At 43.5% G+C, this 136,354-nt stretch overlaps 1 protein-coding gene across 1 annotated transcript; it reads left to right on the top strand.

Annotated features, from left to right (window-relative positions):
• The first annotated feature begins 18,281 nt into the window (after positions 1–18,281).
• Positions 18,282–118,872, top strand: LOC148502819 (cytochrome P450 2F2-like). Its single transcript, XM_088449271.1, has 10 exons — positions 18,282–18,332; positions 28,474–28,651; positions 29,672–29,834; positions 33,745–33,894; positions 60,086–60,246; positions 62,483–62,659; positions 81,399–81,540; positions 81,639–81,823; positions 101,364–101,505; positions 115,009–118,872. The coding sequence occupies exons 2-10, from the start codon at positions 28,475–28,477 to the stop codon at positions 115,203–115,205; spliced, it is 1,494 nt and encodes a 497-aa protein (XP_088305397.1). The 5' UTR covers positions 18,282–18,332; position 28,474; the 3' UTR covers positions 115,206–118,872.
• Positions 118,873–136,354: the final 17,482 nt, after the last annotated feature.

A 136,354-nucleotide genomic window follows, 5' to 3' on the forward strand; every position in this document is an offset into this window, starting at 1 on the left:
TGTTCAATTGGAATAAGATGCAAATTTTGTCCTGGGGATCAAGTTGTTTACAGAAGTGTTTGACCAAGGTGGTTCCTTTGCGTAAGTTAACCACAGTTACCTGTCCATCTGAGATGTTCTCTCCACCCTCTATCTCTGTGGGTCCCTCTCAGTCCAATTTACCAGAGCCCTACCAGGATTTCGCTGATGTATTCTGCGAACAAGCGGCAGATAAACTCCCTCCGCATCGACCATAGGATTGTGCTATTGACCTGCTTCCGGGGAAGACCCCTCCTCGTGGCCGTGTTTATCCATTATCTGTTACTGAGACTACCGCTATGGCAGAGTACATTAAGGACAACCTTGCTAAAGGATTTATCCGGCCGTCTTCCTCTCTTGCTGGAGCAGGGTTCTTCTTCGTAGGGAAAAAGGACAGAGGGCTCCGCCCTTGTATAGATTATCAGGGCCTAAACCAAATTACGATAAAGAATCGGTATCCACTACCCCTGATTTCCGAACTTTTCGACAAGGTCCGAGGAGCTCAGTTTTTCACCAAACTAGACTTACGCGGGGCCTACAATTTAATTCGGATAAAGGCAGGGGATGAGTGGAAAACCGCTTTTTAATACTAGGGATGGACACTTCGAGTACCTGGTAATGCCTTTTGGACTCTGTAACGAGCCAGCTGTATTTCAAGGCTACGTCAACGAGATCTTTCGGGACATTCTCTATAAATTTGTGGTAGTTTATCTCGATGATATTTTAATTTTTTCTGCAAACTTACAAGACCATCATCGGCATATACTAGAAGTGTTGTCTCGTCTCTGAAATCATAGTCTCTTTGGAAAGTTGTCAAAATGCCTCTTTAATCAGACCTCGGTACCCTTCCTGGGGCATATAATCTCTGGAAAAATTCTTCAAATGGACCCTGATAAACTGAAAGCTATTGCTGACTGGCTTCAGCCTACTTCTTTGAAAGCTACTCAACGTTTCTTGGGTTTTGCAAATTATTATAGGAGGTTCATTCCACATTTTTCCACATTGGTCTCTCCTATCACTTCTCTCACAAGGAAGGGAGCCAGCCCATCCTCTTGGCCTGATCCAGCAATACAAGCTTTTAAAAAATTAAAAATTGCATTTTCCACAGTCCCAATTCTCCGCCAGCCTCAGTTGGATCAACCATTTATGGTAGAAGTGGATGCATCCTCTGTTGGAATTGGGGCCGTATTGTCTCAGATTGCTGAAGATGGGAAGATCCACCCCTGAGAATTCTTCTCCCGGAAATTCTCTCCCGCAGAGAAAAAATATATTATTGGAGATCAGGAACTATTAGCTATATGCTTGGCACTAGAGGAATGGCATTATCTTCTGGAAGGAGCTAGATTTCCAGTTACGGTCATTACAGACCATAAGAACCTAACTTATCTACAAACTGCTCATAGATTGAATGCCAGGCAGGCCCGATGGTCTCTTTTTTTTTCCAGGTTCAATCTAAGGCTTCAGTTTCGCCCAGGCATTTTAAACAAAAAAGCGGATGCTCTCTCCCGTTCTTTTATGACTTTGGTAGAGGAAGAGGACCATCCGCAGATACGTCCAATTCTTGATCCAATTGTTTTCGCTCCTACACAGATATCCTCTCTGCCTCCGGGAAAAATTTTTGTTATTCCCAGTTTATGTAAAAAACTGTTGACATGGGCTCACGCTTCGTTATTTGCTGGTCATACAGGAATCACTAAAACGTATCAATTCCTACTACGTTCCTACTGGTGGCCCACCATGAAGGGAGATGTCAGAGAATTTGTCCTGTCCTGTATTAAATGTGCGCAGAATAAGACACCTCGCAGGAGGGTGATGGGTCCATTACGCCCATTACCGGTTCCAGTTGCCCCATGGACTCATATCTCTATGGACTTCATTTCCGAGCTACCTCGATGCAAGGGACACAATACGGTATGGGTGGTCGTGGATCGCTTCTCAAAAATGGCACATTTTGTTCCTCTGGTCGGTCTTCCATCGGCTCCTCAATTGGCTAAAATATTCATCCGGGATATCTTCAGATTACACGGTCTCCCTAAGGAGATAATCTCTGATCGTGGGGTCCAATTTTGGAGAGCCCTGTGCAATACATGTGGAATTAAATTAAAATTTTCTTCAGCATACCACCCTCAGACGAATGGTCAAACCGAAATGGTTAATCAAGAACTTGAGACCTTCATCAGGCTTTTTGTATCATCTTCTCAGGATGATTGGGTGGACCTTCTACCATGGGCAGAATTTTCTCACAATTTTAAGTATCATTCGTCATCCAAGTCCACACCCTTCTTCACTGTCTTCGGTAGACATCCCCGAGTCCCTAACTTCGAACATCTTCCAGCGGTAGAAGTTCCGGCAGCAGTCAAGGAGATTGAGTCATTTTCAACCCTGTGGAATAGAATTCACCATTCCTTGGTACAATCCTCAAAGAACTATAAGAGATTTGCCAACAGGAAACATTTGGCTGTTCCCTTTTTAAAAGTTGGGGATAGGGTTTGGTTATCTTCCAAGAACATTCGTTTGAAGGTACCCACGATGAATCTTGCTCCACGCTTTATTGGCCCCTATCGCATCATTAAGATAATCAATCCAGTAGTATATAAGTTGGAACTTCCTCCACAAATGAAAATCTGCAATACATTACATATTTCTCTTTTACGTCCTCTGGTGCTCAATCGATTTCAAATTGTTCCTCCCAAATTGCCTCAAGTACAGACTTTACAGGGTACTGAGCTTGAAGTGGAGAAGACCTTGGATTCATGCTTTAAGTTTAATACTCTTCAATACCTCATCGATTGGAGGGGCTATGGTCCCGAAGAAAGGGCTTGGGTCAAGGCTTCCGATGTGCATGCTCCACGGTTGGTCCGAGACTTCCATAGGAAATTTCCAAATAAGCCTATGGGGTGTTCGGTACCCGCCCTGAAAGGAGGGGGGGTACTGTCAGGGCTCTGCCGGGGATCAGCGCGGCCTTACCTCCTCGCTGGCTTCCTTTGATCTCCCGGGCGGTCGGGCAGCTGGCGCAGCGGCTGAGAGGACGCTGAGCATTCTCCCCATGCGTAGGGGACTGCGGGCGGTCCGGTGTCTGGAATCGGGGTTCCAGGCATGGGCACCGCCATGTCAGTCAGCCCATGTGACTGTACTTCCGGCCTGGGATAGGTGAGCGTCAGCTGATCACTGTGCACCTATCAAAGGGTTCTGTGGGGTATATAGCCTGCATCCACTTTTCTGCAAACTGCCTGAACAACGGTTGTCTCCTAGTCCCTAGTTGAGTTCCGGTCCAGGTTCCTGGCGTTCTATTTCCTCTACAGTGTGTTCCATCTCTGCCTGTGTGCCAAGACGTTACTGTGATCCCTGTGCAACAGTGAGTTACCATCTGCCTGTGTGCTAAACGTGTCTCTAGTGAACTTCTTGCAACAGTGTATTACCATCTGCCTGTGTGCTAAACGTGTCTCTAGTGAACCTTGTGCAACAGTGAATTACCATCTGCCTGTGTGCTAAACGTGTCTCTAGTGAACTTCATGCAACAGTGTATTACCATCTGCCTGTGTGCTAAACAAGTCTCTAGTGAACCAGGTGCAACAGCTAATTACCATCTGCCTGTGTGCTAAACAAGTCTCTAGTGAACTTCATGGAACAGTGAATTACCATATCTGCCTGTGTGCTAAACGTGTCACTAGTGAACTTTGTGCTACAGTATTGCCAGACTTCTTTACGTTGTTTGTGGATCACTCCACAGTGCCTTAAATCTTAGGCATCTCTTATTAGGGCCACGGTTATTTGTGTCTCCAATTCCCACTGAGCTCGGGTACCTGGTCAAAGGACCGTGACCTGCTCACAGGGTGCAGCTAAGCCCAAATCCCGATTGGAGGGGTCACTGGCGAACACCATCCTGTGGGTTAGACTCAGCACCATTGCCCAGGTCTCGTCAACACTCGAGAGCTGTGGATGAGGAGAACATATATCCAGGCCCCTCGCCTTCATTTCCTCCCGCAACCCGGACCCAGAGTTTCCACTTCCCCAGCGCCAAGCGTGACAGTGCGTATGGGAGAAATAAAGTGTAAAATAGAAGTAATCTATTGTATTTTACAGTGGAACTACAGGTGCCAGCATGCCTGCCCTTTGGCACTTGTGGAACTACAAGTGCCAGCAGGCAGCCGGCACCTGTACCTCCACTGTAAAATAAATAGTTAAATAAAGACACAACACACACAATGTTGATAGTATACATTTATTACACACATACCTCAATCACACATACTTACCTGTACCAGCCGGTCGGTCCACTTGTCCAGTGTAGAAATCCGTGTGGATGGACCTGCAAAAAAGATCCTATACTCACTTACATCCTGGTGCTGCTCTCTGTAGCATCCAGGGTCTTGTCAAAACAACAAACCAACTTACGCGAACCATGCCGAACATGTGTAAGTATAAGCTGTTACATATACTTACACCTCACGAAATGACAGATGACCAAAATCATCTATAATTTGTAACGGGCCGCTAGCCAATCAGCGGTTGCTTTACATGTAATGGCCGCTTATTGGCTGGGACCCAATGAAACATACATGGATCACACTGATCTGTGTATGTTTCTGCCAAACTCGCAGATCACAGGCAGGTGAATTGATTTCACAAATTTTTACAGGAGTGTTGTCCGTACTCATGAGAATTTAGAAACTCTCATCTTGGTGAATTGAAGAGAGTTTACTAACTCTCCAGTATTTTCCCGTAGCAAAGGAAATTTCTCTCCCGAATTTTACATTAGTAAATTTGCGAGTGGAAAAAAATGCCCAAACTCTCCAGAGATTGCTAACTTGACCAGACTTGATTCTTAGTAAATTTACCCCCAAGTTTCTAGGAATTTTCAGATGACTTATAATGATATTCAAATACTGTATCTCATCAGTGGTGGGGAAGGCTCAGCAATGCCTTTCTTCCTTAGGAAACTTAGAGCAAGTGGTTCATCAAGGCCATAACTTGTAAATTTTTACTCCTGTATAATTGATAGCCTTCTAACGTATTTTATAACTGTTTGGTATGGGAATTCCAAATGTTTGGACCATGGTTTGTTATCTAAGGTGGTTAAAATGGCCAAAAGAACTATCGGGCAAACCCTACCTAGATTATAAGAAATTTATGCTAAAAGGTGTGTTTCGAAAGCAAATAAGATTGTTGCTGACTTTAGCCATCCATGTAATTTTCTGTTCTCTTTATTGCCTTCTGGTAAACGTTTTAGGTGTGTTGGGTGTCGAACTAGTAGAGTGCAACACAGTTTTTTTCCTGCCACATTTGTTAGTTTAAATTCTGACATTTTTATTGTATTTTTATGTAATTTTATCTGACTGAGATTTCTTGCACTATAATTTTGCTGATACATTTGTAATGTGGATGTGATAATACATTTTGATTGATTGATTGAATGCTTTGTGTACAATGCAAACCCATGCATATATACGCCTATGGGGACCCACAGACATTTAGTACATATCAAATCATGGGGGGAATTCAATTGAACGCGCTATTGAATAGCGACGGGAGGGACTCCCGAAGCTATTCAATACACTGCGCTGTTTGGTCGCACTAAGGATTTCTTCTCGCACCCCCCTGGGGATGCGAGGAGAAATCCGACCAAAGTGCCGGGTGCGCAGCAGTTTTTCTGCATATCGCTGTGCTAACAGCCATGCGCCCGGCACTTTGGTCAGAGAATGCTGGTTAACGCTCCTTAACACCCTTGTTAAGGCACGATAGGTGCGTTAAGCGGCAATTCTCTGACCACACAGCGCAGTGTATTGAATAGCTTCGGGAGTCCCTCCAGACGCTATTCAATAGCGCGTTCAATTGAATTCCCCTTCATGTGCCCAGGGAGTGAAAACGGGGGAGGAATTCAGTGTTGTCACATAGGGGTAGATGTACTAAGCAATGAAGAGAGATAATGTAGAGAGAGATAAAGTACTAAACAATCAGCTCCTGTCATTTTTCAAACACAGTCTATAACATGAGTTAGGAGCTGATTGGTTGGTACTTTATCTCTTTCCAAGGCTTTGTACATAGACTCTTTAGGCAGTAAGGGTATGTTTATGTTCATGTATAAGCGACTTATGCAGACCAGCAGCTTTGCGTATATACACCTGATGGAAGGCAAATCTATTCCACCTACAGGTGGCTTATCATAAACTAAGTACACATGCTGCTAATGTAAATGTGTATGAATCTTAAGACGCATAAGACTCTGTGCATAAGTAATTTACAGCAATTTTGTTACTAACTTTGTATCTGTACATATATGAATATTGATAATGGCGTAAAGCAGAGGTTCCCAAACTCAATCCTCAAGGCACCCTAACAGTCCAAGTTTTAAGGATAACCATATTGACCACAAATTTTAGATGTAAGTATATTTATAGTATATATGGGAGACTACAGCACCAAGTGTGGTGAAAGTCCTTTGTCACAATATAACAAGCAATATTATGAAATTGTATAAAGGCACAAGATGATATAAATAAAGGCAGATATCTAAAGAAAGCACTCCCTAGTAATATAGGTGTCAGCTCATCAGTAATATAATAACAATGGTGATTTGTTAATAATAAAAATGTGAATGTTGGAACTGATAAAGAGCGCCCAATGTGCTAATTCATACTATATTTCAAAGCTCAATGTGATCATTTTAAAAAGATTGAAAGAATTAATATATAACCTAGGTTTGCAAAAATGCAATGAAAAATGCAGTATGAACATACAAATAATTACGATTTGAAGTGCAGAATATTGTAGTATTGCGTGTATCAGTGTAATAATACCAAAATATGTAAGTAAAAAATAAAAGAGTTTTATTCAGAACATAAACATGACCCTAAAACATAGGGCAGTATACATAAAATAACCAATAAAAGACAGATAATATAAAGAATAAAAAATAGTTCAGAAAAAATGTTTTTATGAGGGTAAAAAGGAATAGCTTATCTAGATAAAAAGGAATGGTAAGTTCATGAGAAAGTGGTTCACGGGACTTGAATTGTGGCATGGTGCCCATATCAGGAGAAAAACAAATATTCAGGTCAGACAGGCTGGGAGACTGGCCAATGTTCTGTACAGAATTATCAGCCAGAGCAGAGGTCAGGAGACAAGCCAAAGCTTGGTACACTGTAAACAGTCAAAATGGAGCTCTGGAGGAAAGCCAGGTGCAGCACACAGAGAGCAAAGGAAGCAGACACGCAGAGTAATTATAAGTGGGGGACATGATGCATCAATACCAAAAATGTGGTAAACCCCCCAACCTCTCATATGCACCAAGCTCCAGAAAGCAAAAATGTCCAGGGCTTGGACCAGATAGACAACATCATCTATAGATTGTTTTGCCTAAAATAAGTGTGATACCCCCATAGTTATGGGGCTACCCCTTAGTAAATCAGGGAGATACTTGGGTGTTCTTTAGTCCCTGTCATTTTTTTTACATTTATATATATACAAGATCATACAGCTCAATTGGCCCCATAGGATAATACAGTGAACTTTTGCTGACCTTTCTCCCTCGGACCTTACTGAGCATGTGCAGACAGGGAGGTAGAAAGTGCCCCTTGGTCAGCGACCCATTTTTGGAGGGAAAATCCTGCCCCATTTTTGGTAGCCTAGGTGTCCAGGCAGAGATCCCTGTAGGCGGCCTGTTGCTGGGTCCCCTCTGTCCACTCATAGATGCCGAACCGACAGGGAGGAGAGTGAGGGAGAGCTTAGAAAATACCTTCCTCAGGGCAGTCAGTGCTGAGTCTGGGGAGAATTTCTGTAAAAAGGATTGTCTGTAAGGAGTTGCTGTGGAGTGTCCCATGATCTGTACATATAGAGGTGCATTAACCCCTCTCATTTATCCTGGATTACAAATACTGCACCTGGTCCTGTCTGTAAGGAGTTTCAGTGGACTGCCCTTGGAACTGTAAAACTAAGGATGCTATAACTTTTGTGTTTGTCCTGGATTACAATTACCAGACTTCGCATTGGCATGGAAGGCTGCCTGTCCAATCTGCCAGGGGAGGTGTTCTGATGCTGGATGTGGGCCCCTGGAGGAAGCTTGCCTGGGGATTTGCATAGAGCACCCTGCTTTGGAAGAAGCCCCCTCTGAATAAAGGACTACCTCCCTAAGTGCCTGTTATCAGGAGGCACCGCATATGGAAACCTGTGCATGCTGGGAGAGAAGAGGAGCTGCCTGGGAAGGAGGTCTCATCACTCCACCATCACAGATGAAGCCCCAGCTGAGGAAAAGGTCCCACCAGTGACGAAAACCCTGCTGGCACCTGCACAGGCAGATGAAAAGATAACCCCAGAGGAAGAGTGCCTCAGGACCCCTCCTGCTGCTGTGTTTGTTTGCTGGGCAGAGCCCCTGTGGAAAGGGATTTTGCACCTGTTGCCCCTTGTAAAATACCTGCCGGAGGTCTGCAGCTGGAAGCTCTGGTGTGGTGCTGTGCATCCCAGAGTTGCCCTGGACATCGGAGGAGGCTGAATAGCCACTGCCAGGGGTGAGATCATACCAGAACCTCCCTATACTCTGTCCCTCCACAGCTCCTATCTTCCCTCCATTAGGTCCCTGCCCCCTGTACACCAATCCTATCTGGGACGCCTGGGTCTATTGCATTATCCTTTACCTTGTGGCTACCCATGATTAGGCTGGGAGACTAGGTTTTGTGTAAAAGCTGGGGATTGGGGGTTAGTCTCCTACACAGCTGGGTGTAGAAAGGGGTCATAGTGTCTTAAATTAGGTAAATTGTGTGTGTAGTGATGAAATAGGGGGGAAGTAAAAGATAGGTCACCCCCCTCTTTTCCCCAAGTATTGTATTGGTGGTCATTTTCTTTCCTGTGAACCTCTGGCTCATGTCCAGGAGGGGACGTGACTGATGGGCATCGGCTCATGTCCAATACCACTGTGGGTGATGTATAAAGAATTTTATGTCTAGCTTTAAACTAAATGTAATGCCATGTGATATGTATTTGGCTCTGTTTACTGTTTGACTCATGTGTTAGCTAAAGTGCTTGCTAGTGGCCCTCCATGGCCCTTTATCTGTTATAGCACTCTGTAAAGCTGTTCACTGCTCGCTGTGTTATTATTGTCAATGCTGATTAATATTTTGCTTGCATGAAATGTTTGAATCTTTACTGATATTGGGGTTAATGTAAATTGTCTCTTATACACTGCTTGGCCCGGCATCCATTTCAAAGTCTATTCATGCTGATGTAATTTACATTACTTGTGCTGTCATCTCATTAGCAAAAGGTGTATGCGTACTGTGAATCTGTTGCTTTGTCAATTCCCATGATGTAATGTACATTACTTGTTTATTTAGCCCTGTGTAACCCCAGCTGGCAATTCTGGTAGTAAAAGTTGCATTATTGTGCTTGGGCCATTTACTCTGCATGAACTGTTAGCCATTACAGCTGGAGAACTACAAGTACAAGCCTAACTTGCATGTGCTTTATTGTGCTTGGGCCATTTACTATGCGTGAACTGTTAGCCGTTACAGCTGGAGAACTACAAGTACCAGCCTAACTTGCATGTGTTTTATTGTGCTTGGGCCATTTACTCTGCGTGAACTGTTAGCTGTTACAGCTAGAGAACTACAAGTACCAGCCTAACTTGCATGTGCTTTATTGGGCTTGGGCCATTTACTTTGCATGAACTGTTAGCCGTTACAGCTGGAAAACTACAAGTGCCAGTTTAATCTGCATGTGCAATATTGTGATTGGGCCACTTACTCTGCATAGACTGTTAGCCGTTACAGCTGGAGAACTACAAGTACCAGCCTAACTTGCGTGTGCTTTATTGAGCTCGGGCCATGTACTCTACATGAACTATTAGCCGTTACAACTGGAGAACTAAAAGTACCAGCCTAACTTGCATGTGCTTTATTGAGCTTGGGCCATTTACTCTGCATGAACTGTTAGACGTTACAGCCAGAGAACTACAAGTACCAGCCTAACTTGCATGTGCTTTATTAAGCTTGGGCCATTTACTCTGCGTAGACTGTTAGCTGTTACAGGTGGAGAACTACAAGTACCAGCCTAACTTGCATGTGCTTTATTGAGCTTGGGCCATTTACTCTGCATATACTGTTAGCCATTACAGCTGGAGAACTACAAGTACCGGCTTAACCTGCATGTGCAATATTGAGCTTGGGCCATTTACTCTGCATGAACTATTAGCCGTTACAGTCAGAGAACTACAAGTACCAGCCTAACTTGCATGTGCATTATTGAGCTTGGGCCATTTACTCTGCATGAACTGTTAGCCGTTACAGCTGGAGAACTACAAGTACAAGCTTGGCCTGCATGTGTTTTTTTCCCACGTTATTCCTCAGCAAAAAGGGAGCGTTAACACAGACTGTATTTTAAACTATAGGCTGCTGGTGCACTACTGATATAAGCCTAACCTGCATGTGTTTTTCCCACGTTATTCCTCAGCAAAAGGGGAGCGTTAACACAGACTGTATTTTTAAACTATAGGCTGCTGGTGCACTACTGATATAAGCCTAACCTGCATGTGTTTTTCCCACGTTTTTCTCAGCAAAAAGGGAGCGTTAACACAGACTGTATTTGCACAGCTATAGACTGCCGGAGCACCATTGATTCAAGCTAGACCAGCAGGTTTCATATTTAGATCTCTCATTTGTTTTTTTGGTAAAGTAAAGTTCTGCAGGAATTGTGGTTCTTGTTGGTTTCACATGCTTGCCAGCTGGGGTCACCGTTAGATGACGGGGAGGTAATAAATAAATACCTTGTCATTGAAAAGTGTAATTAATTTCATTCCATCTGTAAATGGTAAATATCTCCTGTCATTTGTTGTTAATTGTTAACAAATAATAAAATTGCGTTGCACCTTCCCTCCTGACTGGTCATTGTGTCTGCAAAAGGGGAATTCAGGCTTGCCTCTCTGTCATGGTGTGTCCTATGTGAACACTGGAAAATCAGCCACCGAAGCAATCCAACACACCTGAACCTGGTGCTAGTGGTGCAGCACTGTAAAAACCAGTCAGTACATCACATAAGCCTATTGAGTTCCCAGAGAAGGATCCAATAGGATCCCTCCCAGGATCCCCTGTGGCTTGTGCAAGCAATGGCCGACAGCCGAGCATGTGCAGAAGGACTCCCAAGTCATAAACCTGTAAGCTCCTACACCACAAAGGACAACTCTTTTCGGGAGAGCTTTCCTTTGCTTAAATCTCCATGCATACAATTTTACTAATCACAATGTAATAAACGACCAACGATGCGCGCTCTCGCTGGACGATAACGATATCATCCATTGGGCATGCATGCAGGCCAATCTGGATATATCGTGCATTTTCTATAAGGGAGAACGATCGTTGGTCATTCATCATTGGTGATATCTTTGGTGTGTGGATGAACAATATTGTTCATTCAGCACACAGGGAATTTCAAGGGAGATTGTTCAGTGATATCGTTCACTGAACAGATTGTCCCGTGTGTACCCAGCATTAGCTTCTCAATCACTATTAGACAGCATCCTACCCTGATCATTCTTTCCTTGTGCCACTGTATTGTTGTTTGGATGCTATAGCATTTTCAGGACTATTACCAACTAACCTCTCTGTTCTTCTAGCTTATATATGTTATATATATATATATATATATATATATATATATATATATAAATATATATATATGTGTATATATACACAATATTTTCTGTACAATTTGTGGTATAGGATAATTATACATATTTGTGTGAGATATACTAATACACTGATATATATTAATTATTTTGGCTATATTTAAATAGCGTGTTTATTTTTTAAGTAACAAACTTGTCTTGATTTATATTACACTTTCTGTCTTATCATTATACTTACATTTTTTTATCAGTGCAGTTCCATTTATTTTTTTGCTTCCATAATGATGAAAGTTAGCAAGGGATTGGAAGAGGATCAGGATCCGCCCTGTTCAGATCTATCAGGATAGTCGGTGGATCAGGAACCTTTGGGCAATTGCTGGAGTAACACTATGGTAAGGTTAGACACTAGGATCCTGATTCAGAGCCACTCGTAAGCGGCAGCTCATTCGATCCGAGCGATGTTTGCCCAACTGCGCATGCGTACGGATCGTTATACGCATGCGCGAACCAGTCAGTGCGGTCGAAATTCATGTGCTCGCAAAATAGCGAATGCCTGATAATTTGAGTGACAGAATGAGGCGTATGTGGGTGGTAACAGGGGAAGGTGCTTGAAAACGGGGAGTGGAGATCCGATCGCAGGCGTGCTTAAAGGTCAAAACGGGCGTTTTAAGGGAGTGCATAATTAATCCAGCAGCGTCATTGACAACGTCACTTGGTTGTTTTATAGTCAGAACTGCTCGCAAAATAGTGGTTGAAAAAACCAACCACAAGAATAGCGAGCAGTTCATACGCTGGTCGATGTACTCGATTAATCTAATAAATAGCGGACATGACGTATGGTGCGAGCGGCCAGGGGGCGTATTTTTCAAATTTACGTTCGCATGTTTTGCTCGCTTGTTCAGACTTAGAGGCGTGAACAGACCGCAAAGTGCGAACGGTTCATTTGAATAGCCACCCCTTTTTAGAAAACGAACGACCGCAGATAGCGAGCGGCTCTGAATGAGGGCCTAGGTTGCTACCAGTAGCTGACTGGAACTAGACCTGGCCCGATATGGAACTAAATTAAAGATGCTGGATTGGCCTGGAGTTGGAGACTTGAACTGAACTGGAACCAGACTTGGACCAGAGTGGATTAGGAGATTTGAACTGGACTGGAATTAGACTTGGATACTGCACTGGTTTTCATTAGTTACTGAGTGTAGCTCTGAGGAGAACATAACAAGGTACAATAATGTACTGACTGGATAAAGCTGTGCTTGAACAGGATCAAATGGTGACTGTATGCTGGTAGAAAGAGACTGTGCTGCTGGGTGCAATGTAACACTCTGGAGGAAGGGAGTGACTACAATGCCAAGACTTACTTCAGTTCTTCAAAGCGGTTCTTCCTCCTTCCTCGCAATGTAGATTCAGCTGATATGAGAATGAATATAAGTGACAGAGAGGCAAGGGTACTGGCAAAGTTTACTTAATCCCAACTCAATAACTGACATAGAAATCCTTTAACCTTTTATTTTCTGGATCAAAAGAGGTTAAGATGGCTAAAGACAACCTGTACATAACACATTCAATAACACTTTTATGGACAACAAAATTCCTTTGGACAGTTCAATAACTTGTTTGTTGGCAAATAAATAAACACTTCAAAGGACAAGGAAATATACATTTCAACATACAAATACTTCGACACTTCAAGTAAATGACTAACCCAGCAGTTAAATTAGGTAGAGGCAAATTTCTTCAGATATCTCACAATGGTGTGGCATGAAGGGATAGCACACACTGAACCAGGTTAACTCACAGAAGATTCAGGGGTCTAGTTACTATGCAGTGTTAGGAGACAGAGTGAAAAGTGATAAGGTGCCAGCCAATCAGCTCCCAACTATCTTTTTTTAAACACAGCCTGTGAGATGACAGTTGGGAGCTGATTGGCTGGCACCTTATCACAGACTTATCACTTTTCACTGTCTCCTAACATTGCTTAGTAACTAGACCCCTCAGGGGTTAATCACATGGCAGAGTTCAGGATCACTGGAGCAGATTAGGAAAAGCACTGCACCAGCACCTGTGGGAAGGCTGTGTTAACCACTGTAATCAGAAGCAGGCTGGAGGCACAGGTGGAACGTCAAACAGAACTTTAGCCTGTAGGGAGGCTTAGCATTCCCAGAAACTTTACAACACTGTAGTTGCTGCAGACTGAAAACTAGTGAGCTTACAGGTTTACCGAAAGTAGAGATAAATGGCTGCAGTCTGTGTTGTATTATTGTGTTAGAAGCCGAGTGAAGCACTATAGACAGCAGGTAGTGCAGATGAAGAATTCAGCAAGGGGGTTGGGTATGGGTTGCTGGTGCTCGGGATCCCAACGGTCAAAATCCAGATGCCGGTATCCCATCAGCATTAGGATACCGACAGCAGTCGGTAGGTATCCTAACCCTACCCATAAACCTGACCCTCCCCATAGTGCCCAACTCTAACCCCTAACCCTAACCCTCTCCTAACCTCATTACTTACCATTGCGATGCTAGCGCTGGGAGTCAGACTGGTGCCGACATCCTGACCATCAGGCTATACACTACATTCCCAGCAAGGCAGGATTCAATCACCAGAAACTGTGGAACTCACTTAGGAGCCAGGGACAGCAATAGCTTGAAGCTAGGAAGTCAGGCTGTGACTTGGTAGGAGTGAAAATGACTTATGCTCTGGTACAAAACAAAATGCAGACCATGTATACATAGGGATTGCAAGTCTCTAATTGGTTGCTAATGCTAATGAAGCAAGGAGCGTTCTGACTGGAGGGAATGCAATCAGCTGACATACTCCAACAGCAAAAAACCACAATACAAACAGGAAACCTGACCTGCAGGCCAGGCAACAGAGTAAATCCAATTACAAATAGAAGAAATTGATAATTGCAGACAGGATCATAACAAAGAGGAAAGGATTGATGACAAAACAATGACAAAAGGAGAACCGACAGTCAGACAAAGTAGTACAGAGATAGAAGCAGGCTGCCAGGTTGGTCAAGCAGGGGGGCGTGGCCATGCAAGTATCCGCTAATGGGGGCAGAGCAGGGGGAGTGACCACGGAATTGCATTATTTTGGACCCATCCCCGCTACACAATGATGAGATTTTCGGCATTGTGAAGCAGGGGGCGGTGTCATGATGACACAATTCAGCATGAATCACGTCATCGCCCCCCCCCCTACCTGCTGTGGGGGTGTTTGTGGAAATTGCGGGGGGTGGGCTGCCGGCCGGGAGGTTTACCTACTTCTCTGGGGGGGAGGAGAGTGGGTAAGTAGGGATAGAAGTAAGAAAGAAAACACAGTAATATTGAAAACAAGTGTCAGCACACTTAAATAAATGTTATTGATACTAAGGACCCCTTTCTACCTTTATATCCAGGATTATCAATGGTGTTATTGTAAGGCACAAGTAAAGCATGCTAGTGATGGAGTACAGTATAATCTAAAACTTTGGATAGGCATAAATAGAATCCCAAGAGGCTTGAAAGGGGGTTGGGTCAGGGCCATCTCTTCCATTGGGCTTGTTGGGCAGTTGCCCAAGGGCCGAAGCTTGTAGGGGTCCGCCAACCCGCCCCCCTGCAGCCAGTTGGTAAATTTGTGATATTTTTATAAGCAGGCCGCCGGGGCACTGTATTCTGATCTAACCTCCCCCCCGGGTGAGTACTCACCTCAGTCCCAGTCCAGCTTCAGACCAGTCTCTCTACATGTGTGGGAGGTCTGTTGGGCATGCAGGAGGGTTTAATTTTATTGACCATTTACATTTTTTTCCTGTGAATGGGTGGGTAGGGGCCCCAGTACATTGCTTTGCCCAGGGCCCACACTGCTGTTAAGACAGCCTTGGGTTGGGTATGGGTATGAGAATGACGGTGCTCAGGATACTGGCACCGGCATACCAACAGTGGAGATTCCGATGCCTGCAGGTAAGCTACACTAACCCTTCCACTAGCCCTAGCCCCAACCCATCTTTCCTGCAGCCTAATACTAAAACTTCCCACCCGCAGCCTAACCCTTAACTTCCCCTCCCAGCAGCCTAACCTTAATCCTAAACTCCGTAACCTAACCCTCCCCTCCCAGAAGCCTAACGATAACCCTCCCCCAGTTCCTAAACCTAATTCTAACCCTCATACTTACCTGCCAGGATCACAGCATTCTTACCCCTGTTGGGATTCTGGCGCCGGGGTGCTGAGTGCTGGCATACTGTGCACCAGGATCCCAACTAAATGCCTTGTATGGATACTCTATAATTTAGCCTCCATTTTTAATCTACTACTTATACTGTAATTTACTATTATAATCACACAAACTGTCCATAAATAAATCAATATATTGAAGTTGAAGTCTATTTAAGCCAATCATATATTTTTAAAATCTTAGCATTTTATTTAATTCACAGCTTACTGCTAGTAATTTGGCTAACAGGGCATTACATAAACTGGTTACCATAAATGATTCATGAGTAAAGTAACCTTAATGATTGTATTAGGGAAATTTTTGTGTGGCAGCCTGGGGCCTGGGTACAGATTAATGATAAGTCTTACACAAACAGTAAAAAAAAAAAAGCAATACATTGGATGTGGAGTCATGACAAGAAAATACATTTGCAGGTTATATAATATTCTCTTGGCACCCAGCACATTCATATGACTCTGAGCCCTGGTGGCTATATAAACACTCGTAGAGTTCTATAGACTGATGTTCTGTAGTTTCCGACTGACTATTTTAAGGTAAGTGAGCTGATGTGTTCCTTAAGCTTGTACTATTCCACCATCAGGTTAGGGATCACCAGAAGTCAGTACTGAATGGAAAGCTGCTCCTCTACACTGCATGATCTTTTCTACCAAAGCCTGTAGCAGGATCGGTATGAATGACTGCCGGACCTATATCCGGCGGTTCAAATCCCGACGCCGGAAGACCCGACAAGGTAAGTAACTATCCCTAATCTTTCTCCCCCTAACCCATCTATAGGGGTGCCTAACCCTAACCCCCCCTATCCGCAGCCTAAACCTAACCCACCCGGGAGCCCCTAACCTAACACCCCCCCTGCGATTGTTCGCACCCGCTGCCCAACTTACCTTCGTTCGGTATACATGAATGAGCCAGCATTAGCACTGCATGCTGGTTCTAGTAGTGCTAGTTGGAGTTCCCAGGGGTAACTCCCAGGTAAGCTGGCTCTCAGTTTGGATGCATTTATGTGCTATTTTATTTATGTATATTTATGTGCTAACCCGACTATAGGGGTGCCTAACCCTAACCTCCCCCCCTGGTGCCTAACCCTAACTCCCCCGTAAGTGCCTAAATCTAGCCCACCCGGGAGCCCCTAACCTAACCCCCTCCGCGCGGCTGTCCGCGCCCGCCGCCCGGCTTACCTTCATTTGGTATGCCGGGCGTCGGGCTACCGGCGTAGGGATAATAATAGGCATCGGGATTTCGACACCTATCATTAGTCCCCAGTTGGGATTGCACAGTCGGGAAGCCGGCGGTCGGCATTTTGACCGTCGGCTTCCTGACTGCATTCCCCTGTAGGAGCCAGCACACATCTTCTGCCTCCTGATCAATAAGGCTTGGTTCTTGTAATAAGAGAGATTAAGCATACGTTAATATACTATAATGTACAATAATTTACTGTTTCATCTTAACTTTGTACTACAAAGCCTTAATTTAAACATCGCTTGATGATCTTGTTGGAGCTTCCCTGTCTCTCACCAAGCAGCCTAAAATCCTTTACACTATTGATACTGTACATCTATAGTACCTGTGGTGGTGAATTCTGTGTCTATTTTCTTGGTGGATCTAGTAACTCGGTGTTGCTGAGATGATTGTTTAAATCATTAGAGAGAGATATATCAAAGCTTGGAGAAAAATGAAGTGGAGATATATAAAGTACCAACCAATCAGCTTCTGTAATTTTTCAAACACAACCTGTAAAATGGCAGTTAGAAGCTGATTGGTTGGTACTTATCTCTCTCCACTTTATCTCTTTCTAAGGTTTGATGCATCTCACACTTAGGGGTCTATTTACTCTGCAGTGTTAGGAGACAGAGTGGAAAGTGATAAGAAAGTGATAAGGTACCAGCCAATCAGCTCCCAACTGTCATTTTTCAAACACAGCCTGTGAGATGACAGTTAGGAGCTGATTGGCTGGCACCTTATCACTTTCTTATCACTTTTCACTCTGTCTCTTAACACTGCTTAGTACATAAACTCCTATATGTTGTTTATTGTGGTATACTTGTGCTTCATTTACATACCTAGCACAGTGATTTGGTATACTTTTAGTATTCATATTATTGTTAATAATATTTCATTCATTATTTTGGATCCCTGAAATATTAGTGCTGTCAACTTTGTGGCTATTAAATGAGACTAACTGTATTTTGAATACATTTTTAGTAAGGAATACTTTATGATTAAAGTGACCAGCTGTTGATGATTATAGTAACAATGTTTTCATGTGGTAGCCTTGGTCTCTGAGTTGTATAAAGGGTCAGACTAATGATAAGTCTTACACAAGCTTTCAACGAATGAAACATTAATTTGATGTTACAACCATGATGAGCCAATGAGTTTGCAGCTCTTGGAACATTTTTTTTGGCAGCTGCACAATAACATGAGTCCAAGCAATGACTATATAAACTGCTCAGAGGGATTTGTAACCTGTTTTCCAAAGTATCAGTATTTTAAGGTAAGTGACCTGATCTATTCCCCAAGCTTGTCCTTTTATACTATCAGGTTAGGTAATATTAGAAAGTCAATACTGAAATCCCTTTTGTGTAATGATTGATAACTGTTTATAACCATGAAGCTCTGTGTATATTATCTGGATATCATGCACAAGGACGGCTGAAGTGTTGTGGCTCAGTCCTTGGGTGGCTGGTGAGGGACGAGTCGGCTATAGGAGATATATGGGCTGGCTGCTATGGGGTGCACCTAAAGATAGAATAATACCAATTGCTATATTATGGAGAGTGTGTGAAGTGGTGCAGGAGTGTGTGGGGTAGTAACATAGATTATTCTGGTTAAATGAGGGAGAAAAACAGAGAGCAAACAGACGGAGTGGGAGAGTGACATGTAGTATGGACTAACATGGGGTATTCTCCTTTCTAGAATCATGAGAACACTTTAAAGATTGTTTAAATGCACGTTATTATTTTATCATGTAATACATTAATAAATAATATCAGTGATGTTACATCTATCATCAGGTATTTCCTATAATACTTGCTCCATGGCTTTTCCCAAATTGCTTCAGCTGAAGCTGATACTAATACAAGACAGATGTACTGACATATACCTGTGTGTGTGTTGATTGTTAAATATTTTTTTACTTCAATATATTTTATTCATCTACATCATCACGTATATAAAAAATGAGATACAAACATATAAATTTCCAATTGTCTTATATACTTCCTTAACTCTCATTCCCATTCTCCTTTCTTCCCTCTCTCACTCTATCTTCTCAGTCTATCTCCATTTAAAAAAAGGGGGAAAATGTGCAAAATCCCTATTTTTGGGGTAAAAATGTGGGGATTTATTTAGCAAAAAAAAATAAAAATTAGTAAATTGCGTACTTTGGCGAAAAACGACAACTGAAATTTTATTTTTTTTTGTGAAAAATGCATTTAAAGTATTGGTGCTGGTATTTCGGAGGGCCATAAAGATGCACCAAGTGTTTTAAACATCACATGTGGCTGGTGCATGTGTTTTTTAGCGGTTTTAAAAAAACATCTGCGCCAGTCACGTGCGATGTTTAAAACACTTGGTGCATCCTTATGGCCCTCCGAAATACCAGACCCAATACGTTTGTGAAAAACATTTTTCACCAAAAAAATAAAAATTTTACCGAAATTTCAGCGGACGCTTTTCGCCAAAGTACGTAACTTACAATTTTTTTTTCCACTAAAGTATCATTAGGGGGGCTGTCGAAAGGGTTCTGTAAGAAATCCGCACATTCTTACCCCAAATCAGAGATTTTGCTAATTTTTTTTGACTGCCCTTGTCTGGAGAAAAGTTCTTCCAGTTTTTAGGCAAAAAACTGACGTTTTTCGCCGTCGTTGGCAAAATTGCCTGCAAATCAGTCGATCGCGACCAATATATCGACCGATCGGACGGCCGATTCACCAACGACGGCGTAAACGGCCCATTTCGCCTCTAATTGAATAACGCCCTAAATCTTGGAATGACATTATGTCCCCTCCCGGGTTGAGGACATCCCTGATTTTGCTAATTCCCTTAGTTCTTCATCTTCTAAACAGACCATTCTCCATTGCTGGCTCAAAACATGGGTTTCCACATATCTCAACATATTGAGAGAATCTTGGGTTGCCTTGTATTCGCTTATTTATATCCCACCATGACTGATATGTTTCTTTAAATATCATAGTTGTCGCTAAATGCCTTGGAAGCATTTTTCTTGGAATATGTAATAATACTCAACGCATACGGTTCTTCCATTTCCTGTTCTATTTTAAGATTTGTATATTCTGCTTTATCTAATAACATTATGTATCTGAAATGAGTCGCCTTAATAAAGGCCATAATATCCGGTATTGCCAGACCTCCTTCTTGTCTTTTCATCTTTAACTTAGACATAGAAATAAGTCTGAGAACATTCTAGTACAGAAATGTATATCTACGTTTGTCATCCTTATCGGTAGCATTTGTATCACATATGCCAACTTAGGGAAAATTATTGTTTTTATCACCGCTGCTCTACCCAATAATGACAGTGGCATTGCTTTCCAGTTTTCTAACTTGGTTTTTATTTTATTAATTATGGTCTCATAATTTGCTTCATATATCTTGTTTATTGGATATGTGATATATATTCCTAGATATGTTATTTTCTTTGATATTACTTGAAATGGATTTATATCTTTTATTATTTTAGGCATAATTGGGATTGCATTCAATGGAAGAAGTTCTGATTTTACTGTGTTAATCTTAAAACCTGTAAAACTCCGAAATTAGTTAATCTCATTTAGTACTACTGGAATACTGTAGATCTATTTGGATTTGCTATAAATATAATCATATTGTCCGCAAACATTGCTAATTTTAGCTCTGTTTGTTTAATTCTAATACCTTGGAATTCTGTATTTTTCAGAAGGGCTACTGCTAATGGCTGAATTGCCATTGCAAGTAATAATGGTGACATGGGGCACCCTTGCCGTGTCCTTCTACCTATTTCAATATCTCCGGACATATATCCATTGCATATAATCTTAGAAGATGAATCCTTATATAATGTGGACAATATATTTACAAATTCTTCTGGAAAGCCAAATTTTTTCAAAGTTGTATATAGATGGTCCCATGCTATCAAATCAAAGGCTTTTTCAGCATCCAATGATAGTATAAATTGTGGTTCTGTTTCTCCCTTATCCTGTATGCATTGCCCCACAGTTAATACTTTTCTTACATTACTAACTGAGTGCCTTCCACGTATAAATCCTGTCTGGTCATCTTCTACCCATTTTGGAAGTATTATCTTCATCCTCTTTGCTAATATTTTGGTTATTATTTTATAGTCGGAGTTTAACCACTTGCCTGGCATGGACGTAATTTTCTGTCCACACCAGGCAGTTCTTTATCTGTACTGGACATAAAATTTCGTCCAGACAGATAAACATGAGGGCGGCTGCAAGAAGAGAATCTTCCAGCAGCTGCTGCTCTCAGAGGGACCTTTCTGGTCCCTCTGCTTGCCAGCACCCTCTCCCTCTCTGTCTGCTGTGCTGCCGATCACTGCTGATCAGTCAGCAAAGCAAGACCCCCTACCCAGCACCTGCAAAACTGAGCAGCCGCTGGAAAAGTAAGTTTAACCTCCCCCCTAACGCCCCTGACAAACCTGGTTTCTGTATCCGGTCTTTATTTGAACGTTGCGACGGTCACAATGTTTCTGATGTTTCCGATGTTTCCTATGGTGGTTCCGATGTTCAGTTATTTTAAAAAACAATTTTTTTTTTACAAATATTAAAAAAAAAAACTTTTTTCTTTTTTTTTATGAAACCATTTTGGATAAGTTAAAATGGATGTTCCTCACCTAATTCACTCATAAAAAAACCTGACAATTTTGGAGTGGTTTTTGGGGAAAAAAATCGTCAGTTATGTGGTTAACAAAGATATTGGTCTATATGAACTGGGCATTTCTAAATTTTTACCGGGATTTGGAATAATTCTAATTTTAGCATCGTTAAAATACTTCGGTATAGATCCTTGTGTTATAATTATATTAAATATTTATACCAATGTATCTATAATTTTAATATTTAACAGCTTATAATACTCCCTTGGTAGACCATCTGGTACTGAAGCTTTCTCTGTTTTCAAACCTAATATAACTTTTTGTACTTTTATTTTGGTTACTGGAGCACAGAGGTCTTTTTTCCTCTAGTTGTGGCAAACTTATTTTGTCCCAAAACTCTTCCTTTGCTTCCTCCTTTATTTCTTGATTCATGTATAAATCTCTGTAGAAGTTTCTACGTACTTCCACTATTACTTCTCCATTTTTAGTATATGTGTCATCCGTCTTCCGCAAGTTAATTACTACCGATGCAGCTTTGGTTCCTTTAAGTAAGTTTGATATCAACTTTCCTGCTTTATTTCCATGTGCATTGAACCTATGCTGTCTATTTAATGTACATCTCTCTCCCATTTTTTCTAAAATTTTCTCAAAGTGAAGTTTTGCTTCCTTATACTTCCGTCTGGCATTTTGCGATAAATATATTTTATATTTTTGATATGCTTCTGTTAATATATTTTGTGACTGTTTATACAGGGATGTTCTTTCCATCTTCTCACTACATATTCTATAATCTTTCCTCTAATGACTTCTTTAGATGCCGGACAGTAATTTAAAAGGTTTTCATTTTTACTTTGTTGTTATTTTCATATTCATCCCAGAATTCCTATACCGCTTTTCTGAACTGTAATGATTGCAACATACTGTATATGTCGGAAATCTCCATTGTCTCACTCTTCTCTTATCTTTTTTAATTGTTATCTGTGCCCACATCAGTTAATGATCCGATATGCACACAGGTTCAATTTCTATTGTCTACCTGTTCCTGACCTCGGCTATTCCTTGTGACCCATTTCTGTTTGATCCCCTGGAATAACGTTTGGTGATTGCTGGTTTGACTTCGACTTCCATGTGACCTGATTCTGTCTGCTTTGCTGGCCGGTTGTTTCTGACCTGGCTTGTCGACTCCACTAGATTATGTACTTCCAGAAGCATGCCCAAGCACACAGCACCTGTACGAGGGAACCTGGGCAGAGGGCCGCCACCTGCGTGTCGAGTGCAGCTAAGTCCATACCTCTTTGGGGGGGTCACTTGTGAATACCACCGGCATGCTAGACTCTGTCCTGGTTCTTCGGCAATCCTGAGAATGGGCCAACATCCATTACCCATCCGTGAGTTGTGTCAGAATACTCTGGCCACAAAATGGATGCCGCTGGTAACCCCTCACTACATGACCTGTTGGAGAGTATGATTGGTCGAGTGGAAAAGCAAAAATGAGACCAGGCTCAAATAATGCAGTGCCTGCAGAAATTAATGCAACAAGTCGGCAATCTCCGATCTCCTCCAGCACAGCCGGCATCACCTCCTGCAGTGCCTGTTCCAGCTGCTGTGACATCCACACTACTACAAATTTCAAATTCTGCCAAGTACAATGGAGATCCCAAGAGCTGCCAGGGTTTCCTGAAGTAGTGCTCAATCCAGTTCAAAAGCCATACTGCAAATTTGGACCAAGAGAACCAAGGTGGCCTACATCATTTCATTACTGTCTGGAGAACCCCTAGCCTGGGCTTCTCCACTGTGGGAAAGGAATGATCCCTTGGACATCAACAGCACTACATTTTTAGAAGCCTTTAGAAGGGTATTCGATGAGCCCGGTAGGGTGTCATCAGCAGAATCAGCTATCCTGAAAAACCCATGCAGATCGGGAAGTCAAGTCTACCTGTTTCTGACAGAGAGAGGAGGTTCAAAAATAAGCTGTGCATGTACTGTGGTGAGCCAGATCATCTCCTTGTTCATTGTCCTAAGCATCTGGGAAATGAGAAGGCCTAACTGATTGAGGAGTGGTCAGATTAGGTGCATTCCGGCACACCCCAACTGAAAAAGTTCCATAAAAGTTTGTGATCGATGGGATTCTGCTGTTAAATAAAAAAAACCCTCTGAGACTCTTAAGGCCTTCTTGAAGTCCAGGAGTTAGGAATTCCTAGTATGCCTTTACAGAGTCCACTCTGCATCATTGGGGTGGCTGGGAATAAACTTCCTATGGCTACCATCCACTCCAGAACTCCAGAAATCACCATGCAAGTTGGCGCTCTTCATAAAGAGTTCATTTCAGTCTACATACTTCCATCAGCCGATAGTCCGATTATCCTGGGTCTTCCATGGTTACGCAAGCATGCTCCTACGTTAGACTGGAGTGAACCCCAAATTTTGTCATGGGGATCTTGGTGCTATTGGAGATGCCCACCATCAATCAGACCCCCATATTGTGTCATCCAGAGTTCATCCATCATCCCAGATGATTCTCTACCTGCTCCGTACAAGTCCTTCATGGATGTATTCAGTAAGAATGCTGCTAACACACTTCCAGCTCATCGGGAGTGGGATTGTGCCGTAGAGTTATTACCAGGGAAGGTGCATCCTCGTGGAAGAGTGTTTCCTCTTTCTCTTCCTGAGACCCAGGCAGTGACTGACTACATTAAGGAGAATCTTGAACGCGGGTTTATCAGAGAATCCAAGTAACCCGTAGGTGCCGGTCTATTCTTTGTCAAGTAGAAAGATTGAAACTTGTTACTGTGTAATGATTACTGAGTTCTGAATGCCATTACTATCAAGGATCAGTATCCATTACCTCTAATCTGGGAGCTCTTCAATTGAATAAAAGGGGCAAAGATTTTTGCTAAATCAGATCTCCACGGGGCCTACAATTTGATTAGGACCCAGTCGGGGGATGATTGGAAAACTGCCTTCAACACTCGAGATGGGCACTATGAGTATCTGGTCATGCCGTTTGGATTAAGCAATGCACCTGCTGTTTTCCAAAAGTACATGAACCAAATCTTCTGAGACCTGTTGTACCAGTATGCAGTAGTATACCTTGATGATATTTTGATATTCTCTAAAGATTTGGCAAGTCATTGCAAGCATGTCTGTGAAGTCCTATCTCGACTCCGAGCTAATCAGCTCTACTGCAAATTACAGAAATTCCTGGGATACATAATTTTTGTGCTCTAGACTTCAGATGGACCCAGAGAAAATTTCTGCCATCATCAGTTGGCCTCATCTGACTGGGTTAAAGGTGATATAATGCTACCTGGGTTTTTGCACCTTTTATTGTCAATTTATCAGGAACTATTCATCTTTCACAACCCCTATCACTGCACTCACCAAAAAGGGCCAAGACATCAGGATTTGGGTTTTGGATGCAGAGGAAGTATTTGCCAAGTTAAAGCAGTGTTTCATTTCATCCCCCATTCTGAGACAACCAACTGTGATCAACCCTTCCTAGAGGTGGACACCTCTACAGATGGAGTTGGAGCAGTCTTGTCCCAGAAGGATGAAGGGGATAAATGGTACTGTTGTGGCTTCTTTTCCCATACATTTTTGGCCCCACACAAGAACTATGCAGTCAGGGATAACCTTTTACTAGCCATTAAACTGGCTTGGCAAGAGTGGTGGTGAAAAATTTCCTGTGACAGTTTAAACCCATCACAAGAACCTCACATATTTCAAAACTGCTCATTGCCTTAATTATCACCAGTCCAAATGGTCTTGGCTTTACGAACATTTCAGCCTGATTATTACCAATCATCCAGGTTGCAAAAATGTGGAAGCTGATGCCCTGTCCTAAGAATTCAGTTCTGCTGAGAAAGGTGAAGTGTGGGAGGACAAGCCAATTCTGAACCCTGCTTGTTTGTCACAGTCACCAGTAAGATCAAGATTCCACCAGGGAACACATTTGTAGCACCCAAACTCTGGACTAAATTACTTCAGTTGACTTATTCTTCATGCTTCACTGGTCATGCAGGTGTGGAAAAAACTCTAGAACTAATCCTCAGAAATTATTGGTGGTCGACTGTGCATCGTGATGTCAAGGACTTTGTGGCAGCCTGTACCATCTGTGCTCAACACAAGGTGCCAACTCACCTTCCCTTGGGTTCTTTATGTTCACTCTCTGTACCTGATCATCCTTGGTCTCCTATATATCGATGGACTTTTTCACGGATCTACCATCCTGCCAAGGTTTCAATACAATCTGGGTAGTGGTGGACAGGTTCTCCAAGGTTGCTCATTTTGTCCCATTGAAAGGTCTACCTTCAGCTCCAAATTTGGCCAATGTGTTTATAAAAGAAATCTTCAGGCTACATGGGTTTCCCAAGGATATTGTTTCAGACCATGGGGTGTAATTTACCTCTGAGAGCTGGAGGTCGTTATGTACAGTAAGTGCTTTGGGATCAACCTAAGTTTCTCATCTGCTTACCACTCTCAGAGTAATGGTCAGATGGAGCATGTAAACCAAGATCTGGAGAGGTTTATTAGGACATATGTCTCAGCCAAACAAGATGACTGGATTTCCCTGTTGCCATGGGCCAAATTACTATCCTTTCTTCATTCTGCATCCTGTGATAACAGAGTTGCCAGCCCTTCAGTCGGTATCACTTCCAGCCATTTGTGGCAGTGAGTCATTCCTCAAGATCTGGAAGGTAACAAAATAATCTGTGTAAAGTCTCTTCTAGGTATGAACTGCTGGCAGACAGAAAGAGGAGGAAGGGTCCTGTGTTGAACCCAGGTGACAAAGCTTGCTTTCCACTAAGCACATTATTAAAAGTTCCCACTATGAAGTTCACTCCCAGATTAATTGGTCCCTTCTAGATCCTCCAGCTAATTAAACCAGTGGTGGTTTGACTGAAACATCCTGGTACTCTCAGGATTACCAATGTATTTCATATCTCTTTCCCCAAACTCTTGGTGTTCAATCAGTATTGCAACCCTCCCCCTGCGATTCCAGTGGACCATCCGGAAGAATAGGAAGTGAAACAGATTCTGGACTCCAGAATGTCCCAAGGTACAGTTCAATTCTTGGTGGACTGGAAAGGATATGATTTGGAAGAACGCTGTTGGGTCAAATCCTTGGATGTTCATGCACTTCATCAACTCCTTTGAAAGTTCATCAGAAGTTTCCTGGCAAGCCATTTGTGGGGTGTTAGATGCCCACCCATAGAAAGCGGGGTAATTTCACAGTGCAGCCAAACTCGGTGGTCACTTACCGGGTCGGAAGGAAGTCCCCAGCGGGCACTGTCAGCAGCTCTCTCTCCTATGCCACTCTGTTTAAGATTTAAAGAGACGTGTGGTTTAGGGGATTGGCGCTAGAATTGAACCTTGACCTTTATAAAAGAAGTTCCTGGGAGCACTGTAGTGCCATTGTATAGGCTTATTCCTTGCTTCTGCGTACCTTGACCATGTGCTATTGTCTACCTGTTCCTGACCTTAGCTATTCCTTGTGACCCATTTCTGTTTGATCTTCTGATACTGCATTTGGTGATTCCTGGTTTGACTTTGGCTTCTGTGTGACCTGATTCTGTCTTTCCTTGCTACAGTACTTCGCTGACCAGTTGATTCTGACCTGGCTTGTCGACTACACCTGATTATGTACTTCTAGCAGCACTCCCAAGCATGCCAGCACCTGTACGAGGGAACTTGGGCAGAGGGCTGCAACCTGTGTGTCATGTGCAGCTAAGTCCATTCCTCATTGGTTGTTTATTTTTTTTTTATTCCTGATCACTGTGCCTCCCCTGGCTCCTTCCTGGCTACTTTGTCTGCATCAGGGAATCTTAATGGGTTAGTTGGAGGCTGTCTTTCACTCTCTGTCTGCATCAGACGTGACCCTGCTCAGTCCCGGACTTCCTCCCTTCTCTAGGCTGCTGCTAAGCAAAAGGGCACATTGCTATCGCTGATTGGCTCTCACTGTCTCAGAGAACACACCCCTCGGCCCTGCAGCAGCAGCAGTCAGTCAGTCACTCACTTCAACTGTGATTTCTGTGACTTGCTTTATTCCAAGTCTCAGTTTCAGATGCTCTCATGCTGTTTCAGCATCCTAGCCAGCCACTTGGTGCACAGATGCTCTCATGCTGTTGTCCTAGCTAGCCACTTTCTGTGACTTGCTTCACTAAAATCGTCTCTGCTTGGTTCCCTTTTGCCACAGATTAATGGTTCATACATCTAATCCTTCTTCGACCTATGCTGTATAAAATAGTAAGAACCCCATCAAATATTGGCCAGTGATTCAAGAGATTAGCCCAAATGAACTGACAGACCCCTAAACTTGGGACTTTATGTATATACTGTATATATATACATATGCAGTACATGTAAACTGCCAGTTTGTCTAGAAAAGGGACCTACGCAGGGACGGAACAGAAGGAAATGGGGCCACAAACCAGAATCTTGCCTAGGGCCCCTTGGTTTTTGATAAACTATGTTTTTCATGTGAATTGTATTGCTAAAATGTAGTATAATGCATATAATTAATAATTTTTGATTAGTATTGTCAACTTTGTGGCAAGAAAAGCAGACTGATGGTACTTTTCAGAACTTTTAATAATAAATCCTCGCGAATAGAGTAACTAGTGGTTTATTCTTATGAGGAGGTCTTTGTTTGGTAGCCTTGGGCTCACATTTTCTCCTTCAAACTTCACTAAAGAGCTCATCCACCTGAGCTGAAGTTTAATGCATGTTCATCCTCAGCATGCTGTCCTTTCCGATGGTTTCACTAAAAACAAAATGATTGTCTGATCTCTATTGGTAGGATGGACTTCTACTCACTATGTACAGCACTCCTGGTGCTTCTCATCACCTGCTTCTTGGCTAAATTCAGTATGATGATGTTGGAAAAAGCCAAACTCCCTCCTGGACCAACTCCTCTTCCCATCATTGGAACTCTATACAAGATGAACTTCAGCAACATTGTACAGTCACTACTGAAGGTGAGACAGTGGTATTCCTTGTGGTAGGAGGAACTAAACTGCATGCTGTTTGAGCTACAGTATATGGTCATTCAGAACATCAAGAGGAGGCACAATACACACATACATTATGGGAGCGATCATTACTTTTTGATTAAGGGGATAAAATTAATTGCAAAAATATTTTATGAGTATATTAGTAGTCTGTATTAATATATGAATATATACAGAGTGCAATATTTTTTTTTAACGTATTAAGGAGTAATTATTATTTTATTATTATTTTATGGGGGCAAAATACATTGATTGCCAATGGTGGGGGCAATGAAAATGTATTTATGATGAAGGCAATTATGAAGCAAAACTTTTACAATTATTCTACAATTTAGGCAATGCTCTGCTTGATAACTTCAATGCTTTGTATTCTTAACATGTAAAAAAATAGTGATGACGGTGTCTAATATTTTAAAGCAGTTTTTTTTTGTAAATCTGGTGAGTTTATCGCAGGTTAGTAAATTTCTCCTATGAGGCCGCTGAATTGCTGAAATTCACAGTTATCTTGTTTATTGCAGCAATAGTTAATCTTATTATAAAGACAGGTGTTAAGTTTCTTGGCAGCAGGGTTTAGAATTGGTCATGTACTTTTGGCAGCCCTCTCATTTAATAACATAGATAAAACCAAATATACAAAGTAAATACTGTGTCAGTATGAGTCTTGCAGACAGCTTTAGAACCCAACTATTATCAATGCAGGTTATGGAATAAGGACATTTGGATTTGTATCATACAGTGCTACTACAATGGAACCCATTCTGAAGAGGCGGACTGGAGGCCAAACAGCTCTCAACTGTAACAGAAATGCCACAGAAACAATAATTCAGGCTATACGTACACATTCCTTGCTATAAAACTGATGTTATCACGATAAATATAAACAACATATTTTTCAAATACTTTAGGAAATAAATGGCATTATGCAAAACCACTCAGAATAATCATGTAGCATTGCACTTAACATATTGTCTTGTACTTTTACTGTAGCTAAATAAAACCTATGGAGACATATTCACTGTGTATGAAGGGAACCGTCCTTGTGTTGTGCTGTGCGGATATAAAGCTATAAAGGAGACTTTGATTGACAAGGCAGAAGAATTCAGTGGTCGGGCTTATTATGCTTCGTTCTATGACTTTACCAAGGGAGATGGTAAGTACGTGACCCAGCAGTGCATGGAGGGAATCTAGAGTTCTCATCAGTCATATCCCTGTCTCTCCTTGTATCCAGATCAGCTCGTCCTGTTTAATGTGCGGATATTGACTTCTCAGTCACTCCTGCAGAATGTGGTTCTTCACGGGTGACTCCTACTTTCGGAGCAGTGAGACAAGCATAATAGTGTATGGGGACAGCGGGACATTCCACAAGAGAAACAAGCAGGAGATATCTGTGATATCTCCTGTTTTACCTTCTTGATGAATGGCCCGATAACTTAATTTCTACAATTGCAGGTGAAAATGTTAATTTTCACCTGCTTTTGTAGAAATTAAGTGATGATGAATATACCCCCTAAGTGAGGTTGGAGATGGATATCAGCCTGGTGCCTTAGTGACATCTACAATATTTATAAGTACAATCAGAGATACATTCTGCTCTATACAGGTAATATATATACAATATATATAAACTTGAAATCAGAATGTGTTGATTAAAATCTTTTATCTCACTACCCCACAAAGACTTACTTTCCCAGCCTCTTATTCACTCTTACCCAACTGCATAAAACCATTTAACAGGTTGCACTGTTAGTAAAATGCTTTCTATTGTTTACTGAACTATTTACATGGCATTATGAAGGTGGGAGGGTGAATGGGTAACCCAAGATAGGCACTCTGGGCCTGATTCAGGCCTGCGCGCAAGCGCTTGAGCGCTCGCAAGCGGGTCGATGGTGCACAAGCCCCAGAGCGAGAGAGAAATTCTCTTGCTCCGTGCCTCACTACAAAAGGGGCGGCTGTCGAAGTTGATCGACAGCTCGTCCCATTTTGTAGGCGTGGCGGGGAGGTGGCTTCACAAACGCAGGCGTTCCCAAGCGAACGCCTGCCGTTTGTGGGTGGCCCCACTGACATCACCAGTGATGTCAGTGGCAGAGCTTCCGGCTCTATTAGAGCCGGAAGCTCTCTGGGGCTTGCGACCACGAGACCCTACCACAAGGGTGTCGTCGCAAGCCCCGATGGTCACCCACAGCTATGCGAGCGGCCAGGAAACCGCACCAAAAAAAAATAAAAAGCTCTGATTCAGAGCGAGCGCTCTTTCAGAGCGTCCGTCGCTGAATCAGGCCCACTGTGTTTGGTACTGTAGGTAAGTAGTATGAATGAAGTTGGGATGAGGAATATAGGGATCAGTTTATGTCCATCAGTCAGAATGTATTGAGATTTGTTAAATGTTCATCTATTTCTGTGTGACTGTCTCGTAATCAGAGCTATCTTTCAGCAGGAACAAGCAGGATCTCAGTTCCTGAACCTATCCGTAACTATGATGTAATCAGGATTGCTGTTCCTGAACCTTGGTTTGGATTTGGATCCCTGCTGGTTTTGGATCTGGTTTGGTTTTGCCAAAACCTCACCTCCGTGTTTTGTTTTCGTGTTTTGGTTTTGGATCTGGATTTTTTCTGAAAAATCATAAAAACAGCTAAAATCACATAAAATGGGCCTGTTTTTGTTCCTACAGTATAATTAACCTCAATGACATTTATTTCCAGTAATTTCCAATCAGTTTTCAGTTTCTAATTTCCAACACGGATACAGTGTGTTATACAGTGTGGGTTGGATACACCAATAGTGCACTTATTGTGACAGCAGTGTCGGGAGAGCGGGGTTGCTGTCGGTGTCCTCAGTACATGGAATGGCAGTGCTGTGGTTCTGGCAGTGTCCTCAGTGAAGGGTACCGGTGATGTCGGCAGCGCGGGTGTGACAGCAGTGTCTTTAGTGCAGGTTTGCTGGCTGTGTCGGCAGTGCGGGGAGTGCCAGCGGTGTCTTTAGTGCAGGTTTGCTGGCTGTGTTGGCAGTGCGGGGGTGCCAGTGGTGTCTTTAGTGCAGGTTTGCTGGCTGTGTCGGCAGTGCGGGGCTGCCAGCGGTGTCTTTAGTGCAGGTTTGCTGGCTGTGTCGGCAGTGCGGGGGTGCCAGTGGTGTCTTTAGTGCAGTTTTGCTGGCTGTGTCGGCAGTGCGGGGGTGTCAGCGGTGTCTTTAGTACAAGTTTGCTGGCTGTGTCGGCAGTGCGGGTGTTCCAGCGGTGTCTTTAGTGCACATTTGCTGGCTGTGTCTGTAGTGTGGGGGTGCTGGTGGTGTCTTTAGTGCAGGTTTGCTAGCTGTGTCGGCAGTGCGGGGGTGCCTGCGGTGTCTTTACTGCAGGTTTGCTGGCTGTGTCAGCAGTGCGGGGGTGCCAGCTGTGTCTTTAGTGCAGGGTTGCTGGCTGTGTTGGCAGGGCAGGGGTGCCAGCGGTGTCTTTAGTGCAGGTTTGCTGGCTGTGTCGGCAGTGCGGGGGTTGCTGGCAGTGTCCAAAGTGCATGGAATGGCAGTGCTGCGGTGCTGGCAGTGTTCTCAGTGAAGGGTACCGGCAGTGTCGGCAGAGCGGGGTCCTCAGTGCAGGTTTGCTGACTGTGTCGGCAGTGCAGGGGTGTTCTCAATGCAGGGTGCCGGCGGTGTCGGCAGAGCGGGGGTGCCAGCGGTGTCCTCAGTGCATGTGTGCTGACAGTGTCGGCAGTGCAGGGGTGCTGGTGGTGTCCTCAGTGTGGGAGTGTCGGCAGTGTGGGGGTCGCTGACGGTGTCCTCAGTACGTGGGGCAGCAGTGCAGGAGTGTCGGCAGCGGCGGTGTCGGCAGCGGGGGATGCTGCCAGTGGGGGTGCTGGCGGTGTCGGCAGCGGGGGGTGCCGGCGGTGCCAGGCGGTGGGGGATGGCAGGCGCCATCTTTTTTTCCCTCTCTGTGTGCATTTTCAATGGGCTTAACGCTAATTGGCTGAGAGCCATGACAGATGGCTCTCTCAGCCAATCAGCGTTAAGCCCGCCCAAAACAAAAGCTCGCGACCCGACAGCGGGGTCGCGAGGTTTTGCCTCAGGTGAGGGATCCGGGGCAGGCAGGAAGATCTGAGCTTCGCTTGGATCGCCCTGGAACCCAGAAATTCAGGTGGGTTCGGATCTCTGAGATACGAACCCGCTCATCTCTATTATACACACACACGCAAGTTAAGCTGGCACTCCACAGATAAAGGGTTAATACTTGTCCAGGTGCCCTCCAGAGGAGCCAGTACTCCAATGTATAATGGGATATAGGCGATACCTAGGTCTTGTAATGTTCAAGAATAGGTAACACGCTGTATCAGAATTCAACATTTCAGTCATGCGAAATTCTTGATAAAGGTCGCAAGACCGAATGCTGAATTTTGACACAGATTGTTGTCTATCCTTGAACACTACAAGACCTTGGTGTGCTGCCTATATCCCATTATATATATATATATATAGATATAGATATATATATATATATATATATATATATATATATTTTTTAATATTTGCCTGGTGGTGGTTTGCCATGACACTCCTGAACCTGTTTTTCCAGAAAAATGGCCCTGATCGTTATGTCACTATATGCTTTTTTAAGAAAAAGTGCGGTAATACCATGGCCCGTGCTACATTAGGCAGCTTTAGGCAGTCGCCTAGAAGCACCAGCCACTGGTGGGTGCCGCAGAGTTCACACAAAAAATTGATGGTTCAGCTGTGTGGAATATTATGAATTTGCGGCAGTGTTATGTGGTACTGTACATTATGATGTTGGTGCTCTGCTGTGTGCAATATTCTATATAGTATATTATGAATTTGGGACACTGCTGTGTGGCATATTATAATTATTTAACTGAGGAGACTGATGCGTGGCATATTATGGACATGGAGGGAGAAGGGGCGCTTGGTGAAAAGTTGCCTAGGGCGCCCGGAAACCTTGCACCAGCCCTGTGTATTACATATCACATAATCCATATACAGGTAAAACAATCTCATGCGTTGCTCTATAATTCAATAAGTTTGTGTATTACCGCATAGATAATTCACTCTTGTATTCTATCTTGCAGAGATGGCATTCAGTAATGGTGAGAAGTGGAAGGAGCTGAGGAATTTTACCGTGTTGACGCTGAGTAATTTTGGGATGGGGAAACGTAGCATTGAGGAGCGTATAAAGGAGGAGGCCGAGTATCTCATTGATTTGCTGAGAAAAAACAATGGTAATGTACCAGACATCTCAGAAATTTATAAAGAGGATTGATTATTTGTATTTTTTAAACAATGCTTTATTGACTGTCAGTGAAAGCACAGGTAAACATTACTGCGTGACTAAGGCACATTCAAGATCATAAAATGGTTTTAAAATATGAAGACAACAGTACATTGGATCTGATACAGAGATGTACGCAGTTAAGCAATTATCGGTGGTCTGCGCATGCATCTGAGTTGCGCTGCGCATGTGTCAAATTTCATTACCGGTGTCTCTCACAGTGAGGATTTATTCGCCCAGTGATTGACAGGCAGAGACCACTTGTGGGCGGAAACAGTGTCATGACCATTTTCTGAGCACCTCTGATGGCAGCATCCTATGGCATTGGCCAGTTTTAAATTATTGGTGGGGGGTTAGAAGGACTAAGGAATGGCGTGGCAAACCATATGGGAGGGGGAAAAGTGGAGGAATACCAGAGGGACAAACATAAGAGAGAGCTCTAGGGTTACATAGATGGTAAGTGGGAGATATGAAAGGACATCCATGGGCCCCAGACTTTGTTAAATGATTTGGGCACATTTTTAATGATACCGGTCATGTACTATGGACATACCAACTACTATTAATGATGGATTGTAGAGAGGAAGGTTGAGTTTTTCCAATCTGCAGCTAGCTGGCAAGTGGATGCCAAGATTATGTGTTGTATGAATTTGTTTTAATGATGAGAAGCTGAAGGGAGAACTTGGGAGAATTATGAATAGAAACTTGGAGGACTGACAATATCAAGTTTTTAACATCAACCCAGAAATCGGAGAACTATGTACTATCTATCTATGTACTATCTAACTATGTACAGGCCCGCCAAGAGCCGTGGCGGGCCCCGGTAATAGGGGGTGTGGCCTAATCGCGGGAGGCGTGGCCACGCCCCCTTGCCGAGAAAAAAAAAAAAGATTGATTTGCAGCACCGCGAAGTGGTGCTGCGCGCTGGGGAGAGGGGGCGCTCTGAGCCCCCTCAGCCTGGCGCAAAGCCAGGGGGGGTGCGATCAGTGTGATCCTTCCCCCGCACAGGCATAGGAGACTGCTGTGGCAGCAGCCACGAGCAGTCTCCAACTGCAGCTCAGCACACGCTGTGTGCTGGGCTGCTGTGAGGGGGGGGGCAGTGGCGCCGGACCCGGGCCCCCACCGGGCCCCTCAGGAAGCTCAGGGCCAGGCAATCTGTACCCACCACCCCCCTCTCGGCGCCCCTGACCAGGGCTGCCATCAGAAATTGTGGGGCCCGGGACTGCCAAAATAGGCAGGGCCCCTGGGCCCCCTCTTCCACCGCTCCCCCTTCCCCCGCTACATCTCATAAATCATGACTTACCTTAACGCCTTGAAGAATGCTCCTTTCTTCTGGCTTCTTCTCCTTCAGGTCTGGCTGGCGCTGCTCCTCACGCACCGCAGCTCCTCTGACCTCTCCCTTCCAGCATCATGGCATCATGAAGTCTTGCGCGCCGACTCCAAAGGAGAAAAAAATATATTGAACAAGAGCAGGGGCAAACTATGGATTTTCTAGGAGGGGTGTATATATATATAGCAATCTTTGAATCCGGCACTTGTTTTAGGGAAAAAGGTTCTTTGCGCTCCTGTGCCTTCCGACGGGTCTCAAACCCAAACAAACAGTAAGCAATTCGGCGGCACTAAGAGACTTGGTAGTGTAGAGTAAAATGCCTTTAATATCCTACGTTTCGGAGGTTAATCCATCTTCAGGGAAACGTTTCCCTGACAACGGATTAACCTCCGAAACGTAGGATATTAAAGGCATTTTACTCTACACTACCAAGTCTCCTAGTGCCGCCAATTTGCTTACTATATATATATATATATATATATATATATACGCATATTTATAATTTATATATAAAGTATATAGTAAACATGTATATATTATATATAACAAACATATACACATTAACACATCGATACACATATAAACTGACTAACATATACAGTGTACACACACTAACACATATATAGTATTCACACACTACCACATATATATGCATTATCATACATACAGATACATACACACCAACACATACATATACACTAACATGCATACAGACCAACACATATGTACACACATACATACACATATATACACACTAACATACATACACACCAACACATATGTACACACTAGCACATACAGGCAAATACATACTCTATATACACATTTACAATATTCACACATATGCACTAACATACATACACATATATACACACTAGCAGATACATACACACCAACACATATACACTAACATGCATACACATATATACACACTAACATACATACACACCAACACATATGTACACACTAGCACATACAGACACATTCATATATACACACTAGCACATACCTACAAAAACATACAGACACATACATACACATGCTAAAACACATACATACTTTTTCTGAAGCAACAGCAGCTTGATAATGGGGGCAGGCACCTTGCCTCATTAGGGTCCGCCCCTCCGGGATGACGTAAATCGCGGTCGTACGGGGGCGGGGCTTACTACATTGGCTCCGCCCCCATTTTGCTCAGCCTGATCAGAGAGGGGAATTTAATCGGTTCAGCAGAGGAGGCTCTCAGGTTGGAGTTGGAGCAAGTGCGGGCAAACGAGTATTGTGGGCCGGCAGGCGGTAGCAGCACCCCACCCCAGTTTTAACTCCTGGGGGTAGTGCGTGGTATGCACTGGTGGTAGGAGCGGGCGGTACTAGGTAGGAGCCACGCGGGCCCCCTCTCATGCTGACAGGGTCCGGGCCCGGGACTTCAGTCCCGGCAGTCCCCCCCTGATGGCGGCCCTGCCCCTGACTATGTACTATCTATCTAGCTATGGAGAACTATCACAAACTGTGAGAACAGTGGCCCCCCAGGGAGCCGCCTCTCCAACATCTATCAGAAGAATCCAAATGAATATATTTAACCTAGGACAGTACAAAGGGCCTGATTCAGACCCGCTCGCGAGCGGAGTGCGCGAGCCCCAGAGTGAGTGAGAAATCACTCGCTCCTGCGCTCGCATCCAAAAGTGGCGGCTGTCGATGTTGATCGACAGCTCGCTCTGTTTGGAAGGCGGGTCGGGGAGGGTCGGGGGGGTGGCTGGCCAAACGGAGGCATTCCCTGCCGTTTGGGGGCTGCCCTACTGACATCACTATTATAGCTGGAAGCTCACTGGGGCTTGCGATGAACGAGACCCTACCACAAGGGTCTCGTCGCAAGCACGATAGTCACGATGGTCACGACCATCACCTGGCCGCCCACGAGTGGTCAGGAGGCCGCCCAAAAAAACAGAAGAGGCCGCCCTGATTCAGAGCGAGCTCTCTGAAAGAGCGTCCGGCTCTGAATCAGGGCCAAAGTGCGATCTACAGTATGCAGAAATTTATAGACGTTCTCTTTGATCTTAACACATATTGAACAAGTAGCGGCTTATCAAAAGTCTCTCCAAACTCAGCCTCACAAACTAACTCATAAGGGTCACAAAGATATGATGAAGGGATGACAGATCAGTAGTCAGAGACCTACACAAAGGCTTTGTTTAGTAGTACCATCTATTATTCTAATCATTTTATAGTCAAAAATAGTCAAAACTCTTGAGTAAAAAGTGTATGACAGGTGAGGCACTGCCTCCCCTCTATACCTTTTCAGCACATCCCTGATCAAAACTCACCAAATTTCCATGACTATATACTGCTGCAACTTTGTATAATGCCCACATGAACCCTCAGGTTCATATATGTATCTGTAAATCTGGCTCTAATACTAGCCAGTGCCTCTCCAGCCATTTACCTCACCGTATGTCACTGTAAAGTGCGGCTATATGCAACATTTAGGGTTAAATTTACTAAAGAGAGAGTTTTTAGAAGTGAGTTTTAAAAGTGATATTGCCCATAGCAACCAATCAGATTCTAGCTATTATCTTCTAGAAGGTGCTAGTTAAATGTTAAGTAGAATCTGATTGGTTGCTATGGGCAACATCACTTTTAAAACTCTCTTCTAAAAACTCTCACTTTAGTAAATTTACCCCTTACAGTATAGTAGCTCTGGACTTTTTTTGCTCATAGTCCCATAGGGCTGCGTACAAAAATCAGCGAGTCGGGTCGCTAGAGGGACAAGAGTACAGTAGGTACCATTCACTGCATTTCCGTGCCATTGCAATATTAATTGACCCCTTAGATTTAATCTTAGAGAAGGAAGGGAAGTATTGCATTAAACATTTACATGACTTTTTTGTTGGTATTTCACATACAGGTTTCTTCTAATTCATCTAATATATTTGTGCTATATGGCATGGAATGCAAAGCATGACTGTGACACAACGCTACTGATAGCTCGTTTTGGACTTTTACACTTTTTGCAATGCACCCACTTCCAAAGAGAATTGTAGTGTACTGATGTCTTAGAACTCTAACAATTGTGGCAGAGTGAATTTGCACAATGTTGTGGTGGGATGCATGGCTAAGTCATATTGGCCGCTGGTCTTTGGCCTTTTTTCTCAGACTAGTGTTCTTGTCCCACTACAATAGCATAAAAAACTACTAGTGGTGTACAGGGTACACATATTTTGTGCTTTTATCACATTAGCACTGTGAAAAAGAAGCAAATTCAGTAAAAATAGTGAGAGGAACGACACATGGCATCCCAATGCAGCGTGTCTCTCTGCCATAGCGTTATCCCCTCAGCTGGCTCAGCATGGTGCTGATTATTGGAAAATAGAGGGAACCCAAGCCCATTTTTCCCCCATTTTCCAATACCACCCTAGGCTTAGAGGTCCGGGCTTGATATTGATTTGGAGGGAACCCTACACATTTTTTTTCTAAATTAACTCTTTCTACATTTTTAAGCATAACTAAGCCTGCACAGATCATAGTGACCTGGCAGTGCTTCACCCAAACTCACCTGCCACAGTCAGTTCTATTGTTTGGGCGAGTTTGCCAACGGACTTTCTGTGTTTTTTTAAACCACAGCTTCACAAATCCATAGCTTGTATTCTATTCTTTCTATGGTTTAAAACATTGATAGTGCTTTGGTATTTAATTCTGTTCTATTCTTTTCTAAAGTGTGCTTTCTCTGTATTTTTGCGGCATATTTGGCCTCAGTAAATCGAAAGATTGCAAAACTGCAGCAAAACCGCTAGGAATTACAATTTGCTGCTTCGTAAATTTAGCCCTCTATCCTCTCTGGTGGTCTGTTGCATAGTGACCTCCATACTCCCCTGCTGGATACACTCCATGACACACTGCATCCGACAGTCGGGTCTGTATTTGGTTCAGATTATGAAGCATTCTTCTCTCACCTGGACCCAACCATGAGTGTGCAGTGCATTCTTAGTGTGAACACCTCTGGGTTGCAACATCAATTAAAAATTGCTACTGGAGACCACTTTGTCGTTCTGATTAATTCAGGCTCATAACCCTGTTAGGGTTGTACAGTGAGTTCAGATAGTCACATTCCAATTCCTTATCTGCAGTTTACTGCGGGAGACAACACAGACATACCGCAAGCTTGCCTACCCTCCCCATTTGTCCGGGAGCCTGCCGATTATCGGGTGCCGCTCCTGGCTCCCCAGAAAGGCAGGCAAGCCTCCCAGAAGCCGACATCCCTGCCGCAGAGTTAATATCAAAACCCTCGCAGCGGGTGGGTCCAGTGAAGCGATTCGCGCTGAATTGCGTAATTGTGGCCCCGCCCCCACTTTACAAAGCCATTTACTCCGGCATTGTGAAGAGGGGCGGAGCCACTATGACACGATCTTGTGACCATGCCCCCGGCCCACCCTGGCCATGCCCCCACAACAACATTATCATGCGGCCATGACCCCCGCTGTAAGCTGACATTCAGCCCCCTCCCAGAAGGAGGTAGCTGAATGTCGGCAAGTATGACATACCGTATGTATGTTTGAAGTATATCTGAACTTTATTGTATTCAAGGCATGGTATTTATAGGTTATTGTAACATGGGTGCTATGGAACACTGAAGTCTGCCTACTACGTACTCATTTCTGGCTAATATCCTAACCAATCATCTTATAGTGCATTTCTTAATTATAAAATATAAAACAAACTGTGAGTTGATACATTCCAATAAACACAACGAGATAATATATGTGAGAAGTTATACTCCCAGAAACTCTAGATAACATTGCAGCTGTGTGCTTGTCCTTGACTCTTCTCAGAGAAATTCAGCATTTGAAATAAACTGCTGTGCTTATCCTTACAAGAATATCACATAGTTCTACAGACATTCCTCACTTAACGACCGAGTTCCGTTCCTACGACTCGGTTGTTAAACGAATTGGTCGTTAACCGAGCAATTATAAAATGAAGCTGGAAAGAGCTGGCACATTCAACAATTTTAAAATGGTAAAAATAGAGTGAAAGAGTCAGTGAAAGCATCAACAGGATATATAGTACTATACAGTATATGCATAACTATAGTACAGTTTTGTATACATGTACAGTACTGTACAGTACAATACTGTATACTGTACTGTACCTTTATACAGTATGCACAGCAATCATTTACCTGTACTGTATTGTATTATGACTAAAGAAAAGAAAACTGCTTTACTTTGCATAACTTGTTTTATTTAGCTTTTTTTTACTTTGCAAAACTTTTATTTTGAATAACTGTTTACTTTGCATACAGTACACTAATTTTGCATAACTCTTTGCAGCACTGTACAGTACTTTGCAGAACCTGTTTGTTTTATTTTGCATAACTTTACTATGTACTACTAGTTAGACTTAGCATTACTGTTGCATACTGTATCTTTACAGAGCATAAACAGGACAATTGGCATAAAAAAATATATAGATATGAAAAACAGACATTCTAGCCAACAAATCCTTCATCATGTAATGTGTCATCATTGGTGTTATCAGGATCTGTAAAGGGCTCAGGTAAGGGAGATGATGGCAAGGAAATGGAAGGACTTGTAGGGGTAGGGGTAGGGGTACTAGGTGTAGCCTTTGAGAAGAATCCTGTTAGTGTGGTCTGCTTTGTAATTTTCTTTTTTTCGTCATAAATTTCATGACAAAAGTCCAGGAATGATGATGTTTGTCCATGCAAGATGATGTTTTGCCTCTTTCTGAGTCCCGTTTTTTGGAGGGAAAAATCCGAACTCGGCATGCAAATTCGAACCTATCCGAGCCTGCACATCCCTACTTTCAACATTTGGATCCATACTCTCTAGTTGTAACATAGCCGCATTCACTTTCGAGAACACACCAGCTAACCCCTTTACTGTGAACTTCTTTTGTACTTCTTCTGTTCTTTCCTCTTCTCCTTCTTCCAACTCTTCCAGGTGCTGCTGCGCTTCCAACTCTATTAGATCTTCATTGGATAGCTCTCCCTCTACATATTCCACTAATTCTTCAATATCTTCCACTTCAAGATCTAAATTAAGCACATTAGCAAGTTGCACAGTTGTTTGATTTATGTCATCGACATGTTCATCTATGTCAACCACTTCAACATTATTCACAAGACTTTTTAGGCATATTTTCCATATGCCTTGAATACAATTTTCTGTCACTTCCTCCCAAGCGGATTCTATGTTCTTTATGCACTGTAAAATGTTGTATGATTTCCAAAAATCACGAAGGGTTACTTCATCATTTTCTATTGTCGAGACAATTTTGAAAAAGTTGTGCGCAAATAGTATGCTTTGAAAGTAACTATAGCCCCCCGGTCCATTGGCTGTAAGATAGCAGTGGTGTTTTTAGGCAGATACACTACCTTTACATCTGAGTTTACATCATCAGGATGCTGGGGGTGTCTTGTGGAATTATCAAGCAGGAGGATAATTTTAAAGGGAACACCCTTGTCCAGACAATAGCGCTTGACCGGAGGTATGAAGCAGTTGGTAAACCAATCCTCAAATAAAGCTTGTGTCATCCATGCCTTGTTATTTGCACGATATTATACGGGTAGCATGTGCTTACTGACCTGCTTGAATGCACGTGGGTTCTGGGAGCAATAGATGAGCAAAGGCTTTAACTTAAACCCAGCAACATTTCCACCCAGCAACAACGCGACCCTGTCCTTAAAAGCCTTGAAACCGGGCACTGTTTTAGCTTCTTTGTGTTTGTACGACCTTTTGGGCATTTTCTACCAAAAAAGTCCCGTTTCATCCACATTAAAGATTTGTTCCGGAACATAGCCGCCTTTCTTGATGATTTCATCAAATTGGTCAACAAATTTTTCAGCTGCTTCTACGTCAGCACTTGCTGCCTCACCGCTGATACTGCGATTATGCAGGTTGATTCTCCGACTAAAGCGTTGAAACCATCCATGGCTTGAAGTAAATGTTTCCACTGATTCATCCTCCTCACGTATCTTCAAAGTTTTAAAGATACTGCGTGCCTTGGCTTGAATATTTGATAGGCTCAGTGGCATTTTTTTTTGCATATGATCATCAAACCAGATCGCCAGTAATTTTTCCATTTCATGAATGAGGCCTTTCCGCTGCCTAGTTATTATGATTTTAAATCCTATTGATGCTTTCATTGCTTCTTTCACTTTATCTTTATCCTTCAAGATTGTTGAAATGGTTGAATGTGCCAGCTACAAGTCACCTGCTATCTCTTTAACTTTTTTCCAGCTTCATAATCACTTATGATCTTCATTTTCATGTCAAGGTCAATAGCCTTCCTTTTCTTTGAGCTCCTTTTCTCTGACTTCTCCTTCTCTGACATCTCTCATCTCTCTGACGCTGAGACGCCACGCATGCTGCCTGTCGCTAAAGAGTCAGGGCGGGTTGTAACTCCGAACGGTCGCTAAAAAGTCCGCGTGGGTCGTAATTTTGAGGCCGATGGTAACGCGCGGGTGTGGTCATAAGTGCGAACGGTTGGTAAACGGGTAGATCATTAAGTGGGGAATGTCTGTATATTAATAAGATGGTGTCTCTGAACAAAATGGCGTCATATCCTGACTTCAACAACTTTTTGGGGACATTAATCAAAACCCGCCACAGCTCCTAAGACTGCAGCTCTAACCGGAGTACTGGCCTTCAAGGTTGTGATTCCTTATCTTCTCAGTGTGCACAGCTGCAGATCATCCATCCAGCTTTGAAGAATACAATACTTGCAGGAGGACACAACCCTATTTCTGCTGCATCCAGGTGAGATATGGGAGGAAATGTAATAGCCTCTGACTTGCATGCATCAGCAAGATTCTGGTGAGTTTGCCCAATGTTTCTAAGTGGCAATCATTTAAAAGGCAAAACCAGGTTGGTTCTGGCTTTTAAGTGATTGCCACTATAAAAATTGGACAGACTCATCAGAATCTCACAGATGCCTGCAAGTCCCAGACTATTACATTCCCCCATGGACTCCTGTCCAGCCTTGGCTGTCCATTTATATTCTACTAATTGTTGCAGTCCTCTCACAGTTTTAATCCTACTTTATTACTGGCTGATATCTAGTGGCTATTTTTGATATTACATATGTGTCCATCTCTAGTATTCAATCTATTTTTTCAATTTGAACCTTTATTCCTGATAGCTCTGAAACTACATCTATTGCCTATGTGACCATCTCTCCCACCTCAGGGCACAAATGTTTCCATAATATTGCACCAACTGGGTGTGTATGTCTTCTTTCATCTCTCCCTTTGTACCAACCTCAACTTCTGCAGCTTCAATCATACATGATAAAAAGTCAACTGGATTGAAAAAGTTCACTAAAATTAACATGGCTCCTATCTTCTCTGCCTCCAAGAAATCTGTCACCTCATTCTCACAATGCAACACAATCAATTCTCCGAGTTCCCTTATGACTCCTGAGATGTAACCCCCACCTCATCAGCTCTTGTCACAAATTTTATTAACCATTTAACTGGCTATTGGAAATTAAAGGGTGGTTTCCTTTGACCCGCCACAACCCTTGATAATATTGTTATTATTCACAAACTGGATAAAGATCTCTTTACTTGTGCTGATTATAGACTAATTTCCCAGCTGGATTTTGGCTAGGTGATTGTACCCACTCCTCCCATCACTTATTCATCTTGAGTCATCAACTTTGTTTACTCAATTCATATACAAAAATGTCTATCAATGTCAAAAAGGCATACCTCCCAGTCCCAAATGCCCCGCATTCAGCGGAACAGTCCAGTTTTTCTGTGACTGTCCCGCTGTCCCACCCACGGGCCTCAGTGTCCCGTGGTGGTGGGGAAGTTGGGAGAAGCATACACCCCTGCTCTGCATAGCAGAACAGCGGGTATGCAGAGCAAGAATAGATGCTGTGCGCATGCGTACAGCATCTATTCACAGTATGGGGGGAAGCCCGGGGGCAGCCCAGCATCTGGGAGATGCTGGGCACACCCCTTAGTGATGCAAATGGGGGCGTGCCAGCAAGCCACACCCACTTTGATATCAGGCCACACCCCCTTTTCAGGAGCACGCTTCTCTGGCGTACGGATGTCCTGAATCCTCTGGGACAAATGTTGGGAGGTATGAAAAAGGCATTTTATGATTGGCATTCTCAAAGGGGTTTTTAGGGGTTTTCTCCATCAGTATCCATATAGGGCAATGAAGTGACTTTGGATAGGTAGCTGGTTGACTATGCTAAGCGACACAAGTGGGCGGCACAAACACGTGGCCCATCTAGGAGTGACACTGCAGTGGCAGACAGGATGGCAGTTTGAAAAACTAGGCCCCAAACAGTACATAATGCAAAGAAAAAAAAGAGGTGCAATATGGAATTGTCCTTGGGCCCTCCCACCCACCCTTATGTTGTATAAACAGGACATGCACACTTTAACAAACCAAACATTTCAGCGCCAGGGATGCCACACGGCTGTGGCTGAAATGATTGGTTCATTTTCGCCCCCACAAAACAAGCTGGCAATTAATCTGTCCCTGCACAAACTGGCTCTACGGAGGCAAGATGTCATCCTCATCCTCCTCATCCACCGATTCCTCACCCTCTTCAGTGTTGTGTACATCCTCACAGAGTATTAATTCGTCCCCGCTGGAATCCACCACCACAGTTCCCTCTGTACGTTCTGGAGGCTGGTCTCCCTGGAAGAGTTGATTCATTTTAATGAACATCATCTTCTCCACATTTGTGGAAGCAACCTCCTACACCTTTCCCTGACAAGGTACCCGGCTGCACTAAACACTCTTTCGGAGTACCCACTGGAGGGGGGCAACTGAGGTAAAATAGAGCCAGCTTGTACAGGGGCCTCCAAATTGCCTCTTTTTCCTGCCAGTACAGGTACGGACTGTCTGACATGCCTATTTGGATGCTGTCACCGATGTAATCCTCCACCATTCTGTCAATGGTGACAGTATCATATGCAGTGACAGTAGACATGTCAGAAATTGTTGCCAGGTCCTTCAGTCCAGACCAGATGTCCAAACTTGGTCCTGCCTGCCCTGCATCACCGCCAGCGGGTTGCTTAGGATACCTAAGTTGTTTCCAGGTAGCCCCAGTTGTGGGAGAAAATGAAGAAGGAGCTGTTGACGGTGTTTTCACCAGCAGGTCTTTGCACCTCTGCAGTCTTGTGTCAGCCGGAAAGAGAGACACCACATAGGCATTAAACCTAGGTTCGAGCACGGTGGCCAAAATGTAGTAGTCTGATTTCAACAGATTGACCACCCTGGAATCCTGGCAAAGCGAATGAAGGGCTTCATCCACAAGTCCCACATGCTGAGCAGAATCACTCCGTCTTAGCTCCTCCTTCACTTTCTCCAGCTGCTTCTGCAAAAGCCTGATGAGGGGAATGACCTGACTCAAGCTGGCAGTGTCTGACCTGACTTCACGTGTGGCAAGTTCGAAGGGCTGGAGAACCTTGCACAACACGGAAATCATTCTCCACTGTGCTTGAGTCAGGTACATACCCCCTCCTTTGCCTATGTCATAGGTGTATGTATAGGCTTGAATGGCCTTTTGCTGCTCCTCCATCCTCTGGAGCATATAGAGGGTTGAGTTCCACCCCGTCACAACCTCTTGCTTCAGGTGATGGCAGGGCAGGTTCAAGACTGTTTGCTGGCGCTCCAGTGTTCGGCATGCAGTCGCTGAATGGCGAAAGTGGCCCAAAATTTTTTGGGCCACCCAAAGCGTCTCCTGCATGTCTTTGTTGTGTTTCAGAAAATTCTGCACCACCAAATTTATTGTGTGAGCAAAACATGGGACGTGCTAGAATTTGCCCAGATGTAATGCCCGCACAATATTGGTGGCATTGTCAGATGTCGCAAATCCCCAGGAGAGTCTAAGTGGGGTAAGCCATTGGGCAATGATTTCCTTTTTACCTACTGGTATTTTATAATTTGAGGAAATCTCTCCCTATTAAGTACATTTCAGAACAATTTTAGTCCATTTGTCAACGGACATTTGTATTATATCAATATTAGACTGTGTTCCCCAATTTAGATTGTGCTCAGGGTTCGTTTTCTCTGTTATTTTTGTTTATATTTGGTGTGTTCAATAGGGTGTGCACCAGAACCCTTTGCAGCACATCATAAGTATAGAAGCGCACCTATTGTGACCCATTTTCTATCCAAAACATGGGACGTGCTAGAATTTGCCCAGATGTAATGCCCGCACAATATTGGTGGCATTGTCAGATGTCGCAAATCCCCAGGAGAGTCTAAGTGGGGTAAGCCATTGGGCAATGATTTCCCTCAGTTTCTCTAAAAGGTTGTCGGCGGTGTGCCTCTTACTGAAACCGGTGATACACAGCATAGCCTGCCTTGGAACGAGCTGGCGTTTCTGAGCTGCTGCTACTGGTGACACTGCTGTTGTTGCTGTGTAAGGTGATACATCTACCCAGTGGGCTGTAACAGTCATATGGGACTTCATTCAGAGCCGGTCGAACAGAGCGTGCGGTCGGTCTGAATGAGGGGAGGACCTCTTGAATTTTCAAGACGTCCACCTTTGCGGTGGTAAGGCTGTGGGTTAACACCCACAGCCTTATGACCGCCTAAGGCGATGGTCATGATGGTCAAGACCATCGCAACCCACAGCCTAATGACCGAGACAGAGGTGGGCGGTCAGGATATGCAAGCGGCCGCCCAGTTTCTGAGCGACCGCTTGCATCCTCCGACCACCTCTGAATGAGGGCCTTAGTCTCATCCTCAAAGCCTGATTGTGTCATACACACAGAGGGAACAGAGCAGGCTTTCCTTAACCTTAAGGATAGTCTGACAAGAGCACCTGCATTGGGAATACCTGATTATGAAAAACCTTTTGATTTGTATTGTACGGAAGCTGACGGTTGTGCAGCAGGTGTCCTCACACAAAAACATGGTGATGCCAGTAGGCCCATAGCATACTACAGTGCACAATTGGACACTGTGGCAAGATCACTCCAAACATGTTTAAGAAGTGTAGCAGCAACTGCTCTATTGGTCAGTAAGAGTGAGGATGCAGTATTAGGCCATGATATGATTGTCTATACTCCCCATGCTGTATATGCTTTGCTAAATTCTGCCCAAACCAGACAAGTCTCCTCAGCTAGGTTCACGAAATGGGAACTAGCCCTAATAGCACCTGCAAACATCACCATTAAGCTATGCAGTACATTAAACCCAGCAATGTATTTACCATATGTGCCACAGGATGCACCAAGGGTGGAGAGAGGTGAGTCGCTGGTGGAAGGTGAGTTCTGCAGTTATATTGATGCACATGATTGTATGGAATATCTGAATCAGACCTTTACTGCAAGACCAGACATATGGGATACACCTTTAGAAAATGTAGATGTGACATTTTACATGGATGGGAGTTGTCATAGACAGACTGACACTGGAGAGTTATGTACAGGTTATGCTGTTGTAGATGACGAGGACATCTTAGAACCCTTGGTCCACCTCACTCGGCCCAAGTGGCGGAGTTAGTGGCACTAAGAAGAGCGTGTGAGTTAGCAGAAGGCAAATCTGCTAACATTTATACTGACTCTAGGTACGCCTTTGGGGTTGTACATGATTTCGGTGCTCTATGGCATCTAAGAAATTTTATGACAGCAGCAGGCACACCAGTCGCACATTCCAGACATATAAAAGGACTACTGACAGTGATAAAATTGCCTAAGGCAGTGGCCGTAATTAAGTGTAAGGCCCATACATGTGAGGATGATCCAGTGTCACTGGGAAATAACAGGGCAGATGAAGCTGCCAAATGGGCAGCAAGTTTAAAAGTGAACATGCCAATTAACCAAATGATGTTTCAAATGATTGATATGCAGAAATTAATTGAGATGCAAAACTTGTGTTCCATTCAGGAAAAGGCAGTCTGGAGATCCAAGGGGTGTGGGTAAGAGTCCTCTGGACTCTGGAGAGATGGACAAGCTAAGCCAGTGGCTCCCAAGGCGTACTACCCAAGCCTGGCTGAGGCAGTGCACGGTCTGACTCACTTGGGAAAGCAAGGTATGTGCAAGTTGGTGAGAGCATACTGGTGTGCACTGGGTTTTTCTTCCCAAGCAGAAAAGAGAGCAATGTCCTGTTTGACCTGCTTGAGGAAAACCATTGGGAAAACAATCCCTAACAAGCCATCCCACATTCCTCCGACCGATGGACCTTTTCAGGTAATACAAATTGATTTCATCCAATTACCACCCTGCAGGAATCTCAAGTATGTATTGGTGTGCACTGATGTGCTTTCTAATTGGGTTGAGGCATACCCAGCTGCCACTAATACTGCTGCATTTACTGCTAAGAAAATAGTTCAGGAGTTTGTATGCAGATACGGTATCCCTAGAATTATTGAAAGTGATAGGGGTACTCATTTCACAGGTGATGTCTTCCAAAACATGTGTAAGTTGATGGGTTTTAATAGTAGACTTCACACCCCCTACCGACCGCAAACCAGTGCCAAGGTGGAGAGGATGAACAGTACTATTAAAAATAAATTAAGTAAGATCATGGCAGAAACTTGACTGGGGTGGCCAGAAGCACTACCACTTGTCCTCCACAGTATCAGGACAACTCCTAGACTCCCTCTCAATCTGTCCCCCTTTGAAATACTGTTTGGTAGACAACCTCATTTGATTATAAGTCGGCAGGAGGATTTGAAAAGTAACGACGTTACTGTAAGGTATCTTATAACAATGAGTAAACAGTTAAAGCAGCAACAGCAGAAACTGAAATTGTTGTCACATGATATGCCTGAAACAAACTGTCATGATTTTGAACATGGAGAATTTGCTATGATCAGAAATTTCTTGCGTTCAGGTTGTTTGACAGATCGGTGGGAAGCTCCGTTTCAGGTGTTGCTGACAAGTACAAGTTCCTTGAAAGTGGCAGAGAGAGATACCTGCGTCCATTCCACTCACTGTAAGAAGGTCAACCAACCGGTGGAGAGACAAGGCGGAATCGAGGCAGATAACGTGGACCTGTCAATTGCGAGTCTGTTCGGGAGGGTTAAAGGTTACAGTGAGATACCTGAGCTAAAGAAATTTGTAGATCATTGTTTTCAGCAATGGCGTGGCCTGCTGTGGTTATCTTTGTTGTGTTTTCTCCCAGAGTTTTTATCATCCTGGGTTGTTTCGGGATCTCTGGTTTCTTTGACGGAGGACAGATGATGGTGATATTGATGGAGTGGAGATGGGAGAAGGAGTGCTTAACCAATCGGGGGAGTATCTGACCAAACCCAGTACAGTAATTGTTAAAAGATATGTTATTTTGGAAACTCGGAGACAGTGTGAAGGTCTATCGTCTGAGGATTATTGTATCTGTGAGTTTTGTGGGTCCGTAGTCGATGGGAGATGCATCCAGCGGTGTCAACCTAAGTATAACCCGTATTGGGGTGGGTATCCTTTAGAGGATTATCATACCATAGTGGGCAAAGTTTTAAACCAAACTGACTGTTGGGAGTGCTCTCACGTGCCTCAAGGACAGCATAATGTAGGGTTAGTGCCTTTCCCATTGAATATCTCTGAGGTTTTAGAATTGCAAAGAGGGGATGCACTGGATGGAAAATTTCTTTGGTCCAAATCACCCCATTTTAAGCTCCACCAGTACCAAGTAGATAGATCACTGTTATGTTTAAACATCACCAACTCCAAAAAAACAGGAAGTTGGGAGGTGACTGGAAATAACCAGACGATGACCTTCTCACTAAGAGCTGATAATGAACCTTTAAATTTGAATTTTTACGCACAAATAGACTAGGTGGAAGATACTTCCGGTATAAATATACACTAAATTCCACCAAAGAAATGGTTGGTGGGGTACCAGAAGGTTATTGTGCCAAGGTATTGCAACCAGAAACTTGTATGAGTCAAATGGGAGAACCTGAAATAGGATCACTTGCTAGGGAAATGTGTTTGACAATAATGATGTTTACCATCCCTTATGTACTCCCTGATGATGTGTATTTTAAATGTGGAAGGAAAGCGTATAAGTGGCTCTCTCCAAGTTTCGAAGGTTTATGCTATCTAGGAAGAGTAGTTCCAGAAGTTATGACCCTTACACATGGTGAAATGCTTGGTAAAAACACACCATCACCATATCTTCACACACAGTATGAACACAGAGACAAAAGAAATATGATACCTGGTGATGTACATACAGCCACACAGTTGATTAGTGAAACAACTGACATTCAAGTTTTAGTAGCATTGGATCCCACCAGGACCGCTCGGGGTACTCTAAATTTCAGATATATTCAAGATCTTGCTAAATTAATAGATAATATCACCGAGATGTACGATGACATGTTTAGGTATACAGGTAGGGAGGTACAAGCTTATAAGAAAGAACTCGTGCAAAATAGGTTAGTGTTAAATTATCTAACAGCTGTCACTGGAGGGTACTGTGTGACCTTAGCCACCCAATTTGGTGATTTGTTGTAAAGTGTTGCACATACATCACAAACGATACTAGTGACCCCAAGGAGGTGATGGACCGGAAGATGGACGAAATTCTGCAGTTAAAATTGGAATTTCGGAAGAACCATAATGCTTCAGTGGCTGAAGTAGAGGAAAAGGTAGAAGAATGGGTTTCTTGGTTGAACCCAGTGAAATGGTTCTCCGGTCTAGGAGAATGGGTCTGGGAAACAGTTGCTAGCATAGGTAAACTCCTGATCCTCATATTGGTTGTCATCATAGTAATTGGCTTATGTGTCAGATATAGTCCTACTGTGTTGAAATGTGGAAAATGTAAAGATAAGGTAAATCAAAGGAATTAAATTATGATGGTGGTCAGTAGTAATAATGTGAATACTTAAGTAAATGAAGGACTGTATTACAACCCTGAGTTAGAGTGTACCAGCAGGTGATGGGATATAGATCCAGTTTGGGCATGCAATGATGTTTTATTAGTGTAATTAGTAACATCCTAGAAAATATAGTCTCCATTCCCCCTCAAGGCTTCCTCTTTTAGGATTGGTGCTTCCCCACATCTTTCCCTATGGTCCTCCCCTTAGAGTCCACGTGGTGTGCGTATAAGGGGCTGCCTTATGCCCCTTCCAGAGATGCGTTATTTAACGGTTCTAAAGGCCAACCTGTGTCATACTGTATATAACACTAAATAGTACATTACCATGCATGGCTAAACATATTCAGTACAGGTTGTGATAGCACTTGGATTGCTATCAAAGGGTGCACTGTCGAAGCTGGATGATTGGCAAAGACAGAATCTGTAAAATCAATATCTGCACAACGCCATTTTGTGAATGGCGACACAATGCCATTTTGCGAATGGTAGCACAGCACCATTTTAGGAATTCCACTCGGTACTATTGTATACGAGCGCAATATTGTTATTTAGCAAATGTGCGTTTCCTACGCAATAGAACACTATTTAAAGTCCTTACTAAAAGTATACATACATTTATTAATACCCATAATAAGAACAACCCTGCAAAACATGTACCACGGTGTACTCCACAAACACGTAGATGCACAACGCTAACTAGCGTCTTTTCTTAATAGCCCTACACTTACACATTGCACACTTACATAGGAAGGTTCCATAGCGCTAAGGTTATTATTAGGAGTTTTATTCGCTTAACAAGTATGTTGCAATATGACTATTTTTAAAAACTAAGGTTTAGAACATAGTAGGTCCATCATGTTTGGTATGGTTCTAAATCCCCTTGTCTCCACAGACCTCCGGTGACATCGGTGGATGGATTGCATGATACATTCGCAAACTGTGTATTATAGAGAGTTATGATTTAGAATCAATGTCTGTAAATGTATTATCGTAGCCAGTTTAGACTTGTTTCTAGGCGGGAAAAGTTACACAAAGGGCCTTCTATGGGCTGAGCTTTCCTCTGTTGACTCAGGACAAGCTGACCTATGGACTACAGTGACCAAGATCGAAGACCAAGGATATATTGCCAAGTCATTTAATTGTCTAGGCTACTATGTGTTAGGATATATAAGCTGGAGCCCTGACCTCAGCCGGCAGTCATCTTTTTCTTACCTTTGGGAATTGAGATGGAGGTTTCATATGTTGATGCCGGGATCTGAGCTCAGAGCGCTAGCGTATGTATCGGCTATACCTGTATATTGAACTGTCTTTGCGCTGATTGTGTTTAGGTTAAAGCGTGTATTCTTTTTTCTGCTAAAAAGAAATTTTGTGCTTTGGAACCACAAACAATTGGTTTGGACATTCACAATTATTATTGGGTAAAGATTAGTTGGACATAACACCCTTTATTTATGAGACAGGCGCACGCTTGGCGCTGCTACTTTGTTGATGTAAGTGCAGCTACTACGCACTCAGGGCCTGATTCAGACCCGCTCGCGAGCGCACAGTACTCACAAGTGGGTTGATGGTCCCCCACTGCGCATGCACACGCTGGAGTCGGCTCCAGCATGCGCATGCGCGAGACCCTGCCAGCGACAGGCGCTCCATCGCTATGGGTCTCGCACCAAAGCGGGGCGGCTGCCGATTTTGATTGACAGCTCGCCCCATGTTTTAGGCGGACAGGGGGGGTGGCTGGCCAAACGGAGGCATTCCCAAAGGAAAGCCTGCCATTTGGGGGCGGCCTCAGTAGTGAGCTTCCAGCTCTATTAGAGCTGGAAGCTCACTGGGGCTTGCAATGGATGAGACCCTACCACAAGGGTCTCATTGCAAGCCCGATGGTCGTGATGGTTGCGACCATCGCGACCATCACCTGGCCACTCACAAAAGCTGTGGGGGTTACTCACAGCTTAGCGAGTGGCCTGGAGGCTGGCTCAAAAAAAATAAATGCCGCCATAATTCAGAGCGAGCGCTCTTAAAGAACGTCCGGCTCTGAATCAGGCCCACAATTCACAAACACAGAAAATAATATTTTTGTATTTTTTTTGGAGAGCACTTTGGGGGTTACACCACCCTTTAACAGATTTATGACACAGGCGCACGCTTGGCACTGCTACTTTGTTGATGCACGTGCGGCTACTGTGCACACAATTCACAACACAGAAAAGAAGAATTTTTTTTTTTTTGGAGTGCATTTTGGGGGTTACACCACCCTTTAACAGACTTATGACACAGGCGCATGCTTGGCGCTGCTACTTTGTTGATGCACGTGTGGCTACTGCGCACACAATTCACAACAGAGAAAAGAAGAATTTTTTTTTTGGAGCGCACTTTGGGGGTTACACCACCCTTTAACAGGCGAGCCAGATGTCCCTTGATTTATGACACAGGTGCACGCTTGGCGCTGCTCCTTTGTTGATGCATGTGCGGCAACAGCGCACACAATTCACAAACACAGAAAAGAAGATTTTTTTTTTGGAGTGCACTTTGGGGGTTACACCACCATTTAACAGATTTATGACACAGGCGCACGCTTGCCGCTACTGCGCACACAATTCACAACAGAGAAAAGAGGAATTTTAAAAATTTTTTGGAGCGCACTTTGGGGGTTACACCACCCTTTAACAGATGAGCCAGACGTCCCTTGATTTACAACACAGGCGCACGCTTGGCGCTGCTACTTTGTTGATGCACGTGCGGCTACTGTGCACACAATTCACAACACAGAAAAGAAGAATTTTTTTTTTTGGAGTGCATTTTGGGGGTTACACCACCCTTTAACAGATGAGCCAGACGTCCCTTGATTTATGACACAGGCACACGCTTGGCGCTGCTACTTTGTTGATGCACGTGCTGCTACAGTGCACACAATTCACAAACCCAGAAATAAATAATTGTTTTTTTTTGCACTTGGGGGGAGCACCCCTGATGGACAGATCACCCCCTAGACAACACTACTGCAGCACCCCTTTAGAACTATAGCCTTTATGGGACACTGCACAACACAGCCCAGCCAGCCCCTATAGACTTTTGGAGTAGACACAGCCCATATGGACAACTGACTGCACATCACAGCCCAGCCAGCCCTTATGGACAACAGCAGCACAACACAGCCCAGCCAGCCCTAACTCCCACCCCTCCTCTTTACTGTCCACAGCTGGAGTGAGAAATGGCGCCAATGCGGGCACCTTTTATAGAATCCAAAACCTGCAAGATTTGGAAGCGGGATGATGACGTTTTGCCTCGATTTCAGATCCGAGTCAGGCAGGCAAACTCGAGCCTGACTTGGACCCGACTCGGATCGGGGGGGGGTTTGGATTCCATAGATCCAAACCCGCTCATTCCTAATATATATATATATATATATATATATATATATTAGAGACGTGCGCGGATCCCCGTGTTTTGGTTCTAATTCATCATCATGTTTTGATTTTTACAAAGCCACCCTCATGTGTTTTGATTTTGGATCTGGATTTTAAAAAAACAAAAACAAACTGATAAAACAGCTAAAATTATATAATTTGGGCCTGGTTTTGTTCCTACAGTATTATTAACCTCAATAACATTCATGTCCAGTCATTTCCAGTCAATTTTGACCAACTCACAGCTCACAATATTGTTCACCATTATTGGCCAAAGACTGGCTGGCTAAACTAAGTAGAGCAGCGGCACAAACACACGGCAGTTTAAAAGAATATAGCACATCTATGAAATATTGTGACACTGCAGTGGCAGACAGGATGCCAGTTTAATAAACTATACAATACCATAGAAAGAATGTTTTCATTAATCAAGAACTAGATCAGACAGAGACCAGAAATGCAGTACAGGGTAATGGAGGTGGAGTATGTAGTAGAAGGCAGTTAAAGCATTGATTGATTGATTTATTGATTGATTAAGAAAATTAAATTTGAGACATGGCCTTACCGGTATGAGAGCTGTGTTGCAGCAACTGAGAAAATAAAATGCCATAAAAGAATACAATGTTAATAGCCAATGATTCCTGACAAAAGTTGCAAGAGAAGCAGGCCATAATAACCCCACCTCCCTCCTTCTTAATTGGGTAACACATCTCTGTAGTACATTTATGAGGTGCACCAGAGAGTCTGAGCATAAGGGAAAATAGCTCAGAGGCCGAAAGGCAGTACAAGGAAATTTAGGTGTAGTATGTAGTGGAAGGCAGATCAAAAAGAATAATCAATTGATTAATTAAAAAATATATAATTGAGGCATGGCCTTGTATCTTCTTGGTCATATTACCAAATTATACTAAATATAATTTTGTTATTTTTTTATATTTTGTGAGGCATCATATTATTTCTGGTTAAAAATGTGTTGCAAATTAATAATGTGTTAGAGCAATAAGCAATACAATGTTTGACTGTGCAAAAAAGACCATCACCAATGCCCCCCAAAAGGCCATAATTAAAAGAAAGGCTAGACCACCCACCCTTATGTTGTGTAAAAAAAGGACATGCACAGTTTAACAAACCAAGCAGTTCAGCGACAGGGACTCCCACTTTTGTGGCTGAACTGCTTGGTTTGTTTGGGTCTCCACAAAACATGCTACCAAAGGGCTTAAGAGATATTGTTAAATCATCTCTACACTGGGAAAAATGCCATAATCATCCTTACCCACATATAGTAAGTGTTAACATCAGCACCACAGAATATTCGCTCATCCCCACTGGAATCCTTCATTGCAGAAGTCTCTGTACTTTGTTGCAGTTGGCAAAAGAATTTGTAGTAAATTTTTATGTACATGTGTTTTTCCACATTTTGAGGAAGTAGCCTCCTACGCCAATCACTCACAAGGTTCCCGGCTGTGCTACAGATGTGTCCAGCTATGTTGTTGCCATGACTTTTTGTGGGATGCAAAATGAGAAAATCACACCTGTGAATGGCCACGTGCATCTGGCTTACACCCACAATCCATAGGAATGCATTGTACAAATGCTCCTGAGGCTTAACATGCATGCCCGCGAAAAAAGTCACATCTTGCGATGTGTGCGCATATTGGCCCTGATTCAGCAAGGAACGCAGTTTTTTTATACGCACACAATCGGCTGATTGTTGCGTTCTGTGCATGCGTATGCATCACAGTGCACATACTTGAACTAGCCATTGTATTCGGGACTGTGATCGCAATGAATATGCAGACCCATGGCAGAGTGATTGACAAGAAGATATGTATGTCTTAAATTTAGGATCAAGCATAGTTGCCAAAAATGTAGTGATCTAATTGCAAGATCTTGACAACCCTTTGGTCCTGGCAAAGTGAATAAAGAAGGTGATCTACAAGTCCAACATACTTAGTGGACTCACTACCTTTCATCTCCTAGCTGCTTTTCCGGTAGTTTTATTAATGGAATCAGCTGACTCAAGCTGACTGTGCCTGAACTCACTTCATTAGTTACTACTTTAAATGGTTTCAGTATCTTGCATAAAACAGAGAGTATTCTCCAGTGTGCTGGACTAAGATACATTCCCCCTCCTCTCCCTATGTCATGGTTTGTTGTGTAAGTTTGGATAGTTTGCTGGTGTTCCTCCATTTGCTAAAGCATTTAAAGCGTAAAATTACACCTGGTCACTATGTATTGCTTTAGTTGGTGGCATGGCAAGTTGAACTTTTCTTGCAGCTGCTGCAATCTTCTACATGTGGTTGCTGAAATCTGGAAATGTTTAGAAATGTTTCCGGCCAAAGACAGCATTTACTGCATGCCCATTTTTAAAAACAGAATATTTACTTTATTGAAGCATAAATTTGAACCACCAAGTTTTTTGTGTGGGAAAAACATGGAATATGTTCAAATTCATCCAGTTGCAATGCTTTCACAATGTTACATGCATTATCAGAAATGACAAATCCTGGCGAGTCCTAGCAGGGTAAGCCATTTCGCTATGACATCTGAGTTTTTCTAACAGGTTGATACCGGCAGAGCCGGCCCTAGGCATAGGCAAACTAAGCAAATTCCTAGGGCATTTGGATTGCCTAGGGGCATCCAAGCCCGCTTAGGGCCAGCAGAGGTTTGGGGCAGGCATATCCGGGGCACCAGCTGCCGGGTGGGCAGAGACTCTGGCAGCTGTTATTGCCACTGTGCAGCATCCACAATCGGAGCTCAGCTAACGGCTGTGGTGATGGGTGCTGTGCTGGGATTGGGGTGATGGGTGCTGTGCTGGGAGAGGGGTGATGGGTGTTGTGATCTGTGCTGTGCTGGGTGAGGGGGCGCTGTTCTGGGTGATGGGTGCTGTATCTGCTGGGAGAGGGGTTCTTGGAGCAGAGCACAATGGGGGAAGGGGCCACAACACAATGAGATCATGCCCCTTCTGTGAGGCCACACCCCTTTCCAGGATCCCACCAGGGGGGGCACCACCCAAAATCTAGGGCACTAATTTGGCTAGTGCTAGCTCTGGACACTGGTATGCCTCTTAGTGAAACTGGTGGAACAGAGAGTGGAAACCGATATGCCTCTTAGTGAATTAAATGGTGCTGTATGTTAAATGCTGCTGCTGAAGAAGATACACCCTCCCAGTGGCTTGTCACAATCATGTAATCTTGTGTTTGACCAGTAACGCTTGTCCACATATCTGTGGATAGTGGATATAATGGTAATTTCTAGGCAAAGAACTATTTTTTTTAAATGTCCCAGTACAGGCAAGGGATGGAGGCCCTGATTCAGAGCCGGACGCTCTGACAGAGCGCTCGCTCTGAATCAGTGCCGGCCTTCTTGTTTTTTAGAGCGGCCACCTGGTCGCTCGCATAGCTGTGGGTGACCACCCACAGCTATAGCGAGCGGCCAGGAAGATGGTGACCATCGCGACCATCGGGCTTGCGACGAGACCCTTGTGGTAGGGTCTCGTTGCCGCAAGCCCCAGAGAGATTTTGGCTCTAACAGAGCCGATATCTCTCCCACTGACATCATTCATGATGTCAGTGGGGCCGCCCCCAAATGGAGGCGTTCACATGGGAACGCCTCCGTTTGGGCAGCCACTCCCCCAGCCCGCCCAACAAAGGGGTCGTGCTGTCACTCAACATCGACAGCATTCCCATTTTGTAGTGAGACCCGGAGCGACGGTTTGCCCGTCGCTATCTGGGTCTCGCGCATGCGCACAACGGAGCCCGCTCCGTCGTGTGCAAGTGCACTGGGCCACCATCGACCCGCTTGCGAGCGCATAGCGCTCACGAGCAGATCTGAATCAGGCCCGGAGTCTGGTAGTATGGACTCAGGACCTAATTAACTGTCTAAAACCACAAGCATTGATGGTGGATATTGGATACAAATCTAATGCTAGTATAGCGGTCATGGCTTCAGTGATCCGCTGTGCAACTGGATGACAGCTTTTATACTTGTTTATTCTTGCAAAGTATTGTTTCACAGTTAATTGTTGTTTGAAACTAGTCTTCCTGGTCCCCTTCTGGGATTAAGATTCACCCCCAGCAGCAGCAGCTCTAGCATGCAAGGATTCTTCTGGGGAATCCTGGATAGGGGTGGTGTCAGTTAGCTTTTGCAAATTGGATGCAGGAGGACTACCTTCTATCTATAATGAAGAGATTGATAAGGAAGATGTTAATGTTGGAGATTGCATGAGCTGGAATCTAGCTGAGAGTTAAGAGCTAGCTGATGCTGGACTGCTTGTTATTATATAACTGGTCAGCCCAGGACTGGAATTCTTTGGAAAATCAGGACCCCCCATAAAATGGGGTACCCCTTTCCGAGGAACAACCAGCCCTGGTGGTGGTGGTTAGTGCAAGGTTAATGGTATTAAAAGAGTTCTTTACAGGCTGCCTTCAAGTCCAAACAAGCCTGCCCTGGCATAATGGCAATTGTGGAACAACAAGTGCCAGCATGCCTGGACATTAAGAGCCGGCTGGTGCTTATAGTCTGCCTGTAAAACAATATTAAAATAAACATACATACTGAATATTGCATACATTCATTAATTAAACCCATCCCCAAACATCCATCTTTCACAGATTTATTTCTTACAAAATGCAGGGATCACGTCATCTGTTCCATGTGGTATCCCAACACTTGGCAAAACAAAAGAATCCCGATGTACTGGCTTTGTGTACTTTGAGGGCTTGATTAAGCATGGATTGCAATTGCAACCGCTTACACAGATGGTGCATACTGGGCATATGTATACAACTGCAGTGCACGTGCGCAACCACAGAATTGCGATTGCATTGTGATTACTCAGCTCACAGATAGCCATCGCAGAGTGAATGACAGGATGTCTGCGTTTGGGGGTGGTGACAGGGCAGTGGTCGGAGAAATGCAGGAACGTTTGTCCGTGTGAATGCCGTTGCATAGGCGTGCATCAATTAGCCACTGTGACGGCTAATACAGATTGAGTGCTTACTGCGTGCGACGAGGTTAGCAATTTCTGATTCAGGTCAGAGCTGCTGTAATTGTGTGCGAGGGGCTGATTTTCCTTTGATGATACCGATGTATACGCTGGATTGCAAGGTATTACGGATGTGAGATAGCGGTAGTGGGCATCTCTATGCTGGCAATGCGACGGCTTTGCGATTGCAAACATTAGCATATTATCGCAGCAGACATGCGTGCAAGATCGCAGACGTGATTGCAATAGCGATCCGTACGGAATTAGGCCCAGAGTGCAGTGTGTCCTTGGGAGATTCTGTGCTGCCCTGTCAGTAGAATGATATGAATGTGAGCTGTGAGCCTTCGGTTGGTTATGCTTCCGTTTGGTATTTGTGACTACAAATGAATTTCAGTTAAAGTTTATCAGTGTTTTGGTGTTTTGCACTAAATAGCTAAAGTTATAACAAAAATAAAGTGCATTTATTATGTATATACTTTTTATTTCAAATAACAATACAGATATTCCATCTTTCAAAATAATACAATATACATAAAACAAATGTCCTTGAATTTCTTGCTCTTCTTCCTCTTAACTTCTTTTGCTATTTCCCCCTTCTACTGTTTATGTCTTAGGTTCTCCAATAGATCCCAAGCATTTTATACACAGTTCTGTGTCTAACATCATTTGCTCTGTCATGTTTGGGAAACGGTTTGATTATGAAGACAAAGAATTTCAAAATCTTATGCATGTTGTCGTGGACTGCTTCAGAATTATGAGTAATCCTTGGGGGCTGGTACGTATTCAAATGTCAAAAAGGAAATATTAAACATTTAACATTACAAAAAAGTATCAGATTTATGACCCAACATTTCTACTGCTGTACAACCTTAGTATAGTGGTTTAAACTACATGGTAACAACTTTGTGGTTGTGTCGTAGGAAGATATTGGTGATGGTGTAGGCAGTGCCAGATTAATGTCTACATTGGCCTGGAGTTTAAATGTATGAAGGGCCTATTGTATGCCAGCACGGGGGATGTGACCAGTGCCGTGGCGGTTGACTAGTGGTGTAGGGAGTGTGGTCAGTTTTGTGGAGGTGTGACTAGCGCATACCTTGAAAAACCTCATTCTCCCTTTCTCCTTTTCGCTTATATCAATAGTGTGAGATTCTACAAATGAACAAAGGGAAATATGAATGTAATATGTTAAAAAAGAAAAATGGCACATAATGATAACATAATTGTGAATAGCCACTACTAAGGAGGCTACAGGTCACTCAGTGATGTCATGAATGTGAAATCTTTCCATATATAAAAAAGAGACCATACCTTATTAATAGCTATACTGAGAAAATATTAGATCAGGGGTGGTGGGGTAGAGAGGGTGGTGGGCAGTGGATAGATCAGGGTGGGGTGGAAAGAGCAGGGAGGAAGGAAAGGGTGGAGGGGGGTGACCGAGGTGACCTGGCATATACCAGTGTGCAGAGGTGTCTTTAGAGAGGTGGAGGCCTGTGGCATTCCCCAACACGGACCCCCTCCTCTCACTCTGGTGGCCCGTACCCAACTGACGCGGCTGGTTGGCCACCGCAGAATCAATAGACTCTGGGCACTAGAGTGTTCCCAGAGTCTATTGCGCATGCACAGATGGCCGGGGAAATGGTGCGGCCGCCATTTTCCCTACGATCTCCTCACAGCGCATGAGCAAAATGCCGGAAAAATGGCCACAGCTGCCATTTTCCGGTATTTGAACAGCGCTGGGAGTCCCAACGCGGGACTTTGGAAAGGAAAGTATTAGAAAGTATGGATGCAGGGTGTGCAGTGCGGGCCCCCCTGGACCTGGGGGCCCGTGTGCACCACACACCCTGCACCCACTATAGATACGCCCTGCCAGTGTGTGTGTGTGTGTGTGTGTGTATATATATATATATATATATATATATATATATATATATATATATAATATATATATATTTATTATATCGGTGATAGTGCTGAGCCAAAAAAATATGCAAGTGCCAGTGACCCATATTACTTAAAAAATTGGGGTCCTACTACACTATTTTTGGTTCCATTGGAATGTAAGATTTGGTGAAATATCGAAAATGGTTTCAGCCCTTAATGCACCTCAGAATGCCCCACTTGGCATGAGACCTCCCCACAAAGCTATTATGGCACCTCAGACTGTCCCACATGGCATGAGACCGACCTACAAAGCCATTATGGCACCTCAGAACACTGCACATCCACGGCATCAGACCGCACCACATGGAATATGTACAGAAAGCTGCTGGTAAGGCATAGTTATATGGCTACTTAGCAATGACAGCAATGTCATAGTTACAATACAGAAATAAAGACATGTGTCTAAGTAGCTAAACAGTCCCATGCGTCCCACATATATACATATATACATAATTATATATACACATATATACTAATATATATATATATATATATCACAGTACATATCACTACTTGAACAATTCATATAATTATTAAAATATTCACTCACAGCAGGAGCCTACTGTACCTTTTTCACAGGCACTGCACTGATACACAGACATGGACAGGCTGCAGGACACTAACCCCTCATTCTCGATTAGCAGAAGCAGCCAGCCAGCAGGTCTTTCCCGATCTGAAGACTGCAGCAGGACAGCCCTGTCACGATCTCCCAGGCTGCCTAAGTTCATAGAGGGAGCTGAGGCTGCATTCGGCGGCTGTTGACCGCGGTGGCTCAGAATGACATCACACAGCACAGAGGAGTCACCTAGAAACTGTGCGGTGCAGAGAGGGCTTGAAGCCTTCTACTGCACCGCCATATATAAAAGTACTATACACGTAATTGCCCGGTATATAAGTCTTAGTTTATTTATTTATTTTTATTGACAGTTTCTTATATAGCGCAGCATATTCCGTCGCGCTTTACAATTGTAAACATTAATAGAACAAAACTGGGTAATAACAGACAGATATATACAGTAGGTAGGAAGGCCCTGCTCTAAAATGTATTGGTTTCTGTCTTGTTCTCTTAGTTGTACAATATTTACTCAGACTTCATGAAATACATACCAGGACCTCATAAGCAATTGATGAAGAATTATGCAGAAATTATTGACTTTATCAAGAAAAGAATGGATAACAATATCAAGGATTTGGACAGGAATAACCCCAGGGATTTTATAGACTGTTTCCTGATCAAAATGGAGAAGGTACCGTTCTTTTAATATTATGGGCCAAATGTAATAGGGTGAGAGTTTATCAGTAAACTTGGTTCTTCTTGCAAATGCTTGTTTTACATTCATTTGTTGTTTGAAACTGCTAGCCTTTTTGGTCCGAATTCAATTCAGTGCGATGTTGAATAGCCGCGGGAGGGAGCTCCCGAAGCTATTCAATACACCTCGCTGTTTGGGCGGCTAAAGGATTTCTTCTCGCACGCCCCTGGGGATGCGAGGAGAAATCAGACAAAAGTGTTGGGCGCACAGCTGTTTGCCGGCTTAGCTCGGGGTTAACGGCCGCACACCCGGAACTTTAGTTGGAGAATGCAGATTACCGCGCCTTAACACCCAGGTAAAGTCGAGAGAAACGGCATTCTCAGACTTACCTGCTTCCTGACCAGGCAAACAGTGCGTTGAATTGAATAGCTGCGGCAGCTCCCTCCCGCGGCTATTCAGCATCGCACTGAATTGAATTCGGCCCATAGTGACAAAGATTCACCCCCAACAGCAGCAGCCCTAGCAAAGTTTCTACTGGGGAATCTTGGATAGGTGACACATCAGTTAGCTTTTGCAATTTTGATGCAGAAGGACTACTTCCGATCATTAATGAGGAGGCTGATGATGAAGGTGTTGGCAGTGGAGATTGTATGTGCTGGGATATATCCATGCTGCTGGTAGCTGATGCTGGACTACTTGTTATTAATTTACAGGATTTTTCAGATTTTGAAAAATAATTTGCATGAACTAGATGGATAACGTTCCTACCTCTAATTACTTTGAAATCAAAAAATTAAATTATTATTTAGGCGCTCATAGATATTATTATTTAGAATGTACAGTAGCTGCAAAGCACTATGATGTGCATGTGGGTGCACACTAAAATGTATGCAGATCTCCCTAAAAAATAGATGTGCATCAGCAGACAATGTATATAGAGAAGTGCTGTACTGATAGTATTACACAGTGGGCCTGATTCAGAGCCGGACGCTCATACCAGAGCACTCGCTCTGAATCAGGGCCCTCCTACCTAAAAATGGAGCGGCCTCTTGGACGCTCGCATAGCTGTGGGTTACCACCCACAGCTTATGCGAGCGTCCATGATTATGGTTGTGATGGTCTTGACCATTGCGACCATTGAGCTTGTGACAGGACCCTGCGGTAGGGTCTCGCTGCCGCAAGCCCAGGAGTGATTTTGGCTCTATCAGAGTCAAAATCACTCCCACTGGCATCACTAGTGATGTCAGTGGGGCCGGACCCAGACGGTAGGCGTTCCCATGTGAACGCCTCCATATGGCAGCCACGCCCCTGGCACGCTCACCAAAGGGGGCGTGCTGTCACTCACCATCAACAGCACGCCCCCTTTGGTGCGAGACCTCAAGCGACGGATTCCTGTCGCTCGCCGGGTCTCGCGCATGCGCACGACGGAGCTCCCTCCATCGTGCGCATGCGCACTTAGGCACCATCGACCCGCTTGCGAGCGTACATCGCTCGCGAGCGGGTCAGAATCAGGCCCAGTGCTCCCAGTAGTAGTCCCCCCCCTATACAGTGCCCCCAATAATAGCCCCCTCTATACAGTGCCCTCAGTAGTGGTCCCCCTATGCAGTGCCCCCAGTAGTAGTTTACAGTGCCTCCAGTAGTGGTCTCCCAATGCAGTGCCCCCAGTAGTAGTCCCCCCTATGCAGTGCCCTCAGTAGTGGTCCCCCCCTATGCACCACTCCCAGTTGTGCCCTTTATATAGTGCTCCCAGTAGTGGTCCCCCCTGATGCAGTGCCCCCCGTAGTGGTCCCACGATGCAGTACCCCCAGTAGTTGTCCCCACCAAGTAGTGCCCCAAGTAGTATTCCCCCCCTGATGCAGTGCCCCCAATAGTGGTCCCCCCCAGTAGTGCCCCAAGTAGTACAGACAAACACACACGTAAAGAAAAAAAAAACACACCTGAATCCCCACTCCCGCTCCAGCTCCTGCCACCGTCCGCTCCTCTGTCCTCCCAGGCTGCATGCTCTGAATTATGGGAGAGACATCATCACTTCTCTCCCATTACACACTGCGGGAGCCGGAAGATGGAGCTCATGAGTGAGCTCTAGCCCGGCTCCTGCAGTGGGTGCAGCAGCAAATGAGAGTCTGTCTGACTCTCATTGACTGGCTGTCAAAACAAACACACTACGCCCGGCACCGGCGGTAGTGTGTTTGTTTCTGTATGCAGTGCAGACTGCACTTACTGTGGTCTGCACTACAGCAACCATCGACGGACCACGGGTAATAGTTAGGCAGCTGCTTATTCCATGCCACTTACAGTACACTTGTAATACTCTAAATAATCTAAATAATGGTTTAGAGAGCAATTGCTATTTGATATAAATATATATATATATATATATATATATCTCCACAGTTCTTCCGGCAATTCATACATCTCCAAAACAAAAACGGCACTAGGACACTGTTATAAAGTATAACAGCTTGTATTGTAGAAAGATATTTCTACAATACAAGCTGTTATACTTTATACCAGTGTCCTAGTGCCGTTTTTGTTTTGGAGGTGTATATATGTATATATAGTGACAAGAATAGCATAGACCGGAGTAAAATCCAACAGAAGTTTATTTTCTCACCACAGGCAGATATACAGGTCAGTGCAGTGTTCAAAGGCAAGATGTTACAGCAGGTACACAGAATCTTCCACGCAGTTCTTTTAGTGGACCCTCAGGTCCAGGCAGGGGCGTAACTTCATCCCAGGTGCCCGGAGGCAAGATAAATGTTGGTGCCCCCCCAAACTAAAATATACCACCCCCCAGCACCTATGCCAGCCCCAGCTGCCGCCGCCCCCCTTATGCAGTTCCTTTTATATAATGCCCCCAGTAGTGGTCCGCCTATGTAGTGCTCCCCAGTAATGGTCCCCCTATGCAGTACATCCAGTAGTGAGCCCTCGGTAGTTGCCCCCAGTAGTGAGGCCCCTTGTAGTTGCCCCGGGTAGTTGCCCACAGCAGTGAGGCCCCTTGTAGTTGCCCCCAGTAGTGAGGCCCCTGTAGTTGCCCCAGTAGTGAGCACCCTGTAGTTGCCCCCAGTAGTGAGGCCCCTGTAGTTACCCCCAGTAGTGAGGCCCCTGTAGTTACCCCCAGTAGTGAGGCCCCTGTAGTTGCCCCCAGTAGTGAGGCCCCTGTAGTTACCCCCAGTAGTGAGCCCCTGCAGTTGCCCCCAGTAGTGAGCCCCTGTAGTTGCCCCCAGTAGCAGGCCCCTGTAGTTTCCCCCAGTAGCGAGCCCCTGTAGTTGCCCCCAGTAGTAGGCCCCTGTAGTTGCCCCCAGTAGCAGGCCCCTGTAGTTGCCCAGTAGTGAGCCCCTGTAGTTGCCCCCAGTAGCAGGCCCCTGTAGTTGCCCCCAGTAGTGAGCCCCTGTAGATGCCCCCAATAGTAGGCCCCTGTAGTTGCCCCCAGTAGTAGGCCCCTGTAGTTGCCCCAAGTAGTAGGCCCCTGTAGTTGCCCCCAGTAGTTGCCCCCAGTAGTGAGCCCCTGTAGTTGCCCCCAGTAGTAGGCCCCTGTAGTTGCCCCCAGTAGTGAGCCCCTGTAGTTGCCCCCAGTAGTGAGCCCCTGTAGTTGCCACCATTAGTAGGCCCCTGTAGTTGCCCCCAGTAGTGATGGCCCCCACCATGCGCACACACACAAAAAAAACAAACACTTACCCTTATCCCCGCTCCAGTGCTGCTGCCGTCCATCCCTGGTGTCTGCTCCTCGGCACTATGGGAGTGACGTCATTACGTCACTCCCATAGTGCACTGTGGGACCCGGAAAACGGAGCTGACTCCTGAGCTCCGTCCCCGGCGTCCGCTCCTCGGCACTATGGGAGTGACGTTATGACGTCACTCCCATAGTACACTGCGGGACCTGGAAGACGGAGGGAGCTCCGTCCTCCGGCTACCGCCAGGAGGATAGGGGCCGGGCGCCTGCTGGTAACACACTCAGCGGGCGCCCGGCAAATGGATGGTGCAGGGGGTGCGACCGCACCCCTTGCACCCTCCGTAGTTACGCCAATGGAGGTGGAGCGCCGATCAGCGGTGCTCCTTCTCCATGCAGCTCCCGGGGACAAGGGAGCCAGGTGCCCCCTTCAGGGCTGACGCCCGGCGGCAAATTACTCCATTGTCTCCGGGAGTTCCGCCACTGGGTCCAGGATCCCTAACACTAGTCACCCCCGGGCCTATAACCTGGTTGACTAATTCACCATCAAGATCATTGTGGATTTGCACTGACACCACTTTATAAACAGATAACAGATGCTGCTAATTAGCATTGCTTGTGGCTACAACTGATCCCAGGAAAACCTGGACTGGATCTCATTACCATGCTGTTTATTGCTCCATCTCTGTACAAACCTGCTGCTCCATATTAACCTCATGTGAAAGCATGCTGTCCCTGTCACACTCCTTCCTCCTTAGCTTCAACCACCCTGGTGAAGCTAAAACTTTTTCAGGCGAGCTCTCTTTCTTGCCCACCTCTATTTGCACCATCCGACCGGGAACACAATCCTCTACCACTTTCCAGAGCTCGCCTTGCACCCCCTCTTCCTCCCTTAGCTTCACAATACGGTTGCTCAGAGCTTTGGGACCCACAATTCTTCTTGAAGGGCATCAGCATTGAGGTGTTGTTTCCCTGGTCGATGCTGTACATCAAATTTGAATGGGTGTAAAGCCAAAAACCAACGGGTCACCTGGGTATTCACTTCCTTGTTTGTGTGCATCCACTATAAGAGAGCATGATCTGTGACTAGCAGGAAATTCTCATCCGAAAAGATAATATTTTAACGACTCTACTGCCCATTTAATCGCCAAGCACTCCTGTTCCACAGTTGACTACTTGCATTCTCTGGGCAGCAATTTGCGACTAAGGCCCTCATTCAGAGCCGCTCGCTAGCGGCCGTACGCTCGTTCCGAGCGATGTTCGCACATCTGCGCATGCGTACGGTTTTTAGTACGCATGCGCGAACCAGTCAGTGCGGCCGAAAATCGTTTGTACGCTATATAGCGAGTGCCTGCTATTTTGAGTGACAGAATGAGGCGTATGTGGGTGGTAACAGAGGAAGGTGTTTGAAAACGGGGGAGTGGAATTCGAACGCAGGCGTGCTTAAAGGTCAAAACGGGCGTTTTAAGGGAGTGCATGAATTAATACAGCAGCGTCATTGACCACGTCACTTGGTTTTTTTTAACTCAGAACTGCTCGCAAAATAGCGGTTGAAAAAAACAACCACAAGAATAGCGAGCAGTTCATACGCTGTACGATGTACTCGACTAATCTAATAAATAGCGGACATGACGTATGGTGCGAGCGGCCAGGGGGCGTTTTTATCAAATAAACGAGCGTATGTTTTGCTCGCTCGTTCAGACTTAGAGGTGTGAACAGACTGCAGTTTGCGAACGGATCATTTGAATAGCCACCCCTTGTTTTTGAACGAACGACCGCAAATAGCGAACGGCTCTGAATCAGGCCCTAAGATAGAGTATAGGTTTCTCCTTCGCACCTACCTCCTGGGAAAGGACTGCTCCTAAGCTTGTCCCAGAGGTATCAGTCTGCAACACAAACTGCTTCTTAAAGTCAGACGCTTGTAAAACAGGCTCCACACTCAACAAGGCTCGACTTAAATCCTTCCAAGCAGTCTCTGGTGGCCTAGACCACATTATCTGATCTGGGGATTGTTTCTTAAGGCACTCAGTGGCAAAATCATGTATGAATCTGCGGTAGTAACTGATCAGACCAAGGAATGTTCTGAGTTGTGATTTACATTCGGGTTTAGGCCAGGTGAGGACTGCTTCCACTTTACTGGGCTGCGGTTTAACCTGCCCTCTACCTACGATATATATCCAAGGTATTTTGCCTCCACCATTCCAATGGCATGTTTCTCAGGGTTAGCAATAAATTGTAAAGACTGTAACTAGGGATGAGCTGGTCTGGTTCTCAGAGAACCGGACCCACCGAATTTCGAAAGTCCTTACAGTATCTTAAAGCCCCCGAAGGCTTAGGCACTAAGACACTGGGGTTTTTCTATTCACTGTTTGACTCCTCTATGACCCCCTAAATGTAGCACCTCCTCCACCTCTTGTTTTACCACTGCCCATTTTGCCTCAGGTATGCTTTAAGGTAATAGGTATATACAACTGGCTATACTCCAGGAAAAGGACATACTCCATAATAAATATCACAGGAAACAACCCAAATTGTTTAACTCATTTAGCCCAAATGGTTGGACCGTATTTAATTTATATATCCAACGGGCTTCTAATTGGAGGAGAAGATGATCCCTATTGCCTCCTCTCACATTCTTGGGCACATGATCGAAATTTTTTTATCATAAGGTGGCTAGAGAGTGCTTACATTCTCTAAAGTGTCTTGTCACCGGCTGTTCCTGCTCTTTGCCATTAAGTGCTAATCTAATGGCTGACCTGTGCAGGACCATTCTTTCCCCGAACTGCCTTGTGGTATTCCCTATGTAAAGGAGACCGCAAGGACAGCAAATACAATAAATCACATGGGTACTGGTACAAGTAACCACATGTCATATTGGGATATGTTTTCCCAAATGGGGACGCACAATCTAGGAGCCAGTCTCCATATAACTACAAGTAGTGCATCCTGTGTACTTGTAGTATCCAGGTTTCCTTGTCAAAAAAGTACCACTTTGTGGAATTTGCATATTGGAGATATAGGACCTCATTCAGAGTTGGTCGAAGTGGCCGCACGGTCGTACGGGAAAAGGGGCCGGATATGCAAATGATTCCCTCGCAAGTTGTGTCCCTAAGTTCGGATCGGTAGCTGGCCGACCAAGGGGAGGAAGCGGCCGGAATTCAAAAAAATACGCCCCCTTCTTGTACGCATTACAGGTCATCTCCGGCCATATAAGGATTAATCGAGACCATCGGGCACCATCGGAACTGGTCGTAGAGATTAAGGTTGACCATACCCTCTCTTAAGCTCTACGATCATGTCAGTGTAAAAACCTCCCATGTCACGTGCCATGACGCTACTTTGTTAATTATGCACTCCCATAAACCGCATGCACTCCCTTAAAATGCCGTTCGCATAATTATGCATGCCTGCGTTCGGATCTCCACTCCCCCGTTTTCAAGCACCTTCCCCTGTTACCACCCACAAACGCCTCAATCTGTCACTCAAACTACCAACCTGGCTGTGTTCAAGGAGAGAGAAATTTCTGATCGTAGCGGCTAGTTTGCGCACATGCATTGCGGACGTTATGCATGCGAAGTATAGCGAACATCGGTGGTGTACGACCGTGCGGCCGCTTCGACCGACTCTGAATGAGGTCCTTAATCTTTGACTAAAATGTCTTTAAGATTTTTATTCCTGGTATAGCTGGGCATAATGGTCATATCTTTTACTGATTTAAGCTCTGGGTCTGTCACAATTATTGGCCACAATTCTTTAGCTCTCTTCATATGTAATGTAATATATTGATGGTATTTCTGTACAAACGGAAGCTTCAAATTTTTCTTTGCTGCTCACAAAGTCCTTGATCATAATGTCAATTTAGGTAGCAGTATTCTGAATGTTGCCTGATATCCTGTGTGCTTGTAGAACTGCGAAAATGGTAAACTCTGGATGGTCGATCTAGGATGTTGACTAGCAGCGTGAAGTGTTCCGGTACGTAGGTTTTTTTGTATAGGTCTGTGTGTAATTCACCATCAACAAGAGAGATTTGTACATCCAACAACTAATATTTGAGGTAAATTTAATGTTGTGGTCTAAGGTGTTAATGGCCGCAACAGTTGCTTTAAATTCACTCTCTGTGGCTCTCCAGATCATGAAAAGATCGTCGATGTAGCGTGCTAAAAAAATTATATTATCTTTCTGGATTCAAAAAGAACACATTCTTTTCTACTTCAAACATGAAAGAATTTGCAAAGGATGGGGCCACATAGGACCCCATTGCGCAGCCTTACAGCTGTAAATACCAGCCACCATCGAACAAAAAATTATTTCTAATGAGTGTTAGCTCTAGGAGCCTCATAAATAATGTCAAATCAGGACCAGAATAGGCAATGTTCCTTGTCAGGAGTCTCCGCACGGCATCTAAACCCCTTTCGTGGGGGATGCTGGTGTATAAATTAATAATGTTCAGAGTGCAAAGAAAAGCCCCTTCAGGTAATGGAGTAGGTTGTCTTAATTTGTTGATAAATGTATCTTTTAGGTACATTAAGTACCTTGCATTTTGATGACATCCTGCAGAAAAGAATCCAATACACAGAAATATTGAAGTAAAGTGAGTCCCGGGCACTGATGATAGGACGTCCTGGAGGGCATGTGTGGTGTTTGTGTATCTTGGGGATTGTGTAAATGATTGGAGCCTTTGGCTAATCCTGTATCAAAAAATTACCTATACTTTTTGTAATGAGTTGATCCTCAATAGCTTGTGTTATTATTGCATCCAATTCTTGGTATGTGTAGGGTCGACAGGTAATTTTCTGTAAACCTGTCTGTCACCTCATTGCATGTATATTTCATCCCTATAATAAGAGAGATTTAAGATCACCACCCCACCCCCCTTGTCCACAGGACATATTATAATATCATCATAGGATTTAAAATTTTTCAGTGCCTTTTGTTGTTCCTTGATTAAGTTGTTTCTACTTCTATGGTGTTCATGAGAAGAGGTCAAAACACTATTGTTCAATGTCCTGGAGAAAATTTTACAGATCCATTTGTGGAGATGGGATCGAATGTAGACTTATTTTAAAACTTTTGTTGCTCAATAAATGAGCTCTGTTGGGTAGTGGGTTATTGTTTGGAAAAAAACTCTTTTAGCCTCAGGTCCCTGCTGAAACGATGTAAATCTACATTCCACTGGAATTAGTCAAACTTGGTGGATGATATAAAGGACAATCCCTTGTTGAGTATGTCCAATTCACTAGCAGTTAGGGTTCTATCTTACAGATTAAACACTAAGTTTTGTTTCTGGGCTTGAGCACTTTTCCTGTGGTTCCTTTTCGATTGTCTGCTCCAATGGGTGGGATATCTTTTTTTGCAGTGGGATCTCGTTGAGCCTGAGTGGTCACTCCTAAATGGGGCTTACCTGTTGCCATATTTGCAGTATCCTCCAGTTCACTTTGCGAGGTATATCCCCGCTAGATGAATCCGTGTCTCGGGGTTTGAACCGCCGTCTCCTATCCCTGATCTTGGATCTGTTGGATTCTCCAGAGTTATAAATCCAGGAGTAATCTTTGCACTTCTGGTAATGTTTCTGTACTGTTACCAAATTATCCCATTTGAATTTTACCCACTCATGCCTGTATACATAAATCTGTTCATTTAATTTGTTTAACCAGTCAGTCTGGATATCGCTTTTGAAAGATTCTTTATGTGCAGCTTCAAAAGTGGCTATTTTATCTTTAATTGCTGTTAACTCACATTCAGACTCCTTGACGATAAGGAGCATAAGATCAAAACTGCGCTACCCAGCGGCGACAGAAATCTTGATTGTATTTCCCAATTGTGGGGATATTTTTCACTGGAAACCACGGAGAATCTGTCTGCTCTGATAATAATCCTAAACAAGTGCAGTTTCAATCTTATGCTCCTCGTCATCGAGGAGTCTGAACATGAGTTAAAAGCAATTAAAGATAAAATAGCCACTTTTGAAGCTGCAAAAAAGTTGCTGGTGGAAGGAGGCTTCTGTACAATTACAGTGTCAGAAATGTGAGACTCACACATAGCTTTTATGGACACCATTAGATGGGTGTGGTATAATAGTGGTCGACAAAGTCTAGATAGATACCAGATGTTAGACAGACAATAGATCAACAGTGACAAAAGGTTGACATGGACAAAAGGTCGAATCACTAAAGGTTGATATGGAAGAAGGTAGACAGGTACAAATGGTCGACAGGGTCAAAAGGTTAACATGAAAATGGTCAACACGCATATGGTCGACACATGATTTTTTTTCTAATTCTAATCTTCACCCTAACCCTCCCATTGGTGCCTAACCCTATACCTCCCTCTTGGTGCCTAACCCTAACCATTGGGTAGGTGTCTGACCTTAACCATGCCTTCTAGTGCATAATCCAAAATGTCAGGGAAAGTACCTAATCCAGACCTTCCGATAAGTGCATAACCCTAACCCAAAAAAGAAAAAAAAATGTGTTGATCGTTTGTGTGACAACCATTTTCATGTCGACTTTTTGAAACTTTCGAGCATTTGTACCTGTCAACCTTCTCCCATGTCAACCTTTAGAGAGTCAACATTTTGTCCAAGTCAACCTTTTGTACCTGTCTACCTATTGTGTATCTAACATCTGGGGATATATTTACTATGGTTCAATGTTGTTTTCTGTTAGATTTTGCGTTCAATTTCAGTTCAATGTTGGTTTGATTTTTTTATGAAAGGATTTACTAAAGCTCAAATCGAATTTCAAATCAAACAGAAAGATGAATTTGAAATTAAATCGAATTTCTGAAAAACATCGATGATTTCACATAGAGGACAATAAGATTCCTTAATTTACTACTATTCAATTTGTAAATCGAATGGAAAACTAACTCAAACTTGAACAGCAAATCCCCAAATGAATTGAAGAACTTCATGCATTCATTTTCAGCATGAGCAGTTAGTTTTGACACAGATATATACAGACATCAGTGAGATGCCTGCATATATCTTAATGTAAAAAGCTTAGAAAGAGTTAAATTTAGAAAAATAATTAAGTGGGATCCCCCCTCAAAACAGAACCAGCCCCGGACTTTTCATAGCCAGTCCTGGTTGCCTAAGTGCAGGGAAAAAATTGCGTAGGGTTCCACTGTACTTAGGACCTGATTCAGAGCCGCTCGCTAGATGTGATCGCTCACCCCCAGCGTATGCAAATTTGGCAAAGTGACGGCATGGCAGGCGCTCACTCAGGCATAAGCACGCCCACTTTGTCTGGGCGAGTGATCACTTTGTGTATGCAGACACCCATTAGCGTATGTAGAGATGCCCACCAGCGCACGTCATCTCCAGGAAGTTTATTAAAACATTGGTACATCGAGGACCATCGGAAGGGCTCGCAGCGCTTGTGGTTGCCTTACCTTACCGCAAGCACTGCGAGAATTTCTGTGTAAAAAAAGGCATGTGACGTGTACTATGACGCTGTCTGTTAATTATGCATGCCTTAGAAGTGGCGTTGCAACACTCAGGCATGCATGCATTCGCACCTCCACCGATTATTAGTGTCCTACCCATGTTACCACCCACAAATTGCCTTTCCTGTCACTCATTATACTGGACTGTCTTTGCTTGGCGAGAGATCAGATTCCAATCACTCTGAGTAGTTACCGCGTGCACAGTACGAATCGTGCACATGCGCGGTCGCTTAACATCGGCCGTGTACGAGCGAGCGGCCGCTTGCAACCGGGTCTGAATGAGCTCCTTAGTACAACCAGCACTGGGCTCTGAGAACCAGTGCTGGTTCTGGAATTACAGGGGAAATAATTGTGTAGAGCCCCCCTGTAATTACCAGAACCACCACCGGACTCTTTCTAGCAGGGGGGCTGATGCCACAGCCAGGGGAGCCCTATCTCTGGGCCCTCCAGCCGCAGCATCAGTCCTGACCCCTGGGCGGTGGGTGGCAGGTTGATAGTGTAAGTGTAGTGCATTTGACATAGTATTAAATATTGTCTTTTGCTGTGGAACTGCAGGTCCCAGCAAGCCTCCCCCACATGCTGGTACTTGGAGAACAACAAGTACCAGCATTCGGGGCATTACGGGCCTGCTGGTACCTGTAGTTCCTCTGCAAAAGCAATATTAAAAAAACACAAGACACACTCTGTACATAGTATAATTGTATTAAACATACATGCTCTCACACATGTATTTATTTAAATACAAAAAAATCTTTAAACTACTGGTGAAGGTAAGAAAGAATGGACAGGTGACAGATGGCTAAGTCGTCTTACACCACTCCTCTCTCCTCCACTGACCAATTGCCCTCCACCAAAGCAAGTAAGATAGGGTCTCCAAATCTTCTACCAAAACATACACGCAAAAAAGCCCGGCCAGTAATCCAGTGCAGCTGACCCCAGTAGAATGAAATCAGCAATGTATTGAAGACAATTGCACCCATAATTAATTGCAGCAAAATGTCCACTGTTCTGCCATTCTTTCCCACCGCTCTCAAGGTGAAAAGAAGGGAGGGAGGGAAAATACTAGCACTGTGTTAAGAAAACCAAATCTCTCCCCTCGCTGTGACACCCTTACATTCTATAGCCCGACAGAACTAAACACTATTAACCAATCAGAACCTACACAGAGCTACCATTAGTACCTCCAACTACCTAGGGGTTTATGCACGTTACTGCACATAAGGGCCCTCATTCAGAGCCGCTCGCTAGCGGCCGTACGCTCGTTCCGAGCGATGTTCGCACATCTGCGCATGCGTACGGTTTTTAGTACGCATGCGCGAACCAGTCAGTGCGGCCGAAAATCGTTTGTACGCTATATAGCGAGTGCCTGCTATTTTGAGTGACAGAATGAGGCATATGTGGGTGGTAACAGGGGAAGGTGCTTGAAAACGGGGCAGTGGAATTCGAACGCAGGCGTGCTTAAAGGTCAAAACGGGCGTTTTAAGGGAGTGCATAATTAATACAGCAGCGTCATTGACCACGTCACTTGGTTTTTTTTAACTCAGAACTGCTCGCAAAATAGCGGTTGAAAAAACCAACCACAAGAATAGCGAGCAGTTCATACGCTGTACGATGTACTCGATTAATCTAATAAATAGCGGACATGACGTATGGTGCGAGCGGCCAGGGGGCGTTTTTAACAAATAAACGAGCGTATGTTTTGCTCGCTCGTTCAGACTTAGAGGTGTGAACAGACTGCAATTTGCGAACGGATCATTTGAATAGCCACCCCTTGTTTTTGAATGAACGACCGCAAATAGCGAACGGCTCTGAATCAGGCCCAAAGTGCACAATTCTTGAAGCAACACACACAGTAGCCTGTTTGGAGATTACAGTATGTGTCTGACAAACTATTTCTGCAGTTACCCTTCCCATCCACTCCATCTACCTGCTACAACTCTCTCTGACCTAATGGCACCTTAAAGGCACCCTGGTGGCATCCTAATGGCATTTTTTATGCACAGTCCACAGTCCCGCACCATCTCCATCCACTTTCCTATGTAAATTGGCACCTGATCAGGAGGGAGGGACTCATATGCAATCCACAACACACAGGATCTGACATTTCCAGGAAATTTACGTTTTACCCCATTCTGACATGGTGGAATACGGAGGAAAGATCTAATCCAGGACTCACATTCAATCGGATCCCCTAAGCTTGGGTCTATTCAGTTTAAAAAACAAAAAACAAAAACTGCTCATGTCTAATAGAGACTCAGGGCCTGATTCAGCAAGGAACCCAGTTACTAATACGCATAATCGATTAATTTGCACTGTCAGACTGCATTCGCGATGTGAATGCAAACATTTAAATAGCACTGTAGATATTAGCAATGCAGTTGCATGCGTATAAGCAGAATAGCGATCCATGCTGAATCAGGCCCTCAATGTCTGGATGACTGTGACACTTTATCTCTCCGTAAGACCAATGTTTAATATTCAATGTTATAGTTTTGTATCTCTGATATCTCCTCCTACTGTGTCTTTTCATTATTTAATGCCCATACACACAATACATATGTTAGAGCAGAATCGGTATGAATTACCGCCGGACACAAGTCCCGACAGCGGCTGCTAAACATGGGTGAAAATACTGATCGTCCCCAGGTAAGTATTTACTAACCTAACCTCCCCCCCTAGCCCTAACCTTCCCCCCAGTGCCTAACCCTAATCCCCCCTCTAAGGCCTAAACCTACCCCCCCCCCTTCCCTGCCGCCTAAACCTAAGTCCTCCGGAGGGGTGCCTAACCCTAAGTCCCCCCCCCGGGGGTGCCTAACCCTAACCCTTCCTTCCCCTAGCCTAACCCTAACATCCCGGGGGGGGTGCCTAAACCTATGTCCCCCCCGGGAGCCCTAAACCTAACCCTCCTCACCCCCGCAGCTGTACGCAGTGACGCCCGGCATCACTTCGATTAGGATGCCAAGCACCGGTCTCCCGGCATCAGTAAAATTACAGGCGTCTAGATTAAGACGACTGTCATTTAACCCTCGCCGGGATAAAGCAGTCGGGAAGCCGGCCATTGGGATTACGTCCGCCAGCTTCCCGACTGCATACCGTTAGAGCACTTGCACATTTTACTTGCATTAAGAATTAACACATTCTTTATTCCATCAACCGAGATCGGCCAAAGTATCCCCTTTAATTGGTCTCATTCTGAACAGGTTCCCCACTATACCACACAGTTTTCCTACTCTCTCATAATTCTCCTTTTATTATCTCTAACTAAAATTAATAAATCATTAATGCCTAAAAAGCCCCCGGCCTGGGAACACAGCCACATTTCCTTACATTTTCTATTTATTATTTTCCAACTCAGCTGTCGAATACACCGCTTTGAGAATATCCATTAGCCCAACTTGATAACCAAAAATAATGACTTGGACACAATAAATGGAGTTGCAGCTTTTATTTATAAGGATATCTTTTTGATTGGCTAAGAAAGCATTGCTCTCTAAGCTCTAGCAATGATAACAAACTAAAAATATGATGCTTACTTACACCTCTGACACAATCTTAGCTGTCTAGGCACCACTCCACTTTATTAGCTTAGTACTACTGCAACAAACCACTAGGAAGAAGCCCAGGTCCACCCTTTAGGGCAAAGACAAGTCTCCCAGGGGCGGGTGGTACTAACACTAAAAAGCAGTCAAACCTCAGAAAATTTTTGGAGGTATGGCCACATTTCTCGTATGTATCAAGCTCCAGAAAGCAAAACATTCTAATAGACAACAGCATCTATAGATGGTGTTGCCTATATAAATCAATGGGCTCTTTTTTTGGCATAAATCCCCAAGAGAGATGTGATAGGATTCCTCTCAGCTCTTATCGGAAAAGCTGTCCTTTGTATTTTTAATCACAATTGTACATGCTTACAGTGTTAATAAACACCATTATATTTGATTCATGATACATCCCACCCTCAGAGAGGTGTCCCAAAACTACACTTGAGCTTTATTATGCAGCTGAGAGACAAATCTTTCCTACCAAACCTAGATTCCTAGGAGCCACGGCCCGCCACCCTAAATCTCGCGAACACAGGACCTCATTCAGAGTCGGTCTTAAGCGGCCACTCAGTCGTAGGGGAAGAGGGCCGGATATGTCAGCAATTACCTCCTTGCTGCCAAATCCCAAGGCCACTACTCTCTTCTCATTCTCCTTGATCTCTCTGCTGCTTTTGACACTGTGGACCACCCTCTCCTGCTGAATATCCTTTACTCCCTTTGTCTACGTGAAACTGCCCTCTCCTGGCTGTCATCCTACCTCTCTGACTGATCTTTCTCAGTTTCCTCTCATGACTCCTCTTCCCCCCACAGCCTCTTACAGTAGGTGTTCCCTAAGGTTCTGTTCTTGGTCCTCTCCTATTCTCCCTCTATACTTCCTCTCTAGGTGAACTCATCAGCTCTTTTGACCTCCATTATCATCTCTATGCTGATGATACTCAAATCTACCTTTCCTCCCCTGATCTCTCCCCCTCTCTTCTGACTTGAATCTCCAACTGTCTCTCTGCTATCTCTTACTGGATGTCCCAGCGATTTCTTAAACTTAATATGTCTAAGACAGGGCTGATCGTCTTCCCACCCTCCCACATCACCTCACTTCCCACTATTTCTTTATCAATTGATGGAATAACTATCTCATCTAGTCCCAAGGTGCGCTGTCTTGGAGTTATCCTGGACTCATCCCTCTCCTTCAAAGAACATATCCAGAACCTTTCACAGTCCTGTTGTTTCCATCTCAAAAATATTTCTAAGATCAGACCCTATTTCACCCAGGATGCTACTAAAACACTCATACACTCACTGGTCATCTCCAGATTGGACTATTGTAACTTCCTCCTATCTGGCCTCCCCAAATCCCATCTCTCTCCTCTCCAGTCTATCTAATGCTGCTGCACGGCTTATCTTCCTCTCCAAATGCTCTACATCTGCCTCCCCTCTCCTACAAGCTCTCCACTGGTTCCCCTTCCCTTTTAGAACCCAATTTAAGGTTCTCATGCTCGCTCACAAAGCCCTCACACAATCTTCTCCCATATACATCTCTGATCTCATCTCCCTGCACGCTCCTCTCCGCCCTCTTCGTACAACTAATGCACGCTGCCTTTCATGCCAGCTGATTACTTCCTCCCACTCCCGCCTCCAAGATTTTGCCTGCACTGCTCCCCACCTCTGGAACTCTCTCCCACTCCCCATCAGACTCTCCACCTGTTTGCAATCCTTCAAACGGGCTCTCAAGACCCACTACTTCATCAAAGCCTTCCACCTATCATTCTAACTCCTTGCTACATGCTCCTTCATCCCCATCTACCCCATCTGTGTCAACCCAGTTTGTCTTCCCCCACCTTTTTAGAATGTAAGCTCTCATGAGCAAGGCCATGTACCCTCTTGTGCTTCTCCTTACTATAGTGTCATTTACTTCTTACTCACCACTAGGGCACCTAACACTTGGTTGCTTATGCTCTGTTGCTTATCTGGGTGATATGGTCGCTAATGTAGCAATATATATTATCCATGTCCTGTATTGTATTGTTCTGTAAGTCACTTGTCTACAATTTGTTTATGTACTTTGTTAGGCACTGCGGAACACTTGTGGCACCATATAAATAAATGATAATAATAATAATAAATAACGCCCCCTTCTCGATCGCAACACACGTCATCTCCGGGGCTATAAGGATTAATCGAGACCATCGGGACCCATCGGAGCTGATCGCAGAGCTTAAGGCTGACCATACCCTCTCTTAAGCACTACGATCTAGTCAGTGTAAAAACCACCCATGTCACGTGTGTCATGACACTACTGTTAAATATGCACTCCCATTAAACTCCATAAGCATAGTCAGGCACGCCTGCGTTCGGAACACCATGCCTCCGTTCACAAGCACCTTCCCCTGTTACCACCCACAAACGCCTCTTTCTGTCACTCAAACTAATGACCTGGCTGTGTTCAAGGAGAGAGAAATTTCCGATCGCAAAAGCTAGTTTGCGTATGCGCATTGCGAATCTTACGCATGCGCAGTTTAGCGAACATCGCTGGGTACGACCGAGCGGCCGCTTACGACCGACTCTGAATGAGGTCCACAGTGCCTAAAACAATGACATTCCTGCCTCAATAAGATGAAACCCATTGAGGCAAAGCAGACTGGCCTAATCATAATGAATCAGAGGGTGTCTAATAGGCAAACCCTTTGATTGAGAACAAACTGCCCAACTGAAGCATTAACCTTTCTCCATGTACAGTCCACAACTGTATCACTGTGCTGGTCATCTCCACACCCTATGCTGGGCAATATCAGACCAGATTATCCAAATGGGAATCCACTGAGCATGAAACTCCATCAAGTCAGCCTTAATGTGGAGAATTTGACTAATTCTGGTGCACTTACCCAGATTATTATCTCTTGTAAGAAAAATAAAACAACCAGGGTCACCTCACTTTCTTATAGCTTCTGCAAAAAGATGCAATATACTATCCCATCAAAGACCTTTGACTCCCACCCTTCATACATGATGAGCGCACAGTAGATTGGACTCCTTAGAAGACAAAAGGGAGAGGGATGTCTAAAGGATAAAATAATGCCCCCCAAACCATATGGACAAGCCTTATTGAGATGCCTCTGTAATCAGAATAATCCAAAATGTCAAAAAACAGCAATGAACAAGACCAAAAACAACAAAATCAATACAAATGACAGAAAAACATGTCAAACGGTGAGTATGGGAAAGGAGATGTGCTATGCTAAATGTATAACCCAGACGAAGGTAAAGACCATCTGAAAAACCCTTGGGGATGTTTTTCTCTTCTTTTTTTGTTCCTTTGAGGTAAAAAAAAGTTGTTTGACCAAATCCTTTCATGCTCCCACAAAATTGATGAGCCACAAATCTGGATCAATCCTGTAGAGTGCCAGCCTAATGTTTATTAGCACTGGGAATGTACCCCTTATATGCCAACAACTTCCATCAGATTAACAATATAATGACACTAATAGAACCCTAGGGCCAGCAATCAACACTTATATATGCAGCCAATTTGACTGACTGGTGCAAAGTAGCAAAATGATTTGACATAGCTGTCAGGCACATAAGCTTGGGCCTGGAGCATCATGCAATGACCCTGACCCAAATGATCTGTTTTTGATCAATGTTTTTTCATAAAAGGGCTTATGGCTTGACCATTGTTTCTGAGAGTAGTCTTCTGGAGTAGACATCCATGCGTAACTTATGGTTGTTTATTAATTATTTTGACATACTCACTTGCCATAAATAAGTAATATAAAGTTTATGTTTAAGGATTTGCAAAAAATGCATGCAAAATTCATGGTAATGCCATTTTGAGAGGATAGGTTCTGTATTTATCTTTACAGGTTTTCAGTTGAGTGATGTGTGCCTCTTAGGTTAATCTACATATATGGATCTATACATCTGTATATTAAACTATCTTCTCAACACTGTTGTGGCTTTTCAAGGTTTGCCAAGTAATACTAGTTGTTAACCCATAACCCTTTATAGAATGTCAATTTGATTTATGTATCTATACCCTCCCATTTTTCCAAAATCCTCATTACAGTACTTTTTCATTCCTCAGGAACAGAAAAACAAAGCTACCTACTATAATCACAATAGTCTGATGATGAGTGTCTTGATCTTGATCTTTGGAGGAACTGAAACATTGGGCAATACATTGTGTTACATATTTTTACTTCTTGTAAAACACCCCAATATAGCAGGTATGTGTCTTGTCCAGGACAAGTAATTATATTATCATCATTATACCAGATAGATGTTTTATACAAGAATGAGTGATATGTATATTATGTCTCCACAGAGAAAGTCTACCAAGAGATAGACAATGTCCTTGGTCATAACCCTCCAAATTATGAGGACAGACATAAGATGCCTTATACTGAAGCATTTATACATGAGGTTCAGAGATATGCTGATGTAGCTCCACTGGGTGTTACTCATCAGCTGACAATGGATACTCAGATTCGCAATTATACGATATGTAAGGTAAAAATTAGTAATGTGATTTGGACCCCTGTGGTTTGTATTTGCTTTAGCCTAAACCACCCTCAATGGTTTTGGTTTTGCCAACACCACTTACAAGTGTTTTGGTTTTGAATTTAGATTTCTTTAACAATGGATAAAACAGCTATAATCATGTACTGTAACTTGCGACTGTTTTAGTTCCTACACTTTTGTTAGCCTCGATAACATTAATTTCCAGACAATTTTGTTTTGACCACCTCACTATATTGTTTTTAGTTTTCACTCATATTGGCCAAAGGTTGCAGCCAGCTGACTGGCTAAACTAATAAGCAGAGCAGCGGCACAAACACATGGCAGTTTAAAAGAGAATGTAGCACATCTAGGAAACATATTGGCACTGCAGTGGCAGACAGGATGGCAGTTTAATATAAACTAAACAATGCTATAGAATGTTTTCAATAATCAAGTACTACTACTACTATTGTAGATCAGAGACCAGCCAGTATAGGAAAATTAAGGTGGAGTACTATTTAGTGGAAGCCAGGTAAAGCATTGATTGATTGATTAATTAGTGTTAATAATTTAACAATAAAAAACTAAATCAGAGAGATTAAAAGCAATGTTACAAAACAAGCATCCAAAAACCCAATGAGATTGATTAATTAATTTATTAATTGATTGACTAGTGTAAATTTAATTATGAAAAGTAAAATCAGAGAAATGGAAAATACTACTAAAAAACAAGCATCCAATATCCTAATGAGATTTATTCCTTAGGATTTAATGCAGAATAACAGTCTATTCAAATTGAATAATTCATTATTAATTACTGTATATGATTTGATTATACTAGTCTGCATCTGCTGAGAAGCTGCAGGAAATGGGGCCTATACACCTGGATGAGAAGATGGTGATAGATGGCATTGCAAGATACAAACAAACATGAACGTCCCAATGAAGTACAGTAATATACAGTACTCTGCCTGTCAAACACGCACAATCTTGGCAAAGCCTATAATAAAAAGTGGTGCACAATGGAATTTTCCTTGGGCTCTCCCATCCACCATTATGTTATATATTAAAAAGGACATACACAGTTTAACAAAGAAGCACTTCAGCAACAGGGACTGCCACTTTTGTGGCTAAAGTGCTTGGATTGCTTGGGCTCCCACAAATCTAGCTTCCAATGGTCTTAGGCAGCTAACAGAGTTGCTAGTCATGTCTACTGTTGGAAGATGTAATTGCCATCCTCATACTCACCCTGATCAGTGTTGTTAATATCATCATCACACAAGATTAGCTCATCCCCCACTGGAATCCACCATTACAGAAGTCTCTGTATTTTGTTGGAACTGGACACAAATGTCTTCCTCAAAACATTTCTAGTTCATTTTTATGAACATCAGTTTTCCCACATTTTTACAAAGTAGTCTCCTACGCTGATCACTCACAAGGTTCCTGGCTGTGCTAAACACTCTTTCCGAGTACACACTGGAGGGTAGGCAGCTTAAGTAAAGCAAAGCTAGTTTGTACAAGGGGCTCCAAATTCCCCTTTTTTCCTCACAGTATTCGAAGGGACTGTATGACATGCTAATTTGTACATTGCCATTAAAATAATCCTTCACTATTCTATTGATGCTTAGTTTATCCGAATGAGACATGGAAGAGGTGTCAATAATTTTGGGCAAATCTTTTAAGCCTGACCAGATATCATAATGTTGGTTTACTCTGGTGTGCTGAGTTGACTTACTCTCATCACCGGTGGGTTTCTTGGAGAAGGTCTGTTTTTTTCTGTTAACAGCATTTGCAGGAGAAACTGAAGCGGGAGTTGTTGTCATGTCATTTGTCACTTGAGCTGACAACTTACTTGCAAGAAGCTCTTTGCATCTCTTAAGATCTGTGTCAGTTGGACTTAAACCTAGAGTCAAGAAAGGTTGCCAAAATGTAGTGATCCAATTGCAAGATGTTGCTAACTCTTTGGTCCTCATGAAAGAAATAAAGAACTTGATCTACAAGTTCAATATACTTCGCAGAATTGTAATGTTTCATCTCCTCCTTCCTTTTTTCTAACTGCTTTTCCAGTAGTTTAACAGAATCACCTGGCTCAGGTTAGCAGTGTCTGAACTCATTTCATGAGTTACTATTTCAAATGGTTTCAGTGTCTTGCATACATTGAAGATTATTCTCCAATGTGCTAAAGTGAGGTACATTCCCCCAACTCTCCCTATGTCATGGCTTGTAGTTTGTATTTGGAAGGCTTTTCGAGATTCCTCAAGTCGTAATGATGAATGGCAGAATGGCATATTGAACTGTTCTTGCAGCTGCTGCATTTTTTACACGTGGTTGCTGAATGCCGAAAATGCTCAGAAATTTTACAGACCACAGACAGCATCTCCTGCATGCACCTGTCATTTAAAAAAAAATCAGAACCACCAAGTTTGTATGTTTAAAAACATTGGATGTATTCAAATGCACTCGGTTGTAATGCTCGTCTAATGTTACTTGCATTATCGGAAATGACAAACCCTGAGGAGAGTCTTATCGGGCTAAGGGCCTGACTCAGCATTGATCGCTATTGTGATCATGGCTGTGTAATCGCATGCAGTTCTGCTGCAAAAATATGCTAATGTTTGCAACTGCTCAGCCAGCTTATAGACGCTCATCACCGCTCAGGGCCGGATTATAGGGGGGGCGACAGGGGCGGTTGTCCCGGGGCCCCCACACCTAAGGGGCCCCCACACAGCAGCAGCAGCAGCTACACAATAGCAGGCACCATTGTTAAGCCCCGCCCACCTCACAGGAAAATGCCATGATTTGCACTTCAATCGGCTGGAGGTGGAGCAGGTATGATGCCATTCCATTACTATTGTGTCATCTGGCTCTGCCCTTTTCCGATTGACCCATGAATCACAGCAAAAGCTGTGAGGGGGCGGAGCTTAATAATGGTGCCTTCCTGCCAGGTCCCTACCCATCCACAACATGCCGTAGAGATGGTGCAAGGTAAGTGCGTGCGTGACTTGTGTGTGAAATGTGTATGTGACTTGAGTGTGTGTATGTATGTATGTTTGTGTGACACATGCATGTGTGGTGTATATATGTGTTTTTCTGTGTGAATGTATGTATGTGTGTGTCAGTATAAAAATGTATGTGTGTGGTGTATGTGCATGTATAGGTGTATATATAAATATATACAATAGTATTGATAGGGGCCCCCACAGAGTTGTTGCCCCAGGGCCCCCTCAAACCTTAATCCGGCCCTGCCACCGCTTAATCACATCCATAATACCTCGCAGTCCTGTGTACACACCATTAACATCGAGGAACATTGGACCCTCATGCACAATTACAGCAGCTCTAACCAGTCTCAGAAATTGCAAGTCTCGTTGCAAGTAGTGATTATACAAGCTGCGAATGCCATCACAGTGGCTATTTTATGCATGCCCATGTAATGCCATTCAAATGGACTGTCACGCCTGTGTTTCTCTGACCACTCCTCCGTCACCACCCCCAAATGCTGACTCACTCTGTGATAGCTTTCTATGTGTGTGCATGATCGAAGTGCGATCGCAATGCAATCCTGCGCATGCGCACTGCGGTGCATGCACAGTACGCACCATCGGCCGATCTGCGTATGCAATTGTGATCTATGCTGCATCAGGTCTTAAGCCATTTTGCTTTAAAATACCTGAGTTTTTTCAACAGGTTGACACCGGTATGCCTCTTAGTAAAGCCGGTGATATAAAGAGTAGCCTGTCTGTGAATGAGCTGGCATTGTGGGTTAGAAACTGCTGCTAGAGGTTATATACCCACCCAGTGGGCTGTCACATTCATGTAATCTTTTGTTTGACCAGTACCGCCCAGGTACAGGCAAAAAATTGCTGTTCTGGTAGAATGGAATTGAGATAAAATTTGGTAGCAGGGATACAGGACCTTAACTAACTGTCTAAAACCAGATGCATTGATTGCAGATATTGGAGGCAGATCTTTTGCTAGCAATCATATTATGGCTTCAGTGATCCGAGGTGGCATCTTTCATACTTGCTTCCTCTTGCAAAGGATTGTTTCACATTCAGTTGTTATTTGAAGCTACTAGTCTTCTTGGTCCCCTTCTGTGATGAATATTCACCACCACCATCAGCTCTAGCATGCAAGGATTTTTCTGGGGAATCCTGGATAGTGTGGAGTCAGTTAGCCTTTACAAATTGGATGCAGGAGGACTACCTACAATTATTAATGAGGAGATTGATGATGAGGGTGTTGGCAGTAGAGATTGCATGTGCTATAGCAGCTGATGCTAGACTGCTTGTTATTTTTTTTATAGGTGTTTTGAGATTTTAACAAATATTTTGCATAAACTTACTGCAAATTAAGTTACAGTGAGTTATAGCTTCTGCAATAGGCATTCTAGTGCATAAACAGCAACAGCAGGACCACCACTTGCAAAGAAAAGCCATGGTCTGAGCCTTTCCTTGCCGCTGTATGTGGTGTATGGTGTGCTGGCAATTTTACGCTTTTCAGCAATAAATTACAGGTATACCATTATTGCTACAGGTGATTTTTTTTCTTTTTTTTTTTCTCCAAAATGTTTGTATTGGAAACAGATTTAACATAGTACAATACATTGCACTAAAGATCATTTTTACAATATTTTGTGTATAAAATCTAGAGAACACATTCTCAAAAATATTGAGACAAGAGAAAAAATATAATCATAATTTTTGGGTATAATATTCAAGCTACATACAATTTCCAAAGGTATTAAATAGCCAAAAAGATTTTCAAATTTTTTGTATATAATCTTTGAAGCCCACAGAATATACAAAAATGCATTACACATAAAAGTTTAAGTGCAACAGGATCAAATTGTTGATTTACATAAAACATAAGGCATAGATATACACAATACACTGTGTGGGCTTGATTCATCGACCTACACTATCCATAGAGTTGCCTAATAAAATAAATATCTGCATCTAGTTCCAACACAGATCATGAGCGTAGAGAACCAGAAAAGAAAAAGAAAACAAAAAGAGAAGAAGAGAAAGAGAAAGATAAAAAGGAGTGTGGGAGCAGTGTGTGTGGGGTAAAGAATGAGATTTTTTTTTTTTACATTATAAAATATTGTTTAGATTTCAGGTGCCTTTTCTTAAATGTTCTTTCCCCTTGACTACCTTTATTAAATGTTGAAGTACTATTATGACTGGCAGCAGCCACATCACTAGTACTGAATTGCTGCTTCTGCTCTTGTATCGACAGATCCATTTTTGGTTTTATTTTTTACACCAGCCAAGAAATGATTTATATACACTTGAGCATTGCTTTTGGGGAGTAGATTATGGGTGACACCACAGCATACACTGTTGCTAATGCTGGAAGGATAACACACTATGCAAATTTTTTGCACTAATTACTGTTTTTTTTTAGACACAGACAACACTGGCAAATGTTTACAGGCACTTGGAAAAACACACCTTTGTGAGAATTCTTTTAGGGTGCAGATTAATGGGGCAAAATCACCGCACACGCTGTCGCTTACACTGGACGGATAATGCATTATGCACATTTTTTGCACTAATGGCTGTGTTTTTTTTAGACACAGACAACACTGGCAATTGTTTGCATGCACTTGGAAGAACATACCTTTGTGAGAATTGTTTTGGGGTGCAGATTAAGGGTAGGATAGCACTGCAAACAGAAAATTAATATATGCTGTGTTACTCATCTGAACACACACTTCTTGAAATACACAATATAATTTTTTTATTTAATTAGAAAAGACTGCAAGTTTTTTTGTTTCAAATAGCATTTTTTTAAATTTATTACCGGGGGAAAAAAAACCTCAAAACAAAGCGGTGCTCTTGGGGAGCAGCAGCCTCAAACACAGTAGAGTATTTTTTGAACAGATAAACAATATAATACACTGCACAAAAAAAGGTGCAGGTTCACTTTAAGAAAAAAAATACAATCAACAGCAACACAGACAGCAGCTAGCCTGTTGTTTGCACTGCAGTGTGTGAGTGTGGAGTGTGTGTGACAAACACTCATACCTGTACTGTACACTGACAAGTGACAATGATGCCTGCAGTCACACTTCCCGGATACCTACTCCTGTCTCCAGATCTTCCTATTAAACTCCTTAACCCATACTTGCCTACATTTACTAAAGTATTTCAGGAAGACTGTGAATGCAACACCTATGAGTGAGGTGGTAAAGTGGGCGTGTACTGCTACAACTGTTAGGCGTGCCATAAAATTGACCTACCTCCAAATTTTAGCAAGGCCCCAAATAAGTTACATAGTTTGATGCATATAATTTGCATAGATTGCCGAATATATACTGTAAGTGGCCATTAGAAACCTTATTTGAAAATACGGGATCTAGTCTAGATGCCAGCGGATGGGATGCTGGGCGTCAGGATACCGATGCTGGAATCCCGCAGCCCATCAGGATGACAACACCAGCATCCTGAAGAGATCAAGATACTCACATCGGCATCCCGACCACCGGCATCCCGAAGGGAAGTATGCGGGTTAGGGTTTGGCTGGAGATGGGGGTGTTAGGGATCTGCCTGGGTGGGTTAGGGCTAGGCACTGACCAGGAAGGTTTAGGGTTAGGCTGTGGTTAGGCTCCAATGGGAGAGGTTAGGCAGCACCTGGGGAGGGTTAGGTTTGCGGTGCAGGAGGGGGGGTTAGGTTTAGGCATCACTGGGGGAGGGTTAGGGCTAGGCACCACCAGGGAAGGGTTAGGGTTAGAGGGGGAGGGCTGGGCTACTTACTGGCCCTGTCGGGATGTTCACCATCAGGATGCCGCTGGCAATTTTCTGACCGCCGGCATTCCATCTGCTGTTAAATTATAACGATTCTGAAAATACATATAGCATAAGGATCATATAACTGTCGAAGCCGGATGATTGGCTGAGGCAGAATCTGTTTACAATCGAAATCTGCAAGACGTCATTTTGCAACTGATCTCCCAGTGCCATTTTAAGTTACAACTCACGAGCTAAGTACAGATGGCAATATCTTTGGTAATCCTTTTAGAAGCCATGACAAGCCCATTCTGGGGACAACCTTGCATAGAAATATACCAAAACAAACACAGTATCAGTTAGTAACTAGAAAAACAGCTTCCTGAGAAAAGTAATTAGAAAAAACAATATACCAGGAACTGTGGGTGTTTTTGCATGTAAATTAAGAAACCTCACATGTAGGCAGGTATAGCTATGGCAATTGAAATATAACCCAGACAATGATCTGCACAATTGAATTTGTAAATAGGCAGAAGAAAACCTTTAGTTTCACTGTCAGACAGGCTGGCAGCAGCAAACAACTGGGGTCTCCACCCTGTTTGGGTGTGAAACTCATTACTAATAACACATTGCATTGCAGTTTAAAAATGTTAGTAAGGGATAATATATATGTGTGTGTATATATATATATATATATATATATATGTACATATATTAAATCCATCATAAATAGAACTAAACATAAATAAACAGATTCAGAATAGGTTGTGATAGCATTTGATTGGCTATCAAAGGGTGGACTGTCGAAGCCATATGATTGGCTGAGGCAGAATCTGTTTACAATCGGAATCTGCAAGACGCCATTTTGCGACTGATATCCCAGCGCCATTTTAAGTTACAACTCACGAGCTAAGTACAGATGGCAATGTTTTTGGTAATCCTTTTAGAAGCTATGACAAGCCCATTCTGGGGACAGCCTTGCATAGAAATATACCAAAACAAACACAGTATTGGTTAGTAACTAGAAAAACAGCTTCCTGAGAAAAGTAATTAGAAAAAACAGTACACCAGAAACTGTGGGTGTTTTTGCATGTAAATTAAGAAACCTCACATGTAGGCAGGTATAGGTATGGCAATTGAAATATAACCCAGACAATGATCTGCACAATTGAATTTGTAAATAGGCAGAAGAAAACCTTTAGTTTCACTGTCAGACAGGCTGGCACCAGCAAACAGCTGGGGTCTCCACCCTGTTTGGGAGTGAAACTCATTACTAATAACACATTGCATTGCAGTTTAAAAATGTTAGTAAGGGATAATATATATGTATATACCGCTGCAATGGACTGGCACTCCCAAAAAGACTTTGAGTAGCTGCTGCCGGTGCCCTCACACAAAATCAAATAGTCAAGCAGGCAGGGTGCGGCACTAGTGGCATATTCCAATAAAGACAATAGACGGTCAATGTAAATCAACGTTTCAGTTCAATAAGAACTTTTTTCAAGATGACAAACAAAATGCAAATGACATACCTTAAATACATCTTGCTGCACCTCGTGTGAAGCCGCTCCCCCGGAACTGGGACTACGCACCCGTCCGGTGGCGCTGGCAGATGACGTCATCATGCAGGTCAGCGCGGGTTTGCGTCATGTCACCATCACCATGGATACGTGCATACACATAAAAAACACTAGAAATATAAATACAAATGACTGCCTTACAGATCTGATTGCTATTGCACTAACTAAAAATAATTTTTTTAGATCATTTGTTGTAACCATTAATTCAAAAGGAGCCGTCCTTTCTGCTTGACACCACTAGTCTTCTTGAAAGAATTAATGCTATTTCTTGTGTGCCTAATAATTGCTGGCTAATAGGTATTGATGTAGTATCACTTTATACCTCTATACCTCATGAGTTTGGTTTAACCTGTGTCAAAAATTTTCTAGCTAGACAAGATACATTTTCACCTGCCATGTGTGATTGCATTCTTAGATTATTAGAATTGCTCCTCACCAATAATTTCTTCATCTATGATAGAAGCTTTTTTCTACAGACCAGAGGCTGCGCCATGGGCTCTAGCGCAGCTCCGGTCTATGCAAATATTGTGATGGTGGAAGTAGAGAATGATCTATTTTATGATAATAAGGAGATTGCGGATAACATTTTGTCATACTCACGCTTTATTGATGACTTATTGTTGTTCTGGTGTGGTGATGCACAAAAATTTAAAAATTTGATTGATAACCACAACAAGGGTATGTCCCCTATCAAATTTACTTTTGATATGAGTAAAGAAGTTATCAATTTCTTAGATGTTAAAATCATCATTGATAATCAAGTGATCATTACAACACTCTATTCTAAGGCTACGGACAGTAGAGGTTATATACGTAAAGATCTTGAGCAGACAAAAAATAAGGTTATGATGCTTGATAGGAGTCAACTACTATCTAGAAAAGAAAAGAAGAATATCTCTAAAGAAAAATTCCCCTGGGTTAATAAATACAACACAGCATCCCCAGTAATCAACAAAATTACCAAAAAACATTGGTCCATCATAGAGTCAGACAGCAATCTTTTTCTTGAAGGTAAACAATTGATGCCCTGCTATTCGCGAGGGCGTAATCTTCGTGACCTATTGGTAAAAACTGATATTTCAAAAATGAACAAAATACCCTCTACTGGGTTTCTGACATCATCTAAAGTGGGCTGCATTAAGTGCTCATGCACTACCTGTCAGTTTCTTATCGCAGGAGACTCTTTTATGCACCCACGTAGTGGTAGAAAAATAGCCATCAAATTCCTTTTAACTTGTAATACGAGTTTTGTAATATACCAAATAATATGTCCGTGCGGCCTCTCCTATATTGGGAAGACGGAGCGCAAATTTAAAGAGCGCATGGCGGCACATCGCTCTTCTATAGGACAGGCTCTTGAAAGTGGTACTAGTGAGCAGCCGGTAGCATGGCATTTTGTAATTTGTAAGCACTCACTAAATAGTATTCGTTATCGTATGATTGACCATATACCCCCTCTTCTACAGGTTGGTGATCGTGCTACCAAACTATTGCAGTGTGAAGCCCACTGGATTGCCCGTTTGGATGTACTTCATCCTAGGGGTTTAAATGAAAATATTTCATATACGTGCTTTCTGTAATGAACCTTTAATAATCTCTGTCCGATAAGGTGTCAGAGGTACACTTTAAAACAACAAGGTAATTAGATTGCTGACGTCTGATATCATTTACCCATAGGGTACATTGAGGGCTATGTTGATAGCTCTTCTGTTTCGTAGTAAAGTCTGGAGTGGAAAAGAGAATTTAGATTTTTTTTAAAGATCTTTGATACCGTTAGGGACTCGCGATTTTTAGTTAGTGCAATAGCAATAAGATCTGTAAGGCAGTCATTTGTATTTATATTTGTAGTGTTTTTTATGTGTATGCACGTAGGTGTTATTTAGGTATCCATGGTGATGGTGACATGACGCAAACCCGCGCTGACCTGCGTGATGACGTCATCTGCCAGCGCCGCCGGACGGGTGCGTAGTTCCAGTTCCGGGGGAGCGGCTTCACACGAGGTGCAGCAAGATGTATTTAAGGCATGTCATTTGTATTTTGTTTGTCATCTTGAAAAAAGTTCTTATTGAACTGAAACGTTCATTTACATTGACCGTCTATTGTCTTTATTGGAATATGCCACGAGTACTGCACCCTGCCTGCTTGACTTATATATATATATACATATATTAAATCCATCACAAATAGACTCACATGCATAAACACCGCACATTACGCACAGTTGCGCTGTTTCACTCTACAAATAAACGCACCACGCACATTAGCAACTTTATGCAATATTCTCTTATACTTGCACACTCACATAAAAGGTTCCATAGCTTCAAAGAGTAGTATTCCAGATTTATTCATTTATTACTAATGTTGTGAAATAAACACTATTTGATGTCTAAGGTTTCGTATATGATAAGCAAACCATGTTTGATAGCGTACTGATCTACTCTGTCTCAACAGCTTTCCGGTGTCATCGGTGAGAACATCGCAACATGCATTCTCAACTTGTGAACTGTAGAGAGTTAAAACACTAAAATGTACTTGTAATGTTAGCAGCTTAGTTATGCATGCAGGGGGTAATAAGAAGACAACAAGCTTTTGAAGGCTGACCTGTGTCCATTTGAATCGACCTGTTAAATGTCCTGTAACAGAAGCACCGTGACTGAGAACCAATGGAATCATGCCAAACTTGCTGATTGTATTGCTTATCCCTGTAAGGGTATAAATGTGCGTGCAGACTCCAATCTGGAGTCTTCTTGCTGATGCTGTAGACGGAGGTCTCTTGGTGATGCCAGTAACTGGTTCCAGTGCGCATGCGTATGTATAACTGTACCTTGGGTCTGTATAATTTCTTTGCGGTAAATTGTCTTTAGATCACAGCGTGTAACCTACTGTTTTTTATATTGAAATAATATACTTTGTGAGTTGGAAACACATTTTCCAAGTCTGAAGGCTTTTATTTTACTGTATGACTACGTACGCAAATAGCGTCAATTTTACAAGGTATAGGAAGGTTTATCAGGTATAGGAAGGATTGTACCAGAGGTTTAATAGCGTTATAACAGATGGGGGCTCATAGTGAGGTCACTTACCAATTCACACGATAAACATACGGTTATCGATCTCTCACCAAAGGGTGGAGTGTGGCCACATGCAGTTTACCTGCAACCACTTGATGCCAAAGAGATCACTAGCTGTTATCGTGTGAGTCAAGGTACGCTGACTAGAATCCAGGGACAAGAAAGGAAAAAGTTTGTTTTCCTTTGTTGATTGAATTGCATGCTAAAAGGGGTGCCGCAGTATTGCATACGCAGCAGAGACACATTTTTGCATACGCAGGTTAGGGTAAGAGTCATACGGTTGTGCAGTATTTGCATTATTTTATATGCGACTAGTCGCACAATAGCGTATACGTGTTTCCAGTCTTGCTGCCACATGTTTTAAAACAAAGCCATTTAAAGATTACTTTATCAATTGTTGCCAATAACTGGGTTAATGTGTATTTTTCTGCGCAGGAAAAAAGTGTGTAACTGTGAGTATTTGTTTAGGGTGTAACACGGGACCTAAATGTTAAGGGTATCGTAAGACCCTTAAGTACTAGGTGTAACGTACGGCCTAGTAACTCTGTAGCAGCTTACCATTTACTTTACGCAAAGCAGGTGTATGGGTTGTTATTTTTGTTAGGGTTCGGCTCCCTGTGTGATTATAGTATTCAGTAATCAGTGTGTGTGATCTGTTAGGCTTATTTGAACACTATAATTGAACCACATAGTTTTGGTTAGACTGTGATTGTGAACTGGTGAGAGGGTGGACAAAATCAACTGGAAAACAAAGGGTACTTTGTTGCCCCCTAGCGGTTGAAACGTAGTCAAAAAGGGATTTTCTGTGTGGGAGCAGCTTTTCTTCCATAGGTGAGTGGAGGCGTCTCGAAGTCTTCCATAGGGTTCGTTGATATACCCTTTTTCCAAGGCATCCACAGGTAAGTGAAAGTATCTTGACTGTCTTTCACCAGTTTAAATCTTTATTGAAAAGCATAGGAGTTGTCCCAAGATGGGAGCCACGCAAACAATAGAGATGTTAGACAATGATGTGCTGCTAATGGAAGCGCCACTTGGATCGGCCCGTCGTGTTATGCATACTAAGGCCCTGATTCAGAGCCGCTCGTTCGTTCTGACCGATGTTCGCACATCTGCGCATGCATACGGATTGTAATACGCATGCGCGAACCAGTTAGTGCGGCCGAAAATCGTTTGTTCGCTAAATAGCGAATGACGGCTATTTTGAGTGACAGGAGGAGGCATATGTGGGTGGTAACAGGGGAAGGTGCTTGAAAACGGGGAGTGGAGATCAGAACGCAGGCGTGCTTAAAGGTCAAAACGGGCGTTTTATGGGTGTGCATAATTAAAACTGGAGCGTCATTGACCACGTCAGTTGGTTTTTTTTTTACTCAGAACTGCTCGCAAAATAGCGGTTGAAAAAACCAACCACAAGAATAGCGAGCAGTTCACATGCTGTTCGATGTACTCGATTAATCAAATTAATTAATCAAATAAATAGCGGACATGACGTATGGTGCGTGCGGCAAGGGGGCGTTTTTGTCAAAATTACAACCGCAAGTTTTGCTCGCTCGTTCAGACTTAGAGGCGTGAACAGACCGCAATGAGCGAACGGATCATTTGAATAGCCACCCCTTGTTTTTGAATGAACGGCCGCAAATAGCGAGCGGCTCTGAATGAGGGCCTAAGTACGGTGCTTATGCAATAAGGTATTGTGACGTATAGTTTAAGATAACGATGAAGAGTGTTAGACCGTTTCCCAGAATTGGTAGTTTTGATAAGGATGTATTGAACAATGTCTGGGATCACATCAGTCTGATGCGTTCTCGAGAGAAAAAGGTCAAATATTACGAATGTTTAAAATTGTGGCAGCATGAAGCGGATGCATGGTTTAAGAATGTGCAAGCAATGCAAACTAGCATTGCGAACGCATTACCAGAAAGTACACCCGCAGCGCTAAATTGCAATGCGTGCGAGCTGCAAAATAGCGCACACATGCTGCAAGGTAGCGTTGTGGAAGGTATTGCCAGTAGCTCACGCGCACCACAGCCACCTTATGTGGATGGGGTGCAGGTACAGTTATTGAAAAAAACCCATACAAATATAACAAGTAATTTGTACCCTCTCTTAAGTAATCAAAAGGAAAATGTTTATTATGTGGATGATGAGCCTATTGTTATGTCTGCCATTTCCCATGCTGTACACATGTTAGATGCTCCACCACGACGACCACAACTGGTGCCACCATCTCCATCAGTGATAGTACAGGAAGTGTTAACACTCCACTGCACCCGTAGAGGAAGTTGTTAACCCTATACGTAGCAGTAACAGGCTAAACTTCCAGCCAGGTAATAAGGTCAAAAGTAGCAATGCGGCCGGTCTGCATCCCATCCGGACAATAACTGTTCCGAATGGGAATGCAGATGCGAACGGAATAGTGCCCACAAGGGAAGTAGTAATGCATTGTCCTTGGACAAGAGTGGAGCTAAATTTAAACGTATGATTTCCCTGATCCCAAAAAGGAATTAGCCAAATGTCAAAGATTTTTGAGAAATTTGGGTAGTTCTCACGAGCCAACCAACAAAGATTGGCAAGTGGTGTTAAGGGCCTGTCTGCCACGCAATACCGACGTGACAAAATTTATCACGGAATGTGTATTGGATGGAGATGTTCCCTTAACAGATGAAATTAATCAAGGAAATATTTCCCGCATTGTAACTCAATTGGGGGTATATTTTCCAGTAGCAGTTAACTGGAACAAATTTTCACCTTAAAACAAAAGGAGAGTGAATCTGCAGAAGATTATTGTGACCGGGCTCTGCAGGCTATCATCCAGTACACTGGGTTGGAAGACATTAAAGATAGCACTCACCACAGGGCAATGATTGTCACTATACTCATGGATGGTCTTAAAGAGAAGAACCTAAAGACCCGGGTTCAGACCTCACAGCCTGGCTGGGGGGGAGTCACAATAGACACCCTCATAGAATCCGCAATTGAATATGATAAGAACATCTCTAAAAAGAGAGAGACCCAGAGCGAGAAACTAATGGCTGTCAGGATTGAAGCTCTAGAAGGAATGATGGTAACATCACAGCCAGCAGACACGCCTGCATCCACACCTGCATCTGAACAGTTACAAGTCCTCACTAATCCTTCACCACCGCAAACACAACCCTACCCCACTTATCACACACAACCACAATTCCCGTACTATCCACAAACCCCATATCTCCCACAATATCCTCCCCCTCAATATCCTTACCCATACCCACCACCTCTCCCTCCTGCTCAACCCACACAACAACCATTTCATCCACCCCTCCCACGAAAGTGTTATAATTGCAACCAGCCAGGACATCTAAGTAAGAACTGTACGGCAAAGAGGGAGTACCTGGATAACCCCATAAGGGATATACACAGAGACCAGCAAATGTCCAACAAGCACCAGCTCCAATTGTGGCCATTAATGCTTTAATGGAGAGTGGGAGCCAATGCTAGGAGTCGGGTCATATCTGTGGTCTACAGATAGACAGGTTGACGGGAAGTACTAGAAAAAAAAATGGTAATGGTAATTGATGTAACTGATACGCAATCTCTGTTCTACTTTCTTCCCTGTGTCCTAACACCCTGACTGTCAGTATCTTTTTGCTTTCACATAGGGGGCGGTGTACACCACACATGGACACGAGTGTCCCATGGGTTTATAGACAACCCCAGTATCTTCTCCCAGGCCTTATACGACTGTTTAAAATCTATTCAACCTGCCAATGGATCTGTTCTGATACAATATGTGGACGATTTATTGTTGTGCCCTGTTTCATTTATGCCCTGTTTAAATGATACTAAAATGTTGTGCTTCATCTCTCACACACAGGACACAAGGTTGCTAAGGAAAAATTGCAGCCATGCCAGGCTAAGGTCAAGTACTTGGGAAACTGTCCCAAACCCAGTGGCTGAGACACTACCTAGAGCAGTAGCTATTAATAACAGGGTTTAATTGTACAGAAGGTTGTATGCAGATACGGTATCCCTAGATTATAGGGCTACTCATTTCACAGGTGTGGTCATCAAGAAGCATGTGTAAGTTGATGAGTAATAGTAGTACCAGGACCACCCCCAGACCCCCTCTAAATCTGTCCCCCTTTGAAATTCTGTTTGGTCGACAACCTCATTTGATTATAAGTCCGCAGGAAGATTCGAAAGGTAACAATGAGGTAACTGTAAAGTATCTTATATCAATGAGTAAGCAGTTAAAACAGCAGCAGCAGAAATTGAAATTGTTGTCACCTGACATGCCAGAAGCAAATTGTCATGATGTCAAACCTGGAGAATTTGTTATGATCCAAAATTTCTTATGCTCAGGTTGTCTGGTAGATCGGTGGGAAGGTCCGTATCGGGTGTTGCTGAAGGTGGCCGAGAGAGATACCTGGGTCCATTCCACTCACTGTAGAAAGGTCAAAAAACCGGTGGAGATACAGGGTGGAGTCAAGGCAGATAACGTGAACCTGTCGATTGTGAGCCTATTCCGGGAGGGTTAAAAGGTGCAGTGAGATACCTGAGCTAAAGAAATGTGTAGATCAGTGCTTCCAGCAATGGAGTGGTCTGCTGTGGCCATCCTAGTTCTTTCTTCCAGAGTTTCTGTCGTGATGATCTGTTTGGGGATATCCAGTTTCTGTGATGGAGGACAGAGGACGGAGAGGGAAGCTGATAGTGATATCAATGAAGTGGAGTCAAGAGGAGGAGTGCTATGCCAATCAGGGGAGTGTCTGACCAATCTTAGTACTGTAACTGTTAAGAGATATGACCTTCACACATGTTGAAATGCTTGGTATTCATAAAAACACACCATCACCATATCTTCACACACAGTATGAACACAGAGACAAAAGAAATATGATACCTGGTGATGTGCATAAAGCCACTCAGTTAATTACTGAGACAACTGGCTTTCAAGTTTTAGTAGCATTGGATCCCACCAGGATCGCTCGGGGTACACTAAATTTTAGATACATCCAAGATATTGCCAAATTAATAGACAATATCACCGAGATGTATGATGACACGTTCAGATATACAGGTAAAGAGTTACAAGCTTATGAGAAAGAACTTGTGCAGCACAGGCTGGTGTTGAATTATTTAACAGCTGTCACGGGAGGGTATTGAGTAACTTTAGCCACCCAGTTTGAAGTAAAGTATTGCACTTACAATACCAACGATACAAGTGACCCCAAGGAGGTGATAGACCGGAAGATGGATGAAATTCTGCAGCTAAAATGGGAATTTCGGAAGAACCATAATGCTTCAGTGGCTGAAGTAGAGGAGAAGGTAGAGGAATGGGTTTCATGGTTGAACCCAGTGAAATGGTTCTCAGGTCTAGGAGAATGGGTCCAGGAAATGATCGCAAGCATATGTAAACTCCTGATCCTTATACTGGTTGTCATCATAGTAATTGGCATATTTGTCAAGTGTGTTCCTACTGTGTTGAAGTGTGGAAAATGCAAAAACAAGGTAAACCGCAAGAACGAATTTATGATGGTGGTCAGTAGTGACAATATGAATACTGAGGTAAAGGAAGAACTGCATTACAATCCTGAGTTAGAGTGTACTGTATGACAATGTAACCTGAATTTGTGTGGTTGTGCATAAATATATGGTTTATGTTATTTTAAGTCATCTTAGGTAACGCAGTCCCAATCCCCCTTTCCAAACATCCTTTATAGGTTAGATGAGCTCCCACATCTTGTCCATGGTCCCTTAAGGATCTGCAGATGGCGTATAAGGGTTGTTTTACTCTCCTGGAGATGCATTGTCTAAATGGTTCAAATGACCAACCCGTGTCATACCATATATAACATTAAACGGTATATTCTCATGCATGACTAAACAGATTCAGAATAGGTTGTGATAGCATTTGATTGGCTATCAAAGGGTGGACTGTCAAAGCCGGATGATTGGCTGAGGCAGAATCTGTTTACAATCGGAATCTGCAAGACGCCATTTTGCGACTGATATCCCAGCGCCATTTTAAGTTACAACTCACGAGCTAAGTACAGATGGCAATGTTTTTGGTAATCCTTTTAGAAGCTATGACAAGCCCATTCTGGGGACAACCTTGCATAGAAATATACCAAAACAAACACAGTATCAGTTAGTAACTAGAAAAACAGCTTCCTGAGAAAAGTAATTAGAGAAAACAATACACCAGAAACTGTGGGTGTTTTTGCATGTAAATTAAGAAACCTCACATGTAGGCAGGTATAGGTATGGCAATTGAAATATAACCCAGACAATGATCTGCACAATTGAATTTGTAAATAGGCAGAAGAAAACCTTTAGTTTCACTGTCAGACAGGCTGGCACCAGCAAACAGCTGGGGTCTCCACCCTGTTTGGGAGTGAAACTCATTACTAATAACACATTGCATTGCAGTTTAAAAATGTTAGTAAGGGATAATATATGTGTATATATATATATATATATATATATATATACAGTATATATATATACATATATTAAATCCATCATAAATAGACTCACATGCATAAACACCGCACATTACGCACAGTTGCGCTGTTTCACTCTACAAATAAACGCACCACGCACATTAGCAACTTTATGCAATATTCTCTTATACTTGCACACTCACATAAAAGGTTCCATAGCTTCAAAGAGTAGTATTCCAGATTTATTCATTTATTACTAATGTTGTGAAATAAAGACTATTTGATATCTAAGGTTTAGTATATGATAAGCAAACCATGTTTGGTAGTGTACTGATCTACTCTGTCTCAACAGCTTTCCGGTGTCATCGATGAGAACATCGCAACATGCATTCTCAACTTATGAACTGTAGAGAGTTAAAACACTAAAATGTACTTGTAATGTTAGCAGCTTAGTTATGCATGCAGGGGGGAATAAGAAGACAACAAGCTTTTGGAGGCTGACCTGTGTCCATTTGAATCGACCTGTTAAATATCCTGTAACAGAAGCACTGTGACTGAGAACCAATGGAATCATGCCAAACTTGCTTATTGTATTGCTTATCCCTGTAAGGGTATAAATGTGCATGCAGACTCCAATCTGGAATCTTCTTGCTGATGCTGTAGACCAGTGTTGGCTAACCTTGACACTCCAGCTGTTATGGAACTACATAACCCAGCATGCACTGCTACAGTTTTGCTATTAGGGCATGCTAAAACTGTGGCAGGGCATGCTGGGATATATAGTTCCACAACAGCTGGAGTGTCAAGGTTAGCCAACACTGCTGTAGACGGAGGTCTCTTGGTGATGCCGGTAACTGGTTCCAGTGCGCATTGCGTATGTATAACTGTACCTTGGGTCTGTATAATTTCTTTGCGCTAAATTGTCTTTAGATCACAGCGTGTAACCTACTGTTTTTTATATTGAAATAATATACTTTGTGTGTTTGAAACACATTTTCCAAGTCTGAAGGCTTTTATTTTACTGTATGACTACGTACGCGAATAGCGTCAATTTTAGAAGGTATAGGAAGGTTTAGCAGGTATAGGAAGGATTGTACCAGATTTTTAATAGCGTTATAACATAACCAATGCAGGGAAATGGCACTGATGATCATATTTGAATATATGTATATCTGATTTATTTTTTTCCAAGTATGTAACAGCTACCTAATGTTGTAGCGGTGCAATCAGGGAGATTGCTAGACTCTAGTCTTCAGGGAGCCAGGGAGATTGCTGCTATTCAGGGAGTCTCCCTGACATTCATGGAGAGTTGGCAAGTATGCCTAAACCTAAACCCAACTCCTCCTAGCCTAATAGCACCCCAATGGCTTGCTATAGTGTTTTGTTGTAATACAGTGCCTCAGTGCTCCAGTTCACAGTCCCACACCCTCTCCTGTTGCTCTCCTATGTGAAATGGTGCAAGATCACAAGGAAGGAACTTTTATATGCAATCCAAAACATGTGAGATCCGATGCAGGGCAGATAATGTTTTACCTCGTTTTGGGATCAGCAATTGGTGGGACGACCCGAGCCAGACCTCGGAATCACTTGTTTCCCCTAAGTTCGGGTGTGTTCGGTTTCCAGGGAAACTGAACCACTCATCTCTAGTAAAAATGTATTTGGACATAGGACTAGTACAAATCAAATGAAACAATAAAATATTAGCAAGTGTTTTATACTTATTTTCTCCACATCACCAGGGAACAGTCATCCTCCCACTACTGGCAGGAGTACACTATGACAAGACCCAGTTCAACAACCCGGAGGATTTCAATCCAAACAATTTTCTGGATGATAATGGGAAGTTTAAGAAGAACAATGCCCTAATGACATTCTCAGCAGGTGAGGGTCGTCCTGTCTGTGCAGATCTCGTGCTGTACAGTGAGGATGGATGGTATGATTGTTACTGAATAGAGAGACATCCCTCATTTGCATGGCCTGATTACTGTGTGTTGTGGGGAATGTTTGGAAACAGAATTCAAATAATAAAAGATTTGCAGAAATTAATAAAAGTAAGAACTAGAGATAAAAAGAATACAGCAATCCCAATTTTGAGACCAAAAGACCATTTCATCAAAGGACCTATTGGTAAACCAAGGTTTTTCCCAAAGTGCAGTAATGATATTAGTGTTTAATTGTGTATTTGCATTAATGTGAGTGAAATCAGAATGCTTCACAGGGTGAATGTGTATAATACAAGTTTTATATAAAGCATAAAATTGTAAAGACAATGTATGGACACTGTCAAACACATGATGCAAGATACAAAGGGCATGACTCAGAGGTGGACACTAATCCCATCGCCACTCTATACCCATATGCAGGTTACTGCAAAACTATGCAAACGCCGCAGCCACCAGTACTTGTATAGAGTCACCCACAGGTGGCGTCTTTCATCCACCACTTGATACAAAGACACACCATATTTCACACCATCGGACATCTGAGCTCTATGGATGTTCAGAATGTCTGTTGAAGTAAGCCGCCAGAGCCAATGCTACTGCATACACACAGGGGCGATGAGAGGGGGGGAGCGGGTACTAATTACCTGGGCACGGGCTTGATGGAGGGGCCCTGCGGGGGCCCAGGTCCAAAGCCAATCCCCTCCTCCCTGTCAGCTGAGCAGTCCAGCACATGCTGCTGTGTGCTGGGCTGCAAAGGGAGACTGCTTGCTTCTGCAGAGCAGCAGCAGTCTTCTCTGCCTACCCCTCTAAATATGTGCTGAGCTGAGGGGCTCACAGTGCCCCTCTCCCCAGCATGCAAGAAGCCTCCAGAAATTAGGTCACTCCACCTTCACCCGGACCCTGCATACACAGACACAGTCACTGGCAAATACACGTCCACCAATCGCTTGGGACATACCTGTGTTTGTCTAGCCTCCCCCCTGTTACCTCTTATAAATGCTCATTCACTGTCACTGCAACCACCATTGGTAATCAATTGCAGCACATTCGCAGAGCAATACATGCGCAGTACAAAAAAAACATAAAAACATTCTCAACTCCGCAAACATCAGCATTGCATCCACTTATGAATTCAGGGCCTGATTCAGAGCAGCTCACTCTGGCAGAGCGCTCGCTCTGAATCAGGGCCAGGCTTTTTTTTTTGGGGGTGCGGCCTCTTGGCCGCTTGCATAGCTGTGGGTGGCCACCCACAGCTATTGCGAGCGGCCGGAATGCTGGTCGCGATGGTCAAGACCATCACGACCATCAGGCTTGCGTAGAGACCCTCGTGGTAGGGTCTCATTACCGCAAGCCCTGGAGTGCTTTCGGCTCTATCAGAGCCGAGAGCACTCCCACTGACATCACTTGTGACCATCGCGACCATCGTTGCTTGCGACAAGACTCTTGTGGTAGGGTCTCATGGCCGCAAGCCCCAGAGAGATTTCGGCTCTAACAGAGCCGGAAGCTCTCCACTGACATCACTTGTGATGTCAGTGGGGCTGCCTCCAAACAGCAGGCATTCTCATGGGAATGCCTCCGTTTGGGCAGCCACCCCCCGGCCCACCCACCAAAGGGGGCAAGCTGTCACTCAACATCGACAGCTCGCCCCCTTTGGTGCGAGACCCGGAGCGGCGGAGTGCCCGTCGCTAGCCGGGTCTCGCGCATGTGCACGACGGAGCCGGCTCTATCGTGCACATGCGCTGTGGGCCACCATCGACCCGGTTGCGAGCGCTCAGCGCTCATGACCGGGTCTGAATCAGGCCCTCAGCCCAATGTGATCAGTCTCACATTAAAACTGAGTGCACATTCAGATGCATACATGTCTAATGGACTTTGTGACTAGACAAAAATATACACAACAAATATGGACAATTTCAGAACAGTAGGAAAACTACAAAAAAATTTTTTATTTAGCGTAAAAATAAGTGTAACCAGGGTTTAGATTATGGGTGTGCACCGGCCACTTTTCGTGTTTTGGTTTTGGATCTGGATCTTTCTTCGTGTTTTGGATCTGGATTGGTTTTGCCAAAACCACCCTTCCGTGGGTTCTGGGTTTTGTGTTTTGGATCTGTATTTTTTTTGCAAAAAAGCATAAAAACAGCTAAAATCCAAGAATTTGTGGGTTTTTCTGCTCCTATGCTATTATTAACCTCAATAACCTAAATGTCCACTCATTTCCAGTCTATTCTGAACACCTCACACCTCACAATAGTGTTTTTATGTCCAAAGGGTTGCCCCGAGGTAGCTGGATGACTATGCTAAGCGACACGAGTGGGCGGCACAAACACGTGGCCCATCTAGGAGTGACACTGCAGTGGCAGACAGGATGGCAGTTTGAAAAACTAGGCCCCAAACAGTACATAATGCAAAGAAAAAAAGAGGTGCAATATGGAATTGTCCTTGGGCCCTCCCACCCACCCTTATGTTGTATAAACAGGGCATGCACACTTTAACAAACCAATCATTTCAGCGCCAAGGTCTGCCACACGACTGTGGCTGAAATGATTGGTTCGTTTGGGCCCCCACAAGACAAGCTGGCAATTAATCTGTCCCTGCACAAACTGGCTCTACGGAGGCAAGATGTCGTCCTCATCCTCCTCATCCACCGATTCTTCACCCTCTTCAGTGTTGTGTACATCCTCATCCTCACAGAGTATTAATTCGTCCCCACTGGAATCCACCACCACAGGTCCCTCTGTACATTCTGGAGGCTGGTCTCCCTGGAAGAGTTGATAATTCATTTTTATGAACATCATCTTCTACACATTTTGTGGAAGCAACCTCCTACGCCTTTCGCTGACAAGGTTCCCGGCTGCACTAAATACTCTTTCGGAGTACACACTGGAGGGGGGGCAACTCAGGTAAAATAGAGCCAGTTTGTTTGTACAGGAGCCTCCAAATTGCCTCTTTTTCCTGCCAGTACAGGTATGGACTGTCTGACATCCCTACTTGGATGCTGTCACCAGTGTAATCCTCCACCATTCTGCCAGTGGTGACAGTATCATATGCAGTGACAGTAGACATGTCAGAAATTGTTGGCACTTCCTTCAGTCCGGACCAGATGTCCAAACCGGCCCTTGACTTATGACACAGGCGCACGCTTTGCGCTGCTGCTGTGTTGATGCACGTGCGGCTACTGCGCATACATTTCGCACACAAACACAGAAAAAAAAGAATTGTTTATTTTTTGTGAAGCGCACTTTGGGGGTTACACCACCCTTTGACAGACTTATGGGACACAGGCGCACGCTTGGCGCTTCTCCTTTGTTGATGCACATGCGGCTACTGTGCATACATTTCACACACAAACACAGAAAAAAAGATTATTTTATTTTTTGTGGAGCACACTTTGGGGGTAACACCACCCTTTAACAGACAGACACATGCTTGTCGCTGTTGCTTTGAGGATGCAGGCGCGGCTACAGCCCACACAATTCACAAAGACAGAAAAAAAAAGATTTTTTTTTTTTGTGGAGCTCACTTTGGGGATTACACCACCCTTCAACGGTCAAGTCAGCCTGCCCTTTACTTATGACACAGGCGCACGCTTGGCACTACTTTGTTGATGCACGTGCGGCCACAGTGCACACAATTCACAAACACAGAAAATATTTTTTTATTTTGTTTGGAGTGCACTTTAGGGGTTACAGCACCCTTTAACGGACAAGCCAGCCAGCCCTTTACTTATGACACAGGCGCACGCTTGACGCTACTTTGTTGATGCACGTGCGGCTACTGTGCACACAATTCACGAACACAAAAAAATATTTTTTTTCATTTTTTTTGGAGTGCACTTTGGGGGTTACAGCACCCTTTAATGGACAAGCCAGCCGGCCCTTGATTTATGACACAGGCGCACGCTTGGCGCTACTTTGTTGATGCATGTGCGGCTACTACAATTCACAAACTCAGAAAAAAAACCTAATAATTTTTCTTTGGAGTGCACTTTGGGGGAGCACTCCTGATGCACAGATCACCCAGCACCCCTCTAGGACTACAGCCTTTATGGGACACTGCACAACACAGTTCAGCCAGCCCCTATAGACTTTGGAGTGGACACAGCCCCTATGGACAACTGACTGCACAACACAGCCCAGCCAGCCCCTATGACAGCAGCACAACACAGCCCAGCCAGCCCCTATGGACTGAGTGGACACAGCCCCTATGGATAACAGCAGCACAATACAGCCCAGCCAGCCCTAGCTCCCACCCTCCCTCTTCACTGTCCACAGCCGGAGTGAGAAATGGCGCCGATGCCGGGACCTTTTATAGAATCCAAAACGCGCGAGATCCAGAAGGCGGGATGATGACGTTTTGCCTCGATTTCAGATCTGAGTCAGGCGGGAAAAGTCGAGCCTGACTCGGATATGACTCGGATCGGGGGGGCTCGGGGGGGTTCGGATTTCAGAAGTCCGAACACGCTCATCCCTAGTTTAGATGTTTACTTTTATGTACCTCCATCAAACTGTAACTACTCTCTCAACCAAGGGGAAACTTGGGGGTATTCACTTGCCAATTAGTATACAAATAGGTATTTCCCTTTAAAGTTTATCTACTAATAACAATCAGCCAATAGTTGCATTCACATACTTTCAGTCAATAAATTAGTAATTTCATCACATGGTTCATTATACTGGATCTTCACGATGTAATACTGATGGATAAAATGGTAAGATGCTGTATAACATTTCACTACTACAGTCTACAAATACTGTATAAAAACACTAGTACATTTTTATGAACACACATATGTATTTATACCATATCCAATGAATCAACCCTTCCCTGAGACCCATAACTCACTCAAAATGGCTATAGATAACCAGTTACACCATCTATAAATGCCCTAACATGTCAAGAATACATTTACAATGGAAATATAGCATGCATATACACAATAAAAAGATTGGAATATATATATATATATATATATATATACATATTCTATAAATAAAAACACAGGATGCGCCAGTTACTGTAGTGCATTATCCAAACATTTATTACTAGTAAATTTCACAATATAGGTAATAGATCACATACCACCGGTGGCGGTCAAACCACCATGAGTGGAAAGGCTTAAGGAGAAATCCTCCACGGGCACGAGCAGCATGCACAGCCAACAATCTCGCATCACAACATAGTCGTGCTAGGCGATGAGCCTACGCGTTTCATCACATGGCCTTCGTCAGAGGGCTGGCCTAGCATCTCCAGAACTCACCTTAAAAACCAGAATGTAACCAATCACTCGTTACATGGTGTCACCACTTGAATTTCTATTATACAAGTTGTTATACAATGTTGCAAATTCAATATCCGTGATAACCTCATAAGTTAAAAGCAAAGTGCTCATATTACATATAGAAAATATAGATCGGCAAATCAGCTAAATAATTTCAAATATCAGGCTTCAGACTTTGGGCCCGATTCAGGCCCGCTCGCTAAGCTGCGTTCGTATGCAGCTGGCCAATTTGTGCTAACTGCACATGCGTATAAGATGCAGTGCATGTGCGCGACCCAGTAACTGCGATTGGGAAGCGATCACTCATAGGGCTCAATTCAGACCCGCTCGCTAGATGCGTATGCTCGCTCCCAGCGTATGCACATTTGGCTAAGTGAAGGCAAGGCAGGCGATCGCATGGCAAGCCATAAGCATGCCCACTATGTCTTGGCGTGCGATCACCCTGTGTATGCAGACGCCCACCAGCCTGTCTTAAGATGCCCACTAGCGCACGTCATCTCCAAGAAGTGTATGCAACCATCGGTACATCAGGCACCATCCGAAGCGAACACAGCACTTGAGGTTGACTATACCCTACCGCAAGCACTGCGAGCACATCAGTGCATAATTCAACCAGGTAATGTGTACTATGATGCTGCCTGTTAATTATGCATGCCTCTGAAACAGCGTTAAGATGCTCAGGCATGCCTACGTTCGCACCTTCACTCCCCCGTTTCTAGTGACCTGCCCCTGTTACCACCCACAAACAGCTTGACCTGTCACTCATTCAGCTGGGCAGTCTATGCTGGACAAGCGTATACTTCCCGATTGCTTGGACTATTTCGCGCATGCACACTGCAATGCATACGTATGCGCACATTGCAAAATATCACCAGTTACGAGCAAACGCTTGCTAGCAAACGGGTCTGAATCGGGCCCATAGTACACAGACGGCACGCTAGATTGACTGGATGGTGACAGGGAGAGGATAATGAAAACGGGGATGTGGTGGTGCGAACGCAGGCGTGCCTGTGCATTCTAACAGCGTTTCAGGGGCATGCATAATTTATACGCAGCGTCATAGTACACGTCACCTGGCTGTGTTTTACACTGCAGCGATCGCAGTGCTTGCGGTAGGGTATGGTCAACCACAAGTGCTGCATATGGGTTCGATGGTACTCGATGTTACCGATTGTTGCATACACTTCCTGGAGATGACGTGTGGTAAAAAGGGACAGTGGGCTTCTTATGACTGGCTAGGGGCATCTTACATACACGTGCTAAGAACTAGTGAGCGTACTAATGTCTTACCATGCGATAGCAGCTTTTGCATGTATTAGCAGCTGACGGCTGCGTGCGAACCCATCTAGTGAGCGGGTCTGAATCGGGCCCTTTGTTTTAACCTATTCAGGTTCATATCCTAGCGATCCCGCTGCAAGGTAATTGTCTAATAGCGCAAATCATTAGACACATAGCACATATCAATAATTACATATATCACAAACAAATACATTTAAAATTAAAACATCATAATTAATACATATAAAAAATATACAATAAGTCAATAACTATTCAATATAAGAAAGGAGAAATGTCAAACCCCTCATTTAAACCATTAGGATGTATGGTATTTAGAGTTACAATCTAATAAATTTCTGGTTTAGATAACAAATTGAGTCTATCCCCACCTCTCTAATCCAGCATCATATGTTCAAGACCAATACATCTTAAATTCTGTAATTTACTCCCCTGACATGATTTAAAATGTCTGGGGACACTGTTGATTTGAACCAAATTTTTTTTTTATATTCCTGGTATGCTCCAGGATTCTGATTTTTAATGTCCTTTTGGTTTTACCTACGTATCTTTTTCAAAACCATATATCAACATGTAAATTACATAAGCGGTGTTACAATTGATAGCACTTTTTATTTTATACTCTTTTTTTACTATCAGTAGCGGATAAAGTTTTTTACCTTTCAAACCATAAGGACAGATTTGCACAAATTGCACGTAAAGAAACCTGCAGGTTTACTCAGAAATGATGTTCCTTTTGATTGATAACTTTTATACAGTAGGTAGTAAACTAGGTAAGAGGTAGTTTTTCAGAGTTCTCGCTCTCCAAAACACAAGTTCAGGTCTATCAGGAGCGCAAGGGGATAACACTGGGTCCATTTGATAAAATACCAGTGTTTATTAAAAATCATTCTTATATCTGCACTGAAAATGTTGAATTGGGTAACAAATGGACACTTTATTTTAGGTTACCCTTCAGTACCTTCCCCATTATTCTGGACCTATATACACATATATACTCTTCTGTTAGAAGGAGCAATGCTGATGTCCCTAGCTAGGTATAAAATGTAATAGTTATTTTTTTCTTTATTAATAATAATAATAATAATAATAATAATAATAATTATAGGATTCAATAATTAATAATCTATTGCTGCTCTAGTCTGTGTCAGGGTGAGCTCTCTCTCTCTCTCAAGTTGCTAGCATTTTCCGGGGAGACTGGTGATTCATGGTGACAATACTTCATAATCCGATATGGCTTCTCCACTAATAATTGAAAGCTTACCTTTTTATGAATCTGTCAAAGGTTATTATGTAGTAGATGATGGAGTTCAGTCAGTAAACAATATCCTTATTATTTGGGTCAGTCTAACACTGGAGGGTGGTTGGCTTAACAACTGGGTGCTGCTGCTCCAATTTATTAGCAGTTATTTTTTCTAGGCAAGTGCACCATTAGTGTAAGTTATTTTACTTCATAAAAATACACAGCTCAGTAAACAAAATACCAAGAAAAGTGCAGACTATGTGGCAAACTATTGAATACTATCATGGGTTACTTTGTATATAGTCAGTGTACTTTGAGCTGTATTGCTATGCTCACCCACCTCCTCGAGGCGATTTGTCAGTTCAGGACCATGGACAGCTGATACACAGCAGTATAACAATGATTGATAGGGGCTGTCTGCAATCTCTGCTACTCTCTTTGAATGATGCTGCTGCTCTCCTCTCCAGCTCCAGGAAGTCTATGCTGGTCACTTTTGCTGTCTCCAGGGAGTCCTCAAACTTTACACTGACATGCCTGCTGCTCCCCCTTGGTCAGCCGGGCTCTCTCTCTTGATGAGTCTTCTCACAACTCCATTGCCACTTCAAAGGTGGCAAAACTCTGATCTGCTCCCTCTAATCGACTGTCTCTCACTTCACTACAGATACCTGATGACGACCCTCAAGTGGAGTGAGGCAGCTCTATTTATCCCCCTCAAACTAGATCCTTGGATGTCTCCCATTCTGCCCCCGAGCCCCTCTTCCCTTGGCATGCAGGCTTCTGGCACTTTCTTGGTGTGCCTGTTAGCCATCAATATGATTTTATGGTAACAGAAAACACACATATAATATATATTATGCAACTAATACACATAATAATGAAATGATTCAGTACATATATGTTACATAAAACGCCATACCCACAGACAGTAATCTGTTAGCCCTGTCAGGGGTTACATAACTGTGACAAGTCAGTACGGCAATACTGTATTTGGCTTCTTCTGAAGCTATGTTCCAATAGCTGAGAAATAGTTATTAAACCCTATGAGCTAAATCCAATTAGCTACTAAATAAATTCAGTATACAGTAGGTGACTACAGTGTATGATATACTAGATACAGTATAGATGACTACAGTACATGGATATTCAGTTTGAAATCAGCATTAAGCTTCAATGGGAGATATCACGGCTTTCACTTTGCATATTCATACTGGGTGAAAACTAAGAAAGAGTCCTTATTTTAATGTGAACATTTTAGAACATGGGGCCTGATTCAGAGCTGCTCGTAAGCGGCCACTCGTTCGTTCAGAAAAAGGGGGTGGCTATTCAATTGAACCGTTCGCTCCTTGCGGTCTGTTGCCGGCTCCATGTATGAACGAGCGAACAAAACATGCGCTCGTTCTTTTGTTAAAAACGCCCCGTGGCCGCTCGCATCATACATCATGTCCGCTATTTATTAGATTAATCGAGTACATCGAACAGCGTATGAACTGCTCGCTATTCTTGTGGTTGGTTTTTGCTACCACAATTTTGCGAGCAGTTCTGGCTATATCGAACATCGCTCGGAACGAGCGTACTGCCGCTAACGAGCGGCTCTGAATGAGGTCCATGGTTCAGTGCCTCTGGTATACCCCTCCTAATGTATAATATTGTATATAGAAAGGTGTTTAAAAAGGGAAAAATGGCCAATAAAGACAACATTTCATGTAATTATTTTCCGAAAAGCAGATTAATGGTTTAATAACGTGGGACATGCTGAAGTGTTGTATTGATGGGAATGGTGTTCTTGAATCTTCAGATGGGAGTTACAAGTGTATTTTCCAATACTTTGCTAACTTGTATATAAAATCTTAAAAACCACAGTGGAGACATTTGAAATGCTCCCCAATATACTCCAGTATTATTCCATGAAATACACTTGCTGGGTGGGATATATTAAGTTGACGTTCGGAATGTTGGTATTCAGAGTGTTGGCATCAGAATGTTGACATTATAAATGTCGACAGTCGGCATGCTGACAATGTGATTTTTCATTCAATTTTCACCTAACACTTACATTAAACCTAACCCGACCCCTAACCGCAGCCTAACCCTAATTGCAGCCTAGCCCTAACCTTAATCTAATCCTAGCATCGGATGCATTCTCTCTGTCGGCATTCACAATGTCAACTTTTTGACAATGTTGACATTCTGGCAGTGTCAGCATTGTGAATGATGACATGTCATTCTGATTGCACACCTACTTGCTGGCTGTCATATTTCCCTAATTTTTAAAAGTTGTAAGACCATTAGAAACTTATAACAGCCTTGTGTACTTTGCTTTTGACATCCAACATCCTTCCAATCTATCTCTCTTATTTGGCCATTTTTGGGGGTCCAGGATGATTTCCCTACTCTTTCATGTACTTCAGCTAGTTCATACACTGCAGAACCTTTCTTGGGCAAAAATATCCTGTGATGTGCACATAAAATGAATGTGAGACTTCACAGGATGGACCTTGCGGCTACTTGAATCCTGCCCAATACTGTATATGGATTTCCTAGTAGGCAGTTGAAATGTAATCTTACTCTGCTTAAAACACTTCTTATTGGCAGATACTAAGGACCTCATTCAAAGTCGGTCGTTGCGGCCGCACGGTCGTACGGGAAAAGGGGCCGGATATGCAAATGATGCACTCGCATGTTGCGTCCCTAAGATCGGATCGGTAGCTGGCCGACCAAGGGGAGGATGCGGCCGGAAGACAAAAAAATACGCCCCCTTCTCGTATGCATTACAAGTCATCTCCGGGCATATAAGGATTAATTGAGACCATCGGGAACCATCGGAACTGGTCGTAGAGCTTAAGGTTGACAATACCCTCTCTTAAGCTCTACGATCATGTCAGTGTACAAACCTCCCATGTCACGTGTGCCATGACACTACTTTGTTAATTATGCACTCCCATAAACGCTGTTTGCATAATTAGGCACGCCTGTGTTCAGATCTCCACACACCCGTTTTCAAGCACCTTCCACTGTTACCACCCAAAAACGCCTCAATCTGTCACTCAAACTACCGACCTGGCTGTGTTCAAGGAGAGAGAAATTTCTGATCGTAGCGGCTAGTTTGCGCACGCACATTGCGAACTTTACGCAAGCGCAGTTTAGCGAACATCGGTGGTGTACGACTGTGCGGCCGCAACGACCGACTCTGAATGAGGTCCTAACGGTGGTATAGGTGACAGCAGTGTGTGATGGAGATTAGTTCAGCCGGTAGATCACTTAACCAGGCAAAATAGGTTTACAGGGTGACACAGCATTAATGCAGCAAGTTTATAAGAGGTATACAAGGCATTATATGATAAGTGCATCAGATCCAGCCGGGAATGTATAGAGGAGTGCAGGAGATGTACGACATGTGGGAGCACACACCTGTGTCTGTACATACAGTGGTGGCAGTGAAGTATGCATACTGGTTCTGTAAGTGCAGCTGTACGGAGGTGGTGGTTTAGTGGTACTGACAGGGGCCTGTAGCCTGCGTAATGCCGTCTCCACAGTAATTATAGTCTGGAGACTGTGGTGTATATAGTTCTCATTGTTGTGTAGGTATTCCGGTGGAAGGTTACAATGGATCTTATTTTTTGTGTGTATTAGTTGGCGTATGAATCTCTATTCTGTGTCTTTGGTTTCCTGCACTTTTTCAGTAATGAAGCATGCACACTCACTGTGTCCAAGTTATTAAGAAACCCTTATTGAAGTATAAGTCACAGACTTAACAAAAACTCTTAGGGGCACATCTTTCCAGCATGGAGGATGGAGCTGAAAATGCCACAACTCTGGTAGTCCAGGGGTTCTAGTGCCTTAACACTTTTAGCCATTTGCCAATATTAGTTACAAAAAAAGAGAGAAAAATCTGTAATCGGAACACATACGGTAGGTCCTGCATGGCATTCTGCTCTCAGTCATGTTACTGCAGAAGACACAGTTAAACATTTGAAATGTCATTACTGTACTTTGGGAAAACCTTTATTTAACATTTTGTATCCAGTAAGGAGGGAATTCCCTTCCACACTCTCCAGATAATTGCAAGCCACATATGGTTCAAGTACAGTGCAGATATGCAACTCCTCATTTGTGCACTCAAAAAGCCATATTGCATGCAAGAAATGAGTGTTTTTGCCTGTTGACAGGCCTTTTTCTTGCTAACTGCTGACAATAACACTGGTATCATCAGCGGTAACACCTGCTGGCTATATGATTTGCCAGAGATGGCTTCACCATGTTAGCTGCAATTCCTATTCTGCATTTGCTATCAACATTGTAAAATCAGATGAAAACCAGTTACAAAGAAAATGCTCTATTCTTCAAATAAAGCATTTTTTTAAATGTCTAAGGTTTTTAAATTTTTGTATATTACTAATATATATATATATATTTGTTATATTAGAGGATGTGCACGTGTTAGTTGACTGTCTGTGATAAGGGCCTGAGCCAGAGATGGTTGCTAGTGCCATCGTAGCCGTAAATTTGTGCGCAGCGGCTGTGTGAAAATGGGCAGATTTTGCAGTCACCTTGATTTGTATTGAGATGCCCACTGGTGGCTTTGCAAATCCAAGCAACTGTGTACAAAGACGGGCATGTCAGTAAATGTGGCTACATTCCCAGGCTCACAGCTGCAGCCACAGAGGCCATGTTCAGATGGAGAAACTGTACCTGCCATAGTGCTGGTACCAGTGTCAATGATTCGCTGAGGGTTTTGCTTAAAGAATCACTGGCCGAGTTACAGCTTGCAGAGACCAGAAATAAATGGCCGTTTGTAAGCTTAGTAACTGGTAATGGTGTAGAGTCTGATGCAAAGTAAAATTATGTTTTGAAGATCCAATATCCAGTGTCTAATTTGAAACTGTTTGTAAGTCTAAGGATGCAGTGATCGGATCACTTGTGTCAACATCGGCCATCTGGGTAAGCCTCAGGTTACTCAGGATGGCAGTGAAACTCACACTACCAGGGCCAATGCAGCTGGGTTGGAAGATGCAGACACTGGCCTAGGCATACCTCAAAAATGGGGGCAACACGCCCCCATTTTTGAAAATGTTCCCTGTCACCAGCCCTTCCTCACCTGCAAATGGCTGCAGCATGTCAATCATGTTGTGGCTTAGGGGGAACTGTGATCGTCATCGCAGATACCGATCAGGAAATATTTAGTACGGATTCTGTGCACACACCGATCGGCAAACATCGGAGTTGTATGTAGATTGCCTACAACTCTGAATCAGGCCCAAGGTTCACATATTTCTTCCAATTTGGAAGATATCGATGTACAGTGTACTTAGATAACATACAAAGTCACAAGTCACACTGAGACTTTCCTGAGTAGAAGTTGGGCAAGAAATCAGGCTCCAATACCTACCCTCAATCTGCTCTCCAAGGTGTAATTACCAACACACCTCAGATATGAGGCTCAGTTTTCTAATTTGTTCTTATACTAAGAGGTCTTCCATAACGAAATTGAAACCTGCATAGATTAAAAAACTGTCTGAATGATTTGATAATGTAATGCTTAGCATCTGCTATAGGTAACACCCGTGTGTTACTGGTAGGTGTGGGTGTATCATCTTTTGTCTCCTGATTCTCATATTTTTTTTCAGGCAAGAGAATTTGTCCTGGAATGAGTCTGGCAGTTATGGAAATTTTCTTGTTCACCACCACAATGCTGCAAAACTTTACCATCAAGTCACTGGTTCCCCCTGAAGAGATCTCTGTTGCACCAGTGGGAGTGGGGCTTGCCAATATCCCCCCCAACTATGAAATTTGCCTTTTACCTCGTTCATGTTCTCAAGAATAAAAGGGCTAAAGAATAATTGTGTATACATCTGAGACTGTAGTTTGTCCCCTAACTCCTTAAGTTGTGCTCAATAAAACTTACATGACTGAAGGGGTCCAGTAAAGTAGTACATTGACTACTAAGGCCAGAGGTGGGCTTCACTGGTCTGGTTTGCAGAAAAAAAGCAACAGTGAAAGGGGCTACAAGATATTAATTTTATTTTGGTACCTAGGCTTGGTCAGTGGTAAGAATTGTGTTAAATGCACAATACTGTATGTTTTCTGCCAGGTCATGTGCAAGAATAACTTAAGTGTAGCCCAGCCATGTAACAATAGGATGTGAGCACATGGAAGAAGTAAAGGACAAACTATTGGAGTGTGAAGGGAAAATAGTATTAGATGTCTGCTTCTTTGGAGTTCATTTACTAAACAGTGATTATGCAGCAGGATTTAAAGCAACAATCTTTTTGAAGCCAATACAATGCCAGAGGACTTATAACCTTTAGTAATGTTCTGTGCTCCCATGTCTCTATTTCTGTCTCTTTCTCTGTTTCAGTCCCCTATCTCTTTTTACTTCCCCATTTTTTTTCTTCTCAATGGTACCGTAGCTCTTTCTCTTCTCAACAACCTTCCCTCTCCAACTTTGATTCAACAACAGATTAGGGGGGAGATTTATCAAAGCTTGGAGAGAGATAAATTACTAACCAATCAGCTCCTAACTGTCCTTTTTCAAACACAGCCTGTAAAATAACATTTAGAAGCTGATTGGTTGGAACTTTATCTCACTCCACTTTATCTGTCTCCTAGCTTTGATAACCAGGCAAAGTTCTTGAGCAAATCTGCATCTTTCTGGCATCACTGAGCAATTAGATTGCAGGCTCTTTTGGGGGCCTATTCATCATCACTTATTTTTTACAAAAGCAGGTGAAAATTAACATTTTCACCTGCAATTGTAAAAATTAGGTTTTCGGGTCATTAATCAAGAAGGTATTACCTTCCCCTGGCAGAATGGCCTGCTGTCCTCAATCTGTTTACACCAGGCATCTGTCATAGAAATACCAATGCTGTCTGGAATACACTGATTTTCTAGGTAAAAAATCTATTGGTACCAGGCATCTGATTTTCTAGGTATATTGTCATTAATTAATATCTGCAAACTCCAGAGTGACTTAAGATTTGACTATATAAATATATATTATCTCCTAGATTCATGGGATGCTGTTTAAGCTCTGTTTGTTTGTATTAGAATTTTATGACTAGCATTTGGTGTGGGGTGAGGTTATTGGGGGTAGGTTCAATTAGTAACTACACATGTTTGCTTCACTACAGATTTAGTAGGTTACAGGCTGCAGGCCTGTTACAAGGCTGCATAGGTTTTTTTTCGAAGTGGTATTACATGTACAGCATAACTTACTGAGTTAGACAGGAGTTAAACAGGAGGAACACCGGTGGACAACATGTTAAAAGAACTTTCTATAATTTGGAAAAGAATGAAAATGATCTTCTGAGCTCCTGGATTCCCTGCAACTCAGCCACCTGCTTTCATTATAACTTGGACACACCTTTTGCCAATACCCTGCTTTAGCATTGCAAGCAACTACCAATTTGCTGCACATTTAATTTTTGTATGTATGTTTTTCTACTGTACAATGTTTAAATCATTCAAGTACAACTGTCTATTTATATCTATACCACTGTAGTATCTACCATTGTTTCACACCTATACATTTTTTAGTATACTTTATCCTAATTCTAAAGTCCTGCAACTTTAACAGCTCTAAACTCCTTTTGTTTATAATATACTACTGTAGTTGTGCCTTTTCATCTACCAGCACTGTTCTTCCTTTTATCTGATTTTGATATTTGAACTGTACTGTACTGTATCTCATGCTTATTACTACTACTGACATTTCCTTCCCTCCAATTCCCTCATCTACACTAGGGGCCTGATTCAGAGCCAGACGCTCTTTGAAAGAGCTCGCTCTGAATCAGGGCATCCCTGGTTTTTTTTAAAGACAGCCTCCTGGCCGCTCGCTAAGCTGTGGGTGACCACACACAGCTTTAGCGAGCGGCCATGGTGATGGTTGTGATGGTCACGACCATCGCGACCATCAGGGCTTGCGACGAGACCCTTGTAGTAGGGTCTCATTCCCGCAAGCCCCAGTGAGCTTTCGGCTCTAATAGAGCTGGAAGCTCACCCACTGACATCACGAGTGATGTCAGTGGGGCCACCCCCAAACGGCAGGCATTCCTTCAGGAATGCCTCCATTTGGCCAGCCACCCCCCTGCCCGCCTCCAAAACAGGGCAAGCTGTCAATCACAATCGACAGCTGCCCCACTTTGGTGTGAGACCCGTAGCGATGGAGCGCCCATTGCTGGTTGGGTCTCGCGCATGCACATGCCGGAGCCGGCTCCGGCGTGCGCATGCACAGTGGGGGACCATCGACCCGCTTGTGAGCACTGTGCACTTGCGAGCGGGTCTGAATCAGGCCCTATGTCTCTTTTATTCTACTCCCCCCTCACTCAGCAGCTACATTATTCTCTCCTCTACTACCAATTCCCACCTCTTTCCTCCATCCATAGTCTCCTCCACATTCTCCCCCTCCTTCCTCTCCTTTGTCTCTCTTCATCCCATCTAATATTCTCCACTGCATCTCCCATAACTCCAGTATTATTCACTTCTCTTCCACCATGGTCCTGCTGCACCACCACTAAAAACCCAACACCCTCCTGTTTCTCCAAGTCACCTCTCCTCTTCTCCTCGCACACCACACTAAACTTCCACCTTACTCACCACCTGCTGTCACCCTTCCTCATTCGGAAGCCTGCCACATACCCACACTCTCTTCACCCCGCACTCTAAATCAATCTCACCTCCACAATACATCAGCCCTAATAATCTCATTCTCCTCTCGCCTCATAACTCTGAGCCTCTCTCCTGTGCCCTCTGGAAAGCCAATTCTGTCTATAATTAACTGCTCCCTGTTCATGAGCCCTTCATCTGCAACTCCTTGATTCTCCTTGCAATCACAAAACCATTGATTTACCCATCTTATACCACTGCTGCAGCTATCTCCTTTGGGGGCCTCACATTCTCTCACACACCCTGGCCTGGAGGTTTCAATGGTGGTGGTCTTGGGGTCCAACTGTCCTTGGGTCACTTCTACCAACTCTTACCGTATGAACCCCCAATTTCTTTCTTCCCATTCAACACTCATGTCTCCTCTTCCAACTTCTTCGAGTAACTGCCTTTCTTTGTACCCCTGGCCTTACCTTAAAATTCCTCCATATCTTTGCTTCCTGGCTATTAATCTTCAAATGGGCTCTCAAGACCTATTTCTTCCTCAAAGCTTTCCAGCGCTCATCTTAATCCACTACTCTATGCTCCTTTCTCACTATCTAGCCCATCTGTGTCTCCCCTGTTTGTCTGCCCCTCCCCTTTAGAATGTAAGCTCTCATGAGCAGGGCACTCTTCCCTCACGTGTTTCTGCCTTACTTTTACTTTCATTTGCAACGGCACCTAACACTTGGTTGCTGACACCCTACTGCTTATTTAGGTGTTATGCAGCAATGTTTATAAATCATGTACTTGTCCTGCATTGTTTGTACTGTTAATAACTGTTTTCTTGTGAGCTCATTTGTTTCTGTACTTTGCAAGACGCTGCGGAACCCTTGTGGTGCCATATAAATAAAGGATAATAATAATAATACACTAGTATGTGGACAGAATTAATCAAGCTCCAAAAATACAAAATTTTTGGAGCTTGAGTGTGTAAGCGAAGATGGTGAGTGCTCCCGCTGGGCTTGCAGCCCGCTCCTTCCCTATGGAAGGAATCCCGGGTTGTGAAGAAAGATCCTGTCTGGCTTCTTCAGCCGGATGTCGGGGCTCTTGTGCGCATGCATGACCTGTAGATCACATATACACTCTAGCATCACTGCTGCGAAAGGTGCAGTGAAGCCACTCATGGGGCAACTGATTTTCAGATTCCACGGTGAGTAGGAATCTTAATTATAACACGGACCCTGATAAATAACCATGAATAGACCCCTGAATAGTCTTCATTCTTTTGAGAATGACACAAAAGCTAAAGTATTTAAGTATTAAGGACCTTATTCAGAGTCGGTTGCGAGCGCTGAGCGCTCGCAACCGACTCGATGTTGGTCCACAGGGCATGCGCACGACGGAGACGGCTCCGTCGTGCGCATGTGCGAGCCCCCGCTAATGACGGATCACCCGTTGTTAGCGGGCTCAAAGCATCGTGACCATCGGGCTTGCGACGAGACCCTGTGGTAGGGTCTCGTGGCCGCAAGCCCTGGAGTCATTTTGGCTCTATCAGAGCCAAAATCACTCCCACTGACATCACTAGTGATGTCAGTGGGGCCGGACCCAGATGGTAGGCGTTCCCATGGGAATGCCTCCGTCTGGCAGCCATGCCCCCGGCACACCCACCAAAGGGGGCGTGCTGTCAGTCACCATCGACAGCATGCCCCCTTTGGTGCGAGACCCGGAGCGACAGCTTGGCTGTCGCTATGCGGGTCTCGCGCATGCACACAATGGAGCTCCCTCCGTCGTGCGCATGCGCATTAGGGAACCATCGACCTGCTTGCGAGCGTCCCTGAATTAGGCCCTCAGTGTGTTATTCACGCTCGCGCAAGGCCGAATAGGGCGGCTTCACGCAGATTTTACCTCGCACCTACATGAGGTGCGAGGTAAAGCCTGACAGCGGGGACTCACACGCGGGGTCTCGGGGACACCTGCGCATGGAGTCCCCGCTAATTGAATCCTGACCTGCGCAATAATTAGCCGCTAATTGGATATGCCACTAAGCATCTAGTACACTATAATGGGTAAATTTACTAAGAATCGAGTCTGGTTGAGTTAGCATTCTCTGGAGAGTTTGGGCATTTTTTTTCACTTGCAAATATACTAATGTAAAACTCGGGAGAGAGATCTCCTTTGCTACAGGAAAATACTGGAGAGTTAGCAAACTCTCTTCAATTCACCATCGGCTAAACTCGAGAACCTTTTCACTAGTGAAGATAGGAAATGGGAATTTACTAAGATGAGAGTTTCTAAACGGAAAACACTCCTATAAAAATTTGTGAAATCAATTCACCTGCCTGTGAGCTGCGAGTTTTACAGAAATATACACAGATCAGTGTGATTCATGTATGTTTCTGACTGTAAATTGCAAAAAAGGGTTACAAAAAATGACGTAGGGCCCCCCCCCAAAAGCTATAACCAGCCCCGGACTGGTCAGCCAATCCTGATTCCAAAAATTACAGGGAACAGAATGAGTAGGGTTCCACCATAATTTAGGAACCAGCACCAGGCTGCAGGGCCAGTTCTGGTTTTAAATATAGGGGAAAAAAATGTGTAGGGGTCCCCCTATATTTAAAACCAGCACTGGACCCAAACCGACCGGGGTTTAATGCCGCAGCCAGGAGACCCAATAACTGGGGCTCCATGGCCAAAGCATTAACACCCCAAGCTGGTCAGGCCAAGATCTCAGGGGAGGTGGGGATATGGGTGCTGGCCCCCTGTAGTTCCACAAGTGCCAAAGGGCAGGCATGTTGGCACCTGTAGTTCCACTTTATAATACAATAGTTTACTACTATTTAACACTTTATTACCACTGTACCCACAGCCCAGGGGTGCGGGGAAGAGCCCCGGGCTTCAGACCAAGCCTGGGGTTTCGAGAGAGGGAGGACCCCTTTTTTCGGGGGGTACCCACCTCCCCTGAGATCTCCAGCTTGGCCTGAGTGACTTGTGGTGACAATGCTTTCTCTCTGCAGAATCGGTAATAGGGTCTCCTGGCTGTGGCATTACACCCTGGTCGGTTTGGGTCCGGTGCTTGTTTTAAATATAGGGGTACCCCTACGCAATTTTTCCCCTCTATATTTAAACCCAGCACTGGCCCTGCAGCCTGGTGCAGGTTTCTAAATTATGGTGGATCCCTACTCATTTTGTTCCCCATAATTTTTGGAACCAGGACTGGCTGAGCAGTACGGAGCTGGTTATGCTTTTGTGGCGGGACCCTACGTCATTTTTTCTTTAAACAATTAACCCATTTTTTACAGGTACAACACACAAGCAGCTTACATATATCTCACTGATATGTGCAGGCTGCTTGCTCGGGAGAGTTTTGCAGAGAGAAAACACTGCAATCTCGGGTGAGTAATCTCCTTCCAAAACTTGCTACTCAGGGGAGAAATCATGATTTGCTTCACCATTGACTATCTCACTCTCAGCTAAACTCACTTCTTTGTAAATTTGTGAGTTTCAGGAGGCTAAAATCACCCAAGTTTCGGCAATGCTAGTCGAGTTGAAAAAAATAAAACTCAACCAGACTCGATTCTTAGTAAATTTACCCCTAAGTCAATTTGTATGCAGCTACCAGGTGAATAAGTACAAAATGCAGGAAAAGTACTGTTATAGCTACTTGTGGTGGAGCATCTAAATTGTATCAAGTGTCTTGTGCCATATAACCCAAAAAGGATAGGTTTATGAGGATACATCTGTAATGATACAATTTCCAATAGTCAAAGACTGAACTGCAGATATAAAATATAAGCGTCTTTTGAAGCGCTGATACTGAGGATGATATATTGATAATGATCAAACACTGATTTGAGTCAATTGAATTGGGAAGTTTGTTGTTAAAATTCAGCACACACTGTTGTACAGTAGAGGGGCCTATCAATTACTCGACTTTGTGAACAATCCCACCAAAACCTTCTGGTTTTGGTCACATTATTCACAAAGTCGGGTAATGGATAGTTGGCAAGGACCAGTGATGCACGTGCACGCTGGTTCCGTGCCGTCCCTGACTGTCTACTGAACATGCCCATCAACCTGATGACGCTCATCAGGTTTGGCATTTTCAGGGATAGGAGGTCGGTCTCCTTCACTGAATGACATTCAGTGAACACCATCCAGTGTGGTGCACGCACCTCGGCGACCTGAAGGTCTGAAACCTAGATGTTCAGACTTTCAGGTCACCTAATGGATAGGCACCTAATATCTTTAAACAATAATTTGCAGTTACTGACGTAATATACAGTATGTGTGTGTATACTCACACATGCATGGTCTAATTCTCTTCATGGTCATAAGATAAGTTTAATAAATTATGTACAAAACTTTACCGAAAAAAAATGACAATAAAAATGTTACAAATGATTTACCTAGACATACATGAGCCATGAAAAATTAAATGTTTGCGAGCCAGACACTATAAAAGTCTGACCACTGCTAGGATTCCTCGTGATCTGCAATTATTTCTTATGGAAAGCTATGGTATCAGGAGATCTCCAGGTATAAGTATACTGCCAGTTTAAGAATGGAAAGAAGTCAATTCAAAGAAAATAATTCACCAGCTTTGGAGAATCTATTTCACTGATGTGTGACCAAGAATGATATTATATTTTAACCATCAGATACATCAAGTAGTCTGACTTCCAGGTTATCAAAAGACCTCCCACTCCACTGCCGTGGAGTCCCCAACAATCTAGACAGAGTGCAACAGACGTGGTCAGGTTAATAGTAAATTCCAGAAACCTCATCCAACAACTTTAAAGTGTGAAAATGGGAGTTAGTGACTCAGAGGGGATTGACATGTTCTACAAAATGTCATTTGCAAAGGTCAAGTCTTTGGAGCTTATCTTTATCCCCTGAAAGTGTGCATCATTCTGCAATAAGTAATGAACTGAATCAATAGTTAAATTAATATAGAAGTGGAGAAAGGGGATAACCTTGACATGTGCCACGAGACATAGTTGGAAGGTCCCCACAGTGACCATTATTTAAAACAGAGGCTGAAGGAGAGATGTACAGTTAATGAATAAGCTCTATGAAAATGGTGAGGAAATTTCTCTATTGCAAAACAGATAACAAGTCCGGCCAGAGGGCCGATGGTGGCCCAGTGCTCATGCGCACGATGGAGCCGGCTCCGTCGTGTGCATGCGCGAGACCCGGATCTCGTACAAAAGGGGGCGTGCTTTCGATGTTAAGTGACAGCACTCCCCCTTTGGTGGGCGGGCCGGGGCGTGGCTGCCCAGACGGAGGTGTTCCCATGGGAACGCCTACCGTCTGGGGCCGGCCCCACTGACATCACAAGTTATGTCAGTGGGAGTGCTTTCGGCTCTGTTAGAGCCAAAAGCACTCTGGGGCTTGCGGCAACTAGATCCTACCGCAAGGGTCTCATCGCAAGCCCGATGGTCGCGATGGTCTTGACCATCGCGACCATCATCATGACTGCTCGCATAAGCTGTGGGTGGTAACCCACAGCTATGCGAGTGGCCAAGAGGCCACAACAAAAAAAACCAAAACTCCCTGATTCAGAGCGGGCACTCGTTCAGAGCGTCCAGCTCTGAATCAGGCCCAGAGTACAGTATTAACAACATTATGTTATGTGTGCAAGGCAGCTGAGACGTTACAATGACTGCAGCCTCTGCCACCCCCACTCATTTCATGGAATGTTTAATGTGCACTCAACTGAGTTGATGACTAGTAAGGATATGGGAAGTATGGTTGGAAGTCTGTCAGCCATAATTTTAGCGAGCAATGTAATATCTTTGTTGAGTAGCACTATAGTTCCATAAGACTCCATCAATTGGGGGTCCCACTGGGGCTTAGGTAACAGGATAGTGTGAGCTGAATTAAAATATGGAAAGCGGGCGTGATGAAGGATATCATTAAATAATTCCAGAAGAGCAGGTAAAATATGTGGCTGCAATAATTTATATTATTTGTTAAACATGCCATCAGGGCCCATAGATTTGTGTAATTTGAGTTTAGAAATGGCCACAGTAATTTCTGATAGTGTAATATCCTGACTAAGGGATTCCAATTGAGCAAAGGTAAGCGGCTGTAAGGGGATGCAGTCAGGAAGCTGACGGTGGAAATGCCAACCACCGGTTTCCCGACTGTCTAATCCTGGCAAGATACTAATGACAGGCATTGAAATCCCGATGCCTGTCATTAGACCTACGCCGGGAGCCCAATGCCTGGCAAACTGAACGAAGGTAAGCCAAGTGCCGGGCGTGGACAGGGGCTAGGTTTTAGGGCTCCCGGGGGGACTTAGGGTTAGGCACCCCCCAGGAGGGTTAGGTTTAGGCTAGGGGAAGGGGGGGTTAGGGTTAGGCACCCCCAGGGGGGGTTAGGGTTAGGTACCCCCCTGGGAGACTTAGGTTTAGGCTGCGGGGAAGGGAGGGTTATGTTTAGACACTTAGAGGGGGGTTAGGGTTAGGCACCCCTAAAGGAGGGTTAGAGTAGGTAGTAGGGTTAGCGATACTTACACAAATTAACGATTAGGATTTTCACCCCTGCCGGGCTTCCGCTGGGGTTCATTCCACATCATCCATTTTATGCCAAACTGAAGGATCATCCTCACAAGGGACTCTGATGATGGGATAATAAAATAAGAAAAGACTAAATATGGGCTGTGAGTTGAAATTATCATGAATTTTTTTTAGAAATGAAACCTGTCTTTAATAATATCTATGATTTAGTGAACAACTTTTATGAAAAGAGAACGGAAATGAAAGATCTTGAAAGGCAAGAAATTGCAACAGATATTTCTAACCATGATTTAATTGTTTTAAAATTCCTACAAAAGTGTTGGGGAATTCAGAATGGTAGTATATTTGTTCCAACATATTGATGTTGCACTTAATTTTGCTCATTGGAGAAATTTGGATCAAATGTAGTGTTTGCTTTTAAAGTGCTATGTGGTAAAGTTAAGAAAATAAACACTACTTATGCAATGAAAGCAGCCTTGGATCCAACACTAAATTTTGACAGTAATGTATCAAAGAAAGCACCACTATGGAATGGTCTGTTTGATGAGCAGGCTACACATTTCTTGATATACAGTATGTGTATGCATATGACAGTACATTTAAGCCACTGGCTGAAGTAAGAAGAGTTGATACTTGATAAATTGGCACAGCCCCTGACTGAAGAATTGATAGTTGGCACAGCCACTGGCTGAAGTAAGAAGAGTTGATATTGATAATTAGTGCAGCCCCTGGCTGAAGAATTGATAATTGGTGTAGACCCTGGCTGAAGAATTGATAATTGGTGCAGCCCCTGGCTGAAGAATTGATAATTGGTGCAGCTACTGATTGAAGAATTTATAATTGGTGCAGTCCCTGGCTGAAGAATTGACAATTGGAGCAGCCCCTGGCTGAAGTAAGAAGAGTTGATACTTGATAAATTGGTGCAGCCCCTGACTGAAGAATTGATAGTTGGCACAGCCACTTGCTGAAGTAAGAAGAGTTGATATTGATAATTGGTGCAGCCCCTGGCTGAATAATTGATAATTGGTGTAGTCCCTGGCTGAAGAATTGATAATTGGTGCAGCCCCTGGCTGAAGAATTGATAATTGGTGCAGCCACTGGCTGAAGAATTGATAATTGGTGCAGTCTCTGGCTGAAGACTTGATAATTGGTGCAGCCCCTAGCTGAAAAATTGATAATTGGTGCAGCCCCTGGCTGAAGAATTGATAATTGGTGTAGTCCCTGGCTGAAGACTTGATAATTGGTGCAGCCCCTGGCTGAAAAATTGATAAATGATGCAGCTCCTGGCTGAAGAATTGATAATTGGTGCAGCCCCTGGTTGAAGACTTGATAATTGGTGCAGCCCCTGGTGTAGCCACTGGCTGAAGAATTGTTAATTGGTGCAATTCCTGGCTGAAGACTTGATAATTGGTGCAGCCCCTGGCTGAAAAATTGATAATTGGTGCAGCCCCTGGCTGAAGAATTGATAATTGGTGCAGCCCCTGGCTGAAGAATTGATGATTGGTGCAGCCACTGGCTGAAGAATTGATAGTTGGTAGTTAATTGTTGATGCTGGCTCCGGGCTCAGTAGTAGTGGAATACAGAGTCCTGCAACAGCCTTGAGACCTGGTAGAAAATAAGTGAAAGAAAGTGGATATGTGCGCACAAAAACCCTTGCAGCTGGTAAGTGACACTCCAACAGAGGTATCCCCACACCTCCACCAATGTACAACAGCAAAAAGAAAATGAGTCACATAACATGCGCTTGGTTATAATTCACAATTAGGGAGAAATATCCCACTGGTTATCCCATCAGTCAACAGGGAACTGAGAAGGGGGTACAGCTGGTAGCCAGTCCCTTTATGGACCTATAGATATATGCTCATAGGCACAACAACAAAGAGGAAAAAAATTTGCAAATAGTGAAGCACAATTTAAACAATTTTAATTAATCACATAATAAGATATTACACAATAGCAGCATCCAATGGATGGATAATCCTCAAAAGGCAGAGGTATGTAATTACTAGAAGGCTGAGAGGTAAAACCTCAAATGAGCGTCTAGTGTGTATTTCCAGCATTAGTCCCGGGCACTCTGCTGGTACGCGATCATGTCCACAGCCATCAAGATATGAACAACCTCCGTCAGAATCGGGTATCCACCCTCCCTCACCTCCAGCCTTGAGGCTTGGACTCTTGGCAAGTTGCGGCCATTACATCCTTGAGGGCTGGTGAGTAGTGACGACAGGTGGCCTATGGGCCGTGAAGCAGGATGCAGCCTTTGGGCTGGTGTAGCAGCCTTAAGGGCTGAGAACCCTTGTCTGAATGTCACTGTTGTGCGACTTGTGCCATTGGGTTGACACAACAAGCAGCAATTGGTTCAGAATTTTATTTTTTTTAAATTAAAGGGGCATGCAGGAGATGCTGTCTGTGGCCATTACAATTTCTGGACATTCATAAACCATAGCATTAAATATGTCAGGCAGCAATAACCCAACCAGCACATAATGGAAAGGAAAAAGGTGCAAGATGGAATTGTCCTTGGGCCCTCCAACCCACCCTTATGATGTATATATGAAACAGGAAATTCATAGTTTAACAAACCAACCACTTCAGCGACAGGGACTGCCACATGTGGCTGAAATGATTGGTTTGTTTGGATCCCCAACAAAACAAGCTGCCAATGCGCAGTGGACATTGGTGGCATTGATCCCATACACAAACTGGCTTTACAATACATTAGATTAGATGTTGTCATCATCATCATCATCATCATCCCCATCAGTGTCTGCATGCTCCTCTTCTTCATACAATATGAATTTGTCCCCGCTGGAATCAACCATTACAGAGTCAGGCGCTTCTGTATTTTTTGGACATTTCCACATTTTGAGGAAGTAACCTCCTACAACAATCACTGACAAGGTTCCCGGCTGTGCTGAACACTCTTTAAGAGTAAACACTGGTGGGTGGGCAACTTAAGCACAGCAAAGCCAGTTAGTGTAAAGGACTCCAAATTGCCTCTTTTTCCTGCCAGTAGTGAACGGACTGTCTGACATGCCTTTTTGGATGCTATCCCTAAAATAGTCATCCACCATCCTCTGAATGGTGACCGTATCAGACAAAGTCACAGTAGACATGTCACTCATTGTAGGCAGTTCTTTCAGACCCAACCAGATGTCATTAGATTTTGCTGACTGATCTGCATCACCACCAGCAGTGGGTCTCTTAAGAAAATGTTGTTTTTCCTGGGAGCTGTAGAAACTGAAGGAGGAGATGCTGCCGTGTCACCTTCCGCTTGAGCTGCCAATTTTTTCACCTTCAGCACTTTGCATCTTTTCAGATTTATGTCCGTCAGAAAGAAAGATACTTGATTTTAGTAATTGTTCCACAATTATTTTTTTATGTACCGGAATTTTTCATTGGATGGTTTAAACCTAGGATCAAGTATGGTCGCCAAAGTATAGTGATCTGATTTCAAGACATTGACGACCCTTGGATCCTGTTGAAGCAAATGAAAGGCTTGAACTAAAAGTCCCACATACTTAGCGAAATAACTAAGTTTCAGCTCCTCCTTTAGTTTCTGCAGCTGCTTTTGCAAAAGTCTGATTAGGGGAATGACCTGACTCAAGCTGGCAGTGTCTGAACTAACTTCACGTGTGGCAAGTTCAAAGGGTTTGAGAACCTTGCACAACATTGAAATTTTTCTCCACTGCGCTTGACTAAGGTGCATTCCCAATCCTTTCCTTATGTCATAGGCCGTAGTGTAGCCTTGGATGGCCTTTTTCTGCTCCTCCATCTGCTGAAGCATATAGAGGGTAGAATTCCACCTAGTTACTACCTCTTGCTTCAGCTGAGGGCAGGGCAAATTCAACAGTTCTTGCTGGTGCTGCAATCTCTGACACGCAGTTGCTGAATGTCGAAAAATGTCCAGAAATCTTTTGGGCCACTGAGAGCATCTCCTGCATGCCTCTGTCATTTTTTTTTAAATGTTGCACCACCAGATTAATTGTGTGAGCAAAACATGGGATGTGATCGAATTTGCCCACATGTAATGCTCGCACAATATAGGTGGCATTGTCAAAAATTACAAATCCCGAGGAGAACCCAAGTGGTTAGCCATTTTCCAATTATTTCCCTGAGCTTTTCTTAGAGGTTATCAGTGGTATGCCTCTTAGTGAAACCGGTGATGCACAGAGTAGCCTGCCTCTGAATGAGCTGGCATTTGTTAGATGCTGCTGCTGCTATTGCTGTTTGCACAGTTGGAGGCAATACACCTACCCAGTAGGCTGTCACAGTCATATAATCCTTAGTTTGCCCTGTCCCACTTGTCCACATATCTGTGGTTAAGTGGACAGTGAGCACAACGGTAATTCAGAGGACATTAATAAGATTTTTTTTAATGCCCTTGTACAGATTGGGAATTGCTATTTTAGAGAAGTGGAATCTAGAAGGCACATTGTAGTGGGGACACAGGACCTCCATTAACTGGGTAATGCCCACTGCATTAATGGTAGACACTCTACGCAAATCTAATACCAGCATAGATGTTATGGCATCAGTAATCCGTGGTGCAGCTGGATGTTTGCTGTCATACTTGTTCGCCAATGCAAAGGACTGTGTGACAATCAATTGTTTGGTTGAACTTCTTCTTGAACTACTAAAAGTAGTCGTCTTCCCTGTCCCCTTCTAGGAAGAAGATCCACTTTTAGCAACAGCAGCAGGTTTAACACTCAAGGATCCTTCTGAGGAACAATGGTTAGGAGAGGAGTCAGTCCTTATGATATTGGATACAGGACTACTTCTGATCACAAATGAGGATGTTGATGATGATGCAGGTGTTGGTGATGGATATTGCAGGTGCTTGGATCCAGATAGAAGGGAGCAGCTTGGTGACACTGGACTGATTGTTGTTTGTTTTTTGTCCCCAAAGTTTCAATAACCTTTCCAATTTGATGACTGCACTGCAAGTGACGTAATAGGGAGGAGGTTCCAAGATGGTTAAGGTCCTTTCCGCTACTCACTATTACTGGCCAATGGCTTGGAAAAGGTTGTTCGGATTTTTGCGGAAATGATTCCACACATGAAAAGTGGATTTTTTGGTCCTTTGCCCAGGCATGGCAACAATGGGATTTTTCCCACCATGGGCAACAACTGTTGCCTGATTTACAGTTTTTACACAAACATCCTCGCCATCAACATCATCATCATCAACATCCTCATCATCCTTGATGTTATCGCCAACTAGATAAATATCCTCCTCATCCTCCTCATGCAATTCCACAAAAGCATCCTCGATTTCTATGTCAGAAGGCACACAAATGGTGGAAGGCGGATCCTCTCCAAGTACAGTATTAGAAAGGTCAGGCTCACATATGGCAACCATGGACACACTTGGACTCTCCTCGGGGATTTGTGATTTTTCCAAGCACACAGTTGGTTCCAGTGTCTTACTCGTCTTAATAGTTTACATTTTTTTTGTACCTCTCCTACAAGCAGAGAGGCTTAAATTATCATTAGAACCATCAGTCATAAATACAGGCCAATGTCTTATCCTTTCCTTGCCACTTTGTGTAGTGAATAGAATATTGTCAATTTTTTGTTTCTCTAAAGCTAACTTAGCTGTAGCTTTTTTCTTTCTTTATCAGGGTAAAAGTTGATTTTTTTACATGGCCTGACTTAAGCCCTGGTGCATCGGTCCTCATAGATGACGTTGATGTCCTTGCATCGTCATCATGACTGCTGCTGGCAGCTACAAGACTGGTATGTGGATCCTGCTCTCCTGTCATGTGACCGTCCTCCATACTCACTGCAGTCTTACAGCAGTGTCACCAAGCAATTACAGGGCAGCTCAGTTGTGGCTAACACACACAACCAAAACATTTTTTTATTTTCTCACTGGTGGTGTGGCAGGTTAACATGCTCACACCAAAAAATTGTTTGTTTTTTTCACACTGGGGGTGAACCCCTGAAAGAGGCAGCAGACCCTTGACAGACAGCAGCATAGCACCCTTGTACACCTACGCTGATAACAGGTATGGCTAATATGTGCACAAAAAAAAGTTTGTTTTTTTGGGCAGCAGCCCCTTGACAGACAGCAGAAGAGCACCCCTGCACACCTACGCTGATGACAGGTGTGGCTAACATGCACACAGAAAAAGATTATTTTTTTTTCACACTGGGGGTGGGTGAAGAGCACCCCTGAAAGACAGAGCACTCTCTGGACAACACAGCAGAACAGTCAGCCTCTATGGACAATAGCCAGTGAGTCCCTATGGACAGGACAACAACCAGCCCCTATGGACAGGACAACAGCCAGCCAGCCAGCCCCTATGGACAGGATAACAGCCCGCCCCTCTGTAGACAACAGCCAGCCCGTATGGACAGGACAACAGCCAGCCAGCCCCTCGATAGACAACAGCCAGCCAGCCCTTATGGACAGGACAACAGCCAGCTGCTATATGGACATTAAGCAGCCAGCCTGGAGTGACAACAGTAGCCATCCCCTATGCACAGTGTCAGCATCAGTGTCAGCAACCACACAGCATTGCTCCCAGCTCCCTCCCTCTTCGCTCTCCACAGCAGGAAGGAAAAATAGCAGTGATCGCGAGACCTTTAGAGAATATAAAAACCGTGAGAATCCGAGAGTGGGATGATGGCGTTTTGCCTCCTTTTCAGAGTCAGGCAGGAAAACCCGAGCCGACTCGGATCCCCTTAGTTTGGGAGGGTTCGGATCTCTGAGATCCGAACTCGCTCATCTCTTTTATCCATCATGCAATACCATCAGGGAGGTTGTCTGATTGGCTCCAAATTTATTCTACAACAGGACAATGACCCTGAAAATTTAGCCAATGTCATTAAGAACTATCTTTAGCGTAAAGAAGAACAAGGGGTCCTGGAAGTGATAATCTCAACATCAATGAGTCTGTTTATGATAGAAGGTTTTGAGCAAGCCTTCATCCACAGAAGATCTGTGGTTAGTTCTCCAAGATATTTGGAACAACCTCCTTGCTAAGATCCTTCAAAAACTGTGTAAGTGTACCTAGAAGAATTGAAGAATTGATGCTGCTTTGAAGGCAATGGGTGGTTACACCAAATATTAATTGCTCTTCTGTTCATTCACTTTGCATTTTGTTAATTGATCGTAATAACCTATTAACACTTCTATTCTTGAAAGCATTCTTAATTTGCAGCATCTTTTCCACACCTGCCTGTTGCACAGTACTGTATATCTATCTATCTATCTATCTATCTATCTATCTATCTATCTATCTATCTATCTATCTATCTATCTATCTATCTATTTAAATGTCCACATGGTCCGGCACTACTATTACTTAGTCAAAAAGCTGCCTCCGTGCCCTCTGTGGTAATTGTAACTAAAAGTGATGGTCAGCGGCACTGGAGGTCTTATTTAATCAATTTATTTTACAACGTTTCCGGGCTATTATGCCCTTTTGTCAAGGTAACAAAAGATATAAAAACACAGTCTTACCTTTATACCACCCGAGTGAACTGCTTAGCCCCCGGAGTCGCCCACGTCTGCACGCTGTAGGGCGCGTCCCCCACTGATGACGTACCAACAGCTGGCTGACTTCTGTTCCCATAGTAACAGGATGCAGCCCGACTGCACCATGTCTCTGGGTCAAAAATACATATTGCATATAACGTGCTCACACCACCACCAAACAACATATACTGTATTGTACAGTAAATAAGATGTAAAAATCTATCTCACAGCTCTGTGTAATCTAGGCAATCATATAAACGTTCCTTTGTCTAATTGCATTAAGTCAAACTTCATATCTATGGTGCAAACTAATGCATTCCCATATTTTACACTGGGGAAACCCTCATCACGGAGAAAATCTTTTGAGAAAAAGATGATGCTATAGTATCCAAAGTATATCATAGTATAATATTATGGTATAAAGAATCTATCTTAGTGTATTCCAACATATTTTGTCATTCAGACCTTTGGGAACAATAGTGTTCAATTTCATAATCCATCTAGCCTCTAGACCAGAGGTTCTCAAACTCGGTCCTCAGGACCCCACACAGTTCATGTTTTCCAGATCACCCAGCAGGTGCACAGGTGTATTCATTACTCACTGACACATTTTAAAAGATCCACAGGTGAAGCTAATTATTTCACTTGTGATTCTGTGAGGAGACCTGGAAAACATGCACTGTTTGGGGTCCTGAGGACCGAGTTTGAGAACCTGTGCTCTAGACGTAAAACAGTTGACCCACTCTGTCTCCTCTTCTCAATGCTTGGGGGGGATATGGTCAATGATCTTATGTTGAAACAGTGCTAGGCTATGGCTTTTCTTTGCATAGTGTCTTGCCACTAGTTGATTGGTTGCATTGCCTGCCAATTCTGATCTTATGGCTGACCGATGTAGGGCCATCCTTTCCAGCATGGTCCTTGTTGTTTTGGACACGTAATATAGGCTGCAAGGGCATATGATAATACATATAATTAACGTGGACGTGCAAGTTACTATATGTTTGATTTTGTATATTACTCCACTATGAGGATTTTTAAATGTTGTCCCTGTAATCATATTGCGGCAGGTGGTGCATTTTAAGCACTTGCAGCATCCTGGAGGTTTTTGGAGAAAGGTGGTTCTCTCTTGAGTTGCTGTATTGAATCCCAAGATGTCGGTACGGACTATCATGTCCTTAATGCTTCTACCTCTCAGATAGCATGCCATTGGCCGCTGTCCTTTGAAACACGGCAACTCTTTGTCGGATGCAACTATTGGCCACAACGCTATGCTTGCATGTTGTGTGACTGGACTTGATGTCAAAAATCTGTTTTTCCAAATTACCACTGAATCTCTCTTCTTGGATGTAGTTTGTAACAGAGATCTTCTCATTAATGTCAAGACCTCCTCCTTCTGTTGCTTCAATACTTTTAAATTGTAACCTCTATCTCCAAATTTAGCAACTATTTGATCAATTGCTTCTTCTACTGCCGAGGAGTCACTTGTTATTCTGGCAACCTTCATCATTTGCGATTTGGGGAGACCTTGTTTCAGTGAAGTTGGATGATGACTTGCGTCGTGCAGCAGATTGTTCTTTACCATTGGCTTCGAATACACACTGGTAATGATGTTACCATTTTGTAGAGTAATCCTTACATCCAAATAATATAGAAAGTATGGACTGTATTGATATGTTAATCTTATCGGTGTTGTTCTTGTATTTATGATGGACATCTAATACTCTGGCTCTAATACTAGCCTGTACCTCCCCAGCTATTTACCTCAACGCACGTCACTGCCCCCTAGTGCCTAACCCTAACCTCTAGCCTAACCATAACCCTGCCCATAACCCCGCTACTTACCTTCGAGATGTCGGCTGTCGTGGTTGCCAGCGCCGGGATTCTGACAGGTGTGGGGACTCCAGAACCGTTATTCTAAGCGCTGGCATCCCCTTTGCTTGGATATTGACCATATCCTGTTTAACCTACAACTTTGTGATGGTGGAGGTGGTTGTAAGTAGATGGTGGTGAAGATGTTAATGGAGGAGTGATAAAAGTTGCTATGGTGGGTTGTTAGATGGCTTTATGATGAGTAATATGGATGATGTTAACATGTGATTGTGCAGTTATGTATTATATAATTCAGTTTATATAAAATAATTGTGTCTAGTTCAGTTGTACAACATCTACCCAGAGTTCATGAAGTACATACCAGGATCTCATAAGCAAATGATGAAGAATTATATATCTATGACAGACTATATCAAGAAAAGAGTGGAGAACAATACGAAGATTTTGGACAGTAATAACCCTAGGGATTTTATAAACTGTTTCCTCATTAAAATGGAGAAGGTACCATCATGGTATTAAATAGTTGTTAATAGTTGTGAATTGAATGTCGCTCCTTTAACACAATATAATACTTACATAAGTTAGGAAAACAGTGTCTCCAGTTCCAATAGCATTTTCAAACCAAAAGAACAAACCCTCCTTCAAGTCTTTAGACAAAGGGGTATGTACCACTACGCAACAAAAACCTATTGACACCTATGGTGGGAGCTGCTTGGGAATGAGGTCACCAACCTCACTAATAGAAAAAAAAAATTTGCACCTAGATGCTGCTACTCTGGCGCTAACCATGTGTGTCTTTATTTTATGTCTATTCTGCTAATATATACCTGATGGGGCATATTCAATTAGACGCGAAAAGTCGGAGAGGTTTCACCTGCCGTACTTTTCGCCAACTTTTTGGAGGCAAACACTTTTTGTGCGCAGCCCCGCTATTCGCCCTAGTCAATTCGAAAGGACGCGAAAATGGAATCTGGTGAAACTCAAACAGGTGAAAAGTGCTGTAAGATTTGGGGAAATCAGCCTGACACCCCCAAAAGATACACATAACATTGGAGATCAATGTAGTAGCCCCTGAATAGCCCTGCTGAAGGTATTTGGGGGTACTTAAATGCTCTTAGTAGCTGCTAATTAGCGTCTTTGCACAAGTGGTGAAGAATAGCATTTAGCAGGTTTTTTTTGAGAAAATAACTAGTCCTAGCAAATTTGGGGTACATGAAAATAGCTGCAAGCATGGCTAATAATCGGAAAAGTGAAGCTTTAAAAAAACGTGAAAAATGCACCTTCAGCAAGCACCTGCTATCAAAAAAACACCTCCCCAATACTGGCAGACCCCCCAAAAACTTATTTAAATGGTTTTTAAGTTTGTACCCCAACTTTGTACTTTTTCGTCCCCTTTTCCAAAGTAATTTTTTGGGGTGTTCTTCAATTTTTTTTTTTGGATGCAGTTAACTTTTGGGGACCTGTCCCAAGGGTGCAGAGTGGTTTCCCCACCTTTGCACCCCAAAACCGCAATTCTGCACTTTTTTCCACCTGCTTTCATAGGCGAATCTTTTTCGCCTATACCAATGCATTAACTTTCCACGTAGGCAAAAAGTCTTTGGAATTGAATACGGGGATAAGTTTTTGCCTGGCGAAATGACATCATCGGCTAAACTTTTCGGCCGCAACCGGCTTATTGCAGCTAATTGAATATGCCCCGATGTGTATAAGATTTTTGTTGTGGTGATTTGTTAAATATTTGTTATGTCTGGTAATTAAAACACAATACAATGTGATATGGAGCAGTGATAATAAAAACTTCATGCTAGGTCATGAATACTATAAAAGAAACTATGTTATTTATTCCAATGTTACAAAAGGTATGGTTTGTATCAAACTGATTCAAATTTGACTTTGGTGCTTAGCCGACTACGGTGTGTTAGACATATATATTAAAAAAGACAGAAGGACAAACGTAGGGTGGGGGTGATTGATAGGTAGTGTATTAACATGGGACTTATAGACAAACTGTGTTTAGTGTATGGTTGGGATCGGGAGGGAGGTTGGAAGTTGGAAGTCCTGTATACTATATAAAGCGTCTTTATATTCTTATTGAAAAAGGGTTTCCAATTGAGTCCTGTGTGGTTTGTCTACGGGCCCGCCAAGGTAAAGTATCGCTGTGTGTCTTCAAAGATGAGATCAATGTTTTATTATCTTGCAGGTGTAAGTGCTCTCTGTGTATTCCGTCAGCCGGCTTTCAGAGATGTACAATGCCCATGCAGCAGTGTCAGCAGTCTGTATTAATCTATTTCTTAGGTACTTACCACGTTCTTGATGGGCTAGCTCCAAATTCAGTACCTGGGAAGAAAGGTGTTTTCGTTGCTGCTGTTCTGTGCTCTGTTTGGTGGCTGCCGACGCAAGATGCGCTATGGATGCCGTGACTGTGGTGTTCCGTTCTAACAGCTATTTGTGCCAGATGTATTTGGTCACTTTAGCTTCGTTCAGTGGCTGCTGGTGCAGGATGTGTTCTGAAAGAACTGCCGCCTCATATCTATGCTCTCCATTGGGAATTG

Source organism: Taudactylus pleione, unplaced genomic scaffold (genome assembly GCF_031769625.1).
Source record: "Taudactylus pleione unplaced genomic scaffold, aTauple2 ptg000481l, whole genome shotgun sequence".
Classification (NCBI taxonomy): Eukaryota; Metazoa; Chordata; class Amphibia; order Anura; family Myobatrachidae; genus Taudactylus; species Taudactylus pleione.

Bases quoted from the DNA above. Each gene is read 5' to 3' on its own strand.
- LOC148502819 (XM_088449271.1), top strand. From the start codon at position 28,475: ATGGACTTCTACTCACTATGTACAGCACTCCTGGTGCTTCTCATCACC. The intron at 28,652-29,671 runs GTGAGACAGTGG...CTTTTACTGTAG, and splicing joins TTGTACAGTCACTACTGAAG to CTAAATAAAACCTATGGAGA. The intron at 101,506-115,008 runs GTGAGGGTCGTC...ATTTTTTTTCAG, and splicing joins CCTAATGACATTCTCAGCAG to GCAAGAGAATTTGTCCTGGA.